The sequence below is a fragment of the Elgaria multicarinata genome, chromosome 15, assembly GCF_023053635.1.
Source record: "Elgaria multicarinata webbii isolate HBS135686 ecotype San Diego chromosome 15, rElgMul1.1.pri, whole genome shotgun sequence".
Lineage (NCBI taxonomy): Eukaryota > Metazoa > Chordata > Lepidosauria > Squamata > Anguidae > Elgaria > Elgaria multicarinata.
Genome location: NC_086185.1, coordinates 27,082,162 through 27,204,057, shown reverse-complemented (window position 1 = coordinate 27,204,057; position 121,896 = coordinate 27,082,162). Strand labels below are relative to the sequence as shown.

At 46.1% G+C, this 121,896-nt stretch overlaps 1 protein-coding gene across 1 annotated transcript; it reads left to right on the top strand.

Annotated features, from left to right (window-relative positions):
• The first annotated feature begins 578 nt into the window (after positions 1 to 578).
• On the top strand, positions 579 to 99,604 carry GPC4 (glypican 4). The gene is made up of 9 exons (XM_063141589.1): positions 579 to 798; positions 54,390 to 54,548; positions 68,643 to 69,034; positions 79,360 to 79,525; positions 90,924 to 91,054; positions 93,399 to 93,545; positions 94,971 to 95,107; positions 96,419 to 96,594; positions 98,873 to 99,604. Exons 1-9 carry the CDS (start codon positions 603 to 605, stop codon positions 99,079 to 99,081), a joined length of 1,713 nt encoding a protein of 570 aa, XP_062997659.1. The 5' UTR covers positions 579 to 602; the 3' UTR covers positions 99,082 to 99,604.
• The last annotated feature ends 22,292 nt before the right edge of the window (positions 99,605 to 121,896 follow it).

The following is a 121,896-nucleotide window of genomic DNA, read 5'->3' as shown; positions in this document are numbered from 1 at the left end:
TGCTGGGATTCGCCAGCTCCTGCCTGCTGCTTGGCTTCCATCTCTCTCTGGAGGATTTATTTTCAAGATCTGGGTTTGCAGGGGGAGGGGGGCGAGAAAGCGACTCCCCCCTCCGCCGCTGCCGCCCCCCGACCGACCCACCCAGCCACCCACTCGAGCACGGCCCCCTCCCCGGCGGGCCTGGCCGCCCGCCGGTTCCCCCGCGCGGAGGGGGAGCGCGCGCGCGTTTGGAGAGGCGGAGGCGGAGGCAGGGCTCCTGCTCCGCCCCGCCCCGCCGGGCTGCTGGCTTTCCTGGGGGCTGCCAAGCGTTGTCCCGGCCCCGCCGTCGCCGCCGCTGCTGCCGCCGCCGCCGCGTCTTCCCTCCCCCCTGCCCCGCCGGTGCCCCAAGTTCGCCAGGAGCCCAGCCGCCCTCGCTGCCGCCGGGGCCGGCCGAGGGGAGCGCCCCGCACCGCCGCGCAGGGGGCCGGCCGGGAACTCGGCGCCGGAGGAGCCGCGCTCGGCGGGCGGCCGCGGGGCAGGGCGCCCGCCCCGTCCTCTGCCTCGCCGCCCGGGCCGCGGGGCCCCACGCCGGAGCCCGTGCGCCCTGGGCCGCCGCGCCAAGCATGCCTGCCCGACCCCCGCGCCGGGCTGCCCCGGCCGCCGCATGGAGCCCGCCGCTCCTGCTGCTGCTGCTGCCGCTGCTGCTCGCCGCCGCGTCGTCGCCGGCCGAGCCGCGCTCGCGAAGTTGCTCCGAAGTCAAGCGGCTCTACGTGGCCAAAGGCTTCGGCCAGAACGAGGCGCCCAGCCACGAGATCAACGGTGAGGGGCGGCGGGGGGGGGAGGGGAGGCGCGGGGGGGGGCGGCGGCAGCCCTGGGCATTTCTTGCAAGGGGGGCATGGGGGGGGGAGAGAGAAAGCCCGCTTTGTCATCGGTTCGGGCTCGCTTTGAACCGGCGCGTCCTCAACAGGCTTGTTTTGCAACTTGGAAATGGGAAGGAGGGAGGGAGGGAGAGGAGGAGACGCCGAAGGGGCATTTTGGGGCGCGCGTCCGTCCGGTGCGCGGGGGGGTGGGGGGGAAGCGTTTATGAATACTCTTTCTCGATGTGCAAAAGTAGAATGTATTGACACAATATATATATTTGTGGCGGGGGATGGGGGGGGGAAAGAGATTTTTCTTCCTCGGTCTGGGCAGGCTTGCGAAGAGATTCCAGCCGGCAACTGGTGTCAGGGGCACGACGGAGTTTGGCTCGTTGGCTCCTTTTCCGCCCCCCACCCACCTACTCGGGTGGGGTTGGGGTTGGGGTTGGGGTGATGGAAAGCGTTCAGATTCGGCAAGATCTCTCTCTGTCCGGCCTGTAGGGCAAGGCGTGTGTGTGTATTTTTTGGGGGGTGGGAAGCGACGGGCCGGGTGCGAGAATCACCCCCCCTCCTCCTTCCTCACCCCCCCTTGCAAACTTAGACAAATATTGCAAAGGCGTGAAACCGCGACACGCTGCTCGCTTCTGTGGTCTTCCCTCCCGACCGTCGGCTTAATGCCCCCGCGCAGCTTCGATCGGTCTACTCGGAAGTAAGCCCCGTTGCGTTGAATGGGATTTACGCCTGAGTAGGCGCGTGTGTAGGGTTGCGAGCTTAGGAACATTTCTCCTGTCCCTCCTCCTCTCCCTCCCCAAAGAAAGAACTGGAGAATGGGACTTGAGAAGAAATAAGGAAAGATTCTCCCCCCCACACACACTTCTCACCGCCCCCCCTCTCTTTAATTCTTTCTCAAGTTGTTGCTTGCAGAAGGCGGGTATGAAAACAACTCCGCACTGAACAAATCGGCAGAAATCGTTGGGATGGATACCTTGGCATTTTACTGCAAACCCCCCCCTTTTTTTTTTTTTTTAAAAAAAGAAATCTCTTCTGGATGCACACATCTTAATTTAGCATTCAGTTGCAGTGGAAACAGACCAGAAAGGAGATGAAGTTTTCAAGGCATTCTAGGAGTTCCTGAATTGCAAGCGAGCTGTGGAGATTTTTTGGGGTGGGGGGAGGAGAAGGTGGGGGAGGGGTGGAGAGGAAATAGTCTCCCATCTCTCTCCCCCCCTCCCCTCCCCTCCCCTCCCCTCGGATCTACTAAATGAATTCAGGCAAACCGTGGAGGAATTTGCTGATGGAATTTGCAACAATTGATGCCTCCCAAGTCCCAAACCATGTGGCTTCTCTCTCCTCCTCTCCATTTCTCTCCCCCCCCCCACTCGCTTTAGCATTGGGGTGGAGTTTCTAGCTTGTGGAGCTGAACTCTGGATTGGTGAGAAAGACTCCTGCCTCAGCCTTATTTCCATTTCCTTGGGAATTAATTGGGGAAGACTGGACCATCCAGAAGGCTGTTTCCCGACCGCCTGGCCTGCCCCTGACTGGGATATTTTAACTCCTTTTTCCCCTCCTGTAAGAAGAAAGTGGGAAGAATTCAGTTAACTTCATGCTAGTTTGGGGAGGCTATAAAGCAGAAACCCAGCTGGTCAGCACTGGCCCAGATTATTATTATTATTATTATTATTATTATTATTATTATTATTTATTTATTTATATAGCACCATCAGTGTACATGGTGCTGTACAGATTACACAGTAAATAGCAAGACCCTGCCGCATAGATTTAAGGCCATGAATGAAAACTCATAAATGCCTTGCTGGGGTGGCAGATATCCCAGTGGGGGGTGGGTGGGTCGAGTCATAACAAGAGCCCTGATGCTGGATCAGACCAAGGGTTCATCTCGTCCAACGTTCTGTTCTCACAGTGGCCAACCACCTGCCCACAGTAAACCCACAAGCAGGACAGGATGCAACAGCACTCTCCCACCCATGTTCCCCAGCAACTGGTATACATAGACGCACTCCCTCTGGTACTGGAGGTAGCCTAGAGCCATCAGGACTAGTAACCATTGATAGCTTCATCCTCCAGGAATCTGTCTAACCCCCAGTTGCAGGGCTCTTCTTACGTTCTTACATACTAACCTTTCGCCGTCAGTCATATTGTATGTTTAGCCCTTGAGTGCTGCCTTTACCTTCCGCTCCCCCCCCCCCCTTCAATGGCAATATCTTCACTAGCCAAGGAAGTTTGGAGTGCTTCCTGATGAAATGGGAGACTTTATTTGCAGGATGTGCTTGGCCTTTCACAGGTCTGCATTTTGCACCGTGCGCCTGATGTGTTTTATAAATAGGTGTCTTCACTTCTGCCACCCGTATCCCAGCTTGCTTAGAAAAGGAGATGTCTTAGCAATACTTGAGAGCCAATTTTCTGGTGGTTGGGTTTGGATCAAGGAAGTATTTCTCCATCAAGCTTGGTGTCATCTTTTCTGGATGGCCGGAACTCCTCAAGGTCTGAGATTGCAATTCTCCCCCCCCCCCCGCCCCGCTTCATCTGATGCCTTTTAACCAAAGATGCCAGGAATTGAACCCTGCCTACCTTGCAGGGTCGTGGGAAGCTTCCTTCGGCATGCAAAGTTGGTACTCTAATGTTGAACTATGGTCCTTCAAAAAGCAACATTTTTCTTGTTTTTGTTTTAGATGTCTCTAGTAACTAAAGTGAAAAGCCGGTGGATTACGTTATGATCTCTGCTTTGTGTACTTGGGGCAACTCTCTATGTCAGGGGAGTCAAATTTGGGGCACTCCATTTGTTTTGGCCTACAGTTCCCATCAGACTTTGCCAGAATAGTCAATGGGAGAGATCATGGGAATTGGAGGCCAAAATATCTAGCGGTCGTCCACATCCCTGCTCTTAGGCCTAATCTACACCAAGCAGGAAATAGCACTATGGAAGCAGTATGAAAACGGTATATAGAGAGGCCCGCCTGGCGCCTACACTGTACTCCTTTCGTCGCCAGCTGAAGACCTTTTTATTCTCTCAGTATTTTAACCCTTAATTTTAACTTAAATTTTACTGCTCTACCTCTGTATTTTAATCTTATATCAATTCTGCTGCGTGGTTTTATCCTGTTTGTGCTTTTGATACTGTATTTTGTATTTGTGTTTTTAACCTGTCGGTAGTTTTATTATGGTTTTAATTTTTGTGAACCGCCCAGAGAGCTTTGGCTATTGGGCGGTATAAAAATGTAATAAATAAATAAATAAATATAAGAGGCAGGAGCCACACTACTGTTTTACAGCGGTATTGAAGTGCACTATCAACTGTTGGGGCCCATTTTCACATACCATATACCGCTTTCATACCGCTTTCATAGTGCTATATCTGCATGGTGCAGAACTGGCCTATGTCTTGCCTTTTTGTTCCTTATTAATAAATTTGGGTTGGGAAAGGCCTACCCTGCAGGGACAGGGAGGCTCCCCCTTCCCCCTCCCTACTTTGAGAGGCTGGGAACTTCCTGGGACCTTCTGCATGCAAAACCGGAACTCTACCCCTGTACCATGGTTTTTGTGAGAATGAAATGGATTGTAAAATGCTTGGTAGGCTCAGTGCTCCCGTGCCCTGAAGTGCATTCAATACCCTTTTGGCCATTCTTACAACAACCCTGGGAGGTAGGCCAGTCCCATTATTTCCCTATTGCATTTTGGAGAACATACACATAGCCTCCCAAAGTTGACCCAATCCTCTCTGTATATAAGAGCTGTAGCCCTACTGATTTCAATGGGGTTTTCCTTTCAGGTGAGCTTTAGCAAGTTTGTGGCAAGGGCTCTATTTCAGAGCCCCACCTCCCTCACCAGCTCTCAGTCCTACTGTCGATCGTACCGGCTGTTTGGGAATTTCTGGCGTTCTGGATTCCTTTGACAAGTTCCAAGAACATAGAAGCCGCTTTGCAGAATATGGAGGCCTTGGGTGGCAACCTCTCCCACTTGGGTCTGTGGCAAAGAGGGGCTATGGCTCAATGGTTAGTATGACCATATGGAAAGGAGAACGGAGTTCTTCTATCTTTAACTGTTGCACAGAAAAGGGAACTTCAGCAGGTGCCATTTTTATGTACTCAGCACCTGGTGGAATTCCCTCTTCATCACAACAGTTAAAGCTGCAGGAGCTATACTAGAGTGACCAGAAACAAGAGAAGGCAGGGTTCCTGCAGCTTTTAACTGTTGTGATGAAGAGGGGATTTCACCAGGGGCTGATCTACACCAAGTAGGATATAACACTTTAAGAACAGTATGAAAACAGTATATGTAATGTGTTCTGGCCTGAACAGTTGACATAGCCATTATAAACCGTTATAAGCCGTAGTGTAGATCCTGCCCAGGTGCTACACTGCATGCAAAGGACACCTGGTGAAGTTCCCTTTTCTATGCAACTCTATGCAAGATACAGGAGCCCTGTCCTCCTTTCCATAGGGTCACCCTAGCAGTGGTACAGCCCTACTTTGCAAGCAGAACTCCCAGGTTCGATCCCCGGCATCTCCAGGTAGGGATGGAAAAATTCCAGCCTGAGAGCCGCTGCTGCCAGTCAGTGTTGCCAATACTGGGCTAGAGGAACCGATGGCCAGACTCCGTATAAAGCAGCTGCTTGTGTTCTGTCTGTCTACTCTACCCAAAGCCACCACCAGGAAAGCATGAAACCCACATGTTTGGGGATGATTTCATGCAGTCTTCTTAGCTGCATCATGCGTTGAACCCCATTATCAAGAGTTAAGCTTTTTTAATTTATTTTTTTGCAAAGAAGAAACCCCGATGACCCCACCCAGCCTTTTTTTTTGCACTGATGCGGTGATCTCTTTGCAAGCCTGAGGCATCCTGGCTGAAATCGTTGCAAATATACTTGTCCCCTAAACATTTTATTCTGTCCACCCTCTCTTCTTTTCCCTCTGGTTGTTTGTTTCAAACTTCATCTCTCTGTCTCTGTCTCTCTCTCTCTCTTTCTCTGTCTGTCTCTCCCAAGGCTTCTGCTTTTATTTTCCCTTCTGAATGACCTACTGGACTGCATTCTCTGAATGAACAAAGGACGTGCCTTTTTAGCCGGGCCCTCTGAGAGACCACCAAGGACTTGCGCCCCGGCCCTGCCATTTCGCACTACTTTCAACAATAACAAAAATGCATGACTGAATGATTCAAAAATGTGGAGGGTTCCAGGCATTCATTTGAGTCTAGGATACTGTCACAACACAGACAGGCTCTCAGTAAATACCTTTATGCTTCCAGGACAGAAAATAGCAAGGAGGAGTAAATCTTTACCGTAACAGTTCTTCTCCAGATAGATATGGATCACCTGCTTCCTTGCCATGAACGAGAGTGATGTTGGTTATTTCATAGAATCATCGAATAGTAGAGTTGGAAGGGGCCTATAAGGCCCTCGAGTCCAACCCCCTGCTCAATGCAGGAATCCACCTTAAAGCATCCCTGACATGTGGCTCTCCAGCTGCCTCTTGAAGGCCATTAGTGTGGGAGAGCCCACGACTTCCCTAGGTAACTGGTTCCGTTGTCGTACTGCTCTAACAGTCAGGAAGTTTTTCCTGATGTTCAGCCGGAATCTGGCTTCCTGTAACTTGAGCCCATTATTCCATGTCCTGCACTCTGGGAGGATCGAGAAGAGATCCTGGCCCTCCTCTGTATGACCACCTTCCAAGTACTTGAAGGGTGCTATCATGTCTTCCCTCAATCTTCTCTTCTCCAGGCTAAACATGCCGAATTTGGCTGTATTATCTTGGGGTGGTGCAGTAGCTGAGTGGCACAATACCTGTCGGGTACACAGGAGGACGCAGGTTCAATCCCCAGCAACTTTGTTTAAAAGGTCTGTGTAGGAGCTGATGGAAAGACCCCCCTCTGCTTTAGATACTGGAGAACTACCAGCAGGCAAAGAAGCCCTGGAGGCTGGTAGCTCCAAATTCAGTGGGGCGGTGAATCTGCTCCAGATTTCAGTCAAAATTCTAAAGGAGCTACCCAAAGTGCAGAACTTTGGCATGGGTGAACAAATAGTCTAAACTGTTTTAATAATGGACCTCATAAATAGGGTGACCCTATGGAAAGGAGGACCGGGCTCCTGTATCTTTAACAGTTGACTTGAAAAGGGAACTTCAGCAGTGTCTGTTGTATGCATGCAGCACCTGGGGAAATCCCCTGTTCATGACAGCAGTTAAAGCTGTAGGAGCCCTGCCCTCTTTTGTTTCTGGTCTCTTAGTATAGCTCCTGAAGCTTTAACTGTTGTGATAGAGAGGGAATTTCACCAGGTGCTGCATGCATACAAATGACACCTGCTGAAATTCCCTTTTCTATGCAACTGTTAAAGTTACAGGAGCCCTGTCCTCCTTTTCGTATGGTCACCCTACTCATAAATGCAGCTTCCTAAGTTGGCAGGAGGCCGGCGGCTTTCCAGGAATGATTGGAAAGTTGTGCCCACTCCAGTAGGCATGTGTACACAGAGAGAGAGAGAGAGAGAGAGAGAGGTGGGTTTAAACTTTTGAATGGGTGAGCAAATGCCCAAAACCAATTTCATAGGAACCTAGGAATCTGCCTTATACTGAATCAGAGTTGGTCCATCTAGCCCAGTATTGTCAACACTTACTGGCAGCAGCGGCTCTCTAGGGTTTCAAGGCAGGAGTTTTTCCTGCCCTCCCTGGAAATGCTGAGGATTGAACCTGGGATCTTCTGCATGCAAAGTAAGTGCTCTACCGCTGAGCCACGGCCCATCCCCAAGATGTCCAGCTTCATTCTAGGTAACTCAAACCGGATCTTGCATCAACCAATTCCCTCTCTGTGGAGGGTCCTGATGCTGCAGACAAAGTTAAGCAGCTAGAGACAAAAAGGAGAGCCATGTATCTGGCCCAGCACTTTTACATAGCAGAAGTTGCCTTATCTGGAGTCAGACCAGTTCTCCATTTAGCCCAGTAGCGGTCGCTCTAGCAGGCAGATCCAGGAGAGATCTTTTCCAGTCCTGTTCCTTGAGGTCTTTTTAATGGGTGTTCCAGGGATAGAACCTGGGATCCTTCTGCTTGCAAAGAATGCGCTGCACCACTGAGCCGTGGGCCCTCCTCGCTGGCATTGGCCCTTGGCTGCATCATGCACCACACCTAAAAAAAGATGTGCAGCTGGAAAGAGCACAGAAAAGGGCAACTAAACATCTTCTCTAGGAGAGAAGCTTGCAACAGCTGGGATTGTTTAGCTAGGAAAAAAAGGAGGCTAAGGGGAGACATATTTTTCTCCCTCTCCCATAATACTAGAATCCAGGGTCATCCTGTGAAGCTGATTGGTGGGAGGTTTAGGACAGATACAAGGAAGCACTTCTTCAGACTGGGGCCTTAGCTAGACCTAAGGTTTATCCCGGGATCATCCCTGCCTGCTCCCGGGATATCCTGTCGGCCATTTACATGAACAGGGATGACCCCGGGACGCTCCCGGGATAAACCTTAGGTCTAGCTAAGTCCAGAGTTAAGCTATGGAATTCACATCCACAAGATGGAAGAATGGCCAGCATTTTGGATGGTTTTAAAAGGGGATTGAAAAAAGTCCTGGAGGAGAAGGCCATCAATGGTTACTAGTCTCGAGGGCTAGGCGTTACCTCCAGCATCAGAGACTGTAAACCCATATAGACCATTTGAAATCTCTTCATTGGCTTCCAATTCACTCCAGAATCCAATATAAATTTCTCCTGCTGACCTTCAAAGCTTTTCACGGCCTAGCTCCTGCCTATCTCTCCTCTCTCATCTCACACTATCGCCCCGCTCGTGCTCTCCGCTCCTCTGATGCCATGCTTCTCGCCTGCCCAAGGACCTCTACTTCCCTTACTCGGCTTCGTCCTTTTTCTTCTGCTGCCCCTTACGCCTGGAACGCTCTTCCAGAACACTTGAGAACTACCAACTCAATCACAGCTTTTAAAACTCAGCTAAAAACTTTTCTGTTCCCTATAGCTTTTAAATATTGAACTTGTTCTGACTCTATACTGTTTAGCTTCACCCTACCCGGTGCCTGTTTACACTTCCCTGTGCCTGTTTGCATTCTCCTTCCCTCCTTATTGTTTACTACAACTTTATTAGATTGTAAGCCTATGCGGCAGGGTCTTGCTATTTACTGTGTAATCTGTACAGCACCATGTACATTGATGGTGCTATATAAATAAATAAATAAATAAATAAATAATTAATAATAATAATAATAATAATAATAATAATAATAATTTGCTGGGGAATATAGGCAGGAGGGTGCTTTCGCACTCATGTCCTGGGCAGCTAGTTGGCCATTGTGTGAACAGAATGCTGCACTGGAGGGACTCTTGGTCTGATCCAGCAGGACTCTTCTTGTTTTTATCTTTTTGCTTTTCTCTTTTCCCCTGCTGCTTTCTGTCACTTGGAACCTTTCCCCCACCCCCTCTCTCTCACACACACACACACCATGCCTCCGGATCCTGAATTTGTCACTCCGCGGTGTATCCAGACCCAGGAGATGTGCTGCTCATTCGTCGGCACATAGCTGTCCATTTGTTCTTCTTTGCTTCCAGACCCATTGGGTCAGGGCAAGTCTTCTGTTCTTTTCTTCAGCGCAACGTCTGATCAGCTGCCGGGCATTTGGTTCCGTCCGACTCTTTGTTTTCTTAGCCTTCTCCATGTTTCACAGATGCCTGGCGGTGGGTAGGGTCAGCCAACGTAAAGCCCCGAATCTTTCCTGAAAGGAAATGAAAGAGACGCCAGAGAATGCCGTGTCCATTTCAGAAATGCCTTTGATTCTTGATCCTCCTAGGTCGGTGCTTGAAGGCCCTGGCTGGGCTTGAACCGGCCTCGCTGACATTTCTGCTGAGGCAGCCGTGGAAGGTCCGGTGGCCCATTTGTGTGTGTGTGTGTGTGTGTGTGTGTGTGTGTGTGTGTGTTGAGAACATAGGAAGAACCTTTGTAGATCTGACTTTCATGGTCCATTTAGCCCCATATCCTGTTTCCCACTGTAACCAGCCAAATGCCTTTGGGAAGCCCATTAGCAGGATGTGAGGGAAAGAGCCCCGTTCTGCAGACTCAAGTGATAAAACCTGTTTTGGATGTGGCCGTTTCAGAATGGAAATGGAGGTTTGCATGAATGAACGGTTTCCCTTGGAGGTTGGAAACACCCTGCGTGTCAGGGAGACAGGTATCCTGTCTCCTCCATGGTCTAGTTTGATATATGGAGGGAGTGTGTGACTCCGGGCTGGCGCCCAGGGCAGGCATGCTTGGGCATTTGCTGAGGGGCCCACAAAGCAGCAGGGCCCCACTGACAAGCGTCCCCTTGGAGTTTCTCCTCCTCTTCCCCATGGCAACCTGCTTGTTCGCTTGCCCCTCTCTCGCTTTGGCCCAGACAACGGTGGTGGTGAGAGGCCTTTTTTCCTGCAAGGAACCCAAGGCGGCATACATAATCCTCCTCCTCTCCATTTTATCCTCACAACAACAACCCTGTGAGGTAGGTTGGGCCCGAGAGTCTGTGACTGGCCCAAAGTCGCCCAGTGAGCTTCCCTGGCCATGTTGGACTAGAACCTGGATTTCCAGACTCCCGGTCCAACACTCTAACCATCACACCACACTGGCTGTCAATATATTTTTTTTAGATGAAGGAGTATTCAATCATGGAACCTCCATATCTACAGTGGGACCATTCAAGGCCAGTTCAATAGTGCCCAAGATCCTGGTTGAGGCCTTGCTGAATGTCGAAACAACCCTTCCCTAACCTGGTATCCTTAAAACATGTTGGATTACCACTCCCAGAATGCTCCAGGCAGCTTGCTTGGGGATTCTGGGAGTTGTAGTCTGACACATTTTGAGGATGGTGTAAAAACTCTTTGGTGGCAGAATGGGAAATGTGCCAGATCAAATCCACGAGGCACAATCGAACGGCAAGGTTTTGTGCTACCAGGCAAATGCAGTGGCCCAAAATAAGAATGCAGAGGTTGGATTCTTTAAAATGCCAGGTGGCGAAGAGAGACCAAAGTTATTTGCATCGGCAGCAAGGAAGAGGCGTGAGGAAAATGAAAGGAAGTGGGAAGAAGCTGCCGTCTTACTAGCGACGTGAAATGTGAAAATGAAATAATTGTGCTTTGTCAGTGGGCCCCACTTACCTGGTCTCCTGGGGTGAATACGAATTGTCTTAAGGCGACCAGCGAGGAAGTTGGTTCTCCTTCCCCTTCTAGCTTTTGGTCCGTAAGTGAATAGCAAAACTGTGTGTGATTTGGCAGGCAGGCCGCTGCAGGTTCTTGTGCAATTACAGCCAAAGGTGGGCAGGGATGCATGCAAATGATGTGGTGGGTTGCCACGCCTTCATAACTTGCGCATTTTCAAGGTGGCGCCTGGTTGAGTAATTTATGGGCCTTTTCCTACCTTAAGGTGCATTGTGAGTGTGTAACTGCTAGAGATGTGAAGGGTTGGGTTGGGAGGAACAGAAAAAAAACCTGGAAATTATCCGGGTGTGGGGAGGATGTTTTTCTCCCCCCCAAAAAAAAAACCCTTGGAGGAAAAAGCGCCCCCTATCTTTTCCTAGTCACTCCACCCCACCTTCATGAAGCTTCCCCATTTGTTCCTATGTAGTGAGCCACTTTGCACATGCAAGGTTGCTTTGTGCCCAGGCGTCTTGATGCTGAAATGACCAGGACAGCTCCTGCTTCTATGGTAACCCCGTGCATACTTTGGGACATGTCTGTGCATTGATGGCACGATAAATAAATAAATAAATAAATGAAAATGCCTGGATGCCTTAAACTGCTTGTTTCGAATTGAAGAACATTCCGTTTTGACAGCGAGGGACTATGAAACTTGTTTGAAATTGAGGTCTTTTTCCATACCTTCAAACTCATCTGGACTCTTAAGATTCTCTCTTTATGTCCCTTCTCCTGGAGCAGAAGGCTGTAGCCCTGATGGCTGTGTGTTACCTCCAGTATCAAAGGCAATAATAATAATAATAATAATAATAATAATAATAATAATAATAATATATTTATGTATTACCTGCCTCTCCCTCTGGATTGAGGCGGGGAACATTAAATACAATATAATACATAAAACTAGTTGAAAGAGCATATAAAACCAATAAAATATTAAAATAACAATCATAGCATATAGGCCTATATACACCAGTTGCTGGGGAACATGGGTGGGAGGGTGCTGTTGCACCATGTCCTACCTTGTTGGTCCCTGGCCAATGGCTGGTTAGCCCCTGTGTGAACAGAGTGCTGGACTAGATGGACCCTTGGTCTGATCCAGCATCAGGACTCTTCTGATGTTCTTATGGCCTCCCAGGAGGGTGCCAACTTACCAGACGTTCTAGGGGGCACTGTTGAGCTACACACACAGAGTAGCTAACCAGTATCAGAGGCAGAAAACCTGTGTCCACCATCTATCAGGGATGCTTTAGGGTGGATTCCTGCATTGAGCAGGGGGTTGGACTCGATGGCCTTGTAGGTCCCTTCCAACTCTACTATTCTATGATTCTATGCTGGGGAACATGAGTGAGTGGAGCTATTGCTCTCATGTCCTGCTTGCGGGTTTCCGGTGCGAAGCTGGTTGGTCACTGTGTGAACAGAGTGCTGGGCTAGATGGACCCTTGGACTGATCCAGCATCAAGGCTCTTATGTTCTTAACGTCTCGCCTGTGCCCCCTTTCTGCCTCGAAGCTCCAAGAATAGGGTTTTGTTCAGCTGCCGCCGAAATGTTGGCTCTCAGCAATCTGTGGCGTTAAGCATGTGGTTAGCCATAACTGCTCAGCAATGGCCCGGTGTGAGTGGGCGGGTCGTTTTTCTTGGCAGCTGCTTCACAGAGAGTCTTGTTTTGCATGCCAGAATAAGCAGTTATTGTATTCCATGTCATTTAGAGTCAAATTATTATCTATTGTTAAAATTGCCTCAATTATCAGATGGTTCCTTCAAATTGCAATCTCCCCCCACCCCCCCGGCCGGCCGCCTCTTCCGCCACCCAATTCAATTCGGAAGACTGAAGTCATGATTCCAAAGGCTGAAAGAAACTACATTTTTTTTAAAAAAAAAAAAGTGTTAAGACGGGTAGCGCGAGGAATATATTCATGTGCAACGCTAGCAGTTTCTTTTTTAAAAAGTCTCGCTGTGGTGGAGGCAAACATTTCGCTGGTGTCAGGAGTTCAGTCTTCCTTCCCCACCCAGGTCCGCCACGCAAGGAGCGACATCTCCTTTCAACCTGGGCGCCGGTCGCGTTCCGCCTGCATTGTGCGAAGCGTGTGCCAACCGAGTGCACGGCCCAGCTTGGGAGTTGACTTTGACCTTCTCCGGAGGCTTGGGTTTTTTTTATGACTTCCGATAAGGGTGTGTGGTCTGAAAGGCCTGTGTTTTACTCCTGAGGAAAGCCAGGGTGACCTGAATGACTTTCGGATGCAGAGGCTCGGGTTCTTCTGGCAAGAGAGGCCCCCCCCCTTCCCTGAGAAGAGGCAAGGTGCACAAGGCCTCTCACCCACTTGGGTTCTCAGTGCAAACTCAGTGTGGCCGTGCTGTGGGGATGATGGCGACTTTGTCCGTCTTGGGAGGCCAGCAGGCAAATAAGCTGATTGGCCATTCTCTGGAGCTGACAGAGTGACCTCATGCCAGCACATCTGTCTGTTTCTCCCTCTTTCTCAAGCTAAAGTTCCTTGCAGAGTTGTGTGTGTGGGGGGGAAATAGGGTGCTCCCATTTTGTGCTGTTGCTGATGTTTATATCCCACCATTTTCCCAGCACCTTACATGGCCCTCCTCCCCTCCATTTTATTCTCATAACAACCCTGTGAGGTAGGTTCGGCTGAGAGTCCGTGACTGGTCCAAAGTCACCCGGATAGCTTCATGGCCGAGTGGGGAATAGAATCTGGATCTTCGGACCAAGGCTCTAACCACTGCACCATGTTTTGCCACATTTTGGAGGAAGGACGGAATAGAAATGGGATGAACTTATTGGGGCAAAATTGTCCCTAGTCGAAGGCTCTGTTGTGTGCTACGATACGTTGATAAATCCTCCTGTCTTGGGATGCTCTTGCTGCAGTTGTGTATGGTGGGGAAGCAGACGGATGCACAGGCCTAACTCTGTGCCGTGGTCAGCCCTCCCCCTGCTCTTGTCCATGCATGCCACCAAGTCCCACTGCCTCTCGTGGGACCCGTGTTGCACATGCATGAATCCCTGAGGGAATAGGAAGGTGCCTTTTTCTCCCGATTGGAAGGTGGCTGACAATGAACTCGACCCAATTCCCAGTGGAAGACGATTCCTAAAGTTTCATGAGACCTTAAGGCAGCCTTCGCCACCCGGCGCCCTGCAGATGTATTGGAGTATACGTTCCACCATCCCCATCCAGAAGAGCCTTTGGGCATGCCTGGCTGTGTAGGATGGGAGTTGTAGTCCAATACATATGGAGGACACTGAGTTGGGGATGTCTGCTGCAAGGCGTACAGCTGTTACACGTGCGTTTTCATAATGCATGTTTAATTGGCAGATTTTAAACCTTAATTTATAATAACCCAAGACCTCTGGTTACGACCCTATTTTATTTTTAGACAACCTGTATGCAAGTGTCGTAGGGTCAGCGTGTCAGTTGGATATGGCCATTTTGCCCCCCATTCTTTGGCTCAGTTTAAATATTCCCTTATTTGTCTGTGGCCAATTTCACCTTCAGCGCTCAGTGAGACTGACCTGATCTTGCAGATTTCAAGATCAGCATTCAAAAAGAATCATACAGATTTTTCCTATGAACTTGTTAACCACTTCACTGAGCTCTTTCAAGATAGCTGAGGCTCTTTGACAGTCAACCTTCCTGCACTACAAATATATATATCAAGATGGATATAAGCTGATCTATTTTCATTATTTGTTTATTTATTTGTGATACTTTTAGACTACCCAATAACAAACATTCTCTGGGTGGATTACATGATATTTTAATAATAATAATAATAATAATAATAATAATAATAATAATAATAGAAAATGTTACACAATAAACAACTGGCAATAGCAAACAATCAGCACAGGAGATAATTTTTATTTATTTATTTATTGCATTTTTATACCGCCCAATAGCCGAAGCTCTCTGGGCGGTTTACAAAAAATTAAAACCGTACAAACCATTCAAAATATAAAACAAACAGTATAAAAGCTTAATATAAAATGCCATGTAAAATGCAGGCAAAATGTAGAAAAGTAGAATCTAAAATCTAAATGCCTGGAAGCAGAGAAATGTCTTGCCTGTTGCCAAAAAGATAACAGAGAGGGTTTCGGGTGGGCTGCCTTTGGGAGAGGGAATTCCATAAGCCACAAGTAAGAATTGGTTTTTTTTTAAAGCATGCCTGGAATGTAATTTCAGTTAAAAAAACGTAATAAGTTCATTTGACCCTTTAGAACCAATTGCATAAAAATGTGGGGGGGGGGAGGCTGGGGTTCTGCTAGACACTCTCTCTCTTTCTCTCCCCTCCCCACCCCCATAACTTTACCCTGGAAGATTAACCCTTGTGTAGACATTTCTTCTTGAGAGGAAGAAAATATGCATTGTTAAGAGGGATTAAACTCAAACACAATGGTGAAAGCATTTGATCACTGGAAAATCTCCCCCCCTCCCTTCTCTCTTTCTCTCTCTGCTGCCCTGAAGTTTATACATTCAAATTCTTTAAACACTTGATGTGGTCTTTGCTGCAGCCGTTTTTTGAGTCATTTGGGGTGGGGTGGGGGGCGGTGAACAGTTTTAGGATTGTGGGGGAAGTAGAGAAATTGAAAGCTCAGTGCGAAGCAGTTTTTCAAAAGAAAACAAGAACACACAGTTGCTTGCAGAGAAGAAAACTAGCCGCCCCCCCCCCCCCCAGCCACAACGCTCTTTTGTTGTTTACAGTGTGTGCATATTTAATATAATGGTATGGTACCTCGGAGATGAGTGCACGGTACTGATAATCATGGATAAAAAAACCTGGCGCTTAATTATGGCGCAGGAGGAAAACCAGAGTGAATAGCTCACCGTTTTGGAATGTGCATTTGGCAGGGGTGGCGAGGTTTCCACCTGAGGATGTAGCATTGAGCTCCACAGCGGCGGCTGGATTCCCTTGCAGTGGTAAACGTTTACCCGCCCAGAGAGGTAAACCGCCCAGAGAGCTTCGGCTATTGGGCGGTATAAAAATGTAATAAATAAATAAATAAATAAATAAATAAATACCTGGCTTGTCCTATTTCAAATACCAGGTGAGAGTTCCACAGGACCGAAAGTTGGTAGGGTGAGGAATGAAAAGAATTACGTATCGTAAAACAGCAGCGTTGTATTCTCGGTTGGAGAGAATATTGTGTCGGGAGGCGCATTCTGTCCCGTGGATCCACCCCGGCCCCCGTCTGACGGAGTAGAGCCCAGACACAAAATTCCCACCTTGGTGAGAACATAAGCCGATGTTACCTTACAGGACTATTGTTATAATTACTGAGATGATTAGACGTGAAGTGATGTGATGATAATAACGCAGCACTTGAACAAGTCTTATCATGGTGCATTTTGCGTTTCTGTTTCATTCTTTCAAGATTACATGAATTGGCTCTAATGTAGGGAAAACAGAAATATTGATCATGTTGCCTCTGCCTATATTGGAGAATTAAGATGGGGGCATTGAGTTCTTGGCCTCCGGAACAAGATCCATGTTGCTAAGGGCAGGTTTTGCATTTGGACATCACACTAAAAAAAGGGTGGGCAACTTGTGGCCTGCCAGATGTTTTGGTTCCCTCCTTCCGTCAGGCCTAGCCACCATAGCCATTGGTGAGTGATCGTGGTGGGCCAAAAGAACTGAAGGGCTGCAAGTTGCTCACCCCTTGTGATGCTCACTTCTTGTCCTGTCCTCCCCCGCCCCCGGCAAGGAGACGTTTGGAAGCTTTTGCTCCCATTTTACATTAACCACAGTTTGCCATGACAGTTGGCCTTGACAAATGGTGGTTAAGTTGAAAGACCGTATTCTCCCTTATGAGCCTGCCCATGCTTTAAGATCTTCTGGAGAAGCCCTTCTTTCAGTCCCACCTTCTTCACAGGCGCGCTTGGTGGGAACATGGGAGAGGGCCTTCTCGGTGGCTGCTCCGGTGCTCTGGAACTCTCTTCCCAGGGAAGCTAGGCTGGCTCCCTCCTTGATGGGCTTTCGGAAGCAGGCTAAAACTTGTTTGTTCCAGCAGGCCTTTGGAGAGTAATTTGGTCCTCCATCTATGTTAATGACTTATAATGTTGTTGTGTATTTTAAACTTCTTCTTTTTTTACATTTCTTTTCCTATGTTTTAAAATGTATGTTTTAAACTTTGTAAGACCGCCTTGAGGCCCAGTACGGGATACAAATAAATAAATAAATAATAATAATAATAATAATAATAATAATAATAATAATAATCTCAATCATGGTTAATGGAAACAAGCCAACTTCGTGAAGCTGGCTTGTTTTTATTAACCATCATTGAGATTAATCAGTTTATCAGGTTTGGACGACACAGCAAAGTGTTAACATAGGGAAAGAAGCAAAAGCTTTCAATCTTTTAGCATGATGTCTGAACGTGGACGCTTGCTGAAGTAAGCTGCAGGTGATGACTGCTGAGTAATTTGTTTGTTTGTTTCTAGCTTGCTGAGTCAGCAGAGAATATGATGCTTCGTTTTGCATGCTGGATCCCTGGCTTGAGGCAAACGAAATGGATTTCAGGGTGTGTGTAGTTTAAAGTACATACAACCAGAGCCAGCACACCTGTTACATGCCTCTGGGCAAAATCTTTGATCCTTGCAATAATGGTATCGCTTCACTTACACTGTTTCTCATAGAGTTAATGAGTTTGGGCTTGTAGAACATTTTGCACATAAACAGTACGGTATAAATGGTTAACAACGAAAGGCATTTGCCAAGCTGTCTCTTCCCTTCAAAGAAAGGCATGATTGATTATTTTTTTTAATTTCTTTTTTACTGTATTGGTATTCTGCATGCCCTTAGCATGCCCTGGCAGAAAAAAAAAACCCTCCTCTAATCCAAGTCAGTTACGGAACTCTGTTGATATTTAATCGGGGAGGAATACAAGCAAAAGTAAAAAGATGTGAACAAAAACTTGACTGCATTCGATTTTAGACTGGGTCCCCCCCCCGCCCCCCCCCCACCCATTCAACCAATCTTTTCCTCAAACACCCAGCTGATCATTAGATCATTACACGCAGCCTTCTTTAACAGTTAAAGGTACAATCCTAAGCATGTTTTTTTCTGTCTATACACGAATAGGATGATGCCTTGAAAGTTCAAAAGCTTTTAGCTGGGTGAAGTTGAGGGGGAAAGAGGAAAAATGCAATTTCTTTAGGTGCTTGTAGGATATGACATGAAGGGAAGTGGCAGGATGAATTGGTTGAGGTTGACTTCTTTTTTCACGCTACAAATTGGCGGGCGGGTGGAAGCGTCCCTCCCTCTCCCCTTTTTAAAAACACACACACTTTGTTTAAGTCTGCACATGCCAAAGTGCTGAATTGTGTGACAGTTAATGTCTTTGTTGCAAACAGTTTTGAATATCTGGAAGCAGCTGTATTAATTATTGCAGGTTGCGGGCCTCGACCGGTGGTACGGTTATTCCCACAATGGCCGGGCCCAGGTGTCAAACAGACATAGCAAGCGGGTGGTCCACGCACTGCTCTTCTGGAACTGCTGGGCCTTCCCGCCAACACGCCTAAGTTCATAGCTCAAATCATAGAATCATAGAATAGTAGGGTTAGAAGGGGCCTATAAGGCCATCAAGTCCAACCCCCTGCTCAATGCAGGAATCCACCCTAAAGCATCCCTGACAGATGGTTGTCCAGCTGCCTCTTGAAGGCCTCTAGTGTGGGAGAGCCCACCACCTCCCTAGGTAACTGATTCCATTGTCATACTGCTCTAACCGTCAGGAAGTTTTTCCTGCTGTCCAGATGGAATCTTGCTTCCTTTAACTTGAGCCCGTTATTCCGTGTCCTGCACTCTGGGAGGATTGAGAAGAGATCCTGGCCCTCCTCTGTGTGACAACCTTTCAAGTATTTGAAGAGTGCTCTCATATCTCAGTCCACTTCTCCAGGCTAAACATGCCCAGTTCTTTCAGTCTCTCTTCATAGGGCTTTGTTTCCAGACCCCTGATCATCCTGGTTGCCCTCCTCTGAACACGCTCCAGCTTGTCTGAGTCCTTCTTGAATTGTGGAGCCCAGATCTGGATGCAATACTCTAGATGAGGCCTGACCAGGGCCGAATAGAGAGGAACCAGTACCTTACGTGATTTGGAAGCTATACTTCTATTAATGCAGCCCAAAATAGCACTTGCCTTTCTTGCAGCCATATCGCACTGTTGGCTGCTATTCAGCTTGTGATCTACAATTCCAAGATCCTTCTTGTTTGTAGAATTGCTGAGCCAAGTATCCCCCATCTTGTAACTGTGCATTTGGTTTCTATTTCCTAGATGTAGAACTTGGCATTTATCCCTATTAAATTTCATTCTGTTGTTTTCAACCCAGCACTCCAGCCTATCAAGATCACTTTGAAGTTTGTATCTGTCTTCCAGGGTCTTCTTAGCTATCCCACCCAATTTTGTGTCATCTGCAAATTTGATAAGTGTTCCTGCACCTCCTTGTCCAAATCATTAATAAAAATGTTGAAGAGCACTGTTGCTTAGACCACAAATCTTGGCTCGTCTTACAGTTCCTTTCAGGTACTGTTCTGTTGACCACGTTCCAGCCTTGTATTTATACCAGGCCTAGCCAATCCGAAGGTTTTGTGCAATCTGCCAATCAAAGGGGCTGGTATTGCATATGCTGATTGGTTTAGACGCAACTGGGCATTACCTGCCCTTTGGTTGGTTGCTAGCGGGAAGGCTTCAGATTGGTCAGGCATGGAATAAATAGAAGGGCTGAACTTGTGCTGTGTTTGATCTCTTAGGATAGGCCCAAGGTTTGGAGATTCGCTGGCGTTCCTGGCAGTAGATGCTGGGATGTGTCAGCTCATCACTCTGTTTAGGCTCAGGTGTCTAGTTCTAAGAGGAGGGCTTTCTCTGCTGTGGCACCCTGGCTGTGGAATGAACTCTTTAGAGAGGTTTGCCTGGCACCTACATTAGATTCTTTTAGTTGCCAGGTGAAGAGATTTTTATTTCATCAGCATTTTAACAGTTTATCAATTTAATTTTAACTTTGTTGTTTTACATTTGTATTTTAAAACTGTATTAATTTCCGCATTGCTGCTTGGTTTTATCCTGGTTGTGTTTTTATATTGCATTTTATACTATGCTTTTATACTGTTTATTTTATATTTTGAACGGTTCTCATGGTTTTAAGTTTTGTAAAAAAACAGCAACTAGAGAGCTTTGGCTATTGGGCGGTATAAAAATGCAATTAATAAATAAATAGCCTTCTCAGCACTTCTTCTGAATCGTTGCAATTCAGGGCCAAAGTAGATGTGATGTAGGAACACTGAGATTAGATCTTCCGGCGTTCTTTTCTTTTGCTAACAACATCCCCATTGGGCCCTCGATTTGGGCCAGGATTGGATTGCAGGGAGGCCTGACCCCTTCTGCTAGTGCCATGACTCAAATTCACATCTCCTTCCCCAGAGCAATTATTAACCACGAAGTGGAAAATATTCAGGCAAACACACAGGGAGGGAGCGATAAGGGCTGTAACGGCACAGGTTGAGTAGATGACTGAGAACTAGTAACTTCTGTTTTCTGTTTGTTTGCTTTTGGCTCACTGGGATTAAGCAGGGCAGCAAGGAAGCAAACCATAGCGAAACGGAGAGGCAAGGTACAGGTCTTGGAAATTCACGGCGAGAAGCTTGGAGGATTTTGTTCAAGGTTGAAAGCTTCCCTGATGCTTGCGCGCCGCTTGGCGCATGGTCTGGGTCAGTTATCGGTGCCTGTATTGTACAGGGACTCGATCTGAAGGCGAAGTGCTTAAATTGCAAGCCGGCCCTGCCTGTAGGTGCAAGAAGAACTACTATGTGAGCGGCATCACGCAGATTCATGCAAGTTCCCTGGGGCCTTAGCTAGACCAGGCTATATCCCGGGGCGAACCACGTGACGCACAGGGGATCCCGGGATCCAGGAGGGATCATCCCTCCCTTGCCCCAGGATACAGCCATCCCCTTTGGGCTCGGTTTTTCCACAGAGCGTGTGGCCCATTTCCGCGGGTTTACCCGGCTCCGCGTGATTACTGGCGGAGGAGCAGGGAAAGTAGTTAAAATAATAATTAAAAAAACCTTACCTTTGTGCACGAGTGTTGGTGCGCTCCATCCCCTTAAAAAATTTTTAAAAAATGGCGGGCTCAACGCCTTTCTTCCTGAGGTTGTCACACCTTACGTGTAAACGAGGGTGAGATCTCGCGTTAATCGCAACGTGAGGTCTCCCCTCCTCTCCCCCGGACTTTCAGGTAGGTTTAGCTAAGGCCTGGGTCTCTGCCAACACGGTCTAGTTCACTGTGGCTCCCCGATTCTGGATCAGGCCCAGTTCTTTCTTGAGAAGCCATTGGGCCATAGCTCAGTGGTACAGCGGACGCTTTGCAAGCAAAAGCCGTCAGATTCAGTCTCCAAGAAGGGCTGAGGAAGATGCCTCATTCTTTCATTCATTCTTTTATTTACAGCATTTTTACCCCCCTCTTTCAGCCCCCAAAAGGCGATTTTCCTAACCTAAACATAACCATGGTTTAACCATGCTCCAAAAGGATCCGTGGCCCTAACCATGGCTTAGTGTGTTGTCTGAACAGGCCCATTAAGGCAGTCATCGCCCTCCAGTGTTCAGTCTGAACGGCCACTTGAAAGGGCAGGAAGGGTGTCTGAAATTCCTAGGGTTCTGGACAATTCGTAATCTAGAATAAAAGGCAGCGAATGGTTTGCTTCCCTTGGGCACGCTGAATGACTCATCCCTCGGTCATGCTGCCGGATTCCATGGCCCTCTTCGCAACAGGGAGAAGGCTGGAATTCCATTTCAGAGAAGTTTTCCGGGGCCTGGAAGCCAAAGGGGGCTAAAGGAAAGGAAAGGAACCTCTTGTGCAAGCACTGAGTCATTACTGACTCTTGGAGGAACGCCAGCTTTCTCTGATGTTTTCTTGGCAGGCCTTATAGCGGGGTGGTTTGCCGTTGCTTTCCCCGGCCGTTATTACCTTTCCCCCAGCTAGCTGGGTACTCATTTTACCGACCTCGGGAGGATGGAAGGCTGAGTCAACCCGAGCCGGCTGCCTGAAACCAGCTTCCGCTGGGATCGAACTCAGGCCATGGGGAGAGTTTCAGCTGCAGAAACTGCTGCTTTACCGCTCTGCGCCACACGAGGCTCATATAAAGGGGGCTAAACCACCAGCATATTTTACCTTAAAGCTCTTTCTGCCAGTAACGGCGCCTTCAGAGATGCACTTCAACTTTTTAAAATAGGGGGAAACAGTGCAAAAGCCTAAAAACCACCAAATGTTTAGCATCTAAGGTTCTCCTCCAGCTGCCACCTCCGAGGGAGGCTTGGAGGGTGGCAACAAGGGACAGGGCCTTCTCGGTGGTTCCCCCCCCCCCTAATTTTGGAATTATCACCCTGACGAGGCCTGCCTGGTGCCAACATTGTTATCTTTTCGGTGCCAAGTTAAAACCTCCCCTTTTTCTCGGGCATTTGGTGGCATATTGAAGGAACGCCTCCTCCCATATGTACCTGCCCAGACCTTAAGATCATCTACAGGGGCCCTTCTCCGTGAGCCCCTGCCAAAGGAAGTGAGGCAGGTGGCTACCAGGAGGAGGGCTTTCTCCGCTGTGGCACCCCGGTTGTGGAATGAGCTCCCCAGAGAGGTCCGCCTGGCGCCTACACTGTACTCCTTTCGTCGCCAGCTGAAGACCTTTTTCTTCTCTCAGTATTTTCACACTTAATTTTAACTTAAATTTAAATTTTACTGTTCTAACTCTGTATTTTAATCTTATATCAATTTTGCTGCGTGGTTTTATCCTGGTTGTGCTTTTGATACTGTATTTTGTATTTGTGTTTTTAACCTGTTGGTTGTTTTATGATGGTTTTAATTTTTGTGAACCGCCCAGAGAGCTTCGGCTATTGGGCAGTATAAACATGTAATAAATAAATAAATATAATGACTTTTTAACCATGTCTTGGATTGTGTTTGGTTGAATGTTGTTATTTGTTGTTGTTTGTTGTTTGCAATTGGTTTTTTGATGTATGTTGTCTGGGTGTGTGCTATCTGTCTTTATGTCAACGGTTTTGCACTTTGTAGCATGTTTTTTTTAAAAATGGATTTTAAGTTTTGTGAACTGTCCAGTGAGCTTCGGCTATGGGGCGGTATAGAAATATAACAAATGAAATGAAATGGGAACAGGTTAGGGTCAGGGAAAGTGGTCTTAGCCATCTGGGGCAACCAAGGTGATCTGAATTTGTGGTTCTGTGGGTGGAATAGAAGGTTTGCACGCATTGACCTGTGGCTGCAATGGCGACAGAATTGCTTTGGAATCCCTTTGGCTTTGCGTAGGCAGCAGCAGTAGTAAGTAAAGAGAAGTTTATTTGTGTAGCCAAAGCCATTGCAAACATATATATATATATATATATATATATAATCAAATAAAACAGAATAATCAAATATATTACAAATATATAAGATTACATTACAAGACTAAAATCATCCAAAAGCATCGTTCTATAGACTCTATTCAGTCGCAACTTAAAACCTGATCATCATCATTAGAAAACTTCCTCCTTAAAATTGATGCTTGAAAAGCAAAACGGGCTACTTTTTCAGAAATGGATGGAGTAGTATCCCCCAATAAAAATTTAATCAAGTATAAATGAGACCTATTAGGTATAAGACCTAGGTCTTTAAACAAAGCTATTCTTACATCTTTATAAATTGGGCAGACAAGCAGGTAGTGAGTTATTAAGGGTAGCGGAATATTTATTTCTTTATTTATTACATTTATATCCTGCCTTTGTTCCTCCAAGAAACCCAAGGCGGCATACATAATCCTCCTCCCCATTTTATCTTCACAACAACAACCCTGTGAAGTAGGTTGGGCTGAGAATCTGGCTGGCCCAGGTTGCCATGGCTGAGTGGGGACTAGAACCCAGATCTCCCAATTCCCAGTCCGACACCTTAGCCACTTCACCACACTGGCTCAGAAATATGCCTTCTGCCCCTTTCCGCATTCCCTCGCGCTCCCCTTGGAATATTTTGCGATCTGCGGCACAAAGGCTGCTGAATAGTTTCGGAGCGCGGACTTTATTTCCATTACTAAAAGCGGGAGCTGGAACTCACGGACGCCAAAGACACTTCAGCAGCTCTGGGGATAATGAGAGAGCTGACAGACTAGAATGCAGATCTATCAGGGTGAAGCCTGGCAAAATTCCCCATTCTTCTTTTATAAAATCAGCCCCATCACACTTAGCCTTGCCTCAGCAGACTGGCATTTGGGGGGGGGGGTGTCTTTTCATGTCTTCCAAATACAGTATTAATTTGGGAGCGGCCAGTTTGAGGAGGCAACCTTCCTCAAACTGGTGTTGGACTACAGCTCCTATCAACCCCGGCCAGCGTGGCCAGATTGGGAAAGGCTGTTGTAAAAGCAGATATTAGGCGTCAGAGAGTGACATGGAACTTTCAGTCTCCCAGTCCTGCCATAAGAACGTAAGAAGAACGTACTGGATCAGACCAAGGGTCCATCTAGTCCAGCATTCTGTTCACACGGGGGCCAACCCGCTGTCAACCAGGGACGAACAAGCAGGACATGGTGCAACAGCACCCTCCCAACCATGTTCCCCAGCAACTGGTGCACACAGGTTTACTACCCCGGACACTGGAGGTAGCACACAACCATCAGGGTTAGTAGCCGTTGATAGCTTTTGCCTCCAGGAATGTATCCAACCCCCTTTTAAAGCCATCCAGATTGGTGGCCCTCACCACATCTTGTGGTAGCGAATTCCACAGTTTAACGGTGCGCTGTGTGAAGAAGTCCTTCCTTTTATAAGGCTTTCGTTTACTCAAAATTAGTCATTTGCACCACAAACTCCTAAATGTCAAGTTGGATTCTTACATGGCTTTAAGCCAGACATTACCAACCACTTTAATATAGAACTGTTGGGTCATCAAGTCAGTGTCCTGAAGTATGTGTGCGTGCGTGTGTGCATTGAGGTTTTTAATTTTTTTTTATTGATTACATTTATATCTTGCATTTTTTCCTCCAAGGAACCCAAGGCGGCATACATAACCCTCTTCTCCATTTTATCCCCATTGTACCGCAGGGCTCGGTCCTGGGCTCAGAGCTCTTCAACATTTTTATTAATGATTTGGGCTAGGAGGTGCAGGGAATGCTTATCAACTTTGCAGATGACTCAAAATTGGGTGGGATAGCTAATACCCTGGAAGACAGAAACAAACTTCAAAGTGATCTTGATAGGCTGGAGCGCTGGACTGAAAACAACAGAATGAACTTTAATAGAGATAAACACCAAGTTCTACTTCTACGAAAAAGAAACCAAATGCACAGTTACAAGATGGGGGATACTTGGCTCAGCAATACTACAAGCGAGAAGGATCTTGGAATTGTTGTAGATCACAAGCTGAATATGAGCCAACAGTGCGATATGGCTGCAAAAAAAGCCAATGCTATTTTGGGCTGCATTAATAGAAGTATAGCTTCTAAATCGTGCGAGGTACTGGTTCCTCTCTATTCGGCCCTGGTTAGGCCTCATCTAGAGTATTGCGTCCAGTTCTGGGCTCCACAATTCAAGAAGGATGCAGACAAGCTGGAGCGTGTTCAGAGGAGGGCAACCAGGATGATCAGGGGTCTGGAAACAAAGCCCTATGAAGAGAGACTGAAAGAACTGGGCATGTTTAGCCTGGAGAAGAGAAGATTGAGGGGAGGCACTCTTCAAATACTTAAAAGGTTGTCACACAGAGGAGGGCCAGGATCTCTTCTCGATCCTCCCAGAGTGCAGGACACGGAATAATGGGCTCAAGTTACAGGAAGTCAGATTCCAGCTGGACATCAGGAAAAACTTCCTGACTGTTAGAGCAGTACGACAATGGAACCAATGACCTAGGGAGGCCATGGGCTCTCCCACACTAGAGGCCTTCAAGAGGCAGCTGGACAGCCATCTGTCAGGTATGCTTTAGGGTAGATTCCTGCATTGAGCAGGGGGTTGGACTTGATGGCCTTATAGGCTCCTTCCAACTCTATGATTCTATGATTCTACTTTCCCCCTTGTTTCATATGTGACTTCATCTTCACGGGTTGGTGTCATCCCAAGCATAATTTTGGGTTGGATCCATCCATCTATCACACAAGCAGAGATCTGCTTGCATGGTGGGATTTCCACGTCCTCTCCTGCACCTATTAGACCCCGTATGTCCCGCAAATGGGCTCTAGAGGGTCCTCTTGCCCCCCGGAACAGATTTGTGAAGATGCGCAGAGGGCTTGAGGATGGAGGGATGGAACATACACGGAATCCTGTAAATGTTTGAGTTGTGAGATCTTATCTAGGTTATGGAATATTGGCGTTTGAATGATAGGTGGAGGGGTGTTCGAGTGAGGAGAATTCCAGGGTGTTTAAATGGAGAGTGCTGACAGTTTAAGGGTCAGATCAGGTTGAAGTTACATCTAGTGAGAGCATCCAAAGGACGCCAGTCGGCCAGGCAGCCGGTTCCTTGAAAATAGTATTTTTATTCTTAGGACAATACTCTTTAGAATTGCATTTTGCAAGCACCATCGTGAAAAAACGGGTTTCCTTTTCTCATGCAGGATGGTGTGCCTTTTATCGGGTGATGCCCTGCTAGGACACATACACCCCTCGCCTAAACGAAAAGTAGGTTTTGCATTTTGGAACGGATGTTCAGAAGCAGATTTTGCCAATTGAATCAATAGATCGGCCGACTGAAACTCGTCCAATTAATTATCCGAAGATTTCTTTTAAGAGGCTGTTGGCCCAGTCTGGGACTGAGGAAGGCTGTTGGAGAAAACGGCTGGCAAGCTGAGGGGAAAAAGAGAGAGAGAACTTTGGAGAAGGCCTAAGTGTGTTATAGTGAATGCAGGCTATTTATTTATTTGTTTATTTATTACATTTTTATACCGCCCAATAGCTGAAGCTCTCTGGGCGGTTCACAAAAATTAAAACCATAATAAAACAACCAACAGGTTAAAAGCACAAATACAAAATACAGTATAAAAAGCACAACCAGGATAAAACCAAGCAGCAAAAATTGATATAAGATTAAAATACAGAGTTAGAACAGTAAAATTTAAATTTAAGTTAAAATTAAGTGTTAAAATACTGAGAGAATAAAAAGGTCTTCAGCTGGCGATGAAAAGAGTACAGCGTAGGCACCAGGCGGACATCTCTGGGGAGCTTATTCCACAGCCAGGGTGCCACAGCGGAGAAGGCCCTCCTCCTAGTAGCCACCTGCCTCACTTCCTTTGGCAGGGGCTCACGGAGAAGGCTCCCCTGTAGATGATCTTAAGGTCCGGGCAGGTACATATGGGAGGAGGCGTTCCTTCAAATAACCTGTCCCCAAACTGTTTAGGAGAACTGGAGAAGGGCCTAATTCAAATCCCTATGCAGCCATGAACCTCATTGGATGATTTGGGGGCAGTCCTGACCGCTTTGTACTATATCTACATGAATTTGTGTATATGAAGTGCAAACAACTTTCTAGCAATTATACATAGGCCTCAAGAAAAGTGGGCCAAATCTCCAAATAAGTATCCATTTGAAGGTGACGTCTGTATGCCACCCATTCACATATTGAAAGCGTGTTAAGGTCCTCAATCCATTGCGTTCTGGGACGTGAGTGCAAAACATTTAAAAGAGCATGTCTATCAGTGAATATTAAAGACTGTTCCAGTACAATGTTTATCTGTATAATAACCTCCTCCACAGAAGAAGCAACTACTAGGCATTGCCAAAAGGTATGTTTAAAAGACGCATTAGCTGCATTGCCCTGCCAGCAATTAGCCAAATGAGACAGTCCCTTATTAAAGAGATATTGCAGTGTCCAATAGACGCAAAACAAAGATGTTTTGCTGAAAAAGGCTCGTCCTAAAACCCAGAGATGCGAAAAGTTGATGCCAAAGCAGAGAACCGCTGGTTGGCCATTTTGTGGTAGTGTCCACACAGGGTGGAGAGCTCCTGCCGTAAGGCTTCTACAAGGATAAAATGGGTGAGGACCATGTACTTGAAGTCCTTGGAAGAAAGGCGGGGTATTAACGTACTGTAATAAATTTACTGAACGAGTACACAACAACTTCTTCATGTAGCAGGTCTGCTGTCAACCCACAGCTGGAGACGTGGGAGAATATGGAAGTGGGTGGTGGTGGTGGGACACTCTGGTGTTAATTTGCCCTTCCTGTCTCTTTTCATTTCACATTATGGGCTCATCTACACCAAGCAGGATATTCCACTATGAAAGCAGTATATAAAAGGCAGGATCTACACTACTGCTTTATAGTGGTAATGAAGTGTACTGACAACTGTTGGGGCCCATGACACATCTACACTAAGCAGGATATAACACTATTGAAGCAGTATGAAAGCAGTGTCTGTGTCAATGAGCCACAACAGTTGTCAGTACACTTCAATACCCCTATAAAGCAGTAGTGTGGCTCTTGCCTTTTATATACCAGTTTCATAGTGGAATATCCTGCTTGGTGTAGATGTGCCCTATGACAGCTGCGCTCCTTCCTAGAGTTAGAAGACCTAAAGGTGGTAGTGCGCACACTGGTAACTTCGAGACTCACCTTCTGCAATGCGCTCCACATAGGGCTACCTTTGTGCCTAGTCCGGAAACTTCAACTAGTTCAAAATATGGCAGCCAGGCTGGTCACCGGTACACCTAAGGGGGACCACATTACACCAGTTTTAAAATCTCTTCACTGGCTGCCAGTTCGTTTTCGAGCGAAGTGTAAAGTGTTGGTTATCACCTTTAAAGCCCTCCATGGTTTGGGTCCAGGCTACCTGCGGGATCGCCTTCTCCTGTACAATCCGCCCCGCACACTCAGGTCCTCTGGGAAAAATCTACTTCAGCTAGCAAAAACTAGATTAACAACTGTTGCCCAGAGGACCTTCTCTTCTGCTGCTCCCAGACTGTGGAATAGCCTGCTGGAAGAGACTCGTCAGCTTGACAGTCTTTTAGCATTCAAGAAAGCTATAAAGACTGATCTCTTCCGGCAGGCCTATCCAGTGGAATTTTAGGATGCTTTTAGGATGTTTTTAACAATGTATATTATGTTTTAATTCAGTTTTATGTATTTTATGGTTTATTGTTGCTCCCCGCCTCGATCAGAATGGAGAGGCGGGTAAGAATTATTATTATTATTATTATTATTATTATTATTATTATTATTATTATTACCGTAAATTTGGTGAGTTGCTAAAGCAGCCTTTCTCCTGACCTGGTGCTCTCCAGATGTGTTGGACTGCACATCCCATCACCCCCAGCTAGCGCAAGGATGGGGCTTGTATACCAACAGATCTGGAGGGCACCAAGTTAAGGAAAAATACGCTAAAGTCTGAGGAAACGAAGTGTCTGCACCAATCCAGGGACGCAAGCTGGGGTGGGTGGGGGTGGCCGGCGGCCGGCCTCAGGGTTCACAAACCGGGTTTTTGGGGGGCCCTGACCTGTTCGTGGGGGGAAATTGTCCTCTCGGCACACTGTAAGAGAGCACACACGACGCTCTTGCGCTCCCCAAAGATGCTTTTGCAAGGGTGGTGCGTCTGCGTCCCCAAGGAAGACTGGCTTTGGACAATACTTAACTTTCTCTCACTGATTAACTTTGCCTGCAGCATCAGAGCCCTTGGTAGAGGCCAATGCAAGTTCTAGTTTGATCTTTCTAGAGCCAGGCTGGACATCTTGGGGGTGGCCTGGGGCTTAGTGATAAAGTAGAAGGTTCCAGGTTCGATTCCCGGCGTCTCCGGGTAGGACTGGAAAAAGTCCTGCCTGAAACCCTGGAGCGCCGCCGCTGCTGGCCAGTGTCGACGATACTAAACGCACCTAATTTCTGGTTCCATCCAAGGCAGCTTCTCAGCGTCTCGCCCTGTTCCCCAGTGAGGGAGAGCTTTTGCAGTGGGCCGGAGAGCCGCCTCGATTTCATCTGCTTTTCCTTGTGCATTTTGAAACGTGGGTGGAAATTTCCGCTGGCTCGGCGGGCCAGGTGTTGCCGCTGGCGAGCCCCGCAGCCAGCCTCTCGAGACGGCCGAGCCTTCAGTGGTGCCGTTGGCATCGTCACAACAGTGCTTCTGTGCGGGAGCATCTCAACTCCGTCCTGCTGGGTGGTCCTGCCTGCTGCCTGCTTGGGCGGGACTCAGTGGAGATAAACACAAGGCTGTAGCTACTTCTAAGGACTGGCCTTCTCTCCGGCCTACGGTGGGTTGCAACAGCTCGCCAGTCTCTTAATTTTCCACCTGAATTTCAGGCCCCCGCTGACAATCAGACGCTCTGAAATGGGGACTTTGAGGAGCCTTGCGAGACACGGTCTACGGCAGCTTTCTGCAACCTGATGCCCTCCAGATGTTTGGACTACAATTCTCAGGAGTGCTGGGAATTGCAGTCCAACACATCAGGAGTATATCAAATTGGGGAAGTATGCTCTAAGCCAGCCTTCCTCAACCTGGGGTGCTCCAGATGTGTTGGACTGCTGGGAGTTGTAGTCCAACACATCTGGAGCGCCCCAGGTTGAGGAAGGCTGCAAGCCCTCCAGAGCATTTGTCCGACAGACTTGGGGGTGGCTGAAGAGCGCCTCTTCTGAACCTAGAATAAAATAACCGACTTCCTTTTCACCGGGTTCCTCACAAGAAGAGAAAAACAATAACAGTCTGCCTAAATGGTTACCATCCTCTTTACATTTTGCCCCCCCCCCCCCGGTTTAAAACAACGAAAGTGCCTCCAAATCGAAACAAAGTGAATTGAAAACAACACCCCGGTAATAACAATGAAGCAGCAATGGTTAAAACATTAACAGACAGCAATGCAAAGCTACAAACACTCGTCAGTAGCTCTAAAAGTTTGGAAACAGCCAATCGTGTGCCAAAAGAAGGTCTTTACGAACCAGCTAAAGATGGGCAAAGAGGGAGTGTGGCAGATCTCATTGGGGAGAAAATTCTGTAGTCTTGGTGCCGCCACTGAGAAGGCCCCGTCTCTTACATCTGCTGTCTGATCTCAGAAGTAGGAGAGAGAGAGAGAGAGAGAGAGAGAGAGAGAGAGAGAGAGAGAGAGAGAGAGAGAGAGAGAGAGAGAGAGATGTCATTCAGGCCCACTGCAGAGGCCCAGCAGGCAGTTTCTGAATAGACTTTTGGGGGCTTCAAGTTGCCAAGTAATGCTTTGAACCAAATGCTTCCTTCTCTCTTGATGACTTAGTTGACTTTCTGCTGCTGAAGGTTGCATGTGGGGGGGTGGATCCTTCTCTACCACTCCCCATTCCGCTTCCTGTTTCTTCAAGATCGCTGCGAATCCCTTTTAGCTCACTCTCCAAACATGTTTAGGAACCTATTCCAGTTTTGCCCTCTTCATCTTCCCACGTTTCAGTAAAAGCCAGGAGGCCCTAAGAGATTGGGAAAGGGCATTGTTACCCCTAGTGCCAGGGCCCCAAATGTTTGGATTTCATTATGGCGGGGTGTCTGTGTGTGTGTGTGTGTGTGTGTGTGTGTGTGCATGCGGAGAGAGTCCAGCCATTTCTTCCATACTGCTTCTCCAACTTTAAAGGAAGTGGTTGCTGGAAGGATCCCGGATTTTGGGGTATCGCAGACTTTCAGAGAAGGAGTGGTAGCCTTGGCCGAGTTGGCATCCCTCTCTCTCCCAACTGTACCCATCCAACCAGACCCCGTGACTTGGCTCTGCCCCAAATGACGTTCCTCGCAGCTTGGGAAAGCATGGCCTGGTGGACCTTCAGATTTCTGGCTGAAGGTGCCAGCTTCCCGCAGGGGCTGCTGATTTGCACAAACCGACTGGAATGACCCACGCTGTGGCAGATGCCCGTCGTCCTAGAATTGAGGAAAAAAGATATGTTTGGTTTTTGTTCTCGTGGAGTCGAACCTGAGTTCCAGCAGTGTAAGCGCCCGTGACCCTCTTGCCTCTGCTGCGCTGGGATGGCATCTCCCTTTGAGCCTTTCCGCAGTGATGGGGCATTACTTCAGCTCTTCTGCACATCTCCTGGGGCCTCGCCTCTCATCTCATGTGGATCATTAAAAGTATTCCCTGCTGGGTCTTATTCCTGCCCCCTCCCCCAATGTCTTTAAATAGTATTGGAGTTGAAAATCTAAAACGGGGAATCTCGCCTTATCTCATGTCATGGCCCCGACACTCTCCTGACAGTAGTGAGACGTAGACTGATGTAAGGCCTCTGCTGAAGATGAGCAGAGGCTTGGGCATCCTCTAAATACCCCTGGTGCCAAACAGTTCAGGGCTACGGGGGTAAATTGCTTGATTGATGATTTGTTCTTTTGCAACCTAGGGTATATTTATTTATTTAGCTCAGCTAAAAACTTTTCTTTTTCCTAAAGCTTTTAAAACTTGATTTTGTTCTGACTTTTATACTGCCTGTTTGGTGCATTCTCTTCCCCTCCTTATTGTTTTATTATGATTTCATTAGAATGTAAGCCTATGCGGCAGGGTCTTGCTATTTATTGTTTTACTCTGTACAGCACCATGTACATTGATGGTGCTATATAAATAATAATAATAATAATAATAATAATAATAATAATAATAATAATAATAGTTGTATCCCGCCCTACATCATTAGAATCTCAGGGCGGCGTACAGATAAAAGCATACAGTATAAAACAATAAATATGCACAGCTAAAAACAAATTAAACCATGAACCAAGTTAAAACAATATATAATTTAAAAGCAATAGAAACAATTAAAACAGTTGAAACAATGTGCCATCTTAGTGAATTTAACCATCAAAGGCGTTGTTATAAAGCCGTGTTTTTACTTGGCGTCGAAATGAAATCAGCGTTGGCGCCAGTCGGGCCTCCAAGGGGAGGGCATTCCTCAGTCGGGGTGCCACCACAGAGAAGGCCCTCTCCCTTGTCCCATCATAACGTATATGTTGCATTGGTGGGATGTGGAGAAGGGCTCCTCCAACAGATCTAAGGTCTCAAGCAGGCATATAGAAGGAGAGGCGCTCCCTCAAGAATCGAGGTCCCAAGCCGTTTAGGGCTCTAAACGTCATTACCAACGAATTCCGACTGGAAGCGTATAAGCAGCCAGTGCAGTTCCTTTAAGACCGGTGTTATGTGGTCTCTGTAAGATGTACGCACCAGCAGTCTAGCTGCTGAATTTTGCACTAGCTGCAACTTCCACGTTGTCTTCAAGGGCAGCCCCACGTAGAGTGCATTGCAGTATTATTGTCCTGATTGGGGAGTGTTTATTATTTATTTATTTATTTATTTTATTACATTTATATACCACCCCACAGCCGAAGCTCTCTGGGCGGTTTACAACATTAAAAATAGTAAACATTAAAAGTATACATTTTTAAAAAAACAACAACATTAAAACAGTATAAAAACAACAGTATCCATTTAAAAACAACAATTCTGGGGTCCATTAAAAACAAACTTAACGTTGTTAAATGCTGTTAAAATGCCTGGGAGAAGAGAAAAGTCTTGACCTGGTGCCGAAAAGATAACAACGTTGGCGCCAGGCGAGCCTCATCTGGGAGATCCTTCCACATTCGGGGGGCCACCACTGAAAAGGCCCTCTCCCTTGTTCCCTCCAGAGAAGCCTGTACGACAGCCGCTGGGTATCTCTGCATATTGGAAGCTGCTTTCTACTGCGTCAGCCTCTTGGTCCATCTAGCCTAGTATTGTTGACACTGACTGGCAGCAGCGGCTCTCCAGGGATTTAGGCAGGAGTTTTCCCTAACCCTCCCTGGAGATGCCCTTGGGGATCAAACCTCAAACCTTCTGCATTCAAAGCAGGGGCTCTATTACACTGAGCTACTCCCCTTTTCTGACTCTGAACCCTTTTCTTGGCCAGCCGAAGGCCTTTTTCATTCCCCAGTTTTTAACGATGGTAATGTGTGTGTTTTTAATACTGTTTTGAACTGTTGCTCTCATTTTATTGTCGATGCTAGTTTTTTGGGGGGTGTGTGTGTGTATTTTTATCTCATATTTTTATTTGTAACCTGCCTCGAAAGGTTTTATTAGGTTTGCCGTGAAGTATATCTTTACCATGTGCCACCTTGAGTTTTGATTTTTATCGCAGAAAGGCAGGAGCTTGGTGTCCAAATAAATACATAAAATCAATCTGATGCTTGAATCGCTCCCAACCTGCCTCAGATAAAGTTGCCAGAGGGAAAAAGAAGAAGCAGAAATTCTGGTTTTCTTGGGCCTCCAAGGAGCAGCTGTAATTAGACCCCCTTTCACACACACACACACACACACACACACACACACACACACACACACACACAGAGAGTATAAGAAGTCCCCGCACATGTAATGAAGATGGAGGAGGGATGGAAAAGACAATGGCCCAGTTTGCACGTCATAACAACCCAGCGTTGTGATGAACAGGCGAGCGTGCTGATGCATGTCAACTGATGGGTCTTGCCCCAAGCAGGAATGATACAACCCGGGGATGCCCAGTGCCTGGGTTGTTTGTTGTGATGTGTGAAACAGGAACTCTGGTTTGTCTCTCTTCCAACAAGCCGGAGAAATAACCCAGTTCGGGCGAGAGGCAAGCCAGAATTCCTGGTTTGTACATCCTAAAAGGAGCGATCACGCAGCGTCAACTAGCACGCTCGCTCTCTCATGACAACCCAGGGAGTTAAGAAAAAAATAATCCTGGGTTGTTGGAAGGTATGAACCAGGTTGAATATGTTTAGAAATGTACAAGGAAGTAAGAATATGAGCCGTGCTGGATCAGACCAAGGGTCAATCTAGTCCAGCACTCTACTCACACAGTGGCCAACCAGCTGTTGACCAGGGACCCACAAGCAGGACATGACTGCAACAGCACCCTCCCCACCCATGTTCCCCAGCAACTGGTGCACACAGGCTTACTGCCTCTGCCACTGGACGTAGCACATAGCCATCAGAACTAGTAGCCATTGATATCTTTTTCCCAGCTATGTCTGACACAACAACGGTCCAAACCTCTATTTCGCTGTTGACACCTCGAACACGAAAGGGTTTCAATGGGAATCGGTTTGTGCATTCAGCTGCCGTCCGTCCCTTGTGCAGAAGTCAGGTGATGCCTATGCATGTGTGAACTTGTCCTTGATTTGGTTTCCTGGCACATTCTTAAAAGTTCATCTTCTTTGGGTGGTCTGCCACGAGTCTCACAGGTGCACTCTGGTTGCTGCTCTTAGAACGTTGAAGTAATAAACAGCGGATGTATCTTCCCCTGCTAACTTTCCCCCTTCCGCTAGTGACGATTTGGCAGCCTCCGAGATTGGGAGCGTTCCTTCCACCTTAACCAGAAGCTCTCGTGGGCACGTTCCAGTGGTGGGTGGAGCCAAGGACAAACCACGGACCTGATGTCCGGCTGGACATCAGGAAAAACTTCCTGACTGTTAGAGCAGTGCGACGGTGGAATCAGTTACCTAGGGAGGCTGTGGGCTCTCCCACACTAGAGGCCTTCAAGAGGCAGCTGGACAAGCATCTGTCAGGGATGCTTCAGGGTGGATTCCTGCATTGAGCAGGGGGTTGGACTCGATGGCCTTGTAGGCCCCTTCCAACTCTGCTATTCTATGATTCTATGAAAAGGGGCAGGGCAAAAATACTCACCTGTTTTACCTTTATTATTTATTTATTTGTTGCATTTTTATATCGCCCAATAGCCGAAGCTTTCTGGGCGGTTCACAAAAACTAAACCCATTCAAAGTATAAAACAACAGTATAAAAACCATGATATAAAATACAATATAAAAGCACAACCAGGATAAAATCGGCAGCGGTGCAGAAATACAAATTTAAAATTCAAATTTAAAACAGCAAAGTTAAAATTAAATTGATAAAGTGTTAAAATACTGTGAGAATAAAAAGGTCTTCACCTGGCGTCTGAAAGAATGTAGTGTAGGTGCCAGGCGAACCTCCTTAGGGAACTCATTCCACAGCCGGGGTGCCACAGCAGAGAAGGCCCTGCTCCTTTAAGCTCTTACTGCCAGTAATGAAGCCTTCGGAGAGGGCTTTTCAACTTTTTAGCATGGGGGGAAATCTGCACGAAAGCTTGGAAACCAGCAGTGATCAGAGAAAAGGGGGTGGGGTGAGGAGAAGAGGTAACCCCAGAGGTTTAAAGCTGCTGTATGCAACATTTGGTATGATTTACTGCTATCCAGAGTCTCCTCCTACCTAGCATTTGAAACTGGGTTTTGAACTTGGTTAGAAAACCTTGGTTAAAAAGGTACCGGGTTGTTTTGTATGATGATGATGATGATGATAATAATAAATTTATTTCTTACTCGCCTCTCCACTCCAATCAAGGCAGGGGACAACAAGCGACAAAATACATAAAACTGAATTAAAACATAATATACATTTATATCCTACCTTTCAGCTTGAGAATTTCCAGGGCAACTGGCTAACCAGGTTAAAAGAAAGGAAGGAAAGGAACCTCTTGTACAAAGCACTTGAGTCATTGCTGACTCCTAGAGGGACGCCTGCTTTTGCTGACGTTTCCTTGGCAGAGTTTGTAGCGGGGTGGTTTGCCATTGCCTTCCCCAGTCGCGATTACCTTTCCCCCATCTAGCTGGGTACTCATTTTACCGACCTCGACCTGAGCCGGCTGCCTGAGAACCAGCTTCCGCTGGGATCGAACTCAGGCCGTGGGGAGAGTTTCGGCTGCAGTAACTGCCGCTTACCACTCTGTGCCACACGAGGCTTTTAACCAGGTTAAAACAATCCACATAAAAGCAACGCGGAACCATCAAAAGTCGTTTAAAGCAGAAAGGTGGGTTAAAGAGAAGCAGTAATAAAAGAAAACTAGCCAACCGTGAATAAAAAAGTGCCTGGCATCAAGACTGAGTCGAGATTGGGTGCCAGGCTGACTTCCATGGGGAGTATATTCTGGAAACATGTGCCACTACTGAAAAAGCACTTTTCGTGATGGCCTCCCACCAGTCCTCCAAAGCTGGGGGCCACTCAGAGGAATAGCCAGTCTTTTAGATAGCCAGGTGCCAAGCTCTATAGGGCTTTAAAGGGTTTATGCCAGCTTTCCCCAATGTAGTGTTCTCCAGATGTGTTTGTACTACAATTCCTACCATCCCCATGCTGGCTGGGAGATGTAGTCCAAAACATTTAGAGGGCGTTAGGTTGGGGAAGGCTGGTTTCAACCAACACTCTGGATTGTGTTCAGAACTAGACTGGCAGAATGTGAAATGTTTTAATAACTAGCCACACGTGTTTCTGGTCAACAGGCTAGTGGTCATATTTTGGACCGATTGCCGTTTCTTTTCTTTTTTCTTTTTTCTTGTGAATATTAACAAAATAGAATCATAGAACAGTAGAGTTGGAAGGGGCCTATAAGGCCATCGAGTCCAACCCCCCCCCCCACTCAGTGCAGGAATCCACCTAAAAGCATGACTGACAGATGGTTGTCCAGCTGCCTCTTGAATGCCTCTAGTGTGGGAAAGCCCACAACTTCCCTAGGTAATTGGTTCCATTGTCGTACTGCTCTAACAGTCACAGAATATACATTGTGAAAATGGAAAAAAAAAACCACCATACATTACGCATATAGAATTATCGTCAATTTCCATCATGTGTACCGTTCATAAATAGAAAAAAAGAAAAACGGAGAAAATTATACAAAGGTTTCAAGAAAAGCAGACCAGATATCTGTGTATTTATCCACTTGCAAGTTGCGTCTATATAACACCCGTTCAAAAGTCGATATTGTTATTAAGTCCTTGTTCCATTGCATTATGGGAGGTGTGGATTTGTCCTTCCAATGTGATAATATAAGTCCTTTGGCTGTCATAAGGGCTCTGAAGATCCGTCTGCACTGACCATGTGTTAACTTCCAAGAAGCCGCCGGTAATTTAGGAGGACATAGACATTGTTCCATATTATAGGTTGTTTCAGTACAAAGTTCATCCTTATTAGAACCTCCTCCCCAAACAGGGCAACTATGGGGCATTGCCAAAACTTAGGAATTAAAGAAGCATGAGATGCTTTACATCTCCAAGCAATGGCCGTTTCTGGTTGGTCTTCAATGGCAGCTGCACATGTAATCTATTGCAGTAGTCTAGTCTGAACGTTACCAGAGAGTGGGTGATGACAGCGGCCAGGTCACCGTTGGCGCCGACGTATGCCTTGACCGCTGTTGAAGCAGCAAGGGGCCCAGCGCAGCAGGGGGCCATGGCCTGCCCCAGGTCTCTCAACTAGCCAACTGCACAACAAACGTCACTTATGTGCATGAGGCGACAGGCTTGCTGTTCTTGGCTTGTTTACCTTCTTGTCTCTGTCGGCCTGGAGAAGGGAAAGGAGCCAAGAGGAACCAGCGTGCGGCATCGTGCACCTAAACAAAGTTGGTTGTGCGTCCGGCTAGTGCTGGAGCTGACCGCTCGGTTGCCGCAAAACGAACGGCTGTAGCTCTCGGCCCCCTCTCCCTTCCTCCCGGAATTCTGCCCTTTTTGGCCGGTTTCCCCCGCTCAGTTGGAATAAACTCTCGCCTTTAGGTTGGGTCCAGGGGGAAATACGCTGTCGCGCAGCGATTGGGCTTTCCGACAGAGGTTATATTATGCGGCAGCGCGTACAGTACACTGAGCAATTTGTGTGCGAGAGAGTTTGGTGGACGCCTTGAGTTGCTGATGTGCGAAAACATCAGTTGGAGCAGCTGGCTGGCTAGCGAGGGGCCGACAGGAATTTAAACACAAATAGTCATTTCAGCGCAACTCCGTTTAAGGATGATCTGGCTTCTATCGATAGGAGCTGGCAGCTTAAAGGAGAGAGGAAAGCCAGGGCCTATGTGTGCGCGCGCGCACGTGTGCCATGATTCTGCGGCTACGCAGGAGGAAAAATGCACAGATTGCTTGCAAAATCCAACTTTTGGAGGATCTATTTGGTTTGTCCATCTTTTTGATAATCTAGTCCGTTTCTCCACTTCACTGTCTCAATCAGGGGTGAGCAATTTTTTTCGCCTACAGTTCCCATGAGTCCTAGCCACCATAGCCCATGGTGAGGGATCACAGAAGGTTAAAACGTTGGGTGTGTGTGTGTGTGTCACAACTGGATCACCCCAGTCTAATCCGACTGGGAGCAGATTTCAGAGAGAGATGTAATTTTATGCAGCTGTGTGCAAAATGGCCTCTCACATTCTCCCTCCTGTTTGTGGGCAGAGAAACTGTGGGTGGGGTGGGGTGGAGGGGGTGAAGGAGAGGAGAAATTTGCAACTGTTTCTCACAAGTAGGGCTCACCGTTGGCGGGGGTTGTAGCCAGAGAGATGATTGCACAATGAAAAACAGAACCCATTTGGGGGGAGGAGGGGATGAAAGTTTTTTTCAGCACAATGCTATTATTTTATCCCTTTTTTTAAAAAAAAAATAATAATCTGGGAATGGCCAGGATTGAACTTCATATCCGCTGGATGCAAAGGAAGGGTTGCCCTATTGAGCAATGGCCCCTCCTAATTATAGCCTCATCATTTCTAGGGCTTTATGGCTGCAAGGTGATGTTGGTAGGTCTGTGGCCAATGGCCATACAAATGCAAACAAGGAAATTAAGGAAAGAGGTTAACAGTACAATTTTATAAATTAAAATATAATATTAAAAAAAACATACAGAGCATTCTATCACACGTACAACAATGTACGTGTGATGGAATGCTCTGTATCTGTTTTTTTAATATTATATTTTAATTTATAAAATTGTATTTTTAACCGCTTTCCTTAACTTCCTTGTTTGCATTTATATTGTGTTAGGTTAAGGTCATCACCGTTTTGTTGCATCTGTGGCCAATGGCTGCAGAAGTCTTGAAAGCCAGGAGAGTGTCCTTTGTAGACCCTCCTCCTTGCAAAATAACAATCTAAGAAATGCAACGTAAATTAGGCAAACGGGGTCAGTTTGCAAAATTTAGCCAGGTTGCAGAATTCAGCTGTTGTCTATGCGGAATTTGCATTACCTGGGTGCAGAATCATAGAATAGTAGAGTTGGAAGGGGCCTATAAGGCCATCAAGTCCAACCCCCGGAGCCTGGAGTTTGTGTTTCAGATTCTTTGCCCGCCATCATGGCCCTTGCTGCTGTTTTTTTACTGTTGTGTGGCCTGTCATGGCCAAAGAGTCAGGGACGAGGCCTCCAAGTGTCTAGCTGCCACGTGGCTTGTGCCTGGTGATGCTGCACTCCTTCTGGTTTCCTGACTCTGCCCTTTTGTGAACTTCCACGTTCTATTTCTTTTGTGAAGCCTTGTAGATATTCCTGCAGCGAACCTCATCTCTCTTCCCTGGTCGGCATCCCCGTTGCATTGACTTAGGGGAACAGTGGAGTAAGTCTTTAGCGGAGCTGGCAGGCTCTTCAATCAGACATAAAGACCCTAGTCCTCTGGCTTGATAGCTAAGGCTATCCTCCTGTGTCCATAGAGGCCCTGGCACACTTCTCTCAAATTTGGCATCGATGGCCCTAACACGGGATGGGCAACCTGCAACCCTCAGCTTAATTTCAAAAGCCCTCTGTTAAACTATCAGTTCAGAGGTCTAACAAGAATGATTTGTCCTTCCCCCAGCAGCCCACTGGGCAGGGAGGGAGGCATAGAGAGAGAAGGGGGAGGGTGAGAAAGGGAGAGAAGGGGGAGGGCATAGAGCGAGAGAGAGAAGGAGATGGCAGAGAGTGAGAGAGAAGGGGAGGCAGAGAGAGATTGAAAGAAAGGGGTGGAAGAGGGAGAGATGGAGAGGGAGAGAAGGAGGTGAGAGAGAGAGAAGGAGAGAAGGGAAGGCAGAGAGAGAGAAGGAGGTGGCAGAGAGAGAGAGAGAGAGAGAAGGGGAGGCAAAGAGAGAGAAAAGGAGGTGGCAGAGAGAGAGATTGAAAGAAAGGGGTGGCAGAGAGAGTGAGAGAAGGAGATGGCAGAGAGAGAGAGGAAGAGAGAAGGGGAGGCGGAGAGAGAGGAGGTAGCAGAGAAAGATTGAAAGAAAGGAGTGGCAGAGAGAAAGAGAAGGAGATGGCAGTGAGAGAGAGAAAGAGAGAAGGGGAGGCAAAGAGAGAGAGAGAAGGAGGTGGCAGAGAGAGGTTGAAAGAAATGGGTGGCAGAGAGAGAGAGAAGGAGATGGCAGAGAGAGAGAGAAGGGGAGGCAGAGAGAGAAGGGGTGGCAGAGAGATTGAAAAAAAGGGGTGGCAGAGAGAGAAGGAAGGAGATGGTAGAAAGAGAAGGGGAGGCAGAGAGAGAAGGAGGTGGCGGAGAGAGACTGAAAGAAAGGGGTAGCAGAGAGAGAGAGAAGGAGATGGCAGAGAGTAAGAAAGAAGGGGAGGCAGAGAGAGAGAGAGAGAAGGAGGTGGCAGAGAGAGAGATTGAAAGAAAGGGGTGGCAGAGAGAGTGAGAGAAGGAGATGGCAGAGAGAGAGAAGGAGGTGGCAGAGAGAGAGAGAAGGAGGTGGCAGAGAGAGAGAGAAGGGGAGGCAGAGAGAGAGAAGGGGTGGCAGAGAGATTGAAAAAAGGGGTGGCAGAGAGAGAAGGAAGGAGATGGTAGAAAGAGAAGGGGAGGCAGAGAGAGAAGGAGGTGGCGGAGAGAGATTGAAAGAAAGGGGTAGCAGAGAGAGAGAGAGAAGGAGGTGGCAGAGAGAGAGAGAAGGGGAGGCAAAGAGAGAGAGAAGGAGGTGGCAAAGAGAGAGATTGAAAGAAAGGGGTGGGAGAGAGAGTGAGAGAAGGAGATGGCAGAGAGAGAGAGAGGAAGAGAGAAGGGGAGGCGGAGAGAGAGGAGGTAGCAGAGAAAGATTGAAAGAAAGGGGTGGCAGAGAGAAAGAGAAGGAGATGGCAGTGAGAGAGAGAAAGAGAGAAGGGGAGGCAAAGAGAGAGAGAAGGAGATGGCAGAGAGAGAGAGAGAAGGGGTGGCAGAGAGATTGAAAAAAGGGGTGGCAGAGAGAGAGAGATGGAAGGAGATGGTAGAAAGAGAAGGGGAGGCAGAGAGAGAGAGAAGGAGGTGGCAGAGAGAGAGATTGAAAGAAAGGGGTAGCAGAGAGAGAGAGAGAGAGAGAAGGAGATGGCAGAGAGTAAGAAAGAAGGGGAGGCAGAGAGAGAGAGAGAGAGAGAAGGAGGTGGCAGAGAGAGAGATTGAAAGAAAGGGGTGGCAGAGAGAGTGAGAGAAGGAGATGGCAGAGAGAAAGGGCAGGTACGGGGGGGGGGAGAGAGAGAGAGAAGGGTGCCACCCTTGTCTTCGACCCAGACGTACTTCCCCTGAAGCAATGTGCCCCGCAACAGAAAAAAATAATAATCTGTCAGCTGTTTAGTGTGCTGTCAGGATCCTGATTTTGCTGGGAGGCAAGTTGTGCCTTGCCTGCGTGCCATGTGTCCCAACAGGATTCCTGGGATTTCAGGGATGGCAGCGGAGAATGGGTGGGCCACGTGTTACTCATCCTTCTCTTAAGGCAGCGGTTCTCAACCTGTGGGTCGGGACCCCTTTCACAGGGGTCGCCTAAGACCATCAGAAAACACATATTTCCGATGGTCTTAGGAAACTGTATTGACTGAACTATGTCATGTATCATCTTTTGTATTATTAAAGCTATTGTTATGTATTATTTTCATTAGCAAACCATCCCATGACAATGGATCGTGTAGAGAAGAACGAAAATAATTTTATGGTTGGGGGTCACCACAACATGAGGAACTGTATTAAAGGGTTGCGGCATTAGGAAGGTTGAGAACCACTGTCTTAAGGGAAGGGTTGGAGTCCCATGACAGAGCCCCGTGTTCAGTCCTTGGCTGCATCTCCAGGTAGAGCCAGGAAAGACTTCCGTGTCTGAAACCCTGGAGAGCTGCCAGTCAGAGTAGACAAGGAGCTTCCAGCGGCAGGCCCCACGAACCACGGATTTGGGGGAGCCACGTCTTCCTTTCTTTAACATACATTTGCACGCTGGTAGCGCTGCTGCTGTTACAACCTATGTTTAATCAGGTTGCAACCCGATTTGAAGGTCAGTGGCTGCCTCAGTGGATATTTTTGTTGCTGCCGGTTGACACCTCTTCCAGTTTCTCACGCTTGTACGTGTGGACGTAGTGCACGTCTGAAGCTACGTGTTGTACAGCTGGAAAAAAAAACCAGGCAGGCAGCTGTATGTTGCAGTTTGACGGTTATATATTTGAAAGCTCAAAGTATGGTGGTGGGTTTTTTAACCGTGGCTAGTTCAAACCATGTTTTTGCTTGATGTTTGAATTAAGGGTGAATCCTTGTGCAAGATGTCTTCTGTTGAGCGCATTTATATTCTGAATACACACAGATTTAGATTCACATGATAAAACATGAGCACCTGGAGTTTCCAGATTGATTTTAGGTACCATATCTGGCCATCCTTGTGGCTTTGAACCCACAAAGGCCTTTGCTACATTCAGTTAGTCTTGAAAAGTGCTCCTAATATCTCCATAAAGCCCTCCAGTGCAAATACTTCAGGAAAATGTAAGAAACCTCTTTCCTTCTTTAAGGTACCTGGGCAAGTGGCTATTTACAAGCCTGATTTTCGTTTCTTTTTAAATTTAATTCCTCCTTCCTTTCTGGTACCAACAGAGCAAGGCCTTGAACTTTTGCTCCAAATGAATCTCCAGGTGGCAATTTCATTTCAGTGGTAGTATGGCTGGTCTTGGTTTTTTTTTTTTTAAAAAAAATGTTTTTATTGTAAACTATATTTGCAAAAGAGCCTTGATCGAAATAACATTGCTTCTTTCGTCGCTTCAGAAGAAACCCTCGAAAGCTTCCCTTGTGCTCCCGCAAAGCGAACGCAAACGCTGCCTTTTTGCTTGTCATACCTAATAAAGTTTGCTTAGATCTTAATTTTTCTACTTGGCTTCACAAAGTAATTGAAACTTCCTTTTTGCTTCAAGCTCCCATTCCCCCACCCCCATGATGAAAAGTTACATGTTTTGGTCAGTGAGTTTATGGAATGTCACCAAGAAATGATGGTGACAGGAAGAGTCAGGACTTTGGGGGAAGGGCAAGACAGACGCTGGTCGGTGAGCAATTTGCTGAAGCTGCAAACCATGCTAGACTAAATAAAGCTGAAATATATATATATATAGGCGTGTCTGAGCATGCAAACAAGAGTTTTGGGAAGAAAATTGTATCACAACGAAGCTGCAATACCTGTAAATGTAAAACAGTTCAAATCTAGGTGAACAAAACCACATCTGGTAGACTTCTTACGTGCTTTGTCCCGATGACCTGTAAAACAAGCAAGGATTCCCCGTTTTAGAGAGTTAGTTCAGCGTGGGGATTTTTTGCTGACGTTAAATAAGCCCGTGACTGACCGAGGGCATGCAGGAATCAAAAAGTCTTCCCAGAAATTAACATCCCGCCTTTTGACGGAAGCCGGCATTTCTCATTAGTGGACAAAAACAGCCATTCTTTTCCCAAAGCTGAAATTAAGTCAATTCTCTGCTAATATGTAAATCTGGTTGCTTTTAAGGGCCTTTTGTGTTCACCGAGAGATTTTAATCTCCTTTGTGAAAGCCACGTACCAAGTTAATTTTTTTCCCTTCCCAGGAACTGCTCGGGAAGAATATGAAAGGTGTAGAACATTTAAAGCAGATGTCAAGGAAGAACTTGTAGAATGGATCATTGAAGTAAAACAAAAGATGGTCGGGATGAACATGTTTTTAAGGATAGGGTGGTGGAGTGGGGAATGCAAATAGCTGTCACAGTTAAATGGAGGGCAGGCGTTCTTAAGGCTTGAATTGTTGTGCTTGTTGAAGAACAAGCCTGGTTGAGGAAGCAGCAGCGTGGCTTCTGCCAAGGAAGTATGTCCCTCAAAATCTCAAAACCAAAGATGGGGTTTGTCCTATGTATGGACTACCCATTTGGGGGCAACTACAGAGTTCATCCACTCACGAGGTAGGCCATGGGACTTGGCAGGTGATGGTATAGCAGGAGGTGGAACTGACGCAGTCCAGGTTACAAATGCACTACAAGCAGAAAGCAGAGACTAATGAAGTGTTTGTTGACGTGACACAAGCAGTCAAGTCACAGATTTCCAAGAAGGCTAAGCACTGTGTCCACACATGCAACCATGCAAAGAACATAAGTGTTTGTCAATTAGAGGTCATTCTAGAACAGGAGTGGGCAAGTAATGGCCGTCCAGGAGATGGGAGATGCAATCCAACATCAGCCCTTGTGAACATAGGCAATGGTGAGGGATGATGGGAATTCTAGTCTAACATCTGTGGGGGGCACAGATCTAGAATACCTGTTCTAGAAGGTATTTGCCCAAATTTACAGCTGAAGAACATGGAGGCACACACAGTGCTGGCACCAGGTTTTGGAGAGTCTATGGACAAGACACCCTCCATGGGCAACCTCCTTCAGTGAATCTACCTTCTCACCACCATTGTCGCCACCTGCCCTTGCTCCTCTTTCTCTTCATTGTCAGTGGGCCCCTACTGGGCTGTGGGCCCTCAGCCGTTGCCCCATCATGCCTACCTTCGCCGATGGGTCTGAGGCACACCGTTATGAATTATATGAACCATCCTACTGCAAGCTTCCTCAACCTGCTACCCTGCACATGTGTCGGACAGCAACTCTGGCAGTTCACAGCTAGTGGCCGTGTTGGCTTGGAACGATGAGAGTTGTCGTCCAACAGATCTGGAGAGCACCAGGCTGGAGAAAGGAGCCTTATTGGATGAGATCAAGGATTCATCTAGTTCAGCATTCTGCTTCCCATAATGGCCAGACAGATGCGCTTGGGAAGTCCACACTTACCTGAGAAGGAACCATTGGACATAATAGGACTTACTTCTGAGGAAACGTGCACTGTTGGAAGATAGGACTTATCCGTGTGCTTTCAGGACTTTTTGGGGGAAGGGGGTCCCTTTGTGTTTTTTGTCCGTTGAGGAAGCTAATAAGAAATGGAGTGTTTCCGTGTGCTTCTCCCCTCTGTTCCATTTGAAAACATTTCGGCCTGTCTTTGTGATTGAAGTAATGGTCTGCTAATATAAATTGGTCTTTTCGAAGGGCAAGTTCTCCCAACTGGAGGGCACAGACAGGAACCAGAGGTCAAAAGGCTGCAAGCCAAAGGAGGTCACAACCTTTTGCAAAGGAGACAGGCATAACCGAGGTGCTGGGATTTGTCCCCCCCCCCCCCACATGTGCTCCCTTTTTTCTTTTCTTTTTTAAGGGGCGGTTGATTGCATGAAGGAATGTGGTAACAGGATTCAAAGGAAACGTACAGAGCTAACGAGGATTAAGCCTCATTATTTGCCCTGATTCTCGGAGACGGGGGCAGGATGTGGGTTTATGTAGGAAATGATGCAGTGGGGAGAATCCAGAATTAACCCCCACCCCACCCCCACCTCACCCACAGTAATGCGTGGAATGCGGCATTTTTAAATCACAACTCGATTAAACTGAAATTTCTCGACGATTCTCGTTCTAAAAAGGTTGCTATGGTTTCGAAAGTGCAGATGAGTTTGGCGTTGCCTTTGGGTTAAGTCTTTTGTCCACCCGCCTGCACCCCCAAATCATAACAACAACTAGGCTGTGTTTTAATAGTTTGAAAAGTGGAATCAGGGCAATTGGCCATAATGTAGAGAGGGGTGTTTTTTTCTGCACAGAGCGGTGCAGGGGGCTATCGCATCCCTTTCAGATGTAAGTAAGGGATAAAAATCATTTGCCAATAGCTGTGTGTGTGTGTGTGTGTGTGTGTGTGTGTGTGTGTGTGAGAGAGAGAGAGAGAGAGAGAGAGAGAGAGAGAGAGTTTCATCAGGACCATGCCAGGAAGGAAAGGGTTAAACTCCCAAATTCTGAGCTCCCCCCCCACTGCTGTCTTAAAACTATTCACACAACTTGACGCACTTAGCATCATGTGTAGTTTGGCCCTTAAGCAACTTGTGAGAGCACCATGACACAGTTGCCCGATGGTAGAGCAGGTTCTAAGGCCGGCTTTAAGGGACTTTGATGGATTGGAGTCTTTCGAAGGGAGAAGACAGCTCACCCAGGGCCGGTAGATACAATCACCCCTTTCTTCTGAAGAGGGTGGGGAATCCACCTCAAATGCTTCCATCCCATCAGTAATGTGCTAAATGTATCTGCATCACTTGCAAACGATTTGTGCTAAATGTCGACCAGATAGCTCCTCCTGGACAGTTGGACAGTGTCCTTCTTAAAAGCAACATCTTCCGATGGTGCTCAGAGTGTCAGACTCCAAATCCCAGCTTAGCCAATCAAGGTCATTGGATGACTTTGGGCCAGTTGCTCTTTCTCTCCCAGCCTGACCAACCTCAGAGGGTGATTGTGAATATAGAATCAGGGTGTGTGTGTGCATTGAACTCCTTGTATGAAGGGCAGAGAATAAATGAAATAAATCAACAAAGTCTCTGAAATTGCAGTTCAAGCCTATCCATGCCTCCTCGAAAGTAACTTCGAGAAGGCTTACTCGTGAGTAAGTCAGTCAAGGATTGCAGCGTAGATTTCTCTGTCCTCAGCACAGGCAAAATCGAAGAGCAGCATTGGTAGTTTACAAAACCGTCTGGATGTACGTCGTGATTCCACGGGAGGTGTCTTTGTGTGTGTTGGTGTTGGGTGAAAGAAGTTGCTAGTCCCTATGGTTTGGACAATCATCTCTCACAATACTAGAACCCAGGGTCATCCCATGATGCTGATTTGTGGGAGATTCAGGACAGATAAAAGGAAGGACTTCTTCACACAGTGCATAGTCAAACTATGGAATTCGCCACCACAAGACGTAGTGATGGCCACCAATTTGGATGGCTTTGAAAAGGAGTTGGATAAATTCCGGGAGGAGAAGGCTATCAAAGGCTACTAGCCCTGATGGTTGTGTGCTATCTTCAGTATTCAAGGCAGTAAGCCTGTGTGCACCAGTTGCTGGGGAACATGGGTGGGAGGGTGCTGTTGCACTCATGCCCTGCTTGTGGGTCATGAGTAAATTGTTGGCCACTGAGTGAACAGAACGCTAGACTAGATGGACTCTTGGTCTGATCCAGCAGGGCTCTTCGTAAGTTCTTGATGAAGGTCTCAAGCACAGGACAGGTGGCTGAATAAGTCTTTTTAAGTTGTTGTCAGCTGCCTTCCGTGCCCATGGTCACCCCTCCTCCAGTGCCAATCAAAGCCAGAATAGATTGTGCAAAATGAACAAGCAAAAATGTATGCAATGTTATAGCAACTGCTAATAATAATAATAATAATAATAATAATAATAATAATAATAATGTGATGTTGCAGCTTGAGAAGGTTGTGGGCAGGGGCCCATTTAGACTGCCAAGTTTTATGACGTGTTTTATTTCGGCTGCTACCTGCAGTGTGGCTGATGCTCCGTGGTTCAGCGCATGCGGGTCTAATCCTGAGCATCTCCAGCTAAAAGGACTTGGTTTTCAGGTAGCTGGTGTTATTCTTTCAGGCAGAGAGCACTGGATGAGAGCAATGGGGTCCCTTCCCACTTGAAGGGCTGTGGCTCAATGGCAGAGCCCCTGTTTGGCATGCAGAAGGTCACAGGTTTGATTCCCAGCAGCTCCAGGGAAACTCCTGCCCTGGAGGGCTGCTGGCTGCTGCCAGTCCGTTTTGAAAATACTGGGCTAGATGGACCCACAGTCTGACACAGTAGAAGGCTGTTCTAATGCCCCTATGTTCCTAATGGTCTAACTGTTTTATTCTGCGTTATTATCCATCCCAAGGCTTGAGACCAGGCAGGGACAGACCTAAATACATTCTTAGTACAGGGGCTTTGGAAAAGGGTTTTTTCTTCCCCCAGCCGCAGGTCTGTTTATTTTGATGAGAAAATGTCCGACTGGCTCCCACAACAGCTATTTTCTTTAAGTCATTTATTCGGTGGCTGAGTTTGGACAACTGGACCTTGGGCTTATAAAACAAGTATTTGCAGAGGGGGAAACTTGGGTAGGAATGAATGAGAAGGCAAGCCCCCAACCCCCCCCCCTCTAGCCGCCCCTCTCTCTTTTATTTCCAGAACAGAATTAAGTTTCCTAATGTGCGTTTTGGCTCTCCTGCATGCGCAGGGGGCATAAATCTTTCTCATTCCTTTTTCAGCGTCTGGCGTTCTCTCTGTAGTAAATCCATGGGCCCGTAGCTGTCAGCAAGCAAAATGAAAAAGAAAAATCCAGACAGCCTTGGGTTGTGTAGGGTATTTTAAGTACATGCCACAGAAATAATTAGAATTTCTTGCTTTGTGGTGGGCAGTTCTATCGCGGAAGGGAAATGTATATTCTTTAGGCCCAGATGACCAACCAGCAGCTGAACATACACACAGCAAAAGAGTGGCTGAAAATAGTTTCCCCTCCCTCCTATGAGGCCTGGGCGGAATTCATCCAGAGGGCCAGTTTCTCAGTCGTTTGGCAGTTTTGCAAGAATTTGGTTCAGTGTTATGAGCCGTTGTGACTTATCGAGTGGAATTTTTATTACGAAAACGGCCCAAAGAAATTCTCCTCTAAATTTGAATATGCACCTCATGACCATGACGCAAGCAAAGCAAATGAACAATAGATGCTGTCCTCTTTTCCTTTTTTCATCCCTTCTTGTTCCTGCCAGCGAGTATAGCATTAAGGTTGGATGTGTATTGATCATCCTCAGCCTTGTAAACTGCCATTTGACTGCTCGCCTGTGGCGAGTAAAGAATTTGCTCCAGGCGACCAGAGATGGGAGCTGTTGTGCACAGGAAAAACAGTTCATTTTTTCCCTTCAGGCCCATCCCTGTGCCATAAATCACTAATGTAGGTTTATACTGGTGGTTTAGAAATGGGGTCTGCTGGAGCAGCAATGTTTTGGCCAGGTGTCCTAGAGTGGTACCCTGAGAACAGTAGAGTTCAGCCAAGTGTCCTGGACCGGCACCCTCAGTTTAGATTTGGGGAATTACTCTGTGAATCGGAGCTAGTACAGGAGCAATGGATGGCTAGTTTGGGTTGCAGGTGGTAGGTGGAGTAAAATCCGTACCACTCACTCTGACACTTGCTTACACTGATTAACATAGTTATACTTGGACAGACAGGCTACCGAGAACGTTTATGGACTAGTGCCTTATTTACAAGGCTGTCTACTTCTCTCTTACACTATCGTCCTGATATTCTCAATGCTTTTATTTTGCTTCTTTACAAGCTTTTCCAAAACTTTGTTCCTACGTACAGCTTCATCAGAGTACACAAGTACAAAGTTACATAAGCCAAAAGTTAGGTCCCTGCCCCAAATGTCTTACAGTCTCAAAATTCACCCGCGGGAAAAGAAGTTAGGATAGAGGGTATGTAATTCGGTTTTGCTTGAGCTGATGAGAATGAATGCTTTTGAATTTGGATGTGGCAATATGTACTCACAGGCATGCTTAACATCGAAGTTTTTCCGGCCCGCCTAACACATCTGACGAAGCCCACCTAAACCTGTGTGACACCGAACTTGTCACTCTCATTGAAGGGGACACTTGGCTGTCTTCTGTTTCCCTACGCCGGACTAACAGGGCTCCCTTTCTGGGAATAGCATGTTAATTACCAATGATAAGGGAATCCTAATGTCCCTAGATAAGGAGACCGCAAGTCTAGTGTGAAATTGGATTAGCCATGGGTTCTTTTTATAGCCGATTTTTAGAGGAAGCAGTAAACCATTAAGGAGGATGATACAGGCGGGTGTGTTGAGAGCAGAGGATAATATTTTGGTGTTGGGAATCCCAGCAAGTGCTTCCTGAAAGGAAGGAAAGGACGGCTGAGGCTTCACCTCTAAGGCCACGACCCAACCTGTCAGTTGGAGCAACAGCTGTGTTGCCTGCAGCGTGTCCTGCTTGGCACTTTGCCTATGCTTAGTTGAAATGGCTGCACCAACCGTCTCTGCTTTCCTTAGGTTCTTATAGATAATTTTAAACTTTGGGGTGTTTTTAGACTGAATCTTTGCTGGATTGCTGATTAATGCGTTGTGTCTTTTTTTAATCTTGTGTGCTGCCCTGAGAGAGTCCCACCCTTAAAAGTGGCCCAGAAATAACTTCAAAATAACTTCAGATAGATAGATAATGTACTTGTCAGCTCTGTTATCTTGTGAGTGGGGCACCATGGGATATTTTCTTCACAACAAATTATTATTATTATTATTATTATTATTATTATTATTATTATTATTATTATTTCTTAGTTGGCTTTCTTAAAAAAAAAGACTCAAGGAGACTTACAACAAATCAAAACATGCAAAATTTTAAGACGGCTAAAATTAATTATCCATTAAAATACCACCACCCCATAAAACAACTAGAATTTGTCTGTCTCTTCTGCCAAGACTCTTGTTCATTCATTGGTTATTTCTCGGTTGGACTACTGCAACCTTCTTCTCACTGGCCTTCCTTCACTGCTGCTAAGATCATCTTCTTGGCTCGCCGCGCTGGCCATGTCACTCCACTTCTAAAATCTCTTCATTGGCTTCCAATTCACCTCAGAATCCAATATAAACTTCTCCTGTTGACCTACAAAGCTTTTCACAGTCTAGCTCCTTCCTATCTTTCCTCTCTCATCTCACACTATTGCCCCGCTCATGCTCTTCGCTCCTCTGATGCCATGTTTCTCACCTGCCCAAGGGTCTCTCCTTCCCTTGCTCGGCTTTGTCCATTTTCTTCCGCTGCCCCTTACGCCTGGAACGCTCTTCCAGAACATTTGCCAACTACACGTTCAATCGCAGTTTTTAAAGCTCAGCTAAAAACTTTTCTTTTTTCTAAAGCTTTTAGAACTTGATTTTGATCTGACTTTTATACTGTGAGTTTTACTCTACCCTCTGCCTGTTTGGTGCATTCTCTTCCCCTTCTTATTGTTTTATTATGATTCTATTAGAATGTAAGCCTATGCGGCAGGGTTTTGCTATTTTATTGTTTTACTCTGTACAGCACCATGTACATTGATGTTGCTATATAAATAATAATAATAATAATAATAATAATAATAATAATAATAATAGAATGTCAGTGACAACCATAAACAATTAAGTGATGCACTAAAGAGCACATTATATGCCATGAAATGTCTGGGAATAGAAGAAAGGCGCCGGAAAGAAGCCCCACACATAAGAGGAAGAGGGAACGCAGGAGCACGCATGGCTCATTCCCAATCCTCAAACCATCCTTTGGAGGAACTGCGATCGTGTTGTCTGAATGCGCCCCGGAGTTGGGACTGGATCTGACCAAGTCAGAGCTTCCTTGGAAAGTGTCAGCTCAGTTCTCCACACCTTGCTCCATGGGCTCATCTATACCAAGCAGGATATTCCACTATGAAAGTGGTATATAAAAGGCAGGAGCCACACTACTGCTTTATAGCGGTATTGAAGTACACTACAGGATGTACACTACTGCTTTATAGTGGTCCTGAAGTGCACTGACAGTTGTTGGGGCCCGTGACACATCTACACCAAGCAGGATATAACACCATGAATGCGGTATATGGTATGTGTCAATGGGCCCCAACAGTTGTCAGTGTACTCCAATACCGCTATAAAACAGTGGTGTGGCTCCTGCCTTTTATATACCACTTCCATACCACTTTAATAGTGGAATATCCTGCTTGGTGTAGATTAGGCCCATGTTGTACTTTTCTCCTGCTCTGGCCATCCACTGCTGGTGATGGTGGTGAACAAGCAAGGAACCTTCCAGCTGTAAAAGTAGGCTAATGAATTGCAGGCATGTCCTAATTATCCACTTCCTCGCTCCTCGGCCAACCCAGAGTTGTAGTGTGTGTGTGTGTGTGTGTGTGTGTCTCACAAGGTTGCATATTTAAAAGGATGATATGGTCAAGTCTACCAATACAGGGTTCCTGCTTTGAAATTGGGGAGGAAATTGGGTCATTTGAGCATGTGGCAAGACCCGGAATGAGAAAAGGGTACACTTGGGTGGCCCAGTTTGTGTTCTGAAAATTGTAAAACCGAACTGTTCTTCATTTTATTTGGGGGGGTTTCAGCACCGTGGTGTTAAACAATCTCCCCTCCCTGTTTCCTGTATGAACCAATGATTTCTAAAGGCAATTGGGCCTGGGGGAATGGGAACGGATTAGGGATTACGCTTAGGGGAAATGTTCCTTTATAAGGTTGTTTTTTAAATCATTCCTCCACAAAGGGTCAGAAGTCGAGAGTAGTACAGACCGGGGGTTGGATCTTTCCCGTACACGTTACTAAGGCTGCAACCTTTGATTGCACAGAGCAGCAATCCCGAAGCTGGTGCCTTCTGGTTGTGTTGGACTACAAGTCCCATACACCTCAGCCAGCATGAGACTTGGAGTCCAACACATCTAAAGGTCACTGAGTTGGGTTGGGTGGAACTGATGCAAATACATGGATAATCAATTAAAAGGGCCTCCCTGAATTGATCAGGAAACATCATAAAACGGTCAGTCACAGGGAGGCCTATCCTTTGGGGCTGGCTAAGCCAAAAATATGTAGTTGCCAGCCGCCAACCTGGGTTTTGTTTCAGGAAAGGTGGGGCAGGGAGTGTTCACAAGATTTGGCCCCACACAACCAAGGCTGTTTAGGTGCCTTGTACGCATGGTTGCCGAACAATGCCCAATTTTCCTCCCAATGTTGGAACTGGGGATGTGGCAAGGACCGCTGCACAGACCCCCCCTTTCCCCTCCAGATGTTTTGGATGACAGTTCCCAGGATTCTTGACTGTCGGCCATGCTGGCTGAGGCTGATGGGAACTGAAGTCCACAACTTCTGGAAGGCACCAGTCACCCACCTCTGCAGTTTCAAAGTTGGGAGGAAGTCTGGCCACTTGTCATGCCCACCAGGGGGCGGCGCTAAACTCCCTGCTGTACCTTCTATAAACTGCAGCTGGTGAGCACCATCTTAAGGTGCATTCCTTCTTCCCTCTCATGCAGTAGGGAATGCTTCTTCCAGGATTGCCCCTGCTGATTTATTTATTTATTTATTACATTTTTATACCGCCCAATAGCCGAAGCTCTCTGGGCGGTTCACAAAAATTAAAACCACAGTAAAACACCCAACAGTTTAAAACACAATTACGAAATACAGTATAAAAAGCGCAACAAGGATAAAACCACACAGCAAAGTTGATATAGGATTAAAATACAGAGTTAAAACAGTAAAATTTAAATTTAAGTTAAAATTAAGTGTTAAAATACTGAGTGAATAAAAAGGTCTTCAGCTGGCGACGAAAGCAGTACAGTGTAGGCGCCAAGCGGACCTCTCTGGGGAGCTCGTTCCACAACCGGGGTGCCACAGCGGAGAAAGCTGATGCATACGTATGCACCCTCTAAAAGCACAGAAAGCGTTTAGTTCCATGCAAATGGATACAAATCCAATCATGCAATGAATGGATGAATACTCTTTGGATTCATCAACCGAGCTTTCTTTAATTGGGCAGTAGCCTTACCAGGCCTATATAACTGCTCTTTATCCCTGAGAGTTCACTGCCACCTTTCCTTGTATTGGCTTAACCTTTCCATTGTTGTCTTCAGTTCATGTACTGGTGTGTAAGTTTTCACCTTTGATGTGTTCTAGGTGATCACTTGAAAGTCTGCCCTCAAGGCTACACATGCTGCTCTCAAGAAATGGAAGAGAAATACAGCCAGCAGAGCAAACACGACTTCAGAAATGCCGTCGCCGAGCTCAGCAATCATTTGCAAGCAACCTTCAGTTCCCGGTACAAAAAGTTTGATGGTGAGTGTCTGGACGACCCCTTGCGGTTTACTTTTGTCTTTTTCCTGGGACTCATTCTCTCCTGGCCCATACTGACTTGGAATGTGAATGACTCATGAGTTGTGGTACCTGGGTAAGAATGTTGCTTGTTTTGCAAACCGGTTTGATAGAAAGGTTTGCTGATTGAGTCTCTTTTGTTGACCATAAGGGGATTGTGGCTGTCTTTCCATTTTGATTCTTAAACATCGGACTCTGCAATAAAACTTGGAGCCAGAGTTTTCTTTCGCCATTCCTGTAAAGCAGGTGGGCGTGACTCACAAGAGCCTGGCCTCGCTGTTTTCAGAGGTCATCTCCCTTCTGCTTCTTGCTGTGACATTTTATACGCAGCCCACCTCTCTTCTCTATCATTTCTTGCTTGGGCCATAGGCCTTCTGCATACGTAACAGCGAAGACAAAATAAGGCAGATGCGCCATGAAACAAGTTCTGAAGTGTGCGAGCTAAAATAGTTCACCAAGTTGTGGTCGGAATTGGAGGGTCCATGTGAGAACAGAGCGGATGAGAAAGATAGTTTATTCCCACTTCCTTGCTAGTACAACTGCTAAACTAACCAGAAACTGAAAGCTTAATGTGTTGTCTGAACCAGAGATCGTGGCTTGTCACTCCATCTACAAGCCAGGATTCGTAAACCAAGAATGAAGCCTGGCTTGTGATTCTGGCTTGTAAGAGGGAATGACAAGCGACCCCCTGCCCACTTTTGGATGATGCATTCGGCCTTCACTTTCTGGTTAGTTTAGCCATCGTGCGGAAGACCACAGTGGGAATTATGAGTCACTATTATGAGCAATACTGGTTAGATCGTCAAATAACCTGACCCAGTATAAATCAGCTGCCCTTATCCCTGTATCTGTATCAGAGCATTTGTATAGCTCTGATTTATAGCATGGAGGTGTAGGGTTGTTCTGGAGGGCTGGAAAGGGAAAAGGGGTTTTTCTCTTTCTCCCGCTCCTGAAACATCCTCGTATAGCGCATGGAGCACACATTCCCCAAAACCTAATCTTCCCCAGTGGGTACTTGAGCAGCCTGGACACCTCAATTTGTCATACAGCCTGGACACTCTTGAGTTCTTATAAGTCTGTTTGGGGGGGGTGGAGTGTTAAGATTTCCCCCCTCCTGATTTACAAACTTCTACATTTCTGCATACCTAAGGCGTCTCGAGTATGTAGAAACTACGTCGTGAATTTTGGTGGGCCCGTTTCCCTTCCAAGCTGATGAGCACTCAGCCATCCGAGTTTGCTGTTTGAGGGAATGAAATACAGGGGTGGAGGTTCTGCCTTGGACAAGAAACTGGTGTGTGGGTGTGGGTGTGTGATGTCTAATCCCTGTCCTTGACTGCATGCAGCAAGGTGTGGATTTACTCAGCCTTGACACTTTGCTTGGCCTTCAGCATTTTCACACCAAACAACACGGGCTGAGTTTTGACCCCCTTGTAACAGTTGCTGTAATAAAACAGTGGAATGAGGTGGCCGCGACGGCAGGCATAGAATCATGGAATAGTAGAGTTGGAAAGGGCCTATAAGGCCATCGAGTCCCTCCTTCAGGGGAAGGATGCAATCCCAGGCATGTGTTGGAATTAGAATAATAGAATCATAGAATGGCAGAGTTGGAAGGGTCCTACAAGGCCATCTAGTCCAACCCCCTGCTCAATGCAGGAATCCACCCTAAAGCATCCCTGACAGATGCTTGTCCAGCTGCCCCTTGAACACCTCTAGTGTGGGAGAGCCCGCAACCTCCTTAGGTCATTGGTTCCATTGTCGTACTGCTCTAACAGTCAGGAAGTTTTTCCTGATGTCCAGCTGGAATCTGACTTCCTGTAACTTGAGTCCGTTATACCGTGTCCTGCACTCTGGGAGGATCGAGAAGAGATCCTGGCCCTCTTCTGTGTGACAACCTTTTAAGTATTTGAAGAGTGCTATCATGTCTCCCCTCAATCTTCTCTTCTCCTGGCTAAACATGCCCAGTTCTTTCAGTCTCTCTTCATAGGGCTTTGTTTCTAGACCCCTGATCATCCTGGTTGCCCTCCTCTGAACACGCTCCAGCTTGTCTGCATCCTTCTTGAATTGTGGAGCCCGGAACTGGACACAATGCTGGGAGTAGGATCGAAAAAAGACAGCGTTGCATCCTCTCACCCTCAGTGCAGTCCACATCGCTACATGGCTTTCCAAAGGCAGAGATTTCTTTTTCGGAGATCAGGCTTGGAAACAGCATCAGGAAACACTAACCGTAATGTCTTCCTGAACAACCAGCAAGTATCAACAGCAGGTTCCTGACTGGTGTTTAGCTTGGAAAAAAACACGAGTCAGGGGAGACATGATGGAGGTGGACAAGAATGTGCACGGTGTGGAGAAAGTGGAGAGGGAGACATTTTTCTTCCTCTCTCATAATACTAGAACCCAAAGAGGTCACATCCCATGAAGCTGCTTAGTGGGCGATTCAGGACAGATCAAAGGAAAGACTTCTTCACACAGCGCATAAACTATGGAATTTGCTACCACGTCGCGATGGCCGCCATTTTGGATGGCTTTAAAAAGGACTTAGACAAATTCTCAAAGTTGAACGCTATCCATGGCTACTACACCGAGGGTCTGTCTAGTCCAGCACTCTGTTCCCACAGTGACCAACCTGCTGTCGACCAGGGACCTACATCAGGACATGGGTGCAGCAACAGCACCCTCCTGCCCATGTTCCCCAACAACTAGTGTGTACAGGCTTACTGCCTCGGATACTGGAGATAGCACATAACCATCAGGGCTAGTAGCCATTGATAGCCTTCTCCTCCAGGAATTTATCCGACGCCCTTTTAAAGCCATCACCACATCTTGTGGTAGTGAATTCCATATTTTAATTATGCACTGTGGGAAGAAGTCTTTCCTTTTCTCCGTCCTGATGAAAAGAAGTACAACTTCACACCGCAAGGGGGAAAGGGTGGGGTCGTTTTGAGAGAGCCTTGGGATGGCTGAGGATGGGGACGTGGCCGTTCTTCCGTCTTTGCAGGACTCCAGCGATCACCCTACTAGCTGTAGGATTTTGCCCTTTCCCACCACCCTCACTCTCACCCCAGGCCTGGATTCCAGCTGCAGAGAAGCCGACCAAATTGAAATTTCTAGGAGTGTTATGCGAGACACACAGACAGCTCTGAGACCCACCGGCAACGGGAAACTTCACAGACCCTCCCAAGAGCCCCTTTTTCGCACAAAGCCTCTAACCCCGTTTTTGTTGTGCTGAGACCTCTTCAATCATGATGTGAACTCCGCCGGGTATTCCTCCTTTAAAAAAAAAAAAAGATCTCTGCCTCTTGGCTCTTTAAAGAGCTTCTCTCTCTTTCCCTCCCTCCCGCTCTCTCTCTGTCTCTCTCTCCCTCCCTCCCTCCCAAGGGCTGTTGCCCCGATGCAGGGTGTAACCTCTTCGGCTTAAGTTTCTTCAGGCTGTGCGAGCAAACTCTCTTCCTGTGCCGATAAGTGCTAACACATGTTTTGCAAAATAATAATAATAAAAAAAGCCAACCCCAAAACACAACGAAACAACTTGGGAAACTTTCAGGCTTTTCTCTTTTCTTCTCTTAGCTCTGGATTCCGTGTGAACACTCCCGAGCGTGCACCAGTTCCTCAAAGCTTTCTGGTACTGAGGAATTGGGAGGAGTGGTTGTATGTATGCGTGCGCATGTGTGAACCTTTTGGGAAATCACGGAAACGAGGCTCCCACATGGGTTGTAGCCCCATCCTCTCCCACCAACATGGCCAATCGCCATGCTGGTTGGGAATGATGAGCTTTGTAGTCCACATCTGGAGGACTCCAGATCGGAGGAAGCTGGCAGAGATGATTTGTTTAGAGCAGGGCTAATCAACTTGGCAACTTAGCTAATTTTAATGAGGACCTCTGCTCCGGGGTCACTTGTAAACAGTGTTGGGCTACCTACTCAGTGGGAAATAGGTGAGTTGGTGAGTCAGTGCTGCTCTTGAGTTCCAGATTCCATCCATATTTGAATGCTTTGAGTGTGCACCACTTTCTCAAAGCTCTCTGGTGCTTTGGCGAAGGAAGGAGAGACATCGTAGAATAGTCAAGTCCTAGCCTAAGAGTGAGGAGTCCTAGGTTCAAATGCCACTTAGTCATTAAAGCCATCTCAGCCTAATTTATCGTGTTTTTATCCTTTTTCTCCATTTTATTTTATTTTATTTTGCAATAAAGTTGTCAAAATAAAGGTAACAAAAATAATACAGAATAATAAATCAAGGTCACTGAAGAAATGAAGGAATTCACTAATCATAGAACCAAAATGCTTATGAAGCAGCTACAGTAAAACAGGCTAAATGTAGGAGCTCAATACCGAATAAAAGAGTAAAAATACAATTTATGCAGCATAGAAAAGACACATGTGCGAGTGGATGTTACTTTGTGTGTATGTCTGTATTAGTCCAGGGGGAAATACAGGCAACTCTACTTGGTTGGGATTTGATCAAAAGTTTGAAGAGCTGCAGCATGAAAAAATAAATGGAAACCATGGTGCCATAATACCTTTCCTAAAGTTAGGATTCCTTGCTTGCTTTACTTGCTGAGTAAATTTATACGTAGGCCACAGCTAGACCTAAGGTTTATTCTGGGATCATCCAGGGTTCGCCCCTGCCTGAGCACTGGAACCCCTGTGTGTCACGTAGATGAACAGGTTTGACCCCTGGATGATCCAGGGATAAACCTTAGGTCTAGCTATGGCCATAGTCACAGTCTCCCAAATTCTATCAACCTGCTGCTGTTTTGCTGGTTGCTTTGGAGTTCCAGTTACATGCTATACAAGACTTTGCAGCTGTATGCAATTGCTTAAAAAGGTCTTTACGCAAGAATCCGGGATCATTAGGTTCAAAACATTTGGAGTTACCAGTAATCTCAAGTGAAGACATTCTTGACAGTAATCAGCAACCTTGTTCCAAAACTTCCTGCATTGTAGAACATTCCCACCAAAGATGACAGTATGAACCAAACCCACCTTACAGAGTTGTTGTGAGGATAAATTGGAGGAAGAACCACATGTGCCATCTTGAGCTGCTTGGAGAAAGGGTGGGATACAAATCTAATAAATAATAAAAATAATAATCCAATAAATAGCTTGGGGTGGGGTGGGGTTAGATGCTTGATTTGACACAAGTGTCAGCCAATCAGTGCTGGGCAGTTCTCAAACCACCAAAGCAAGTCCCCCTTGATCCCGATTCGGACAACACATTTGTACGTAGGGCACAATTATGGGGTGTGTGCTTCCGCACAGGCTGGCTGCTGAAATCCCATATGTCTGTACGCACTCTTGTTTTCAGGAGTTTCCCTGTATAGTAACGGAACAGCCTGTTTTCATCTGTGTATTTGTTTTTCCGCACAACACAACCATCATGGCTAGGCGCTTGTTTGGCTTTTGAAATGAAAAGGGAGCAGATTGCACCATAGATGACGTCGTGTGAGTATTGGATGAAGCTGTGATCAACTTCGATCAGAAGGGGGCAGCGTTTTGGGGGGGACTGGAGACCATTCTTGCCCCTGGATTTATGCCCCTTGCTGGCTGCACTCTGAAGGGGGTCCCCTACCCACCCAATTTTTTTATTTTTCACTGTCTAGCTCCTTCCTCTCTCTCCTCTCTCATCTCACACTATTCCCCCCCTCGTGCTCTTCGCTCCTCTGATGCCATCTTTCTCACCTGCCCAAGGGTCTCTCCTTCCCTTGCTCGGCTTCATCCATTTTCTTCTTCTGCCCCTTACGCCTGGAACGCTCTTCCAGAACATTTGCGAACGACAAGTTCAATCGCAGCTTTTAAAGCTCAGCTAAAAACTTTTCTTTTTCCTAAAGCTTTTAAAACTTGATTTTGTTCTGACTTTTATACTGCTAGTTTTACCCTACCCTGTGCCTGTTTGGTGCATTCTCTTCCCCTCCTTATTGTTTTATTATGATTTTATTAGAATGTAAGCCTATGCGGCAGGGTCTTGCTATTTACTGTTTTACTCTGTACAGCACCATGTACATTGATGGTGCTATATAAATAAATAAATAATAATAATAATAATTTGAATTTTTGGTAAAATGGCAGCATTAGTGCTATGGAGCACTAAGAGGGTAAAATCTAGCTTGTTTGTAGTGTTAACACTAGTGGGTTATTTTTTTTTTAAAAAAAGACATTTTTTGTTGCCACCGCTGCTGAATTTGGTAGTGCGGGCAGTGTTGCCCACCCCTGTCTTAGATGAATGAGATGCTGACCCCAATTTTAATTTCCCTCCTGGGGCAAGTATCACCTACAGGGCTCTCCAATATGGATCACAATCATGGTGGGGGGAAGGTTGAAATTCTCTGCCCCCCTGCCCTAACATTGTGGTCCCAACCTGGATTGCTTCCCCTTGTGGAGGGTGTTTACCAGAAACCAAACAAGCATGCAAGGGACAACGACGTGATCAGTATCATGTCTAATTTGGTCCTCAACGAATTGCAGATTGTACCTATTTGGTTGTTCTTTCTGGGGTGTGCCTGGAGCACATTTTCTGCCCGCGCCCGTGGATTTTGGGAGCCCGCAACACTCGTTCTTCATAGCCTCATCTGTGTGCCACGATGTCATGATGTCAGCGTGACTTCGTTCTAAAGCAAATTGAGACCCGTGCTGTAAATAGTCAGGGCTATCCATGGATGTCCGCTTTTAGGCCGCAGCGGTGAAGGTTGGACCATGAAAAATGTTTGCGTTCGACTAGGACTTGTCCCTCCTCCGTCCCAGTCCAAGAAAGCCGTCAAAGCGATAATTTAACGAGCGCTGATTTGCTTGCCTTGCTGCTGTAAAACACACACCTTTACAATGCTGTGAAACAAGAAAGTAATCTCTAAACGTACAACTTTTTGTTTGGGAACATGGCTCAACTTCCAAGGCAAACGAAAGGTGTTAATTCATTTTGCCCTTCAAACTGTCAAGATAGCAGTTGGGTTACCTGGCTTTCTTTGCTGACCGTCCCCACCGCACCCCACCCCACCCCACCCCAAGGTCAGAGGGGTTATTCCTGGTCCACATGGTGGCTCATTAATCACCGAACGGACTGACTTCTCCAAGAAGGAAGAATTAATATCTAACTAAAGGAGCAGCAATAAACTCTTGGCTTCTTTCTCTCTTTCTCTCTCTCTCTCTTTTAAAAAAGCAATGATCTTGGAGCATTGTGGAAAGAAATGGGGATGCCCCCTATATCCATTATGAACTGCACATCGTGGGCTTGTTCAGACAACACGCTAAGCCATGGTTTGGTCGCTAACCCTTTTGCAGCAAATGGTTAGTGAGCGTGTTTAAACCATGGTTATGTAGCCACCGTGGTTAGGAATGGTTCATGGTTAGGAATTGGGCAAGGTGGACCCATGGCTTGACTCAGTATAAAGCTGCTCCAAGTATCTGCTGTAGCGCATGAAAATCTAGTGCAGTAATTGGTGCAGAATTTGATCGTCTTTCCTCCTCTTTGCAGGTCTTTATGAATCCCTTCGATCGCGCAAAGTTCGTGGATAGCCAGTGGAGGCTGGTGACTTCTATGTCAGTGGGGTGGTGAATCCCCTCCGAGTTTCAGTCAGAACTCTAAAGGTGCTCTCCAAGGTACAGAGCACTTTGTATAGCTCTTTTAGAGTTCTGAGTGGTTCTCACTAAAACCTCTGACATCCGAGCCACCAGCCCCCATTGTGTACAACCTTACTGGGACCTGGAGGTGGGCCCTGTCAACTTGCGTGCTACCTCATTGGTACCAAGAAGGATCTTGGAATTGTTGTAGATCACAAGCTGAATATGAGCCAACTGTGTGATGTGGTTGCAAAAAAGGAAATGCTATTTTGGGCTGCATTAATAGAAGTATGGCTTCCAAATTGCGTGAGGTACTGGTTCCCCACTATTCAGCCTTGGTTGAGTACTGCGTCCAGTTATGGGCATCACATTCCAAGAAAGATGCATACAAGCTGGAACGTGTTCAGAGGAGGGCAACGAGGATGATCAGGGGTCTGGAAACAAAGCCCTATGAAGAGAGACTGAAAGAACTGGGCATGTTTAGCTTGGAGAAGAGACGATTGAGGGGAGACTGTTAGAGCAGTACGACAATGGAACCAGTTACCTAGGGAGGTTGTGGTCTCTCTCACACTAGAGGCCTTCAAGAGGCATCTGGACAACCATCTGTCAGGGATACTTTAGGGTGGATTCCTGCATTGAGCAGGGGGTTGGACTTGATGGCTTTATAGGCCCCTTCCAACTCTACTATTCTATGATTCTAAGATTCTTTGACTGTAAAGCTGGGCCAATTCTGTGATAGATACAAGAAAAGCGTCTTGCCTTTCTAATGCTCTGCATGACACCCCACATACCTTTAAGCCCATTGCTGCCCTAGAGCTGTATTCTTGCTGACGAGGTGACATTTTTTTGCCCCTTGGAAATATTTATCAACACAGCCATGATTCCTAGGATTTTGCACATGATTTACACCTGACTGTCGAGGTCCCAGAGCACACCTGGACGGGGGCTCTTTTGGATTTGCAGGTGGAGGCATTTTGATGGCCTTGTTTTCGAAACCATTTGAGTCCTAAACTTTCTTTTCGGTTGTGCATCAAACGGGGCCTCCCAGCCTTCTCCAACCTGGTACTTTCGAGATGTGTTGGACTGCATTTCCCAGAGAATGCTGGGATTTGTAGGATGCCAGGTTGAGGGAGGCAGTTTTCACCTGTATGACCCTCCAATTAAAAGGTCTGGGGGTGTCTGGCTGGGGGGAACCCGAGACAAAAGGAAATGAGCTTTCAGAATGATGAAGTGAATTAGAAATTAATACACATCAACCCAGCGAAATCTCTATAGTATCTGCTGCACTGTGTGCAGGGCTGGTGCCAGACTATTTTGCGCCCTAGGCAAGGTGAGCTACTTTCACCCCCCTCCCCCCCCCAAAAAAAATTCCAACTTTGATTTTTAAGAACATACGTTTCCTGGAAAAAATAAGAAGCACAAAGCTTGAAACTGCTAAATTTATTTCAAAGTGCCAGAAATACATCGTGCCAATTTATTTATTTATTTATTTATTACATTTCTATACCGCCCAATAGCCGAAGCTCTCTGGGCGGTTCACAAAAATTAAAACCATCATAAAACAACCAACAAGTTAAAAAACACAAATACAAAATACAATATAAAAAGCACAACCGGGATAAAACCACGCAGCAAAATTGATATAAGGTTAAAATACAGAGTTAAAGCAGTATAATTTAAGTTAAAATTAAGTGTTAAAATACTGAGTGAATAAAAAGGTCTTCAGCTGGCGACGAAAGGAGTACAGTGTAGGCGCCAGGCGGACCTCTCTGGGGAGATCATTGGAAAGGAACGTCTATGGGTCTAAAATGCATTATTTAATCGGAATATCACCTCCAAATCATCCCCCCCAACTCACAGGCGTGTGTGCACACACATACACACACACACTCAGCATCGCTCACTCCAAACAGACACACACATGAACACATGCATTCACTCAAAGACCCCATGCACACCATTCACGTTCCGGAAGTCCAAACGTGGAGCCGCCCATCCCAGCGTCCCTGGCTTCGCTTCGGCGGGCAAGATGGCGCCTCGTGCCCATCCAGCTGAAGGGAAGCCAGGGACGCTGGGTTGGGGGTGCGGCTCCACATTCGGACTTCCACCCGGAAGCCGCCCTCCAGGGCGGCTTCCGGGTGGAAGTCCAAATGTGGAGCCGCCCCCCCACCCCAGCATCCCTGGCTTCGCTTCAGCTGGATGGGCATGGGGCACCATCTCACCTGCCCAGGCCCAGCTGAATCCTCGGGCCAGCTCACAGCCAACACACATGAGTGCTGCGTTGTGCCCAGCGCCCCTCTTAGCTTGGCGCTCTAGGCGGCCGCCTGAGTGGCCTCTATGGTAGCACCGTCCCTGACTGTGTGAGAGAAAATTGCAGAAAGGAAATGCCATTCATGGGAATGAATGGACACGTCCGTGCTGATATTGGACAGAGGATGTGTTATGGCGGGTTTTTTGGGGGTAGGAGCTTGAAACCAAATGCCGTTTTGCGGGCTCGTTTCTGTTCTGGTCCTTGAGAGGCCGCGTTTTCTGCCGTTGTGTCAACTGCCAAGCCCAGGACTGTGTTAATAAGGAACACTCTAAGAATGCATTTTGAAGGGTGTTTTTTTCCCCCTTCCCATTCCGAAAATGTTCCGAATTAGACTTTGTTTGTACTGGAGCACTTTGAAGACGTTAAAAATGTGAACTCCGACATACTTCATACATTTTAACAAAGTTTAAATTCAAACCGGGCCAAGGACTCCCACCCCATCCTGTTTCGCTACGTCTTCTAACAACTTTTGAGTCTAAACACTGCCTCCTTTGAGGATTTCAGCACAGAGGCGTGTGTTATTAAAAATTTATTTATTGAACATGAGTCACAAGAAGGCACAGGACCGAATCCCATGTATCGAGTGTCCTGGATGAAATAATGTGAAAATACGGAGGGATATTTTTGTGGGGAAGGGTGGTGGTGGTGGTATACTATGCAATGGTGAACTGGCAGAATCGTACCTAAAAGAAAAAAGAAAAGTTTGCGAATTCCAAAGGCCTCCACCTTCATTCTTCACCTTCCCCCTCCCCACCCCAGCCCCATTTTGAATTCTATTAAATCATAAAATAATTACGTACAGGACGGATGGGCGGAGGTAAGTCGCGAAGCACCTCAGGGATAAAGCATAATGCTTTATGTTACAGACATCTGTGCTACATTAGATACTTCTTAGATTATTACACTGCTGGCATTATGAGGGTATTAATGTTTCTTGTCGAGCTTTCTTTAGGTCCCACACGAGCCCCTCCCAAAAACAAACCCTGCGGTGCGTTCTGACCGCATCGCTGGAGCCACAGAGATCGGCTGCCTTTCATCTCTCCTCAGGCTTGAGTTCGGGTGTTGCATTTTCCAGGCCTGGTGCGAGGCACTCCCCTGAGTGGTTCCTGTATCTGGATTCCTGGGCCACGTAGAATCAGCTGGGCCCGTTTTCCATGCGTTTCTGAAGGATCCGAGCCGTGCAGATAAAACACTTGCATGTTACAGTTCTCTAGGCCAAAGCAAAGCATCGTTTTAAAGAGGCAGTTAGCAGTTTCATCTCTCCCCCTCCTGTTTTTACTCTAGTGTAAGCGCAGGGCCCCTAATCCAGATAGGGACCTGGCATGGGGAATAGGGAGGGTTTAACCCTTACTTCTCCCCACCCACCCACCCCGCTATGGGCCTGATCCAGATTGGGGGCCTGAACTTGCAGTTTATATTGCAAAATATAAATTGTGTCCCCACTTTATCTTCTCAACAACCCTGTGTGGTGGATTATGCTGAGAGATAATGACTGGCCCAAAGTCATCCAGTGAGCTTTGTGGCTGAGTGGGGACTTGATCCTGCATCTCACTGGTCCCTGTCCAGCACTAACCACTGGACTACAATAGCTCTCGACACCTTCATCTCATTGCTGCATCCTATTGTTATGTTTCGGGAGGAGGTGTTTCAGGTTAATCAATCAGAATCAGATTCACAGCAGCCCGTACCAGTGGGGGAGGAAGCTCTCACAGGTGATTCCTCAGCTGGGAGTCAGCCCCCTCCAGAGCTTATCTCCTCAAGGCCAAATCCTACACACTCAGTGGAAAATTAGTGTGCTTCCGGGGGCGAGTGTTCCAAGACACTAACTGATGTTAGTATTCGCCGGAAGCTAAAACGCACAGCGCGTAAAGAAGCTGTGAGAAAGTCGGAGAGACTACGCCAGAACCTACCACCGCCCCAGGCGCCTTGAACTTACGGGCAGTTGAGAAGTAACTTGGGCAGTTGAGAAGTAACTTCAGTTTTGCCTAGGGGGTCGTTTCAAAGAGGTAGACTCTATTCAGGTTAAAGAGACGTTTGTTGCTTAATAAAAGCTTTGTGGATTACTTAGCAAGCCTCTTCATTTGCCTTCCGTCGAAAGCACAAGCGTTTCTGAGAGACAGGACACCTATATTCCTAGACTTGGGGCTTTGCTAGACCTACCGGGTGTTCCGTCGTTGAGGAGCGGTGAAAGCGGCTTTTCCCGTTCAGCCGTGACGCCTCATCATCCACACCTGCCTTCGATTTGTGGCGGAAGTTTGCGCCGGTTGTGCTGCTGCCGCCGCGAGCACGGTTGCGCAGCCACACCGGCCTGATTGCCGCGGCTTTTTTTTTCGCTCGGTGCACGGTTTGCGCAAGTCCGAAAGACCGCAAACCTGCGCAGCCGTCAGCGATGCCGCCGCCGGCCCCTTTTCCGGTCCTCCGGTCCTGCGCAAATTGTCACTGTGGAAATAAAAAAAAAAGCCGCTCCGCTGCGCTGCCCCAGCTGGCGGGCTGGGCGCAAATGGCGGAGGCGGCTTGACCAAAGCCGCTGGCCACTCCCCTTAGCACGCCTTTTCCTGACCAGTGCGGACCGCAGTGACCTCACATCCTCCCACACGTACTCCGAATTAGCGCGGGCCGCCAGGAAAAGGCGCACTAGAACTCACTTTTTTAAAGTTGGGAGAAAGAGGCTTCACCGCAGGATAACGACGGATCCTGGTGAACGTCATCTGGAAGCCTCGACACGACTGCGGAAGGTAACGCGCGCTACAGCCTCGTCTAGTAACGCCCTAGGTTACTTGAAAGACCAACTTCTCTCATACATACCTCCCTAAACAGCGCATATATATATATACACACACACACACACACACACACACACACAAACACAAACACACACTGCTGAATGAATGAAGTAAGGCAGGTAATGGGGCAGGGGTTGTGATGGAACAGTCATCCCAGGGAGGCCCTCCTGGAGCCGTCCATGTGGCCTTTCCAGCACCAGGTGAGGACCTTCCCTCTCAGGCCTTCTCAAGAACTCCTGTAGCCTGGGCCTCTCCAGTTCAAAATCTGTGTTTTCAATTTTGGGATGTGGTGAGTTTTGTTGTATCTTATGAAGCTTTCAATTGTACGGTTCTACGTTCTTTCAATTGTACGTTTCTGCATTCCGTTTTGTCTTTGTTTTATGTATGTGTGATCTGCCCCGAGAACTTTGCTATGGAGCAGCATACAAATGTCGCCAATGAAGGCATAAATACCTCTAATTGAGCCTACAGGTCTCTTCTGGTCTTGAGAAATCATGGCTAAGCATTATGCTTTATTAAATCTTTCCTCTACCCTTTAATACATTCTTTCCATTCCTTATTGCAATAACCCACCAGATCATAAACAGCCCTCCCCAGAGGAAGGTGGTGGCTCCGATGTCAGTGGGGTGGTGAATCCGCTCCAGGTTTTAGTTAGAACCAGGCACAGCGGGCTATCCAAGGTGTGAGCACAATTGCTCCTTTAGAGTTCTGACTGGTTCTGACTGAAACCTGGAGCGGATTCATCACCCCACTGACATCGGAGCCACTGCTCTCCAGTGGTCCTCCCCGCACCAAATCAAAACCCGTGATTTTAATTTACAGTCAATTAAAATTAGTGCTGTGCCGAAAATGTCAACCATTCCATTATCAGCGTTTTGTGGGGGGAAATGAAAACTTGGGCAAAAGAGTCTGGAAGAGGTGAGAATTTTGGAGAATTTTCTCCTTGGGGAAGGGGAAAGCGTTCCACATACCTTTTAAAATGTAGCCAGGTGTTGAGGGGGTCTTCTTTCTTTCCTTCTTTCCATTTTTTGGAAAAAAACACTCCCGGCATTTTCAGGAGCTCAGGAGATCTTACTCGATGCTTATTGGAGAGGGAGAGGTCACATGGTCTCTAGTAGGCATTCACGAAGAACTGCTGGGCTCCTCCAAATGCCAAGGGAAAGGGGGTGTAAAAAACAGGAAGAAGGCCCCTCAGCAACTGGCTACACTTTAAAAAGGTATGTGGAAACCATCCCCACCCTCCCCAAGGAGAAAATTCTCAGAATTTTCCTCTCTCCCTGTGAAAGAGGCGGAAAAAACAATTTCCTGAAAACGGGGCAGGATTTGGCCCAGCACTAATTAAAATTGGTCTCAGTCTTCGGCTGCCTGTCAGTTCAAAAGCTTCCTTACGCTCAATGCCTTCTGTCCCTCCTTCCAGAATTCTTCCGAGAGCTTCTGGAGAACGCCGAGAAATCCTTGAACGACATGTTTGTAAGGACTTACGGCCTCCTGTACATGCAAAACTCTGAAATGTTTAAGGACCTCTTTGTGGAGCTGAAGCGCTACTACACGGGCGGCAGCGTCAACCTGGAGGAGATGCTCAATGACTTCTGGAACCGCCTGCTGGAGCGCATGTTCCGCCTGGTCAACCCGCAGTACCAGTTCTCGGACGACTACCTGGAGTGCGTCAGCAAGCACACGGAGCAGCTCAAGCCGTTTGGGGATGTGCCGCGCAAGCTGAAGCTGCAGGTGACGCGAGCGTTCGTGGCTGCTCGCACTTTCGCGCAAGGCCTGGCCGTGGCGAGAGACGCCGTCGCCAAAGTGTCAGCGGTGAGTTGCGCACCGGCGTTTTATTTGCTGATCCCGTAGGCCAAGGGCTGCTGAACCTCAGGCTGTTGGCCAGTGCTGACCCGCTAGGGCGTCTAGTCTGACCCTTCAAGGTTTCTCAGATAGCTCCGCCCCTTTCCCCGTGCCCCACCTCCTTTCTCTGTGCCCCACTCCCTTTCTCCGACCGACCGTATACTGGTTTCCTGGCTTTTGTACAGCGTTTTCCCCATTCTTCCATCCTCAGCCTTCCATCCTCCCGAGGTCGGTAAAATGAGTACCCAGTTAGCTGGGGGAAAGGTAATAACGGCCAGGGAAGGCAACGGCAAACCACCCCGCTATGAGACCTGCCAAGAAAACATCAGCGAAAGCTGGCGTCCCTCCAAGAGTCAGTAATGACTCAGTGCTTGCACGAGAGGTTCCTTTCCTTTTCTTTCCCTTTCCCCATTCTAAAAGGTTGAAGGGCCTCCCCTTGAGTTACTGGAGAGAAACACTCTAAGCTCCAATGTACTGGGATCTGGGAGGATTTTACTTTGTCCCTTTTGCCTTTGTCCTTGCCAACCACTGGAATGTACATATCCGAAGTACATATCCGAAACTGAATTCGGCCCACAGGCTGGAAAAGGTTAGTTATTTTTACATATTTTAACAGCTCGTGTTTTCCTTCAGGTCGGTCTACTTAGTTGTTTTCTTTGGGGGTATGTTTGATAATTACAATGTAGATCGTTATAAATGGTATAAAAGCACGTTTAATGTCTCATGTTTTGACAGAGAAACGGATTGTTATGCTTTAGAGTCAGGATTTCATAAGAAAGTTTTATAAGTATTATCTGCTTGGCCTTCAGGCCTTTGCAACATGGGCAGGGGTGTTGCCTCTAATGAGTATTTATATTGTATTTATGTTGTGTTTTTAGCTCCTGAAGAAGGATTTTATCCAAAATGTGTGGAGCTAATTAAAGAAGAAATTATTAAAGATAATAATTTCACCAGCCCCAGAGTTTGGCTCAGTTCAGAAAACACGTTTCTCAACTGTGGTTTTAGAACTCCCCAGTGGAGTTATTACACCACCGTTGAGAAATGTGATGTCTGGCAGGAAACTTCCACCCTATGGGGGAAACACTTCATGCTGAACATCCACGCTGTGCAGAGGAGAGTTCCTGCACAACTATTGTGTGGCATGTTGTGTGGAGGGCTCTGTGGAGTTTCCCGTTGCGTTGAGTTGACTTTTCCCACTGGCTTCAGAGTTTCCTGGCAAGAGTGGCAAAAGAATGAGTGCCGCTCTAGGAGAGCCACCCGGATTGCTTTTTCACAACAATGGCTGATGGGATACCATAAGGAGGACCGGGGGAGGAGAGAAGGCCAAGGAACTGTCAATCAAACGTTGTGATGGATTTTACTCAACTCCACGGTAGCTCACGGTCGCACAATGGTGGAGTTAGAACATGTGTGGGGAGGACCCCTAGGAACTCAACCGCTGAGTGAAATTTTCACACTGCATTGACTAATGTGTTGTCTGAACTAAGCCTTTGTCTCTGTTTCTGTATCTGCATCATGGTGCTTTTCCCCTTCCTCCTCCACTTAAAAAAGCTTTAACACCTCTGACCCTGTTCAGACGACACGCTAAGCCATGGTGATTAAGCATTTTGAGCCAAACATTATGGCTTAGTGTGTTGTCTGAACCATGGCGGCTACATAACCACAGTTTAAACACTCTAATTAACTGTTTGATGCAAAAGGGTTAGCGGCCTAACCAAAGCTTAGTATGTTGTCTGAACAGGCTACCTATAGAGTTGGATTTCTGGTCCGTGTGTGAAAACTTTATGACTCTGGGGGAGGGATCATAGGTCAGTGGTAGCACACGTGCGCTGCATCAGAAGATTCCAAACTCAGTTCCTGGCATCTCCGGTTAAAGAAGGTTCAGGTAACAGGTGATATGAAAGGCCCTTCTCTGCCTAGGTCCCCAGAGACATGCTGCTATTAATATTAGGCTGCATGGACAAGTACTCTACAGGGCTGTGCAGAGACCCCCTGATCCGCCTCGGAGGTTGGTTCGGAGCCCTCGTAGCAGCTCTGATCCGCCTCGGGGCTGCTTTGGGGGTTGCCCGACTCACCTTGGCGCCGAGGCGAGATTCGGGCCCTCCGAGGCAACTCGGATTTTTCTAGGTACCAGCTGCGCAGCTGGCACCCAGAAAAGCCTCCCTTTCCCCACGTACCTGCTGACGCTACTGCCACCTCACTTCTGCCGGCTTCTGTTGCCGGCAACGCAGGTAAAAAGTTTAGTACCGCTATGGCCGCAAACTACGGTGGCCATAGAGGTACTAATAACTCAGAGGCCCCGCGATATGTTAAAATTGTGCTCAGCCTTGTTAATTATAGTACCTCTATGGCCACAAACTATGGTGGCCATAGAGCTACTAATAACTCCAGAGGCCCCACAATATCTGAAAATCACGTGTGGCCTGGTTATTTTTACCTGCGTTGCCGGCGACAGAAGCTGGCAGAAGTGAGGCGGTGGAGGAGGCAGAGGCAGCAGGTAAGCTTTGGAGCCGATTGACTTCAGCTTCGGGGCGCCTCGGGCTGAGCCGGAACTGCCTCAGAACCAAGCTGAGGCGGACCGAATCAGCCCGCCTCAGCTTGGATTTGGTACCTCGGCTCGAGCACAGCACAGCACAGTCCTAGTATTCTATAGCCACCTAGTATAGGGCAGTTTCCTAAATAAATCTACCTTTGGGCATGTTCTTAGAAGGGCTGTGCATATTATGGATGGTTGTATCAGCTCTCTCGGAATGGAACCCTCCCCCCCCAACCTAGCAATTTGTGCTTCTCATATGCTTTTGTATTGCCATGCCTGCATATTTTGTTTATTTATTTTAAAAATTTCTATGCAGCCCTGCAATATAAATAAATACTTTCCGGGCAGCTTGCTCAATAAAATATGGTGACAAAACAATAGCAAGTTTTTAAAATAAAATCAGGAAAAAACTGTAGCGTCTATAGACTCAGGAGATTTATTTTTTTAAAAAAAGAAGTCTGGGAAAATAAAAGCCTTAATTGTTTGGCACTGCAAAATAGCAAAGTAAGCGCCAGGCGATTCGCCCTGGGGAGTGAGCTCCTAAATGCCTTTAAATGGCTGGTCGTTCCCATTGCTGCTTTTTCCTAGATGTAGTAATTTCTCAGTTCAGGAATCCAAACTTTTACCACCACCACCACCCGCTACTGAATTTCACAAAGTCTCTGGGCAGGCTCCCTAGTGGTTAGGACTGGGGGTGTGGCTCAGGGGTAGATCCCCTGTTTTGTATGCAGAAGGTCCTAGGTTCGATCCCCAGCACCTCCAGGTAGGGCTAAGAAGGAATCCTGCCTGAAACCCTGGAGAGCCGCTGCTGCCAGTCAGTGTCAACAATACTGGGCTAGGTGGACCCAGGGTCTGACTCAATACAAAGCACCTTCCAATGTTCCTGTAAGATCAAACCTGTGCATGCCTTCTGCCTTCTTTTCTCTTGTGCAATTCCCTCTCACCCCCTTTTCCCCACTTCTGGAGCTAACCAGGGTGCATTGTTAACCATGGTTAGTTCAAACCAGAGTTTGCTGAAACACTTCTAACCATGGCTTGGCAGTAACCAGCATTAACCTCGGAAGTATAAATATTAAACACTGCGCCATGGCTAACTCTGAAAAGGGGGTTGGTCTTTGTGTACACAAGTGGAGGAAGGAAGGGAAAAGCCAGAGGTTGCTTCTGATCTTCTAACTAGGGTTACGAGATCAAAGATGTATGTTTGCGCTTGGGCAAAGATACTATTCTTGCCCATCAGAAATATCATGTTGAGCTTGTCATGTGACTAGCCCAGACCTCTCTAACCTGGTGCCCTCTAGGTCTGCAATTTCCATCATCGCCAGCCAGTTGGGAAAAAATAATTGCATTTATATCCCTCCTTTTTTCCTGCAAGGAACCCAAGGTGGCATACATAATCCTCCTCCTCTCCACTTTATCCTCACAACAACAACCCTGTGAGGTGGGTTGGGCTGAGAGTCTATGACTGGCCCAAAGTCACCCAGTGGGTTTCCATGGCTGAGTGGGGACTAGAACCCAGATCTCCCGACTCCCAGTCCAACACTCTAGCCACTACACCACACTGGTGAACCTTTAGCTGCCCTCCTATCAGGGAAATGAACCTTTTTCCTATCAGGGAAAAGAAGACTTAGGTTACAATCATATACTCACTTACTTGGGATAAATAACGAGTAGACATGTATAGGGTTGAACTCTTTGTAATTTGGATCGCTCTTAGAATATGGTGTGTGTTCTTGGGAAATTGTGACTAAATATGTCCTTTCCTCTGGCAAATCTCCAACACCGCTCCTTTGTCCTTGCTACCCTTACACCTTCTGTAACACCTGCGTTCTGCCCATTCTCTCACTTTCTTCAAACCCCTCCTCAAAACCCACCTTTTCCAGGAGGTCTTTGTCCCCATCTTCCATTCCCCTTGTCCCATTGTAACCATTTCAAGTGCTTGTCACTGAAACAATTACATATCCTTCCCCTGTTTGCTCCCACCTCTTTCCTGCTTCCCAGCCTCTGCTGCTTTCCTGGTGTTGCATCTCAGAATGTAAGACCCTTGGGGCTGAGACCTACCATCTTTTAATTTGTATAGTGCTTTGCCCATGGACGGCAGTGCAATAGTAAATTATAATGCTAAATCATGGGTGCATTTTCTGATGGTGTAGACCTTGAGAACGTCACACATCCTAAAACCCCAGTGTATTTCAGGGGTGTGTTGTTGTCCACTCCACCCCCTATTCTTTCTTTGGGGTGTTGATTCGGGGCCTTGCTAGACCAGGCGTTAGCGCGGTGTGAGGCCCGGTTTCCCTCCTGTGCATCCAGATGACGCACAGGGGAATCTGGGGTCAGGCGGCGCTGAAGCCTGCCTTAAGCCGGCATAAGCGAATTCGCTTATGGCCCGGCTTTTCCGCAGCCCCGGCCTCAGGCCGGGGCTGCGGAACGTCTAGCAGGGTCCGTGGCTTTTTGCGGCTACTCGCTTACTCACGAGTAGCTGGGAAAAGCCACGGACTGGGCATACGAGCGCTGTGCCCATCGGGCCGGGGGGGGATCCGGGGGGGGGAGAGAGAGGCAGGGGGAAGGCCGGACCCGCCAGGAGAGAGGGGGGGAAGCCGGACATCGGCGATGGCACGGGGGGGGGGGGGGAAGACGGGGATCAGGCCTGGCAAGGGGGGGGGAGATGGGGATCGGGCCTGGCAGGGGGGGAAAGCCGGACATCGGCGATGGCACGGGGGGGGGGGAGGACAGGGATCGGGCCTGGCAAGGGGGGGGGAGAAGATTGGGGACCGGGGATGGCAAGGGGGGGAGAAGATCGGGGACGGGATTGGGGATGGCGGATGGGGGGAGGACGAGTGAGCAGGCAGGGGGGGAATCAGGGGCAGGGACAGCGGGGTGGGGGGCTTTATTTTTGTAAAAAAACCCACTTACCTTCTCCGGCGGGGCTCTGGTGCACATGGCTCCTTTAAAAAAAAAATGGAAGATGCTACGGGGCTTCCCGTTGCCCCGTCGCGTCATGCGTGTAGAAGCCGGCGACGGCGCGCACTAGCTCTAGCGCGCCGTCGCCCCTCCTCCCTGCCGGCTTATCCGGCAGGTCTAGCAAGGCCCTAGGTTTCTGCTTGAAACCACTTTGCATTATAAGTTCTAGTCTGTGTTTCTTATCTTGATTTTGTGAGCCTGTTCTAAAATTGTTAGTTCTCTTGGCTTGTATGGGATACTTGGGAATGATTTCGAGTTTGTTGTGTAAAGTGTGGTGGTGTGTAGGTTTACAGGCAGTCCTGGGCTATCACTGACCTCAACTTGTGTAATCATGTAAGAAGTGGCTAACCCTTTTAAACAATTACGGATTTTTAAAAAAAACAATAATTGCAGTCTGCTGTAAACTTATCCAAAGGCTAACCAGTTGAGATATTTTGATGCCCTGGTACCAAACCATATACCAAGTGGATTTATTCTGGTTTTGCTGGTCCTCTGGAATCCTACCTAAGCCTCTTCCCTGGTTTAAGATTTCAGAAGGCATTTGACCAGGCATAGAAAGAAAGAAATCTGAAATTCAGAAAGATCAGGGCCTTTTAGACCCAGTACAGTATTTTGCCATTTTAACGTAATGACGATAATAAAAATGCTTAGCAGTTGTGCTGTGTTTATATGGTGCTCAGAGTACATTATTTTTGTATCCCACTTTTCCATATACAATGCATAAAGGGATTAACTACAAGAAAACCACAATATATACAAGGTGGTGGCAGTGAATTAGAGAGGGGGGTTGCAGAGAATGAGAGGGGAAAAAGGCGTAGCAGAGAGAGAGAGAGAGAGAGAGAAGGGGATGGCAGAAAAAGAGAGAAAAAGGTGTAGCCACCAGCATATATACCCAGAATGCTACCCCTCGGGGAATTTGGCCCTCGGCTAGGGCGGAAAAAAAGCATTCCCGAAACCTTTTCTAGCCACTCCACCACACTGACTTGAATTGAACCAGGGCACGTTTTGCCTCCATAAAAATGATCCCTAACCCCTTTTTTGGTATGGCCTTGATATTGTAAAACGTAATCTGAGAACTGGTGTGAAAAATCAGAAGAGGCCTAGAGATCAATGGCTGGTTAGTTGCCTCCACCGCCCTCTGCCTCATCACTCCCAATGTGACTTCGCCCTTCAGGGCACACATCTCTCTCTCCTTCTGGTGAGGACTTGTTCCTACTGGCTTTTGGGTCAGTTGGGCTATAAATTTAATTTAATTGATTAAAAGGCACAGGCTAACGCGTACTGAGTGAATTAAATCTGAGCAAAGCCCATGTAGCCAGCAAGTACAGGTGAAATGTATTAATCTGAAATATGATTCTTCCTCTCTCTCTCTCTCTCTCTCTCTCTCTCTCATTTCTTTCAGTCAGTGTGAATTCTTGGATAATGTTTCATGCCTTTTTGGAATTTTGTGGCTATGGGAACTCTCTCTTCCCCATATTCTCGTCTCCCTCCCTCATTTCCCCTTAGAAACTGTGAAGGTCTGCGCTGGGGAGTCAGGCTATTATTGAACCCTTGACAGACATTAAAATCAACGGGTTTAAATTGCTGCCAAACGTGGACATTTCCTGCCCAAGCCTCGAGGGCATTTTATTATTATTTTTAAAAAAATACCCAAAAAAACAGAAGGGGGAAAAATATGTAAGCCAGATCCCACAGTGAGTCAGGGAGGAGGGGAACTTGATATTTTGCAATTCATAGACTTCAGAAATGTCCCCATAATGAAGAACACATGGCTAAATGATGTGTCATTCAAAATTAGGGCTGAGCCGAAAAAGGAGGGGGGAGGCTACGTTCTTTGTGAACAGTTTCTGGCAGCATCCAGAGCGTGCACCTCTCTCAGCAATTTAGCGGTGATTGTTTTGAAAGAGGTCAAAAGTGTTCACTTATGCAGGAAGCATTGGCCTTACTTGATGAAAACATCACTTTGCCATATCTGATTGGTTACCTAGCATGTGATCCCTGATTGGCTGGGATCACCCGCGTGACTAATTGAAGGGGGTCAACAAATGTTTGTCAGTTCAGGAAGTTTGCCCTCACTCGTTGATATTGCCAAATCTGGTTGGCTATGTGGCATTGTGACATCATCCTGATCGCTCCACGATCCCTGATTGGCTGGGATTATGTGACTCATTGAGAAAGGAGATGGTGCAGTAATGAGACGCTGGAAATGGTGAAGAGCAGAAGTAAATCACAGAAGTGAATAGGATTGAAGAAGGGAAGCATTTTCATAATTTGGAGGGGGAAATATTTCTGACACACACACACACACACACACACACACCCCACTTCCCTGCACAGGTTTTGATCATAAAATCGAAATGGGTGATTTATGCCACCAGGCTGCAAGAGGAAGGTCATTTTTTTAAATAAACCTTTCTGTGATACATATATCCCTGTAAGTAGAAAACTAGCAGAGCAAGAAACAAGCTTGGTAGAACGTTCCTCCTTGACATGCTAGTTTTTTAGTTGCAGGGCTGTTTTAAAAACAACATGGGAGGGCATTTTAAAAAAACAACCTCCATCAACACATCATTCTGCTGTATGGATAGACCAGGCCTCAGGCTATCATCATCATCATCATCATCATCATCATCATCATATATTGATTTCTTACCCGCCTCTCCCTTTGGATCGAGGCAGGGAACAACATTAGAACAGGAATCAATACATCTTGGAAATCAACCAATCATTAGTGGTTGAGTGAAAGGGGGCGGGGCTAGGGAGAGGCCCCAGGAATTCTGAGGGCCATTGCTTCCCCACCCGTGATATAGATGGATGCAGCTGGCCGTTATTGTAGGTTCCCGGGTTTATCCTTTGGTCACTCTAACCAGAGTTTCTTAATTGTACAAAACAAGTGTGCGTGTTCAAAGTTTCTTAAAAACGAAAGGGATCGCTAAATGGTGTTAAGTGATCCTGAGTAATCCGGCTTTCCTGAAAAGCAGAAGAAACTAACACATCAAACAAAGAGCTTCTCTTCCACTCTGCTTCCTGCTCTGCTAATTTTCTATTTGCGGGGAATTGGGGCATCAGGCAAACCCCTTTTTATTTCCCCAAACTTTTACATTTGTTTAATTGAATTTGTTTTTATATCTGCTCAAGTTTTTTACACTTTTTAAAACTATGAACAATGTCGTTACTTTTCATGTGTTGTTTGTGCAGCGTTTTTAGTTTATTTTATCTTGTTTTCTAAGTTGCCCTTTCAAATTGCTTGAAAAAGGACACAGCAGAAATTTCTATAATAAACCAGTAACACTTAAAAGCAACAACAAATGCCTTAGTCAAAGCCTTTCTTCAGATTATGGAAAAGAAACTAGGTTATTATAAAAGACCATAAAGAAAACCTCCAAGTCGCAATGGATTCCATCTGTGGTATGTGTTTTTTGTCTGTGAAGTAAAGGGGGGAAACGTTAAATCTACTACCCTGTATGAATAGTTAGACTGTGTGACTGTTTTAGAACAGTATATTTCACACTTAAAAATTCTGCTTGAAGAAAAGGGATTCTGCAACCTGGAGAAATTAAGCATGTTTCTATGTTCCATATATATTTTGCTGCTGCTGACCTTGAGAAGAGGCTAAAGGAGTTATATGCCCGTCCCAGGTCCTTCTCTGACGGTTGAGATTCTATCAGTGCCTGCCGTAAACTTTAGAGCCTGCTTTCTGCTAACTTGGAAACTAAAAAAATTGAACTCTACTTGGTGAAGGTGCATGTGTGCATGTTCATGTAAAAGCATCCTGAAAACCTGACCAGTGCTGGTACCCATTATCAGTTTCTACCCTTCTGCTGTATGATCATCACTGTTCTTTTTAAAGTGCTTAATGTGGACTAGGATCTTTAAACAGATAACAATCACAAGGAATCTTCTAGTGTAAGGTGATCATGGAATGCACATAGCTCTAGTTGGAGAAATACAGATCCTTTTATATTTGAAAACTTAAAAGTGAAATGTTTCCCATTGTTTGTGAAACTTGGTGGTGAGTGGGTGGGGGATCCCTTTCGGCTGCTGCCATTGGCCAGGGGATCCAAGAGCGACTGTTAGACAGCAGTACCTGATTCCCAGAAAGAATATTTATTTATTTATTTTATTTTATTTATTGCATTTCTATACCGCCCAATAGCCAGAGCTCTCTGGGCGGTTCACAAAAATTAAAACCATTCAAAGTATAAAACAACAGTATAAAACCATAATATAAAATACAATATAAAAGCTCAACCAGATAAAAACAGCAGCAATGCAAAATTACAAATTTAAAACACCAAGTTAAAATTTATTTATAGACTGTTAAAATGCTGGGAGAATAAAAAGGTCTTCACCTGGCATCTAAAGGCATATAATGTAGGTGCCAAGCGAACCTCCTGAGGGAGCTCATTCCACAGGCGGGGTGCCACAGTGGAGAAGGCCCTCCTCCTGGTAGCCACCTGCCTCACTTCCTTTGGCAGGGGCTCGTGGAGAAGAAACTCTGAGGATGACCCTCATTGCATGTGGAGGGCCAGTCTTCCCCTATCCATTGCCCAGAGAAGAAGCAGCTGCCAATGCTTGGTTTTCCTCTTCCCTCCCCATTCCTATTTCCTCTTGTGTCATGTCTACTATGTTGTGTGACTGCAGGGACTGTTGTATTCTTTTATTTCTTTTCATACCTGTTCAGCCTTTAGAAAAGTGTAGGCGCTTTGTAAACGGTGGTGGTGATGGCAATGAGGATGATAATAATGTTTCTGTCTGTGTTTCTTCTTCCTTCCCCTTTGGTTTTGTGTCCTTCTCAAAGGTCAACCCCACGCCACAGGGCATCCGAGCACTGCTGAAGATGATGTACTGCCCATACTGCCGGGGCTTAGTGGCCGCCAAGCCGTGTTACAACTACTGCTTCAATGTCATGAGAGGCTGCCTCGCGAGCCAAGGGGAACTGGACACCGAGTGGAACAATTTCATAGGTGAGGAACTGGGCGCGATTTCAAACCACAAAAAGGCCTCGGTGCTCAGAGAAGCCAAGCTGGTCACTGAAGAGAGAGGCCGGTTGGGGCTTGATTTTGCCTCCTGTGATAAAAGGTGATGCCTCATGCAGTGAGGAAGATAAGTTGCAAAAAGAGAGAACGCTCCAAACCCCAAAATTAGAAAATCCACCTTTTTTTTGTGAAAAGGAAATGATGGCGAATTTGTGGCCAAATGTTGCATCTCCATTTATTTATTTTGTATTTATTGCATTTATATCCCGCCTTTTTTCTTCCAAGGAACCCAAGGTGTGCGTACATAATCCTCCTCCTCCTCCTCCTCTCCATTTTATCCCCACGACAACAATCCTGTGAGGTAGGCTGGGCTGAGAGCCTGTGACGGGCCCAAAGCCACCGAGTGAACTTCCATGGCCGAGTGGGGACTAGAACCCGGATCTCCCGACTCCCAGTCCAACACTGTAGCCTCTACACCACACTGTTCTTCATAACACTGGCTTTTTAAAGGCCTTGCTTGTATTTGTTAGGTTTCGCTGTCGTTAGTCTCCCTCCCCCAGGGGTGTGATTGATAATTTTGTGAACAGACTAAAGGCCTGTAATGGGCAATCCTTGGCTCTCTGGCGAAACTACAATGCCCATAATCCCCAGGTGAGCAAGAGCTACGACAGTCATCTCTGTTCATCTGGGGGGCAGAGTCCTTTTGACCTGGCCTCAGGTGCTGGGAACAGTGGTGGGATGTTACCGTTAAAGGCAGTTAATTGTCAAGGTTTTAGGCTATTGGCATATTTTTATTTCCATTGGCATTTCGTGCTTCAAGTATCAGGATGGCTAGTTATGTCCTCGATGGAGCAAGGAGAGAACATATAATCCCTTCTGGGAATTTTGGTTTAAGCTGCTTCGAAAATTTCCCTGCGTTTCTCTTAGAAATACAATTCTCCCAGTTTTAGGGGAGAATCCATGACTTTTGAGCAAACTCTTCTTTCTTCTTCTTCTTCTTCTTCTTCTTCTTCTTCTTCTTCTTCTTCTTCTTCTTCTTTTTCTTCTTCTTCTTCTCCTCCTCCTCCTCCTCCTCCTCCTCCTCCTCCTCCAATTTATATACCGCTTACTATATCTAAAGACACATATCTATATCCAAGTGGTTTACAAAATCAGAGATCAAGATATATCATAATAAATATAAGAACTTGTCAGCGAAAATCTTTAGGATATTTAAAACCGAATCTGAAAGTGCAATGATTACTCCCCAACCTAACTGGGGAGCGCAATGTATTGTAAGGTATTTTGATGTAAACCACTTGGAGATATTTTTAATATGTTAAGTGGTATATAAATCTATTAAATAAATAGTCATGCAGGCAAGGCAGGGGTAAAGAGACGGGTCTTTAACAAGCACCTAAAACATGCCATGGTTGCTGCCGGCCAAATATGGAATAGCACAGGCTTCCAGCAAGTAGGAATCGCCCCTAGGTGACCGGGATGTGATTATATGCAGGCAGTAAGACCTAGTAACTTTCCTTGGTTTCTTTCCTGGGCTTGTCTAGCCAGTGTGGTGTAGTGGCTAAGGTGTTGGACTGGGAGTTGGACGATCCGGGTTCTAGTCCCCACTCGGCCATGGAAACCCACTGGGTGACTTTGGGCCGGTCACACACTATCAGCCCAACCTACCTCACAGGGTTGTTGTTGTGAGGATAAAATGGAGAGGAGGAAGATTATGTACGCCGCCTTGGGTTCCTTGGAGGAAAAAAGGCGGGATATAAATATAATAATAATAATGGTTGCAAATGATGTTTCAGAATGTCACTTGGTGTACAAGTTTGATGCATCCTCTTCCTAGGGCTTGCTACAGAGGTTTGCCTCATCCTGGTATTTTGCACAGTCTTAGAAACCCAGTTTCATCAAAGAGAATGCAAACACACTAGCTAATTCATCCAAGACTGTAACCAGAAGAGCTCAGAACTCAAAAGAGTTGCAGCGAAAAGGAGCGATGGTGTGAGGCCGTGGGGGGGGGGGGGAATGTTACAGAAGAGAAGGCAGGGTGCCAAGGAGTTGGACAGCAAAGGACAATCTGCTAATTGTAGAAGTCTGTGCACCGCTCACAATGGCTCAAGAGGGAAAGCTCCGTGCGAGAAGGGGGTGCCGGAGCATTCGCTCAGGCGCAACAAGTTGTGTGGAAAGTTGTGTCCCTTCCGAAATTGGGTCGTTGCGCAAAGAGGCCCTCTACTTCTCTCTGCCACCAGACATTTTAAGAAAAGCTCTAAAAGATATCAGTCGGCTTGGATTTGTGTACGTGTGTGTGCGAGGACTTGTGTTGCCATCTCTCTGCGTTCCGCCATGGGGTTCCCCTTACCCTCCTACAACCAGGTAATGGTATGGTGCGACCACACTTAGAATAGAATTCTGGTCACTGTACCTAAAAAAGGATATTGTAGAGTTGGAAAAAGTGCAGAAAAGGGTACCTAAAGTGATCAAGGGGCTGGAGCATCTCCCCTATGAGGGAAGGTTACAGCAGCTGGGATTGTTTAGCTTGGAAATAAGGAGGCTGAGGGGAGACATGGTAGAGGTGTACAAAATGGAGAATGTGGATAGGGAGACGTTATTCTCCTTCTCTCAAAATACTAGAACCCAAAGAAGTCATCCTATGAAACTGATTGGTGGGAGATTCAGGACAGATAAAAAGAAGGGCCTCTTCAGAGAGTGCATAAATTGTGGAATTCACTTCCACAAGATTGTTGTAAATCGCAAGCTGAATATGAGCCAACAGTGTGATGTGGTTGCAAAAAAAGAAAATGCTATTTTGGGCTGCATTAATAGACGTATAGCTTCCAAATCGTGTGAGGTACTGGTTCCCCTCTATTGGGCCCTGGTTAGGCCTCATCTTGAGTATTGTGTCCAGTTCTGGGCTCCACAATTCAAGAAGGACGCAGACAAGCTGGAGCGCGTGCAGAGGAGGGCAACCAGGATGATCAGGGGTCTGGCAACAAAGCCCTATGAAGAGAGACTGAAAGAACTGGGCATGTTTAGCCTGGAGAAGAGAAGATTGAGGGGAGACATGATAGCACTCTTCAAATACTTGAAAGGTTGTCGCACAGAGGAGGGCCAGGATCTCTTCTCCATCATCCCACGGTGCAGGACATGGAATAACAGGCTCAAGTTACAGGAAGCCAGATTCCAGCTGGACATCAGGAAAAACTTCCTGACTGTTAGAGCAGTATGACAATGGAACCAGTTACCTAGGGAGGTGGTGGGCTCTCCCACACTAGAGGCATTCAAGAGGCAGCTGGACAACCATCTGTCAGGGATGCTTTAGGGTGGATTCCTGCATTGAGCAGGGGGCTCGATGGCCTTATAGGCCCCTTCTCACTTTACTATTCTATGATTCTATGAGGAACTTTTGTGGACCACCTTGCGGAGGGGATTCCATAGCCATGGTGCCACCATCAAGAATGCCCTGCTCTGGGCAAGTACAGAATGGACTTCTTAATGGAAAGTGGCAGACGTCTGGCCTTAATTTTGGGGAGGGGAAGGGCATGTACACGCGGGGAAAGGTGTTCCCGAGGTAAATGAACATGTACCAGTGGTGCCGTCAAAGCAGTTATAAGCTCTGCCCTGGTGCATCTTTATTCTCCCCCCACCTTCCATGCCAGCCCCCCTCCTCAGTCGTGTAATGCATTCGTCGTCTTGAACTGTAGCCAATGTTACTAATGTCAAATACTGCCGCCGGAGGGAATTTACTGTGCTTCGCTGTTTGTTGGCCAGGGCACCAGGCAGATCTTAGCAGGAGGTAGGAGCCAGTTCAGCTAGCGTTCTTCTGCGCCCTTGACGTCGTTCCTTCCCCTCCGATCTGCGCTTTTAATTGCTTCCCCCCCCCCCCCGCGCCCACGTTTTGTTGTTTTGTGCAATTAAAGTTTATTTCTTCTTGGCCCGCCCTTATCGGTGTCTGCTACCACTGAAGAGTTTCTAGCTGAATATATCCTCTAAAGCCAACAGAGAATTCACTTATATTCTAATGTGCTGCTCTCGCAATGCATCTCTCTCTCTCTCTCTCTCTCTCTCTCTCTGTCCAGTCGGAATGAAGCTTGCATTCTTTAGCAGTAATGTGCGCAATGCCATGGCATCAAAAGTAACACAGGCCCCAATTCACGCGGCATTCCCGGGAACTTGGGAATGAACTGCCAAGCTCTGAGATTTCACAAAGACCCCAAATAACCAGAAGGAGTTTCCTCCTCCTCCTCCTCCTCTTCCTCCTCCTCCTCCTCCTCCTCCTCCAACCCCACAGTCCTTGATGAAAACATTTCATGGATCTGAAATCTTTCCCATCTCCTTGGCCAATGGAAATATGTCCTGATTTTTAAGATAAACCAACAAGGAAAACACTTCCTGTGTTTGTGTGTGTGTGTGGTGATATCCCACCCACCCACCCCCCAAAAAATTAAGCTGCTTCTCTTGGCTACAAACAAAGATGGGCAATTTGGCTCACTCGGGCCACTTTGAATGTTCCAAAAGAATAACGTATCAAAAATGAGAGCCTCAAAACACAGAAGCTATTTACAACGTCATTCTTTTGTAACCTTTTGTAATTTTATATGTTTATGTACACTGGTAAGATTTTTGTGACATACAACAACAACAGTTTATTGCAGTCAATAGACCGTTCCAACAAAAATTACCTACAAAAGGACTGAGCATACAAGTAGCTATTAAAAAGACAAGTAATCATAGAGGATCTAATAGAAATGGCCAAGTTCAAAAACTTGGCCGCTTGCTCGGTGATTGATTTGTCTGAGTTCCGAAGTAAAAGGGACATTAAGAATTCAGTTGGGTGACCAGGAAAAGGTTGTAAAATGGGGTTCAGAAGATCATTTCTAGCCCCTTGGTAAAATCTACAGAACAGTAACACGTGTGATACGGTTTCCACCTCAGTATTGTTACAGGGACAGCGTCTGTTGAGCAGTGGGATTTTGTTGTATTTGCCATCTAAAAGTTTAGAGGGAAGGACGTTAAGTCTGGCTAGTGAGAATGCTGTCCTGTATTTGGGGATTGTTAACCAGCGCAGGTAAGGCATCCCATCTTTGCAAAAAGAGACTGGTAGTCCTAGGGACTGGGGGGAGCATGGGCCCCGAGCAGCACTCTGGAGGACTCGCATGTCTATATCAAGCAGCCTCAGTTTCACTATTGATTTGGCACTAGCTAAATCCCTTGGTAGTAACAGGGGGTGAAAGGCCTACTGAGTTGATTTTGCTTGTCATGGCCTTTGACCATTGAGATAATGACCAATGATGACCATGTGGCTGTACAAATATTATATATATTGTCTTTTTAGACCACCCTGAGGAAGGACCCAAGGGTCCGAAATGTGTCGGATTTATTTCAACATAATAAAGAACACCGTTCATTCTACCCCTTTGCCTTTTTCGGCATCTCTCTTGGGGTTTCCTTTTCTCAGTTTTCACTTTGAATGTTCACCTAACCCAGCCGTCCCCAACCTATTGGACTACAACCACCATCATCCCCAGCTACTGCTACCATGCTGCCCCGGGGATCATCACAGTTGTCGACCAGCAATTCTGGAAGGTTACAGGTTGGGGAGCACCGATCTAAGATACACGGTCTGCTTGGTTTCCAAAAGCTTCCATTTTGCTGGCACATCAAAAGCGTGTTTTCCCTCCTCTTCCCCCACAGTACAATGAGGAACATTCATGGTAGCAGTCATTACTCAGAGGGCTGAAAGCGGAGTGTTCTGGGAGCCGGCTGCAGGCCGTTCTCAGACTACGGCTCCTTGGCTTGCGGGAGGTTTAGTCTGTGGCAATTCCTGGTTAGTCAGGCCTGTTCAATTGGGGTTAGCAGAGGGTGCATTTGTGTCGAATCGGTGCTTCTATGCCTTGCTGGCAATCATGAAGAGAGCTCCTCTCTTTCAGTGGCCACGTTTGCACAGTAAGCTAGTGCGTTCGGCTCAATCCCTCTAAATCCAGGTTATTTGAAAGACCGTATTCTCCCTTATGAGCCTGCCCGTGCTTTGAGATCTTCTGGAGAAGCCCTTCTTTCAGTCCCGCCATCTTCACAGGCGCGCTTGGTGGGAACATGGGAGAGGGCCTTCTCGGTGGCTACTCCGGTGCTCTGGAACTCTCTTCCCAGGGAAGCTAGGCTGGCTCCCTCCTTGATGGGCTTTCGGAAGCAGGCTAAAACTTGTTTGTTCCAGCAGGCCTTTGGAGAATAATCTGGCCCTCCACCTATGTTAATGTCTTTTAATTTTGGTGTGTATTTTAAACTATTTCCCCCACACACACACACACACAATGCATGTTTTAAACGTTGTAAGGCCACGTTGAGGCCCAGCATTGGGCAAAAGGCAGGATACAAATAAACATAATAAATAAAAAAATAAGTTGATTCCTCTTGCCAGTGCCAGCAATGTAACAACCCCCCTGTTCCTGGTTTAATTAGCGGTATGTCCCAGCCGGAAGCTCTGGCTTGCTGCTGTCCTGGCTTGTGAGTAGGGATGGGTAGGGTGACCCTATGAAAAGGAGGACAGGGCTCTTGTATCTTTAACAGTTGCATAGAAGAGGGAATTTCAGCAGGTGTCTATTATTATTATTATTATTATTATTATTATTATTATTATTATTATTATTATTTATATAGCACCATCAATGTATGCATGTCACACCTGGTGAAATTTCCTCTTCATCACAACAGTTAAAGCTGCAGGAGCTATACTGCAGCTATACTGTGACCAGATTTAAAAGAGGGCAGGTCACCTGCAGCTTTAACCGTGGTGATGAAGAGGACATTTCACCAGGTTCTCCATATATACAAATGACACCTGCTGAAATCCCCTTTTCTATGCAACTGTTAAAGATACAGGAGCCCTGTCCTCCTTTTCATATGGTCACCCTAGGGATGGGTGGACGTTCTTTGTTATTCATTCAGAAAGAATTCGTCCACGTGAGTTCGGATGAGGGTTGCTGTGGCATTTCCCCACAGTTCTGTTCCCTTAGGTATGTCTGGGCTTTGTATGTCTAGTATGTGCAGAATGTTGGACTGAATGGGCGTGGCTGATGATGGGGGAGGAGTATAAATAGGTGGAGTCTAGAGCTTGGGGGAGATTAATTGGTTGGGAGTGGGGAGTGTCAGTCGGGATTGTCAGTGGTGTGGAGAGTGAAAGGAGATAAGATTTTAAGAGACCTAAGATGACTGTTTTTATTAAAACTAGTAGATTAAGCAGGTCAACTTGAATTTGAAGTAACTAAGATCTGTTCAACAAAAATAAACGTTTTATTTTGTTTTGTTACCTCAAACCATGTGTCTGCTTGGCTTTATCACCAGCTCTACAGTTACTATCGTAAACACCTCATATATAACCTTCAGCTTATTACATGCACAGTAAAACCTTTTCAGATTCTAGCCTTTACCCTCTCATATGAGGGAAAGGTTGTGTTTTTCCCTACCCTCAGGTGGTTCAAGTGGTGGCGCTTGGCCTGAGGAGGGTGTGTGTGCGACAAGGCCTGGTGTGTGAGGCCTGTGTGTCGAGACAGTTACAAAAGAAAAACATCAAATATTGATTGATTGATTGATTTTATTAGATTTACATACTGCCCCACAGCCGGTTCACAAGAGCTAAAAACAGTAAACATTAAAAGGATACAAAATTTAAAAACCATCAGAGACATAATATGAAAACACGTTCCGTGTATACAAGTTTTTGCACATGCGCGTTATCGAGGGGCGCCTTGGGAAGTATAGTTTTGAATTGCGCAGCGATCGTGCGTCACCGTGTTACACGGCTCCTTCCTGATTGGTCGTTTTCGCGTGGCCTGCCCATGTGACGGTGTCACGTGATGCTCACTCGCTGTCGCTGGGATGAAGATGGGCCCGTAGAGTTGTCCTCTTCCTCCTCAAAGCTAGAGCTTTGGAGGTGGAGACAACAAGGGAAACCGCTAATGAGCCTGCTTCAAGTAAGTCGTGGGGGCATTCTAGATGGTAGGATGACTGAAAATTCATTGGGGGGGGGGATCTGTAAACTGCTTTGCTGCATGTGCTCTGAAGTTTGCAATCGTTCCAAACTTGATAGTGAATTTGTGATGCATCACTACAAAGGTGAGTGCTGCACTCGGACGAGTTTCAACCAGCGGGCCAACTAAATAGGAAATTCGGCAGCCTTGATACTGATGACTCCGACCATCATGCTACACAAACCAGGGGTGGAGGATCCCTGGCTCCCACTAGCAAGAGGAGCCAAGCAGGAGCGATTGAGCTGGGCACCCTAAGACATTGCTGGTTCCTGGTAAGCCACAATGTTCTCAAAATTCTGGCTTTCCGTGACAACTGAAAGTGGCCTATTTCATTTTTTTCTCTGGGAGACAGGAATCCTTTGGGGATTTCTCCTCAAACTGTCAGGGGCGACGGGGATGATTGTCAGTTATGACCCTACCAGAGAGCCACGGAGTCCTCCCTTGTAGTCTTAAAATGCTAGTTTTCCTTGACGTTCCGTCAGCACTGCCTGCCCCCCAATGGACTAAGATCCTAAATAAATATGAACAGTGGAAGATGCCTTTCGCTGAAAGTATGTGTGTGTTCTGACTTTTATTTTTTAAACAGGAAAACCTGAAATGCAGTATGAGTAAATGATGCAAAGAAGGCAGATGGTCTTATTTATTTTAGATAATTCGTTCTGATTGCAAAATTTCAGGGAAGGGTGCAGTTTGAAGAGTGGAATCTTTCCCCCCAGGGCTTAGTATGCAAACTGGGTGGGGAGCGTAGAATAACAGGAGCAGGAAGCCCAGAAGAGGTACTGGTTTGGGGAAACAGAAAGTCGTATGAAGAGCAGAAGTTCTACGCCTTTCTTTCTGCTTTGTGAAACATTGCAAAATCTACCTTGTAACGTTCCACATTTCTCATATTTGTTCACCTTCTCTTTTACACCCGCGTGAGCAGGAAAGGCGCTATTGGAAATTTGGGTGGGTGAGTGGGTGGGAAGTAGCAGACCAGCTGTCCTCAACCTGGTGCCTTCTTATCTTGTGTACTTCAACTCCCATCAGCCCCAGACATGGCCAAGAATCCTGGGAGCTGTAGTCCAAAGCAGGTTGGGTAAGGCTATAATAGACTGTAGGTGAACCAGTGACACCAAGTATCTCAGGTCTGTAGTGAGGAAAAACTCAGCAAGGCTGGCAGAGTGAGCAAGCCTCTTAGGGGCATTTGTAGCCTACCTGAGCCAACACCTATTTGCATGATTACAGAACCCCTGGCTTTCATTAGCAATTGCTGCATACAACTGAAGACAGGAAGGAAGGGCTTGAGAAGGTGGTAGATAGAAGTAATGGGCGTAAGGCAAGGCAGAATCTATGAGGCCCCAATCCAGAGATCTGAGAGGAATTGGTGTTTTTGCTTATTGTGTTCTGGGTGGAGGGGAGAACAACTTGCACGGAATGACACAAAGGAGGAAAATGTTGCAAGCTTCAAATGGGCTTAAAGCTTCAAGTGGGTAAAGAAGTCCCTCTTCATAGAATATCACCGAGATCACATGGCACCCGCACCACTGGTTCCACTGAAAACATGATCAGGGGTGTAAATGGTGTGTAATCTCGGTGTAATCTTAAATTTATCTCAGATGGCAAAACAGTGTGGGAAGAGAAGGTGTGGGGGACAGGCTGAAGGAAGGCATAGCTGTCTTTCTTTCCTGCATAGCCTGCAAACTTTCTCAAAAGCAACCGTGTGGATACGAAAGGAAGCGACTGTGTAAAGATTGTTGGAGATACACGTTCATTCAGGCTGGGTGGGTTCAGCAGGGCTGCAGTGGTGTGCTTTGCTTTGGAGATGACTACACTGGAGTCATGGGTGTAGGGGTGTGCATGGAGGAAACTTGAATCATGGGAACAGGATTTACGTTAAAAAAAAAAGCAGCAGCAAGAATTAGGAAGATCATAGATATACTTTCTCTGTCTGCTTATTAAATTTATATACACACAACAGTACAGAAACCAGAAGGCTGTGGTTGCAATGACAAATCACAATTGGGGTGCTAAGCATTCAACCACAAAGACTCACACATGAAGTGAGAAGGATGTCTTCTTGATCCTCCCAGAGTGCAGGACACAGAATAACGGGCTCAAGTTAAAGGAAGCCAGATTCCAGCTGGACATCAGGAAAAACTTCCTGACTGTTAGAGCAGGACGACAATGGAATCAGTTACCTAGGGAGGTTGTGGGCTCTCCCACACTAGAGGCCTTCAAGAGGCAGCTGGACAACCATCTGTCAGGGATGCTTTAGGGTGGATTCCTGCATTGAGCAGGGGGTTGGACTCGATGGCCTTGTAGGACCCTTCCAACTCTGCTATTCTATGATTCTATGAAAGATAGACAAAGCAGTTGAGAGCATTATGTGGCTGATTTAAACATGATAATTACAAGGTGATAATGTCGGAGGGCTGTACCCCAAACATACAGCCACGGCTCCTTCTATGAATTAAGCATCCAACTGATGAAGACATCTCGAAACGGGCGCTGCACTGGACACCTGTTTTATTTATCCAGATGCCTAGAATAAGGAATATGTTGGGTGGTACAATATTGTACCTTAACTAATGAATTTTCCACATGCTGTTTTGTAAAATGTTATTGGGAATTTAGTGCTGATACATTGTTTATTATTCTTTTTAATATTTTCTTGATTTATTCATATATTGGAGGCTTCTGCCCCGCTGGATTTGTTTTGAGGTGTTTAAGGCTGTGTATCAGCAAGGAGAATTATATCTTTTTGTATGCTTGATTACAAACAGTATATGTAGGATTGTTGTAAATATCACCCACAGTTGTAATACTTTTTGTCTATCTTTCACTTCACGTGTGAATCTTTGTGGTTGAGTGCTTAGCACCCCAATTGTGATGTATTAAATTTATATACCATCCAATTGGCAGGCGCTAATCTTTTCTTTTTAGGAAAAAAACAATAATTTTTTTATTGTAAGTTTCAACAAAACAATAAAACAGAAACAAAAAAAATGAAAAATGCAAGTGTAACTTTAAAGGTCTCAGTTTCAGATATTACAACATTCTAAAAAAATGGGGCGGGATGGGGGAAGTAAAATGGTGTTCATTACACATAAACTTCAGTAAAGCCAGGCCAGATATCCAAATATAAGTCCATTTGTGAATGGCGCATGTGTACCACTCTTTCCAACGTTGCTAATGTTGCTAGGTCTTCGATCCATTGCATTACAGGCGGTGAGCGTTTTATCTTTCTGATGTTGTAGTATCAGTCTTTTAGCAGACAAAAGGTGCCAATCATAAAAAAAATCACCAATAAAACAACCCTATATAACAATGAAAATAACACAGTATTTTCTCCGCCTAACCACGTGTCAGTCCTCTCCTTTTTTCCCTGTGGTTAGACTCGATGCTGATGGTAGCTGAGCGGCTGGAGGGCCCTTTCAACATTGAATCTGTCATGGACCCCATTGATGTGAAGATCTCTGATGCCATCATGAACATGCAGGAGAACAGTATGCAGGTCTCCCAAAAGGTATGGCGAGGGCGTGCTGGTTTTGGAGGGCCCGGGAGGGGAGGGCATCAACTTATTTATTTATTCATTTATTAAATTTATATACCGCCCCATAGCCGAAGCTGTCTGGGCGGTTTACAAAAGTTAAAAACAGTGAACATTAAAAAGTATACAAGATTTAAAACCATCAAAAATATAAAAGCCTTTTATCAGCTTAGGTTGATATACCAACTACGCCCTTATCTGGACGGAGATAGCCTAGCTGCAGTGATCCATGCCTTGATAACCTCTCGTTTGGATTACTGCAATGCGTTATACGTGGGGCTGCCTTTGAAAACGGTCTGGAAACTTCAACTGGTACAAAACAGGGCAGCGCGGTTACTAACAGGGACTGGCCAACGAGACCACATCACGCCAGTCCTTTTCCAGCTTCATTGGCTGCCAGTCCAGGTCCGGGCTCGATTCAAAGTGCTGGTATTAACATTTAAAGCCCTAAACGGCTTGGGGCCAGGCTATCTGAAGGAACGCCTCCTCCCATATGTACCTGCCCGGACCCTAAGGTCATCCTCAGGGGTCCTTCTCCACGAGCCCCTGCCAAAGGAAGTGAGGCAGGTAGCTACCAGGAGGAGGGCCTTCTCTGCTGTGGCACCCCGGCTGTGGAATGAGCTCCCTAAGGAGGTTCGCTTGGCACCTACATTATATGCTTTTAGACGCCAAGTGAAGACCTTTTTATTCTCCCAGTATTTTAACAATCTATAAATAAATTTTAACTTGGTGTTTTAAATTTGTAATTTTGCATTGCTGCTGTTTTTATCTGGTTGAGCTTTTATATTGTATTTTATACTGTTGTTTTATACTGTTGTTTTATACTTTTATATTGTAGTTTTATACTGTTGTTTTACACTTTGGTTTTAATTTTTGTGAACCGCCCAGAGAGCTCCGGCTATTGGGCAGTATAGAAATGTAATAAATAAATAAATAAATTAACCAACAGTATAAAACAACAGTATCCATTTAAACAACAGTTCTGGGGTCTATTAAAAAAGCAAACAAACTTAGCATATGTTGTTCAATGCTGTTAAATGCCTGGGAGAAAAGAAAAGTCTTGACCTGGTGCCGAAAAGATAACAATGTTTCATCAAGCACAGCAGGATGAAAATCCAGGGCTAGAAAAGTCCCAGGCGCTCAATTACCTGGGCTCCAAGTTTCTTTTTTGTTTTGCTGCCAGTATCCCAAACTTCTTTAGCATCTTCTGGGCGTTCTGAGAAGAGCTTGGTCTCCTGTTGGCTGAGTGTGGAAGTGACCCCTTGTGAGTGGCGTGAGAGGGAGAAAAAGAATTTCCACATTATGGCTTACTCACATTTTAATTGGCGCTTCTTTACTCGGAGGGTGTCCTGAAAATGAATTCTGCTCATACATTGGGAGCTGCTCCAGTTATGAGGATGACAGGACACTAAACCTGTCAGCTAGTAGTTGCCAAAATGTCTGAGGGCCTTGCTAGACCTACCTTTAAATCCCGGCGTGTGGAGGGGCCAGCCCGCGCTAGAAGTAGCGCGGGCTGTCGCTCCTGTCCACACGTCGACGTGACGGGGTAAAGTAAAGCCCCGTCGCGTCGGCCATTTTTTTCTGCATTAAAGGGCCCATGTGCGCAGGAGCGCACCAACGAAAAAGATAGGTTCTTTTTTAAAAAAAACAGGGTTCCCCACTCGTCCTCTGCCCCGATTTACCACCCCTGCGATGTCCAACCCCCCCGCCCACCCCCTCGCCAGCCCACCATGTCCGATCCCCCACCTGCCTGCCCTGTCCAATCCCCCCACCCCGCCTGCCAGCCCGCCCTGTCCGATGTCCCCCCCATCACTCTTGGGCCGCAATTCCTCCCAATGTCCCCTGGCTACGCTCTTACCCCCCCCCCCCCGGTGCCGATCTCCCTCCCCACCCCACGATTCCCCACCACCACGGCCCGATGGGCACAGCACTCCTGTGGAGCGCTGTGCCCAGTGCGTGGCATCTCCCAGCTACTCGTGAGTAAGCCGCGTAGCCAGGAAAAGCCGCGGAACTGGCTAGACCTTTTGCAGCCCCGAGCTCAGCCTGGGGCTGTGGAAATACCGGGCCACAACTGGTGCTGGTTATCCTGGGCCAAGGGAGGGTTTAGCCCTGGCTGACCCCGGGATCCCCTGTGCATCATCTGAACCCGGGATAAACCCTCGTCTAGCAACAGCCTCAGAATGCATCTCCCCAATAATATACACGGACTAGTGTGTTAATGCCAGACAGCTGGTATAATTGCCATGAGAAATTCTGGCAGGTAAGAGCAAAGTGGTACACCATGTTGTGTCTCACGTGGCTGTGTCTGCATCGGCCCTAGGTCTTCCAAGGATGTGGGCAGCCCAAGATGCTGGCACAAAGCCGAACGTCTCGCTCCGCCTCGGAAAGCAGCTTCAGTGCCCGTTTTAGACCCTACAACCCGGAGGAGCGGCCGACGACAGCAGCAGGCACAAGTTTAGATAGGCTGGTGAGTATGCAAAGAGCAGTCCATTAGGGGCAAAACTGGGATTCTCCTCTTCACGCCCCAACTAGGGGTTGTCCTTCTGGGGTGCAGCCATCAGAGATGTCAACGTGGTTGAAGTCCATGAGAACTGGAAAGTTGCTGTCGAACAACAGCGAGAAAGGGCGATTGCCCATTTGGTTGGCCACTGTGGAAAACTGGACACTCATCCAATGTGCAGAGGAGTACGTTCAGTGGAGTACATTCAGTGGAGTACGTTCATGTGCAGTACGTTCAGTGGAGGCTGGTGGCTCCCATGTCAGTAGGATGGTGAATCCTCTCCTGGTTTCAGTCAGAACCAGCCAGAACGCTGAAGGAGCTCTCCAAGGTACAGAAGCGGATTCACCACCCCACTGACATCGGTGTCCCCAGCCTCCACTAAGTGCTCTACTTGTGATGATAAATGTCAGAAGTCAATTAGGCATTCTGTTGAAGGAATATTTGAGCCGCCTTAGGCACCATCTTTGGCGGAAAGGTGGGATATAAATTAAACAAACGAACAAACAACTAAAATGTTCCCTTTTGTTAGTACTGACCTGACCAAAATGTATTCATTATCTAAAGCCCTTTTAGGTGTCCCACCTCCTACAGAGATGAGATTGGTGGGTATTCGAGACGAGGCCTTTTCTGTGCCAGCACCCTGGTTCTCGAACTCCCTCCTTCGTAGGATTAGGCCAGCCTCCTCTTTGTTGTCCTGGTAAAGACAACATAGGCCTAATCTACACCAAGCAGGATATTGCACTATGAAAGCGGTATGAAAGCAGTATATAATAGGCAGGAGTCACACTACTGCTTTATAGCAGCCCATTGACAGACCACATACTGCTTCCATACAGCATTCATTGTGCTGTAACCTGCTTGGTGTGGCTCCTGCCTTTTATATGTTGTTTTCATACAGCCTTCATAGTGCAATATCCTGCTTGGTGTACATTAGGCCCTCTGGTTTTGTTCTCAATCCCTGGAGTGCTCACTCAGCATTAGGTCACTCCAAAAAATAATCTACATAAATAAATATTGGTCAACCTCATTGGTTGGGTGACCCCAAGTTCCAGCACTGTCAGAGAGGGAATGGCTGAACCTCAGCAGAAGGCCACAGGTAGGGCTCGGTAAGACTTCTGCTGGAAACCCAGGAGAGCAACTGTCAATCAACATCGACCAACCGTCCCCAACCATGTACTCTCCAGATATTTTGGAGAGCGACTCCCAGCACTCCTGACCATTGGCCATGTTGATCAAGGCTGATAGGCATTGAAGACCGCAACGTCTGGAGGCCACCAGGCTGGGGAAGGCTGGTGTAGACCATTCTGAGCTAGTTTTGACCAGTGGCTTGAAGACTGCTAACCAAAAGAAGGGTAACTGTGGTTACGTTGGTTTCTCTGATTTTACTAACAGGTGACGGACGTGAAGGAAAAGCTGAAGCAAGCGAAGAAATTCTGGTCCTCCCTTCCCAGTAATATCTGCAGCAACGAGAACATGGCTGCCAGCAACATCAATGAAGAAGAGTGCTGGAATGGAAACAACCAAAGCAGGTTTGGAAGAAGACAACATTTTCATTTCAGCTTGTTCCTCGCTAATTTCCAGCCTCTTGAAAAGTGGGCAGTATCCAGCAGAGCGCTTACACCCCCGCCGATTAATTTCCAGAAGTGGTGGGTTCCCGCCAATTCCATTGTGCCAGTGGGACCCACCGCAAAGGCAGTGGAGTTTTGGCTGGCATTTTGGGGGGGGGGTCAAGTGAAGATCACCCTCTACTCCCAGCTGTTTCAGGCGTATGATGGGGCATCTGTGTCAGCTGTCTTAACAGGTCTAGTCTTTTATTGAAACGGTTTTTAGCTGTTTACTAAATTGTTTTAAGTTTTCTATATTGAATTTGTATGCCGTATTTTATTATCGTGTGGATTGTGGTGAACCGCCCAGAGAGCTTTGGCTATTGGGCAGTATAGAAACGTAATAAATAAATAATGCGCCCAGAATGACAATCCATCATGATGGATTGTCATTCCAAGTGGCGTTATGGGGAACTAAAGATGGCCACTGGCAACAGGGACAAGCCAGGGAGAGTGTTGGAAAATTTCTTGCCCTCCCCAACCCTGAAAATAGCTGAACTCCGCCTCCCCTTTGGCCATTTGCAAACGGGACAGCAAAATAAGGGGGTGGGTGCATTTTGTTTCGGCCCAATATATTTCCACATATGTGTACCAATCTCAGCCTGATGAAAATCTAATGATTGCCAGGCAGTAATGAATCGGAAGGCGCTTGAGCAACTCCCTTGCACCTGGCTCTGGTTGGTAGACTTCAGGGCTCTAGTAAAAGTCAAAGTAGATCATGCAGCCTTAAAGTCTGCCCTGCCCTGGTCTTACAGAGAGCTAGATGCACTGGTGTTGTGTTAGTCCCTGCTGGGTATATGAACCGGCATGGGAGTAGCGTTGGCTCCAGATCCATTCAGCTTCTGTGTCGTGCGGGATGTGAGAACTGAACGAGTGCAGTTGATTCATTGTCCAAATGAGGTCAACTGGACAAGCATCAGGACCTCTTTGGAGTTGGGAGATCAAAGTGGAACAAAGCTATATAGTAGCTTTCCCAAACCTGATGCCCTCCAGGTGTATTGGGTGACAATTCACAGCATTCCTGACTATTGGCCATCCTAGTATTTCGAACAGGAATGTGCTTCTGGGAAGTAGACAAGAAGGGTGTGAAGACAACAGTAGTCTCCAATGGTCTGTCCCTAGCAATTAATATTTCAAGGGTCCTTCCACCGAACATGGGCATTCCAGGCCGTTATCATGACCAATGACTATTGGCCAACTGATCTGTGATGAGATGGATGGCTCTTGTCATCGCAGGTACGTCTATGCCGTGATGGCGAATGGCCTTGCCAACCAAGCGAATAACCCTGAGGTGGAAGTCGACATTTCAAAACTGGACATGGTGATTCGCCGACAAATCGTGGCTCTCCGTGAGATGACCAATAAGATGAAGAATGCTTACAACGGGAATGATGTTGACTTTATCGATATAAGTAAGTGTGATGGTGTCTTCCTAACAGATCATATATGTATGGGGCTGACTAAAATTCATATGATATTAATCGCTGAATGAGTGGAACCTAGGAATCAGACCCATCTAACCCAGTAGGGTCAACACTGACTGGCAGCAGCGGTTTTCCAAGGTTTCAGGCAGGAATCTTCTCAGTCCAATCTGGAGATGCTGGGAACTGAACCTGGGACCTTCTCCGCGCAAAGCAGCTGTTCTAACACTGAGCTACAGAATTTCCCATTAGTTCTCCCCTGCCTGCCCTGTTTCTAGGTTAAGCAGAGGCCCTTTCTACACCCAAGGGTTATCCCAGGAAAATGGAGGGATTGTCCCTGCCTGCTCCCGGGATGCCCTGTGTGGCATTTGGATACACAGGAACGATCCCGGGATATAGGGCTGGTGTAGACATGCAGAGAGAGAGAGAGAGGGAGAGGGAGAGGGAGAGAGAGAGAGAGGCTGACCCAAGGTCACCAGTAGAGATGTGAAGGTCTGGGAGAAAAAGTGGGGGGGAAATGGGGTGGCAGGAAAGTGGAAACAAGAAAGATTCAGAAAAAGGCGTGTCGTCCGTCCGTCCCCTTCCATTCTTTACAGAGATTCTTTACAAAAATTCTTTACATTCTTTACAAAAACCTATGGCTTTTCCAAATATTTCTGGTTTCCCCTGTCCCCATTTTTTCTGTCCCGTCCCCACAAACCTTCACATCTATACTCACTCGTCACACCAGCTCCAATCCAGTATTGGATTGTTTTGACGTTGTTGGGTTTAATTATTATTATTATTATTATTATTATTATTATTAATAATAATTTGTAAGCCGCTTTGAATTTTTCTTTCTTTGTTTCAAAGAAGAGTGTGCCAGAATTTAAAAAATAAAATAGGGCACAGAACCCAAGAGTTAGACACTCACCAAACACAAAATTAAGAGTTGACCTTCAGATTCCAAAAGACGCGCAAGGTACTGTCCCGCGAGGACTCTCCTGTGTCCCAGTGCTGGCAGGGGAAACTCACTTTCAAGGCTCTTCCCCCCCAAAAACCCTTCTTTGAATGTAGAAAACAAGGATGGCATAGGAATCTGCCTTAATAGGCTAAGTCAGACCGATGGTCCATATAGCTGGCAGTGAGCTGTCCAAGGTATTAAACAGGAGTAGTTCCGAGCCCTATCTGTAGATGCTGAGGATTGAACCCAGGACTTTTGGTGGTAGGCACATGCTCTGTTACTGAGCTACGGCCCCTTCCTAAGACAGTGAAGAAACCTTATCTCTGAGATGCTAGCTTTTCATAGACTGCAAGCTTTTAACATCAGGTGTGTTGGGGAGAGGGTGGGGGAGGCCTGCAGCTATAGAACTTCTGAAACGGAGCAGTGCAGAAAAGTCGTAACCACTTGCTTGATGTGGGGCTGCCCTTGAAGATGGCTCAGAAATATCAGTTGGTGCAGAATGTTTGCAGAATGTTTGCAGAATGGTGCAACTGGCTATTGGTGGAGACTGGGTGGTCTGTTCATGGGGCAACCCAAATTGCAGTGGCTGCCGGAGCATTTCCGGGCCCCATTTAAAGGGATTATTTTACCCTTTAAGGCCTTAAATTGTTTTGGGCCCAAGTTACACAAAAGACTGCCTTCTCCTGTACCAGCCTGCACACATTCTGAGGTCATCAACGCAGGTTCTTCTCACTCGCCTGCTGCAAAGGACGGCTAGGCTGGTGAGCACAGAGGATAGGGCACTTTTAGTGGTGGCCTCTCACTTCTGGAATCGGCTTTCAACAGCGGTTTACCAGGCTCCTTTTTTGCAGGTCTTCCGAAAGGATCAAAAGATCCATTTGTTTTTCCTCTCCTTTCCATAGTCTATGGGTTTCAAGTTTCATTGGTGTTCTTATCGGGGATTTTTTTTAATGGAATAATTATTTATTGCTTTTGTACTGTATTTGTTTTGCATAGCTGTGTTTTGTTCCGTTTTATCTTGTAGGCCGTTTTGAGAGGGTTCTGCCCTTAAAGGCATCCTTAACGTTGTTTTACATAAAAATTGCTTAAATTAATATGTGTAGATTAGCCCTGAAGTTGCAAAGCTCAAACTGGTGATATAAACTTATTTGTTCTGCATCTTTTTGAGTGTGGCTTGGTGCTGCCTGAATTTGCATGGCTCAGGGAGGGTCTGGTGAACTTGCATGAGAGGAATTGGGACCACTTCCCTTTGGCTCCCTTCAAGTCCCCGGAATCCACAATCAAATGAACCTTTAAAAAAAAAAAATTCCCTCTGCTTTCTTCCAGGTGATGAAGGCAGCGGAGAAGGCAGCGGAAGCGGTTGCGAATTACAACAGTGTTCCCCCGAATTGGTGTTGAACGTCACAGACGTAACACAGAACGTCAACAAAATGGACAAAAATGCAGGCAGTTCTGCCACCTGCCCGGGCCTATCAGAAGCAGCCCTCCTCCTTAGCATCCTCTTGTTCCTGACTGGGCAAAGACAGTGGAGATAACTGTGCTGTTTTTTGGGTGTTTTTAGAGATGAAGAGCGGAAAAAAATGACTTTTATTAAAAAAAAAAAAAAACCAACCACAGAAAAAAGTAATTGTTAAAAGGCACCTGATTTCACTTTTCTAGTGACTTTGGGGGTGGGTGGGTCCTTTGTAAGTTAATGGGCAACAGTTTTTACTATGTCACCACTGGTTTTCATGAGTTTTTCTTACTCTCTCTCTCTCTGTTTTGAGGAAGGGAAAAACACACAAGGATTTGGACCAGTTAGTCTAACCTGTTGACTGAGAAGCCACAATAAATGTGGTTATCTAAGTGTATATACAGGCCTGTAGTTAGCTATGCTTTTGTCTTGTTGTTTTTAATCAAGTTCTTCCTTCCTTCGATCTCCCCACCTTTTCTTTCCTTTTAGTTTTATTTTAGCCAATTTCCTGCAAAACCAACAGTTCTCTTGACATGTATCAAGGATTATGGTTTCTCTTTTCTGAAATATGAACTTATCTGTACAGAAGCAAGAGGGTCTTTTTTTTTTGGTTTTAATCGTATTTCACGGACATGGAAAGAAGTTGCCCAACGAGCAACAGGAGTCGCTTTGTGTAATTTACTTCCCACATGTATCCGTTACGCTAGATGCCTTATCTAAAAAAGAAGTGAAGCTAATTTTTGGGGGTTTCTCCAATCTTTAGAACAGAACGTAAAGGGTTGGTCAAATACACCTTGGTCCTTGCTGTGGAAAGCATTAATTGCCTTCCTTTTCTGCTCTTCCTCAAGCAAATTATCCAGCCGCATTTGTGGATTTTTTCGTTAGATTAGGAGAAGAGATTCCACACCATTCTAGTGGCCAGTTACAGCCTTCCTATTGTTGGGTTTTTGACGTACGGCCAGTCAGTACAACGTCTGCTCTCTTGTCTCCGTGGCTGGGTTTGCACGATCAGTGGGGGAAATCACACAGTAGAGGCTGTTTCCCCCTCCTGCCATTTGCTCAATGACATGCTTCTAACCCTCTCCACAACCCATGGCTTGTTGTAGGGTTTGGTGGGTGGAGTTAAAAGCTAACCACATGCCAGGTTCGGATGACATCAGGTTTGCTGTGTGGCTTCCCCCTGCGACCGTGCGAACCTGGCAAATGTAACTGGGATTGCCTGTCTGCAAGCTATTCTCTGTGGGTCATTCCGTGTGCACATCTTGAAGCTTGTTAGGGAATTCTTCCTCCACCAAATGGAAGATGAAAAGACCAGTCCTATATGTCCCATTAGAGCACGGGTGGGCAGCTTGAGGCTCTCAAGATGTTTTGGCTTACAACCAGTGGTGTAGGAAGGCCAGGACTCACAGGGACATGTGCTGGCATTTTTCGGATTAGCAGGGACATTCATGTCACTTGCCAACCCACACAGAATTCCCTGTCCCCTCTGAGCTTGGTTCCAACCTTCACAGTAGCTGGGTAGGAAATGTGCTTTCTCAAGGACAATATATTGTTCCCTGTTGTCATGCAAAGTGTTTTGGGGTAGCCTGGTTTGGAATGGGGCCTCGGCTTCACAAAAGAGCCGCTTCTGGTGGACATGAAAACTGTTTTTTTGGTATGGATCACTATAGCTGCCTGAACTTTGGGACTTTCCTTGAGGGTGTGGCCATCAGGACTGTCATGATGAGCATCTGCACTTCAGGATTTACCACTACGCCACTGCCTACAACTCCCATGATTCTTCACTATTGGTTTTGCCGGCAAGGGATGATGGGAGCTGTAGGCCAAAACATCTGGAGGGTCACAAGTAACCCACGCCTGCGTTAGAGGGTTACACTAGGTTTCAGAAATGGATTTTGTGGTGGAGAGGTGAGGCCGAGAGATTTTACCTGGAGGGACCTTGGAGCAGCATGGAGCAGAGCTGGTGGGCTTCGGCATGGAGCTTGCCACACCTGGAGTTGTGCCACAGTTCAGTGGCAGCTCCCAAAATAAATGTATATAGTATTCTTTTCATTTTTTAAAAAAATTGAATTAAATCACTTTAAAGAATGTTAAGTCTGCAGACAGACTAAAAACTTCTGGAAGTTTCTCCCTATTTTAAACAGCCGTTGGCATACTGCTTGCTTCCTCTGGCTCCAAAAACAATCCACTGAGAGTAAAAGGGAGAGAGAGGGATTTATTACAATCCAATGTTGCTGTGTAAGAATGGGGGTGCATTTGGTTTTCGTGGGGTTCCCCCCCCCCTTCCTGTTTTTATGCATTAATTACTTGGTAGCTCAGGGTCGAGATTTTTCTTCACACACCAAATTCCTGTAGAAGAATTTTATATTAAGATATATTAAGATGAATAGTTTTGGCTGAGATACTGCAATAAACCAATCCCAGAGGCACAATATTTCTAGAAAAAGCCAGTTATTTATTAAAACGCCATGTTACGAAACTCGGCATAATTCTGGCTAGATGTTTGGTGTTCTGTTTCCCCCACCCACCACCCCAGTTTTGTAGAAAACCAGTCACAAAAGCCTAAAACCTGAATGAGAGTTATACATTTACGTGTGGGGGTGGGGGGACGGAGTGTAAATAGCAATTTTCCTTTTTGCAAGAAGTTGGGAAAAAACGTGCCGATCACTTAAACTACCTCAGTTCTGAGGAATTTCCTTTAGCTGTTTCACCCCCCTTCCTCCAGTGCTATTACATTGACTTAGTAGAAATGGAACCAGGACCTTCAGCGCATAGCCAAAGGAATTATTCCCTACAGACCTGGTTAGATTGCTTTTAAATTAGAATATTGAGCTAAACCCAGCTGCTTTTTCTTTTAGCTCTCTTCTCTGACACAGGGATTTTGAGAAGAGTCTTTTTCTTATTTTCTTCTCTCTCTCTCTCTCTCTCTCTCTCTCTCTCTCTCTCTCTCTCTCTCTCTTCCCCAGAGGTTTTCCACGGCTCCTAACAAACTGGATTTAGTTGTGTTAATTTCTTTTTCTGTTGTCCCTTTTTTTAAAAATATATATATATGGGTTTATTCTATGAATTTCAGCTGAGAACGAACACAAGCTGAATTTTAAGTGCGTGGGTTTCTTACACCTGTATTTTAGCAAGGTCTAACTGGGTAACTGTACTCTTTTTATTTTTAGTTTATGGTTAATGATGTGGTGAAAAGTCAGGGGAGCTGGGAGAAAAAAAAACTGAGTAGAAATTTCAGAGAATGAAGTGGGCATTGAAAGAGTTTTCGGAAGAACTGGACCTTTCTGGATTCTCTGCTTTGGACCTCCAAGCCACATTGCCAAAAGAATTTTCAGTGTCCCCTTAAACACCAGCAGCAGTGTCATAAGCTTAACCGCCCTTCATGAAGTATGCCAGTGGGTTTTGTTTTAAAAAGCACGTTTGTGACAACTCTCTTACAGCGTGTTGCCAAAACAGTCTGCTTGCTGTACTTAAGGAACTTCCTGAATTTCTGTTTATCATGCTTATAACTAATGGCTTACTAATTATTATTCATTAGGTTGTATTTGGAAGGACAGGAATAGAAAAATCCGGCAATGCACAGCACCAGCACTAGAAATTGTTTATTTGGATGGTGAGTGTGTTTCCTATTTCCTAACCAAAAGAAGAAGAAATCTATGAAATAAAAGGACATGTAATCTTGGAGGCTATGGAAGCCAGAGTAATCATAAACACTGAATGACAAAAAAAAATCCTTTAGTGCTGTGACAATAACAACACAAAGGTTACAAACATTTGTTCGGTCCATGCAAAAGTTTGCAAATCTCAGCCTCGTATACAGCAGCTGTAAAATGGGTCTTTATGCTTGAGAGTGCTGACACCCATTTGCCATTGTGGATGGCCCTGACCTGAGCCTAATACCTGATCTCTTGACCCCGTTGTGCCTTGCCTGCAAAATATGGACATTAAATTGGTTGCCTTTGACCCCCGTCTTTGTGTAGTTCTGCTGAGCAAATTTCGTCTTGCGGAGCCTTGATCTCTAGCAATTCAGGGGTAGATTTGTACTTGTCTATGCAGGGTCATCATCCCAGAGTTTTATCCCACCAGCGTTATACTGTGCAGTCACTGCGAATTGCGTGCAAAGGACTCCGAAGTTTTCCAGCTTATAATCTGCTTTTATTGTGAAGTACTCCGAAGTTTCCCAGTTTATAATCTGCTTTGACTGTGAAGTATTCCCATGGATCCTGCTTTAATTCTGCTATAAAGCCAAAAGACCCGCCATATTTTGCTACTAGTTTTGGAGCGAATCATTTGTTGTTTTCCGAGCGGCCACTGGGGGGGCAGGAGCAGGATTTGACACCCTTAAGCTTCAAATTAAACAAATGCTTACATCTGCGTAAGTTTTAAAGATAAAGACATCAAAATTGGCACAGTAATAGATATTAAGGAGAGCTTTAAGCACACCAAATTTGAATCGGATTGGGTCATCTGTTGATTTTTTATGATTTTTTTACATTTCCCCCCTTAAACCCTTTTCCTGGTATGCAAAGGATCTTGGGAGTGCTGTCGCCCGGGGTGTGATTTAGCTAGCAACAACAACGCCAACAGCTTAGCTCTGTAGGGGATAATTCGAGGGAAACAGGTACAGCTACCAGTCTATGGCTGATGGGCAGCGATAGGATATGAGTATTGGGGCACCTTAAAGACTTAACAAATTGATTCTGGTTTCTTAGGTATCTCTCTCTCTCTCTCAATACATATGTTAATCAGTTCACTATTGCAATGATGTGTGTGTCCTTACCCAACAATGATTTTTTTGTATGGCAACCATTAAGGTAATTGTCACTGTGTACTTTTTGCATTTCAATACCCTCTGATAACACAGTTTACATCTCTCCCCTCCCAGGATGTATATATAGTTCTGCCCATTTGACGTTAACCCTTCATTCATCAGATAAAATGGACAGTGTCCATGAAAGCTGATGCCAGAATAAATTCGTTTGTCTTTAGTGTGCCCACAAGTCGCTTGTTCCTGGGTGCTGTTGGCGAGCTTTGGGATTCTGGTGCAAAGCAAGCTGCCTGCCCATTCTTGCTCTAGAAAACTGTTCCCCAAGATGGTACCCTTTAGATGTGTTGTGACTACAAATCCATAACCCCCCCCACCTGCTATTGTTATTTCATTTCAGACTGCCCCAACTGGGTTCCTTCCAGATGTGTTAGACTACAACTCCTGTTGGGAATTATTGGAACAATACATCTGGAGATGGGGAGGGCCATTTTATTTAGTTATTTTATTTCAGAAATATTTCAAGCCACTTTTCATTGGGGGGAAGAAAGCTCCCAAAGCAGTTCACAAAAGGAAATCATGATAAAATACAATCAAACCAATCAATTAAATAGTAATAGTGTAAGGCAATACACGTTGGGGCAACACTCCCCTCCCCAACTTCAATATAATCTTATGGGATTAGAGCTGGCAGTGACCAAACAAGAAAGAGATCTTGGGGTTGTGGTGGACACCTGGAGGAAAATGTCCACCCATGTTAGGCATTATAAGAAAAGGAATTGAGAATAAAACGGCCAGTATCATACTGCCTTTCTACAAATCTATGGTGCGGCCACACTTAGAATACTGTGTACAATTCTGGTCACTACACCTAAAAAAGGATATCATAGAGCTGGAAAAAGTGCAGAAAAGCAACTAAAATGATCAAGGGGCTGGAGCAGAAAAGTGATGTTGATAGGCTGGAGTGCTGGGCTGAAAACAACAGAATGAAATTTGATAGGGATAAATGCCAAATTCTACACCTAGAAAAAAGAAACCAAAGGCACAGTTACAAGATGGGGGATACTTGATTCAGCAATACTACGAATGAGAAGGATCTTGGAATTGTTGTAGATCACAAGTTGAATATGAGCCAACAGTGTGATATGGCTGCAAGAAAGGCAAATGCTATTTGGGGCTGCATTAATAGAAGTATAGCTTCCAAATCGTGTGAGGTATTGGTTCCTCTCTATTCAGCCCTGGTTAGGCCTCATCTAGAGTATTGCATCCATCTCTAGGCTCCACAATTCAAGAAGGACGCTGACAAGCTGGAGCGTGTTCAGAGGAGGGCAACGAGGATGATCAAGGGTCTGGAAACAAAGCCCTATGAGGAGAGACGGAAAGAACTGGGCATATTTAGCCTGGAGAAGAGGAGATTGAGGGGAGACATGATAGCACTCTTCAAATACTTGAAAGGTCACACAGAGGAGGGCCAGAATCTCTTTTTGATCATCCCAGAGGACAGGACACGGAATAATGGGCTCAAGTTACAAGAAGCCAGATTCTGGCTGGACATCAGGAAAAACTTCCTGACTGTTAGAACAGTCTGACAATGGAACCAATGGCCCAGGGAGGTCATGGGCTCTCCCACACTAGAGGCCTTCAAGAGGCAGCTGGACAGCCATCTGTCAGGGATGCTTTAAGGTGGATTCCTGCAATGAGCACGGGGTTGGACTCTGGCCTTATAGCCCCCTTCCAACTTTACTATTCTATGATTCTAGGTTACGACAACTGGAATTGTTTAGCTTGGAAAAAAGGAGGCTAAGGGGAGACATGATAGAGGTGTACAAAACTATGCATGGTATGAAGAATGTGGACAGGGAGACATTTTTCTCCCTCTTCCAAAATATAATCCAGGGTCATCCCATGAAGCTGATTGGTGGGAGATTCAGGACAAATAAAAGGAAGCACTTCACACAGCACATAGTTAAACTATGTAATTCACTACCACAGCATGTGGTAATGGCCACCAATTTGGATAGCTTTAAAAGGAGGTTGGATAAAATCCTGGAGAAGCCTATCAATAGTAAGTAGTCGTGATGGTAGTGTGCTATCTCCAGTTTTTGAGGCAGTAAGACTGTGTGCACCAGTTGCTGGGGAACATGGGTGGGAGGGTGCTGTTGCACATGACCTGCTTTGTTGTTCCCTTGCCAATGGCTGGTTGGCCACTGTGTACAGAGTGCTGGACTAGATGGACCCTTGGTCTGATCCAGCATCAGGGCTCTTCTTATGTTCTAATACAATATCTTATTAAAACAACCCAAGTATAGCTGAAAGTTGTTAGCAGAAGCATGCCACAGAGACTGTCTAATAATCTCTATGGGGAGATGATTCTTCATGGTAGGGGCCACAATGAAGAAGGCTCTGCTTTGCACCACTCCCAAGTGAACATCTGTAGACCATGATATGGTAAGCTGCACTAGTTTGGCGGGGGGAGGGGGTTATGGGAGTTGTACTCAATAGATCTGGGCCGGATCTACACTATTGCTTTAAAGCACTTTATAACAGTTTTATAGCGTTTTAAAGCAGTTAAAGCGCTTTATAACTGTTATAAAGCGCTTTAAAGCAGTAGTGTAGATCCAGCCCTGGAAGGTAGTGGTTGGGGAAGGCTGCTGTAGAAGGTTCTTCAGAAGGCTAATCACCATACCTAAAAAAGGATATTGTAGAGCTGCAAAAAGTGCAGAAAAGGTGGTCAAGGGGCTGGATCATTTCCTCTATGAGTGAAGGTTACAACGGCTGGGATTGCTTAGCTTAGGCAAAAGGTAAGTAATGGAGGGTCATGAAAAAGATGTATAAATTTATGCATTGTGTGGAGAAAGTGGAAAGAGAGACATTTTTCTCCTCTGCTAATACTAGAATCCGATGGGGTCATTCCATGAAGCTTGGGAGATTCAGGGCAGATAAAAGGAAGGACTTCTTCATCCAGAGTAGAGTAGGTGTAGTGATGTCCACCAATTTGGATGGCGATGGGGTCATTCCATGAAGCTGTACGGTGGGAGATTCAGGGCAGATAAAAGGAAGGCCTTCTTCATCCAGAGTAGAGTAGGTGTAGTGATGTCCACCAATTTGGATGGCGATGGGGTCATTCCATGAAGCTGTACGGTGGGAGATTCAGGGCAGATAAAAGGAAGGACTTCTTCATCCAGAGTAGAGTAGGTGTAGTGATGTCCACCAATTTGGATGGCTTTAAAGGGGGATTGGATGAGAAGGCTACCAGTGGCTACTACACCGGATGGTTAGGTGCTATGTCTAGTATCATAAGTACTCTGCCTACTTCCACCAGTTGCTGGGGAACATGGCTGGGAGGGTGCTTTTGCACTCATGTCCTACTTGTGGGTTTCTGGTCAACAGCTGGTTGGCCATAGTGTGAACACAATGCTGGACTAGATGGACCCTTGGTCTGTTCCAGCATGGCTCTTCTGATGCTCTTATTTTCTTAATGTGGAGAACACATCTGGGCCAATGACTGCATGAATCCAAATTGACCTGGTTAGAGCCTCATGTGGAATGAACGCATATGTCCCAAATCTTGCCCCCAAAGGTCCACATGGAAGAGGAGTACCTCAAGATATAAAATTTGCAAGCCGTATGCTTCAGAGCGCTGCCTTTCCAAAGGATCTGAAGAGAGCTGAGAGGACCCTGACGGGGTGGGGGGTGGGGTACTTCGATGCCTCCCCACTTTCCATTGATCTAGACTTCAGGCATTGACACCCAAAACTGTTGCAGGGCTCATCTGGAGGGGCTTTAGTACACTTGGGTGAGGATGCAACTCATCCATCCATTTCTTAGAACAACCGGAGGGTTGTTCTTGTTCGTGACTTCCCCACACATGTTGTTCAGCTGGCCGACTTCTCCAAACGTCGAGCTTTTGAAGTTGTGCTCTGGCGCGGCCTTGAACAAGGAGTTACGAAATCGTGGGGCGTTCAGGGTGAATAGGGGTCACCCTCGGCCATCTAGCCTACTAGACGCCAACCTTTTCAGACGCGGAAACCATCGCCTTTAATTCCAAAGCGGGGATTTCAGGCTTTTGACCATATATGTCCGTTTTTCTTTAGGTGAAAACAAGAGTGCAAAGGTCCTGCTTTTGTAATCGTAGTAAACAGGAGAGGTTAGTTTTCCAGCTGTAGCTACAACTCCTGGTGTAGAGCTAAAAACGACAACAACCAAGCAGAGCTGCCGCTTAATAAAGGAACTCCGGTTGATTTAATCTTGGGGGGCACAGAAATTCATATGCCTCCCCCAAGGGCAAAGACTTTTACGGCAGAAAACCTGACCCTGACCCTGTCAAATCCCCCCCCCCCCCGCCCCGGTACTTTCCTTTCCCTCCAAGGTTAAGCCTGACCAACTGAAGCTGAAAAGAAATAAGAGATCAGGAAAGACCTACAAAATTTACACACAAATAACAGCGCTGTAATAATAAAATAATAGCTAAACTGCACAATAAAAGGAACAGGTAAAAGTCAATTGGTGAACAGAACTTGAACCCACTTCACGATAATATACGAGGTCTCTCGTGCAGTTTTAGCAGTGGTTTTATACAGGAGTTTATTGCTATAGTATTGATATCTGTGTGTAAAGTTTGCACCCTACAATACATTCCCCGCACTCTCCCTTGCCCGTCTTCCATGTTCAGTTTGCAAATAATTGGTAAATGTGACCTACAGTTCTTTGCTGGTCCCAGGCACTCCATCCTCCCCCCAATCTAGATTTGGGCCTGAAGGACCCAGAAAAAGTGTGGGTAATTTTTAAGCAGGCACAATGTGGGGCATTGCCTAGTTCTGTCCTGAAAGCAAGCAAGAAGTTAATTACCTTGCTTTCTGTAAAATCGAAATTGTAGCGTTTATTTCTCATTACGCACATATATATTTACATATGCAAATTAGCACATGCAAATTTGTGCTCCCCCACCCCACCCCATGGATCTGTGCCCTGCAGGATGTGGAACGTCACAGTTGCCTCTGGAGGGTGCACCCAAAATCGGAAGTAGAGGCAAACAACTAACCACAGCTTGGTTTTATTCCCCCCACAATACTTCTGCTTTATGTGAAATACAGGAAGCCCATAATCAGGAAGATCAAGATTCCCAACAATCAATGCTGTATTCTGTGGCTCGTATGACCCATGCACATTAAACAGATGCACGCAACTGAATATATCCTTACATGTGTTTACTGCGACAGGGAGAGTTTGCATCACGTAATCTGGTTTTGCTAGTCAAAGGGTGGGGCTCTGCCTTTCTCAGTGGGCTGAGCTTTTCCCTAGTCCCTGGAACCGTTATTCAGCCATTGCTCTGGTACATGAGATTTCGGGAGGTGTCGCCTGCACACTTTAAAGCAAACATTTGTGTGATGAGAGCTAGAAACTTGATTTTGGAAAAGAAACCCGGGTGGAGTTTTTCTGTAAACCTGCAGGACAGTTATCCTGTGTTTCGGTTACAGTTTTGTTGTGGATGGAAACGAAAAAAGCTGAAGACCAGACAATATGAACTCCATCTGGCTTGCGGCTTCTTCTCCAGCACAGGAAGTTTCAAGGAATTGCGGGACACAAATGCCGTACAGCACGTTCTGCTGAGGAAAACAATTACGCATCAGCTCTGGTTTCCTGTGCAGCGACATGGATAAAGGCCAATCTGTTGCCATGAGTGATCCAGCCCACAGCATTTGCTTAGCCAGTGCCCTCTTCCTGGAGAGACGTGTGGGTGGAGAAGGGCTTACGCAGCCTTTCTTGATGGCCTTTTGGCTCGAATAAAGAAAAGCGGGGAAAACAAAAACCCGGTTTAATTTCTTCAAAGGTATTTTATATGTGTCTGTCGCAAGCCCTGGCCTGGATTAACTCTTAGGTGAAAAATGCTCTAGAGTGGAAAAGGATGCTTTGTGTACCGAGATAGATTATCTCCAGATCTACACCAAGCGTGATATAATGGTTTGAAAACTGTATGTGGAGTGTGTCCTGGGCCCCAACGGTTGTCAATGCCATTGTAAACCGTTTTGAAGCCGTAGTGTAGATCCTGCCTTGGTCTCTTTGCTGGGCTCCTTGTTAAGTGAAAAAATTGAGATGTTCCCTTAACGTAGGTGTGGGCCAGAGATCCCTAACCTGGTGCTCTCCAGATGTTCAGACTACAACTCCCATCGGCCCCAACTAACAAGGCAAGTGGTCAGGGGCGATGGGTGTTGTAATGCAAACATCTACACTTTGGGGAAAGCTGGTGTGAGCTGTTCCTTCCAGCTCTCAGCCCTGACTGATGAGAACAGCTTCTAGATAGCTTCTTCAGCAGACAACACTCTTGTCTTTTTCAGCTTCTGTCCACCATCATGAGGACTCGTTGACATGTTCCGTTTTTTTAACACAAAAACTAGGAAGGTCTACTGTCTGAAGGATAAGGCCATGACCCATAATATAATATAATATAATATAATTAATATAATATAATATAATATAATATAATATAATATAATATATACTTGTAGGTAGGGTGACCAACTGTCAGGATTGCCCCGGATTTGTCCTGGTTTTTGTTCTTTCCATGGTGTCAGGGGGGATTTTCTATAATTTTCAATAATGTCCTGGAATGACACACCTTCCCCTTTAAGGCTGCCATTAGCATGGCAGGAGGGAATGACATGCTTTCTTGAGGCACAGCATTCCCCCACCCCGAGCTCCAATTGAGGTCTTAAAGGGGAAAGTGGGTCATTCGTGGACATTATAGAAAAGGCCCCAATTGGAGTGGATGGTGGTGGTGCAGAATGAAATCCTTCCCCCCCCCCTCCACTCCAATCGGGTTCTTTAAGGTGGCGGGGGAATAACGTACTTTCTGCAGGACTCAGAAAGCTGCTTCTCCACACACACACTAGGTGTCCTCTTTTTTGGTTTCCCAAATATGGTCACCCTACTTGTAGGTAAATATGTTTTTATGCAATTCCAGTACCTTGCTAATGAAATCGGTGAGGTGGTTTGCAAAGTTGCCAAAGTACAGCCATGACCTCAATCTTCAAACTTTCCACCAAAGGCAGACAGTTGCTTCCTTGTTAACTAAAGCCTTCATTTAACACAGTCACTGTTGAGTGAGGAATTCCTTATTCAGTGGAGTTTACATGGGAGTTAAACCCACATATGACTGGGTTGCAAGTTTGGCATCTTAACTTACAGGCGGTTGCTTGGCTTTGCAAACCAGCTGGACATTTGTGTCATCTTTTTGGGTGTGTTCTGAGCGTGCATCAGTTTAAATTGTAATTCCCCCCCTCTCCTTTTTGTTCTTTTCAATGTGAGGACAGATTCTTTGCCCATCCAGGTTGCTTTTTAACTACACCAGATGTCTATCCCCACCCCCACCCCGATTAAGCCAGGCTTGTGAGTAATCCAAAGGAAATACTATTAATTTCAGAGGAATGCAGTCAATTCTTGGAAGGTTTGGGGCACTGGGCAGGCTCCGTCTGGAGCCATTAACTATTCTCTTTTGAACCAGCGGTTCTGTTCGGTGCAAAGGAAATGGCTGCAAAAATTGGGTAGTTACTGAAAATATTCCAGGCCGTTGCACAGCATCTCTGGGGGATGTTGCCAGAGAAACCCTTCTGACAAGGACTAAAGAGGCATTTCACATGTATTGTTTTACCTTCCATTGCATGCTAGAGCCATTCTTGTGAGAAGTGCCCAGTTGGAGAAGAAAGCTCCTCATGAGTAAAGGGCTCCTTGTGGGCAGAGCCCTCCTCATGTGAAGGACATTTTCCAGAAGTCTCTCATGTGCTGCAGCTGAGTCTTGGGTGGGGCTCTGGAGGCTCCAGCTTAAAAACTCTCACTCCTCAGTATGAGGATCTCTCAGTTTAGCTTTCCTACCCTTGGAGTCTCCTTTGGACTGATCTCTCATGTTTATTTTATTTATTTATTTATTTAATTATCTATCACATTTATGTACCGCCCTGCAGCCGAAGCTCTCTGGGCGGTTCACAAAAGCTAAAAACAGTAAACATTAAAAGTGTACAAAATTTAAAAACCACCAGAGACATAAAAACAACAGTATAAAAACAGCAGCATCCATTTAACACAACAGTTCTGGGGTCCATTAAAAACAAACTTAGAGTTGTTCAATGCCGTTACATGCCTGGGAGAAGAGAAAAGTCTTGACCTGACGCCTGAAAGATAACAACGTTGGCACCAGGGGAACCTCATTGGGTAGATCATTCCACAGTTGGGGCAGGATGTAAATGTACAAAATAAATAAAAAGGCGGCTAAGAGATGTTGTGGAAAGGTGAGCCAACCTGAAAATCCTTTATTTTATTCCGTTTTAATGCCAAATAATAAGGATTTCCACTAGAGCAACTGATAAACAAGGTCTGCCAGGAAATCTCTTTGAATTAATTAATTTTTCAGAACGGATGTTTTCGGTTTTCATTAAAAAAAAAAAACTTTCAGAATTGCTGCGAAAAGAACTGGATTAGTTGTGTCATTTTTCAAAACACTTTTGTGTGCACTGAAAGGAAGTACATGAATCAATCAAATGTAAATACATGGTTTAGAGCGTGGACCAGTTGTAATGAAAATAAATTAAGGATTTGAAACACAGCAAAGCACAGCAGCACTGAATTAAGTGTAATTAGTGCAAGGCCATTGCGGTTTATACTAGCTGCATAGGGATGGATACCATAAGACAGTATGGGAAATCGATTTGAACGAACAAATAGGGCAACTGAGTTGGAAGGGGATATGGAAACAACGAGTGTTGAGAACCATGTCCGTGAAATTATTACAAGCTTGTCTGGAGGTGGTACCTAACCCCAGTGAAATTAAATATGATAAATAAGACGAACTTGGTATTATGTTGGAGAGGGTGTCAAGAGAAAGGATCATATTTACACATGTGGTGGGAATGTAAATTTGTACAAAAAATATGGAAAAAGGTGTTTAATGACATAAAAGAAATTATAGGAATGGAGATGGAGGAGACACCAATTGTGGCATTGTTATCAGTGTATGGAGAATTGAATTGTAATCAAGAGACAAAAGAATTGATAATGAATTTATTAACAGCTGCAAGATTAATGATATCCAGAAAATGGAAGGTTCAAGGGGATTATCATATAGAAGATTGGTACAAAGAAATATGGGATATTGCTATTAACGATAAACTAGGGTGACCCTATGGAAAGGAGGACAGGGCTCCTGTATCTTTAACAGTTGCATTTTTTGTTGTTGTTGTTTATTCGTTCAGTCGCTTCCGACTCTTCGTGACTTCATGGACCAGCCCACGCCAGAGCTTTCTGTCGGCTGTCGCCACCCTTAGCTCTCCCAAGGTCAAGTCTGTCACCTGCAGAATATCATCCATCCATCTTGCCCTTGGTCGGCCCTTCTTCCTTTTGCCTTCCACTTTCCCTAGCATCAGCCTCTTCTCCAGGGTATCCTGTCTTCTCATTATGTGGCCAAAGTACTTCAGTTTTAGGGAATTTCAGCAGGTGTCCTTTGTATATATGGAGAACCTGGTGAAGTTCCCTCTTTATCACCACAGTTAAAACTGCAGGAGCTATACTGCAGCTATACAGTACCTAGGGAGTTACCTAGGGTAACCTATCAGTTACCTATGGAGATTGTGGGCTCTCCCACACTAGAGGCCTTCAAGAGGCAGCTGGACAAGCATCTGTCGGGGATGCTGATTGGTAAGAGATTTAGGACAGAAAAAAGGAAGAATCTTTTCATAACTTCTCATAATAGAACTATGGAATCTGCTACCATGGGATGTAATGATGGCCACCAACTGGGACAGCCTTACAAGGGAATTAGATGGATTTATGGAGGATAAGGCCATCAATGATTAAAAGTATCAAAGGCAGGATGCCTCTCAGTCCCAGTTGAAGGGGAATTTGAGCAGGATGGTGCTGTTGCACTTACATCCTACTTGTGAACTTTCAAAAAGCATCTGGTTTTTGAAACAGGATACTGGATGAGATAGGCCTTTGGTCTGATCCAGCACAGCTCTTCTTATGTCCTTGTACTGAATATCCTGTTGTTGTTCCAATACATTTGTAGGGCTGGGGTGGCGGGGAGATGACGACTTCATTAAGCATCAGTGAAGTTGTCCAATGTGTAGGCATCTCTACAGGTCAACTTTCAATGTCTCATCACCAGCCACCAACAGGTATTCATCAGGAAAGCTTAAATTTTGGGAGTTTAAAGGTGACGTATTCCTTTAGGAAGCCCCTCTTTCCACTAGGTGGCATTGCATTGCCAAATTAGTTCAATCCAGGCCAGCAACAATCGGAAACTTTTGTAGGCCAAAAGTCTATGAAACTAGAAGTTAGATGTGTTAGAAGTCAAACTGCTTTTAGAAGCAGAGGTGTGTGGGTGTGGGTGGGTGGCTGGGGGTGACTTTCAAAAGTAGTTTGAGATATTAGGAGTCTAGTAAAAAAAAGCGGGGGTAGCACAAGTCTTTTCTGTGAGCTTTTTCAACAGATCTAGGGTGACCATATGAAAAGGAGGACAGGGCTCCTGTATCTTTAGCAGTTGCATAGAAAAGGGAATTTCAGCAGGTGTCATTTGTAGATATGGGGAACCTGGAGAAATTCCCTCTTCATCACAACAGTTAAAGTGCAGGAGCTATACTAAAGTGACCAAATTTAAAGGAGGGCAGGGCTCCTGCAGCTTTAACTGGTGTGATGAAGAGGAAATCTCACCAGGTTCTCCATATCTACAAATGACACCTGCTGAAATTCCTTTTACAATACAACTGTTAAAGATACAGGAGCCCTGTCCTCCTTTCCATAGGGTCACCCTAACATTTCCCTTAATTATTATTTTTTGCAGCAGACCATTTTTGCATGATCTGCTGCTGCAAAATATTGGAAGGAGATGACCTAGTCTGCATCTAACCCTGAGACTAGCATGGCCACTTAGCATCAACAAAAAGAGGATGGAAATTTACATAATGTTTACATATGCTGACATAAATATTTAAATGGATATCATATGCAATATGTAGGGGAAACTACAATGGACTTAAGAGCAAGATTCTGTAACTGCAAATCTGGGATTTCCTCACACACCCGCCCCGCCAAACGCTGGAGCAAACCTATTGCAAGACGTTTTAACTCACCTGCACAGAAGTCTCTCGAATTTACAACTGAACAGACAAAGGACACTGCCATGCTTGACAGAAAAGAACGTCTGGACCTACAGACTCAGAACTCTTAGTCCACACAGTCTTAATCTAGAGGACAATTTATAAGTCTTGTAGCACTCATACCTCTGGGTTTGTTTTTTCTCTCCTTGTGAATTCTGATCTCAAAGCATTCCAAGCTGCCATTCTTGGTGTCTATTTAACATCCCAGCTACTGATGGGGGAGGAAGCCAAACATTTAGCTCTAAATATATTTTGAAATGACTCTTTCACATTTAGAAATAATAGCCATAATTTAAACAGAAATACAGTACATCTCATCATACTTGGGAAGATGGACCAGGTGAGCATTGTACCTGCCCAGTCAGCTGTTATTCAGGCACTAACTGTTGATGGGCAACTTCAAAGCTTCTGCCTACTCTCCCACCTTATGGTCCTTTGTCTTTGAACAGGCCTTGGACTGATCAGGGCTGGTGTGATAGGTGGGCAGAGTTGGGTATCCATTGAGGGCCCACGCCACACCAGGGACCACTGACGAGCGCCATGGAGTTGCTCCTTCTCTTCACCAATACAACCTCCTTGTTCATCAGCTTCTCACTCTGGCTGAGGCAACAGTGGCAGTGAAAAGGAAGAGAAGGAGTTGCCTTGGCTCTCTGCCTCTCAAGCAAGCAAGTGGAGAAAGTGGAGCAATAGCAGGTGGAGAGAAGATGGAGTCATTGAGGAAGTGTGGCCTACTGAGGGTGTCTTGCCCAAGGGGGTTCAGAAACCTGGAGCCAGCACTGGTGCAGACAGTCAAGTTTTAGGACCAGAGAGAGAGAGAGAGAGAGACTGGACTGGTTGTCAGTCCGATTGGGCCAGAACCAGAATACAGCTCTAAAATAGGCAGGAGTCAAATATCAAGTCAGGAAAAGAGAATCAAGAGGACCAAAAATAGATAGTCAATCCCCAAAGGTGGAGGGAGCATTTGCTAAAGCAGTGTCCTCACACCAAAGACTGAGGAGAAAGGTCTAGGCTTTATATGGCCTGGTGGACAGGGATTGGTCGTTAAGGGTCAGCTGACTGGATGCACTGGCAGGCTGGTATTGCAGCCTAGATGGCACCCTTGAGCCAGGCTTGCCGTAGAATGAGAGCACCAAAGCACAGGAGGTAAACCATAGGGGCCTGACTGCTGTGAGCCCCAGTTTGAAAGCATTACAAAAGCTGAACTCCATAAAGAGGAAATTCGCTCACCTTTTTAATGTCCAGTCTGGAGATCCAAATGTTAGCGAGTCATATGGAAAAGGGAACACACATACACACTGAATTAATTTAACTTTAATGAAACTGAAGTTCAAGCAAAATTGCTTTCAGATAAGAAGTCCCTTAGTCACTGCCTGCCATTGCAAAGGTCTGCAAGGCAAAGGAACAGTGTGGCATCTGTGGCTTCCTCTTTAACAAGGTGAATTTAGAGCGTGTTGTATATATTCCGAGTGACCATGAATGAAATGATGTTTCAATGATTGAATAAAATGTGTGTGAAATTAGGGGAGCATGGAGTTGTGCACGGACCAGTAAAGAGACATTGGGTAAAATTTATAGCGCTTTGTCAAAATGTTATGATTGCAGGAGGCATTCCAAAGGGTGTTTATGGAATAGATAAATATGAGGACAAATACTTTCCCCACGTTGGTTTTCAGCCACTTGTGACACTCAAACATATTTCTCTATGCCTTCGACAACAGCGTCAGCTCAGGATAGTGTGACTCCTCGGAATGAATGCTTAGAGGCGGTAATGGGCTGGATGATGAAAAACAAACTGAAGCTGAATCCAGACAAGACGGAGGTGCTTGCTGTCAAAGGCCGCAACCTGGGTTTGGAGGTGTGTCAACCAGTTCTGGATGGGGTTACACTCCCCCTGAAAGTCTGCATTCGTTGCTTGAGGGTGCTCCTGGATCCGTCGCTCCAAATGACAGCTCAGATAGATGCAACGTCCAGGAGTGCCTACTATCAGCTTCGGCTGTTATGCCAGCTGCACCCCTTCCTAGAGTTGGAAGACCTAAAGACGGTAGTGCACGTGCTGGTAACTTCAAGGCTTGACTTCTGCAATGAGTTGTACGTAGGGCTACCTTTGTGCCTAGTCTGAAAACTTCCACTAGTTCAAAATATAGCAGCCAGGTTGGTCACCGGTACATCTAGGGGTGACCATATCACACCAGCTTTAAAATCACTTCACTGGCTGCCAATTAGTTTCCAGGCGAAGTATAAAGTGTTGGTTATTACGGTTAAAGCCCTACATGGTTTGGGTCCAGGTTACCTGCGGAATCACCTTCTCCCGTACAATCCGCCCCACACACTCAGGTCCTCTGGAAAGAATTTACTTCAGCCAGCCAAAACTAGATTGACAACTGTTACCCAGAGTAGGGTGACCAACTGTCAGGATTTCCCCGGATTTGTCCTGGTTTTTGTTCTTTCCATGGTGTCAGGGGGGATTTTCTATAATTTTCAATAATGTCCTGGAATGACACACCTTCCCCTTTAAGGCTGCCATTAGCATGGCAGGAGGGAATGACATGCTTTCTTGAGGCACATCATTCCCCCACCCCGAGCTCCAATTGAGGTCTTAAAGGGGAAAGTGGGTCATTCGTGGACATTATAGAAAAGGCCCCAATTGGAGTGGATGGTGGTGGTGCAGAATGAAATCCTTTCCCCTCCTCCACTCCAATCGGGTTCTTTAAGGTGGCGGGGGAATAACGTACTTTCTGCAGGACTCAGAAAGCTGCTTCCCCACACACACACTAGGTGTCCTCTTTTTTGGTTTCCCAAATATGGTCACTCTAACCCAGAGGACCTTTTCTTATGCCACTCCCAGACTGTGGAACGGCCTGCTGGGAGAGATTCGCCAACTCAACAATCTTTCTGAATATAAAAAAGCTATAAAGATGGATCTTTTCCGGTAGGCCAACCCAGTCAAATTTTAGGATGTCTGGCTGTTATTTTAATAATATATTAGTTTTATGTGTTTTAATCAGTTTTATGTATTTTATAACATTTTTGTGATCTATGTTGTTCCCAGCTCGATCCAGAGGGAGAGGCGGGTAAGAAATAATAATAATAATAATAATAATAATAATAATAATAATAATAATAATAATAATAATAATAATAATAATATCTGCAGACCAGCTGCTCCCAAGCTGTCGCCCTCCCTAGGTGTTCAACTGCAAAGCCCACCATCCCCAACAATGCTGGCTACGAATTATGGGAGGTTTAGTCCAACATATTCGGAAGGTTGATCTATAGAGAGGTTTATTTTGTCGTTATTTCTGACCCGTCTTCATCCACACTGAACTTGTCGAATTCCCCCCCTCTCCCAAAGCCATCGAGGCACAAGTCCATCATGAACGACCGCCATAAGTTACGTTTGAGCCAGGCTTTGCTTTAAGTCTTCATTCATAAAGGATGCTTCTGAACATTACATATCCTAAGCAGAGAAAGCTGGTGGTTGGTTGCTTGCTTCAAAAGAGAGAGAGAGAGAGAGGGAGAGAATTTTGATTTCCAGAAAGCATCTGGCAGCTTGGATGGAGTTCTTAATAGCCTGTATCCTCCAGGGTTGAGGAGGGTTTGTAGATTAATGACTGCTGTTCTGGCCCACTACTATATTTTATTATGTATTTGTTGAGCAAGAGCATATGCACGCATCGCAAAACATAGGCCTGAGAGAAAGAGGCGGCCCGGGAGGGGGAGCAGACACCCACCGCTGAGATCACAGGGAAAGTTTAGCCAGAAATGACCACCACACCCAAGCAGTCCAGAACTGCAAATATATGTTCTGCAGGGTTTTTATTTTGTTTTACAGCCTTTACTTTGGTTACCCCTTGTTTCACTGTTCTAGTTTATTAAGCAATCCGCACCCTTTACAAGATTCAGCTGTGAAAAAAGGACATCTATGAATCGTCCTGCAGTGATCTCCTTGTGATGGTCCAAGAAGTGGGTGGTGGTGTGCTTGTGTGTGTTGGCGGTGGGGGTAGGGTTTCAGATTTCATTCAGGGGGATGGGAACGGTTTTCATAAAAACAGTGCAGGCTGGTGGCTCTGATGCTATTGGGGCAGTGAATCTGCTCTGGGTTTCAGTCAGAACCAATCAGAGTTCTTAAAGAGCGGGCCCAAATGCTTGACTCTGAGGGGTCCTTCCTCACAGCCAGTGTTTGGGCCTGTTCAGACAACACTTCAGGCTCTGTGGTTAGCAAAACTGTGGTTCTCTGGGGTTAACCATGAGCTGTGCTGTCGCACACAGCACTTTAAGCTATGGTTAGAGCCGCTAACCCTGCTGCAGATGGTCCGACTGGGGTTAGTGAGAGAGCAGGGTTTAGCAAAACGCATTGCACAAGTCGCCTTAAACCCCTCTGCTTAACCAAAAGCAATCTCCCCGATGAGGCCCACCTGGTGCCAACATTGTTATCTTTTTGGCACCAGGTCAAGACTTTTCTTTTCTCCAAGCATATGTTGAGTTTTAACTGACCCTAGAACTATCTTTGGCCGGGCTAAGAGTTTAAAAATTGTTTTAAAAGTTAACTGTTTTTATGTTTTTTAAATTTAGTATATTGATTTTTAATGTTCAGTACCAACCAGAGTGCTTCAGCTATGGGGCAGTATATAAATGTAAATAATAATAATAACAACAACAACTATACTATACATACTCACCTGAAACAATCTTGGAAAATGCAGATCATAAAATATACTGGGACAGAACAATTTATTCTGACAAAACAATACCTTGCAACTGACCAGACATAACGGTCATAGAGGAAAAGAAAAACACACATACCTCATCGACATAGCAATACCAAATGACAAAAATGTCATTGAAAAGGAAGAAGAAAATCTCACACTATTGCCCTGCTCGTGCTCTTCGCTCCTCTGATGCCATGTTTCTCGCCTGCCCAAGGGTCTCTACTTCCCTTGCTCGGCTTCGTCCATTTTCTTCTGCTGCCCCTTATGCCTGGAACGCTCTTCCAGAACATTTGAGAACTACAAGTTCAATTGCAGCTTTTAAAGCTCAGCTAAAAACTTTTCTTTTTCCTAAAGCTTTTAAAACTTGATTTTGTTCTGACTTTATACTGTTAGTTTTACCCTACCCAGTGCCTGTTTACCCTACCCTGTGCCTGTTTGCATTCTCTTCCCCTCCTTATTGTTTTATTATGATTTTATTAGAATGTAAGCCTATGCGGAGGGCCAGGATCTCTTCTCGATCCTCCCAGAGTGCAGGACACGGAATAATGGGCTCAAGTTAAAGGAAGCCAGATTCCGGCTGGACATCAGGAAAAACTTCCTAACTGTTAGAGCAGTGCGATGGTGGAATCAGTTACCTAGGGAGGTTGTGGTCTCTCCCACACTAGAGGCATTCAAGAGGTAGCTGGACAAGCATCTGTCAGCTTTGCTTTAGGGTGGATTCCTGCATAGAGCAGGGGGTTGGACTCGATGGCCTTGTAGGCCCCTTCCAACTCTGCTATTCTATGATTCTATGATTCTATGATCCCCCCTTACTTACCTCCATATGCACAGCCTTGATTTGGATCACGGTCATGGCAATTCAGGAGGAGGATTTAAGCTTCCCCCACCCCCTCTGATTTTTGTTCCAAAATTACACCTACCCTTGCACAGGTTTAAAAAAGAGAGAGGAGAAAGGTCTCAATTGCAATCCGTGGAGATGTTTTTCATTTTCAGGGGATGAAAATTGGAAGGGGAAAGCTTAAAACACACACCCCTCCTGAATCACCGTGGTCCAAATCTGAATCCAGCCTGTGCACAGTTACACAGGGGTTAGTAAGTGAGCAAACACCTTTCTTTTGACCTTAACTGTCTTTATTTTGGGTTGCGTCCCGCGCTCGTAAGTAAGTCAACGGCACGATCTTCACTACTGCTTTATAACAGTTTATAATGGTATTAACAACTGTTGGGGCCCAGGACACATTGAATGTACCATTTTCAGAGAGTTATATCTTGCTTGGTGTAGATCTGGCCAACCACGTAGAGTTCTGCTGTGCGTTATTTAAAGTACATCTAGTTTGCTTCTCCTTTGCAGAGACCATTTTATAGGGTCTTGTTTAGGGAAGTTGGAGCATTTTGCAGTACTTTTAGTTTGGTCGGTGCGCCCGCTCTGGCATTCTTTAAAAAATTCCCACCGCCTCTAATTGTAATCTGCTTCACCAGCCTTGATTTTATACCGGAGAGACACGGTCTGCTTTTAGAAGGGAAACTGCACTTGTCACATACCACAGCCTGTGAATCAAATGCCTGCAAAATTTCACTTTTCACCTAGTAAATACCCAAGAGTTCGCCCTCCCTGAGAACCCCACTTCTAGTGTGCCGATATGTTCCCATTAATATTAGCAACTAGGAGCTTAGGAAGGATTTGATTAAAAGCAGATGGCATTAATTATCTAGTGAAACAATTCTCATGGGTTCTTTTTTCTTAATTTCATACTTAAAGAAAGAAAGAAAGAAAGAAAGAAAGAAAGAAAGAAAGAAAGAAAGAAAGAGAAAATATAGATTGAAGCAAACACTGTTACACCAGGAATTGGCCCACAAAATACAGTCTAGTCTTGCTCCCAAGGATCCTGCCCTTTTTCTCATGAGAAACTGAACAAGCTGAGCCTTGCCAGGACCAACCCTCAGGGCTTGAAACATCATTCGTGTTCTTATTGGTGGGACCACTGGCGAAGTGAAGGACTTAAATGGAATAGGGACAGCCTTATCATAAGGCAGGGTGAAGCAGTTGCCTCAGGCATCAGATACTGGGAGGTGGCAGCAAGATGTTGGAGAAGAAAACTGTGGCGATGTGGCTATTCTGCACCTCCTAAATTAGCCTAACACATTTGGGGGTGGGGGTGGTAGAGGATGTTGTCCTATTGCCAGTGTTGAAGAAAGATTCAAGTATAGGACCAGTTGAATTTTTTATGTGGAATGGGAGGGGTCATCATCTTTTCTTTTGCCTGAGGCAGCAAAATATC

Coding starts and splice junctions, on each gene's coding strand:
- GPC4 (XM_063141589.1), top strand. CDS start 603: ATGCCTGCCCGACCCCCGCGCCGGGCTGCCCCGGCCGCCGCATGGAGC. Junction 91,055..93,398: donor GTATGCAGGTCTCCCAAAAG/GTATGGCGAGGG, acceptor CATCGGCCCTAG/GTCTTCCAAGGATGTGGGCA. Junction 93,546..94,970: donor GCACAAGTTTAGATAGGCTG/GTGAGTATGCAA, acceptor TTTTACTAACAG/GTGACGGACGTGAAGGAAAA.